The sequence below is a fragment of the Hylobates moloch genome, unplaced genomic scaffold (genome assembly GCF_009828535.3).
Source record: "Hylobates moloch isolate HMO894 unplaced genomic scaffold, HMol_V3 SCAFFOLD_4, whole genome shotgun sequence".
NCBI lineage: Eukaryota > Metazoa > Chordata > Mammalia > Primates > Hylobatidae > Hylobates > Hylobates moloch.
Window position 1 is genome coordinate 57,629,256 of NW_026652279.1, and position 144,179 is coordinate 57,773,434.

General features: G+C 35.1%; 1 pseudogene; it reads right to left on the reverse strand.

Moving 5' to 3' along the window:
- Positions 1–122,662: 122,662 nt before the first annotated feature.
- On the reverse strand, positions 122,663–123,232 carry LOC116467427 (ras-related protein Rap-1b-like; annotated as a pseudogene).
- Positions 123,233–144,179: the final 20,947 nt, after the last annotated feature.

Genomic DNA, 144,179 nt, shown 5'->3' on the forward strand with positions numbered 1-144,179 from the left:
AGGAATGTAAATTAGTTCAGCTCCTGTGGAAAGCAGCTTGAAGATTTCTCAAATAACTCAAACAGAACTGCCATTGGGCCCAGCAATCCCATTCCTGAGTATATATCCAAAAGAAAAAGACACATGCACCCATACGTTCATCACAGCACTATTCACAGTAGTAAAGACATGGAATCAATGTAGGTGCCCAACAGTGGTGGATTGGATAAAGAAAATGTAGTTGATATATACTATGAAATACTATGCAGCCATAAGAAAGACAAAATCATGTCTTTGCAGCAACATAGATGCAGCTATAGGCCATTATTTTAAGCGAATTAACACAGGAACAGAAAATCAAATATCACATGTTCTCACTTATAAGTGGGAGCTCAACATGGGATGCTCATGGATATAAAAATGGCAAGAATAGACACTGGGGACTACTAGCCTGGGAGGGAAAGAGAGGGGAAAGGGTTGAAAAAGTACCTATTTGGTACTATGATCACTACCTGGGTGATAGGATCATTTGAACTCCAAACTTCAGCATCATTCAATATATCCTTGTAAGAAACCTGTACATGTATTCCCTGAATATAAAATAAAAGTTGAAATATATTTTATTTTTAAGAAAAAACAAATAGAATTACAGGTCATTACAACAAAATTTTTAAGATGATGAAGGAGAAGTTAAATACCACAAAATCATTGATTAGTTTGGTCCAAGATAGGAAATGTATATGTAAACTCTCTCTCTAAATACATATATATTTATATGGGATATTTATTTTTATATATTATACAGATATTTGGTAGAGACAAAATATCTATCTATTAATCTAAATTTCAATATATATCATTAAATGATGTTGAGGCAATCATTTGAATAATGGATCAACAGCCTCAATTCAAATAATCAATGGGATAGTTTTGAAATTGGACTATGAATATTCTCATTTGTTTTTGTCCTACTTTCTGGTCTTGGAGAGCAAATTTTTTGTTCTTGTAATAAACAGGCATGCATGAATAAAATACTCACATATAATGGATTATATAGAGTTGTTTGTGTGTGTGTGTGTGTGTGTCTGTGTGTGTTTTCATTCTCATACAATTCAAGTGTCAATGGTTTGCAGCCTGGTTTTAAATCTTTCTTTCACTGAAATTCACAAGGTAGAGAGAATATCATAGATGTATTAAGGGTCTGTACTTCAAATCTATATTTTAGATGTTATCCGAATAATGTAAAATTCAGGATTAAAATAAGGTGGGAAATATGACTATTTGTGTTGTGTAATATTCCACATACTGCCTTATGTGATTGTGTGGGCAGACAACTCATGGCATTTTCTGGACCCTGTAGCTCTCTTATTTTAATGAATATTTTGAACCTTTGTTTACTTTCCGGTATTAGAAAAATACTCACGTTTGTCTAGAAAAGTGAAATATTGCCATGTAATGTTAGAGGATTAACAATTCCATTACAACCAAATTGAGCTGTATTTTAGAAAGAATGAAACCTCTTTGTAGGAGAACATGTACAATTAATGGAGATCAATAAAACCCCCCAAAAAAAAAAATACAAAACCTCTCGAACCAGATCTCCTCCCGAAATTTTGTGTTTTGACCTGGCACTATGAGAAAGGCAAGCCAAACATGAGGAAATTACCAATGACTCTTTTGGTTACTCCATATTTCAGAAGATACCTTTTAATTTGCATGTTAAGAGACAATTGATTAGTACATATGACTTAATTTGTAAGGAAAAACAATATATTTAATGTGGAAAGGTACCAGGCAGAGTGAAAAAAGATCTGGAACGTAAACATGGCTCTGCAACTATTTAGCTTTGTACTGTGGGTTATTTAATCCCTTTAGACAGCAGTTCCCCATGTGACATACTAGAGGATTAGGCCAAAATCACCTTCAGCAACCTTGTTAGGTTAGCTCTGTCTCTCAAGTGAATACTTAAGTGACTATACCAGCTTTTCTCATTTCCCTTTTAATTACTGTTTCACATTTGCATTTTCAATGGTTTCATTTATCTGATTTTTTGTAATCCTTTATGCTGATTTATTTGAGAACTTAAAAGTTTCAGGAATAGTACAAGAAACTTGGGTATCATTTATCTGGATCCACCTATTATTGATATCTTGCATCGTTTAATCATTCTCTCCCCCCCCACCGTGTGTGTGTGTGTGTGTGTGTGTGTGTGTGTGTGGTGTGTCCCTCTCTGTCTCTTCCTCCCTCTCCCATGTATGTATTTGTATGCATGTGTGCACATGTTTTTTCTGAAACATTTGAGAATAATTTGGAGATGGTTTATTTCAACAGAACAAGAGTACTCTGTTACAGAGCTATAACATAGCTATTAGAATCAGAAAATTTAACCCTGATATAATATTATCATTTAATCCACAGCCATGTTCAAATTTCATCAATTGCCACAATAACGTAATTTGTAGCTGTTTTCTACCACCCCCTCCCTCCGCCCCAGTGAAGTCCAGGATCCAATCCAGGATCATTCACGACATTTGATATCATGCATTTTTAGCTTCCTTTCATCTGAAACAATTCTTTAGGTTTTCTTATGTTAACATTGAAATATTTTAGGACTACAAGGTAGTTAACAGTGAGACTGCTTAATTGACATATTTGCTGAAATGATGTTGTATCATTCCTAGGGTATATCAGGAATGATGTTCCATATATGGACAATGATTTGTCCATATCATGGACAAATGATGTTGATTTGTCTCAATATGGATGAGATTCCCCTGAACACTTGCATACAGTGATATCCCCGGGATTTTGTATTACAAAGTTAATGTTTTTCCTTTGTAATTAAGAAGTGCTATGTGAAGAAAATTGTATCATCTGGTGATAACTTTCTTATTCTGTCAGTCCTATTTTTATTAGGTACTTCTTTTCCATTTTATCATACTATTTATTCACTTATTTATGCCAGTGTACATTCAAGATTTCTTATTTTATTCAAAGATAAAATATAACTATCAATAAATTTTGATGCTGAATTTGTTCTGTATTTGGCCAATGAGGACCTCTTCAAACTAGCATCGATGTCGCTTTGACATGTGCGTATCATGCTCTTGAGTATTTTCTTGGTTTCTGTCAACAAGATATTTTAAGTTTATCTTATATGTTTGGTGTAATAGCCTTGGAATCATTAATTTCTCAAAATAGATATATTTGATTAAATAATTTTATTTAGAAGGCACATTATGGATCTCATTTTGTCAAGGCACTCTCAGGACACACAAGATGAGTTCACACCGATACATTAATTTTCTTTTTTAAATTTTAAGTTCTGGGACACATGTGCAGGATGTGCAGGTTTGCTACATAGTAAATGTGAGCCATGGTGGTTTGCTGCGCATATCATCCCATCACCTACCTATTAAGGCCAGCATGTCTGTTAGCTTTTCTTCCTGATGTTCTCCCTCCTCCTCTGCCACCCTCTGACAGGCCCTAGTGTGTGTTGTAGGCCCCAGTGTGTGTTGTTTCCCCCACGTGTCCATGTATTCTCACCATTCAGCTTCCACTTACAAGTGGAACGTTCAGTATTTGGTTTTCTCTTCCTCAGTTAGTTTACTGAAGGTAAATTGCCTCCAGCTCCATCCATGTCCCTGCAAAGGACATGATCTTGTAACATTTTATGGCTGCAGAATATTCCATGTTGTATATATACCACATTTTCTTATATTAATTTCCAAACCAACGACATAGGATATTAGAAGGTCTTTACCCCTCTCTGTATATGTCATATCTGTAAGCCCTCTCTTCAACAATGAGAAATTTTTCTCCTGTTATTCTCAATATGTTTACTCATTTGATCATGCAATTTTTTTTTTTTTTTTTTTTTTTTTTTTGGTGGGGGGAAGGAAAATTCCCATTTGTCCTTTTGTGAAAAGACTTTTATAGGCTTTTGTGGCTCTTTTTATTGAGTTTAAGTGTCTTCCATATAATTTGGAGGTAGATCCTTTACCAAATTTATGGTTTACAAATATTGGTTTCCCCCAATCCATGGCTTAATTTGTTATTTGTTAAGTGTCTATTGATAAGCAGACGATTTTAATTTTGACAAAGTTTAACTTCTCTTTTACAGATAGATATAGTTTTTTCATATTCTAAGATATATTTGCTACCCCAGATCATGAAGATATTCTCCAATATTGATTCAAGAAGCATTATTGTTTTAGATTTTATTGTAGATATAAGATCAAGGTTAAATTAATTTTTGTGATTCATATGAGGTAGAAATTAGGGTTCTTTTTTATGTATATATCCCTCATATCTATTTCTACCCCTAGAACACTTCTGACAAGGCATATGTGGGTTTTTCACACTAAACTATACTTCAGTCCTCTAAGGGCAACAAATGGATGTCCTGAAATTTAATTCATTTCTGATGCTAACTATCCAGAGTTAATTCAGAGCTCACTGGTTAAGAACTCAGTCCTACAAGACTGTCTCCAATTCAGTCACCAGTCTTAACTATGGGGTGCTCTGGGCAAAGACACTTCTGTCAGACCCGGCTACAATCCTGGGGCTCTCACAACCCCATCTTTACATTCGATTATTGCTATAATGGTACACACAACTTATGGAAACACTTTTCTTATGCTTACTGACTTATTTTAAAGGATATCATAAAGAATACAAATTAACAGCCAAACAAAGAGGTACACAGGGTGAGGTTCAGGGGAATCCCGAACACAGGAGCTATTGTCATGTGGAGCTGTGGTGTGCCACTCTCCCAGCATGTGGCTATGTTCACCAACCTGAATGTTCTGTGAACTCTGCAGTTTAGAGATTTCTGTCGAGGCTTCATCAGATAGGCATTATGAATGATCAAACTTAATCTCCAGCTGTTCCATCCCTGGAGGAAGGGAGTCGAGGCTAAACATTCCAAGTTTCAATTGTGGTTTGTTCTTTCAGTAAATAGCCCCCATCCTCAAGCTATCTAGAAGTTCCCCAAGAGTTAATTCATTAGAGTATCATATAGGCATAATTATTTAAACCAACGGCCATTGGGAATTAACTCAACTTCTAGCTTCTCTCCTCTCCTAGTAAAGGGGTGGAGAAAATTCTAACCCTCTAATCACATGATTGGTGCCTCTGGCAACCATTCCATATCCTGAAGCTCTCTAGGGACCCACCACCAGTCACCTCATTAACATCATCTCAGGTAAGATTGAAAGACGTTTCTTAGTGATAGGGAGTGCTGGGAAGGACCTTTAAATGATACAGAAAGGGGCAGGGAAGTGCTGAGTAGAGAAAGGCAGGTCCCTGGCTAGGGGTCCACCCTCATGGAACTAGGTGAGGACAGGCACTCCTGCTTTCATGCCCAAATGTTGCATTTTCCAAGACTACCCTGCCCTGCCATGCCCCCATCCTGGGCCTGTAAAAACCCGAGACCCTACCCTCACCGGCAGACACACAAGTGGCTGGAGGTGATGAGGGACACATCAGCGGAAGAATACGCAAGCGGCTGGTCATTGAGAGGACGTCGAAAGGAGCATGCCAGCAGAAGAGCACACCAACAGGCACCAGCATGCCAGCAGGCCATCAACTGGCGGCACAAGGCGGATTTTGGCCAGGGCAGTGGGAGAAGAGCCTCAGCTGCCAAGCGGGCCCAACTCAAGGCGAAAACCATCACCCTTCTGGCTCCCCCATTGGCTGAGAGCTACCTCCACTCAATAAAACTTGGCACTCATTCTTCAAGGCCACGTGTGATCCGATTCTTCTGGTACACCAAGGCAAGAACCCAGGATACAGAAAGCCCACTGTCCTTGGGACAAGGTAGAGGGCCTAATTGAACTGGTTAACACAAGCTGCCGATAGATGGCAAACTAAAAGAGCACCCTGTAACACACACCCAGTGGGACTTCAGGAGCTGTCAACACTCACCCCTAGACACTGCCGTGAGGTTGGAGCCCCATAACCTGCCCTTCTGTACGCTCCCCTGGAGAATTGAAGAAGCAAGCCACACCCCCATCGCATGCCTGGTGAGGGGGACAAGGGGGACAAGGGAACTTTTCCCGTTTCATTAGGGATAACAAAAATGCTTTTGTTCCTTTTACTACTTAAGAAATCACAAGAATGTTAGAAGCTGTGTATCAGAAACCAGAAACAAAGACCAAACATTTCTTATTATATCACAATATCACAGATATATACTTTTTCTTACACCTTTTGTTACATTGTTAAATTTAACATTTGTTTTTAAATTTAACAATTGACCACTGTTGGTTGTTAAACTGTTTTTTCTACTGACTTTCTCTGGCACCTCATTCCACACCCAAATGAACATATAAGAATGAGTCAAGTCATGAATTTCTAATCTGTTCCATTAAACTTAATTTTTTATATACCAGTTCAATACTGTCTAGATTTCTGAAGGTTTGTGGAGTGGTTTGAGGTTAAATTGCATATATCCTTCTACTTTGTTCTTCTTATCCAAGTCAGCTTTTACTACTCGGGATATTTCAGATTTACATCTACATTTTAAGGTCTATTTGCAATTCATATATTTTTTAAAGCCGTCTGAAATTATAATAGGGTTTCTTTGAATCAATAAATCAATTTGGTGAGAACTGACATCTTAACAATATTGAGCTTTCTAATTTTTGACATTACTACAGTTTTCCACTTATATATAAGTTTTTCTTAAGCTACTGTGCTTAAATATTTATAATAGTTGCTTTAAAGTTTTTGCCTGTTAATCTCATCTGCTTCATCTCAGTGTTATTTTCTCTTGACTATTTCTTTCCTACTTAGAAGCCTCATTTTCTCATTTCTTACTTCCACTGATTTTAAATTATATATGCTGGATATTGTGGATGCCTGAGTCTCCTTAAAAATGCGTTTTTGCTCACAGGAAGTTAATGGGTCAGATTCATCTATATAACAAGATTTGTTTTTAAGCTTTCTTAAGGTAGATACAAAGTAGTCTTTAATTTAGATGTGCAGTGAGTTTTCTTTACTCTAGCTATGTGAAACTTCTATGCCTTTCAGACCCAAGTGACCTACAGTCTCCCTTCAAGTCAGAGATTACCAGCAGCTGTTTCCTGCCAGGCCTTGTAGAGTCTTGGTTAGTGTAGACACTCTTCGTCATTGTCCAAAGACCAGATGGGACATTATTACATTTCTGGAATTCTTCTCTTTACAGCTTCCATCTCTTTGATACTTTCCCCTCCAACTTCCTTCACCCACAGCAGGCTCACATTCCGGTGGCTGTTTCTATTACTGATGAGGATGTTATGTTCTGCTTGAATTCAATCTCCTTACAGATCATTCTGATTGTGTTCCCAGAAAGAAAGCAAAGGCAATCCTAAATCTCACCTGGCATGTTTTCTCTCTAAAATAGACCACAACTTTGTTCTGACAGTTGTGCAATGTCTGAAAACTGGTGTCTTGTATTTTATTTGATATTCTTACTTATTGTGGGAATGGGTTCTATACTAGTTGCCATATCACGGTCCAAAAAACAGTTATGCTGTTTAACTTATTCAAAACTTATTTCTAATATTTCTTAGAAATTGGCTAACTGAAATATAACAAAAGCATACTGCGATATAATTAAAATTCTATTTTGTGATAGAGCATCTCCAACTACATAAAAATTACAACACATTTTTTTTCCAGACAAAAATACTACTTCCCAAAGAACCAATAAAAAACAACAAAACAAGTCAGTCTGAAAGTTTTCCTAGTAATACTTGTCTCACAACTTTACTGATATTAGTTCTCAAGTGATTAATCTATTTTAAGAGGGTTCATTCTTCAATGAATGAGTTTTTTAAACTCCTCTCTGTACGTATATATGTACATGTATGTATACACATCTCCATAGAGAATCAAGAGAGAATTGTTGAAGTTTATATAAATGTAGGTACCTCACAGATCTCTTCATTTTTACCACAGTCTTCATTTCACTAGATAATTTAAACATTACCATAAATCTCTTGTTGTGGTTAAATTATTTGTTTCAAGATCAATTCTAAAAGTTCTTCCTGAAAAGATTGAATTGGTATTTATCTGAGTTAGATCATTTCAATATTTTAACCACATGAAGTAAATCATAAAAAGACCACTGATAGGGAAAAAAATATAAACTTAAAACAGGATTATTATTTATTATTTTACCTTGTTAAAATCCTAGTGAACCAATGCCAACTCTCAATCAAAATGCATATAGGCAGGAGAAAAATGGCAATAATATTTTCAGTTGTTCATTTTGAACCTCTCCAGATCAGAAATATTAAAAAATGTCAAATCTTGATAAAATAATGCATTATATCAAGGTTAATAACCATAAAAGTTAAGAATTATTTGGAAATTTACTTTGTTGCAAAGCAACAAATTAGAAAGAAAAGCAAAGCACTGGCAGAATACAACTGAAAGGAAAATGATGTTATCCACAGATGCTCTGTCTCTCATATTGCATTAATATTATTAATAAAAAGAAGAAAAGTAACTGAGAATATTATTTGTAACACAGGACTGAATATCCTAAAGAGTGATTCCTTCATCTTTCCACCTATGTGTATTATAAGTTGAAAGGGAAGATAACCTGATTCTCAAAAGTTCTTTTCTTCTCATTCTCATTATCCCTTTTTGTTCTTCAGCCGTGAATTATTTTTGTTTTGTGTTCATTAAAGAAAGATGTTAAAAGGCTCATAGAGCAGCAAAAGTATAAATCATCTTTTGTATAGTAACAACTACTAGAAAAATATTCCTTCCATATTTCATTGACTTGGAGCTAGTCTCTATTTGGTAAAGTATTTACATTATTCACTTTTATTTCAGTAGATTTTACCAGGAAAACACTGCTCTAGAAGCAAATAAGTGGTCAATAATTTGTATACAATCTTATAATAAGCTTGTAATAACAAGTAATACTGTGGACCTGGGTTGGGAAGGTATTTAATGAGGACATCACTCTAGTCCAGCGCTGAGCCATGATTTTATAATTGGTTGAAAGACTCCTTGAAAACTACATTTCCAGCCATATTTTCGTGGTTGAGTCACCTGTTTTCTAACACATATAAGATTTAATTCAGGGCTTTTAGTTAAAAGGAGATAACTAGGGTTTTCCAGGTATGAGATATCAGCTGATATTACCATCAGCAAACAGTGAAAATTTGACTTCCTCTTTTCCAATTTGGATGCCTTTTATTTCTTTCTCTTGTCCAGTTTCTCTGAGTAGGACTTCCAGTATTATGTTGAATAAGACTGGGGAAAGTTGGTATCTTTGCCTTATTTCAGTTTCTTGGGGGAATGCGTTCTACTTTTCCCCACTCAGCACAATGTATCCTGTGTGTTTGTTGTACATGAATTTTGTTATTTTGTGTTATATTCCTTCTATGCCTAGTTTGTTGAGAGTTTTATGAAACATTGCTGAATTTTAACAAATGCTTTTTCTGCATCAATTGAGATGATTATATGGTTTTTGTTTTTAATTTCTGTTTATGTTGTGTATCACATTTACTGATTTGCATATGTTAAACAATCCTAGCATCCCTGGAATTAACCCTACTTGATCATGGTGTCCTCCCTTTTAGATGTGCTGTTAGACTTGGTTTGCTAGTATTTTGTTGAGGATTTTACAATACCTATACAAAAAATAAACTAAGAATATGTTTAACAAAGGAGGTGAAAGATTTCTACAAAAAACTACAAAACACTAATGAAAAGGATTACAGATGACACAAACAAATGGGAAACATCCCATGCTCATGGATTGGAAGAATTAATAATATTAAAATGACCAAAGCAATCTACAGATTCAACGTACTTCCTCTTCACTAGCATCATTTTTTCACAGAAGTAGGAAAAATAATCCTAAAATTTATATGAAACCAAAGAGAGCCAAAATAGGCAAAGCAATCTGAAACAAAAGGACAAAGCCAGAAGCATTGCATTATGTGACTTCAAATTATACTACAAGGCTATAGTAACCAAAACAGCATGGTACTAATATAAAGACACATAGATTAATGGAGCAGTATAGAAAACCCAGAAATAGAGTTACATACCTATAGCCAACTGATGTTAGACAAAGTACACCAAACATACACTGGGGAAAGGACACCTATGCAATAAACAGTGCTGGGAAAATTGGATAGACACTTGCAGAAGAATGAACCTGGACCCCTATTTCTCTCTACATACAAAAACAAACTCAAGATGGGTTAAAGACAAATGTAAGACCCTAAATTATAAAAATCCTAGAAGAATACCTAGGAAAAGCTCTTCTGCATGTTAGCCTAGGCAAAAAATCCATGACTAAGCATGAATTCAAAAGCAAAGTCAACAAAAACAAAAACAGACAAATGGGACTTAATTAAACTAATTCGTCTTATGTACTCAGCAAAGGATGAATATCCAGAATCTGTAAGGAACTCACACAACACAACAGAAATATAAATAACCTCATTTAAAAAGTTGGAAAAGGATATGAACAGACATTTTGCAAGAAACATATTAAAAACCAGCAAGCATATGAAAAAATGTTCAACACCATGAATCATCAGAAAAATGCAAATTAAAACAGCAATGCAATACCATTTTACACCAATCAGAATGGCTATTATTAAAGGTTAAAAAAACTAAAACCACAGATGTTGTCAAGGATGCAAAGAAAAGGGAACACTTATACCCTGTTGATGGGAATGCAAATTAGTACAACACGTGTGAAAAAGATTATGGAGATTTTTCAAAGGACTAAAAATAGAAATGCAATATGGTTCAGCAATTCTGCTACTGGGCATCTACCCAAAAGAAAAGAAATCGTCATATCAAAGATACTTGAACTGGTATGTGTATCACATCACTATTGACAATAGTGAAGATATTGCAATCAACCTAAATGTCCATCAGTGGATAATTGCATCAAAAAATGTGAGATATATATCTATATCTATCATCTATCTATCTCTATCTATCTATCTATCTATCTATCTATCTATCTATCTATCTACTCTTCAGCCATAAAAAGGAATGAAATCGTGTCTTTTGCAGCAACAGGGAGGGAGCTGGAGGCCTTTATCTTAAGTGAAGTAACTCAGAAACAGAAAGTCAAATACCACATGCTCTAATTTATAAGTGGGAGATAAATAATATGTGCACATTGACAGAGAGAATGAAATAATGGAGGTTGGAGACTCAGAAACGTAGCAAGGAGGTGAAGAATGAGAACTTACCTAACGGGCACAATGTACACTAATTTGTGATGATTACACTAAAAGCCCAGAATTTACCATTACACAGTACATCCATGTATCCAAGTATAAATACAGGCAGAGTGCTATTGCAGTAAAGCAAAGGAAAAATGATTCTAAATAAATCAATGTGAAGGAGCATATTCTCTATAGTCTGATTGTGCTGGGCATGCTATTTCACAAGCCACACAATCCCTGTTTGTCTTTCATTTTTACAAACATATCCAGCTTATTTTAATACATATTGTTAACCGATGCACTCTACTTAGTTTTCAATAAATAACAAGACTTTGATAATTCTTTTACAGATAACCTGACTTAATATTCAAAACAACCTGTGGATTAAGTGCCATTATTTGTATTCTACAGTTGAAGATCTAAGAATTAGGATTATTAATAAACTTGCTCAGGAGCTCTCAGATTTTTCACTATCAAAATTAAAGAAAAAATCCAAATCTGTCTGACATCAAATCTATGATCTATTCTAGTACATTAAATTGCCTCCCTAAGTAATAAAAACTGCCTCACTGTTTCACAATTATTTTTTCTTAAAGATCAAATTACAGATATATTTAAAGCAAAATCCTTTATATCACTACACTCTAATAATTGGTAAAATGGATTATTTACATATAGACATTTTTAAAAATAATATTCAAATCACCTCTGTATAAATATATTAAATGTTGACTTAATTCTGTTCAAAATATTAAATAAATAAGTATCTGTAATTGTCCTATGAAATATTTATGACTTTTAAATGTTTCATATTGAGAAAAGAGGCAACTATAACTAATGGCTAAGTATTCATAAAAATTTTTTTGCACCACCCAAGCTGTAAGATATATTACAGTCAATACGAATGTTTCTCCACTACATGCTTTTAATATTTAACCAAGGAATGTCAGGAAATATAAAAGTAACTAAGAAAAATTATATTGAAAATTAAAGAGTGTATCTATAGTCACTTTTACAAATGCATAAGGGAATAAAATAGAATGAAAATTTTCATTGAGTAAGAAAAATTTTGCTGACAATGGTCATAGGAAAAGAGTAAAAAAATTACTTAATGAGAGATATCTGATTCATTATGTTTAACAAATAATGCAAACTATACGATGTATTTATCTGGTATATAATTTTATGATGATTTTAGCATGAAATTTAAATGCTAATTTCCATGTAATCAAATGAATTAGACTGCATTATACATACAAACTCAGGATTAAAAATCAGCTGTGCCAGTTCATTTTATTTAAAAAAAAAATCCTGAGAGGAAAGTCTAAGCAACTAAACTAATTGTAGTATTGGTTTTATATATGTATTAGTAGACAATACATAAATGAACCAATTTGATGTAGCATAAAAACAAACAAAAAACCCTGGAAACATGACACTTTGAAGCAAAATAAAAAAATCTTTGAACCATGAAAGTTTTTTTGCAAAGTATTTAAACTAAAAGTATAATATTTTTATGCTTCAGATAAATTTCTTTTATTCCCCTCTTCCACAAGAACCACATATTCCCACAATATTTAACTGCCAAAAAATAGCATAAACAGACATTTACCTTCTAACTTGATCAAATAACATAAGATCATGTGATCAGGAATCACATTAAATTGATTAAATTTTAATTTAATGAGGCTTGATATTCTCTTAGCAGACTAAAATACTGAGAATAGCTCAGTATTCTTGGTACAGTGTCAGCTTCTAAAATGACAAACATTGTATTTAGGTTGTTTAAAAAGTAATTGCAGTTTTTACTATTACTTTCAATGGCAAAACCACAATTACTTTTGCACCAACCTAAGAAGTGAGGAAACAGCTTATTCTAAAGTTATCAATTTATAGATAAAAAAGAAACACTAAAATATTTTAAATGAGTCTTTCAAGGAAATGTGGTGAATAAGTGACAGTCATTGTATCACAGCTTAAACTTCTTGACATAGTAGCATGATCTTCACATCAGACAGTAGTGCTCTTCTTTTCTTTTTTTTCTTTTTCTTTTATTTCTTTGAGACGGATTCTCACTCTATCACCCAGGCTGGAGTGCGGTGGTGCAATCTCAGCTCACTGCAACCTCCGTCTCCTGAGTTCAAGCGATTATCCGGCTTCCACATCCCGAGTAGTTGGGATTACAGGCACCAACCACCATGCCCCGCTAATTTTTATATTCTTAGTAGAGACGAGGTTTCACCATGTTGGCCAGGTTGGTCTCGAACTCCTGACCTCAGGTGATCCTCCCACCTCGGCCTCCCAAAATGCTTGGATTACTGGCGTGAGCCCCCGCTCCTGGCCAGTGCTCTTTCTTAGAAGGACTAAATTTAAAGAATCCAGAAGGTATATTTATAGATATCTGTGACAAACTCAAGAAGTTTTTCTCTCAATAAAAGGCATTTATAATTTGTTTTGTGGCAGTACCACTTTAAATAGAGTAACATATAAAACTGAATACTAATTCAATTTAAATGTAATAAAATATATCTGTGCTTGATCTCTCCTGATGCTCTTTGTCTTAAACATACCAATTGTTTCTTCAATGCCATATACTTGAACTTAGTAGGTCTTTCTTAACTATGTAAAATAGATATAATGTGTGGCTTTAATGAAAATTCTTTCAAAAGGTATTTATAGTACAAAAATTTTAAATGGTGTTGAATCAAGAAAATATGTTCTAGTTTATAGTTATTACTCTAGTAAATTTTATTATGACTGATCTGATAAAAAATGAACGCAATGAGGAGAATAATTTTTGAATAGTACTCTGTACATGAGACTGTGGATATAGCTATTATGCTCTCTTCTGAAATTTTTCTTTCATTGTGTCCTCTCCATCGAGTGTGAGCACCAGTGATTTTGTGGATATTGGCGTAGTTTATAAAAACAAGTTCTAGCATGAAGAATTTCCCCTTTGACCTTCAGTTTTTTTCTCACTCCTGCTGTGATATGCAGGTTTTGCTCTGAAAAATTTCAGATTGCATTTTGGTATCAAATTAAAAATATATTCATTAAAGTATAGCAGTGAATAAAGCAGTCATCTCACTTTAGAAGACAAATTTATTTCCTGTGGCAGATAGGTAAAGGGAGATAGTAGTCCTCATTCCCAAGATGCCACACCGCTACAGAAAAAAATTTCAGCTAAATGTCTTAGCATCATGTTTGTTTTATTTCTTCATTTTATTTTACTTTATATTCTCCTTTCTCCTTCCTTTCTTATTTCTGTTTTTCATGGCATGGTTTTTGTTTCTTCATATGCCTTAGGTATTCCCTAAAATAATAAAATTTTGAAATTTCCTAGCTTTTTTATATTTAAGCAATTAGAAACAAGAGGAAAACTAAGCAATAACTCTTAAATAGAACTTTGAAGTAGGAGTAACAACAAAAATCTTCCAAATATAACCTGGACTTTTTATCTCCAGGTTAGACTATGCTAACTGCATTTGAATGTTCCTATGTTGTTAAAACATGCTCCAAAGTCATATGAACATCAAATTGAGGTGCCTAAAATCTCACAATGTCAATTACTACCATGTGAAAACTTCAGGACATTCAGAAAAGATCGGAAAATAAACTTTTTAGGTGATGGTGCCACTTGAAAAGTTTGCTAGCATTGCTCTAGAAAGGTAATTGGTTCATCTTCAAAATTAAAAAAAAAAAATCCATCAGAAATACCGAACTCTAATTATTGCTCAAAATACAGCATTTTTTTGTAGAAGACAAAAAACATTATGGGGAGCTGCACAGATAATGCATTTACTACAATAACTTTATTTAAACGCATTGTGGATAAATGTATCCATATATATTACAAATTAGAAGGAATGAGTTAAACTTATTCACAATTCTAGCTTTTTAAAATTGAGGAATATTTTGGTTGATTAAAAAGAATGTTTAATGGATTTATGTTTGTGTGTGTTTTGGTTGAAAGAGTGGTTGCTGATTTAACTTGTGAACTCTTACTGAACTTCTAAAAGAAGTAATGCTTAAAAGTTGTTTTTCTATACTTGCTAAAACTCATTTATTATTTTGTTGTACATCTGTATTAACAAGTAGCACCACCACAACAAGAATCTTGAAAGCTTTTGGAACATTAGGAACCTTGTCCTATATTCTCAATTTTTCATAGGATAAAATTGAACATAATAAACTTATATACTGAATAATCAAATGCCTGATATTTCTGTTGACAATGGAAGTCATTGCAAAACAGAATGCAATTTCTAAATATATATGTGTACATATATATGTTTATATACATATGTGAATATACATATTTGTTTACAAAACATCTACCCTAAATTGAACATTAGGAGTGAAATTCGTTGTCTTTAAAGAGGGGAGAAGTTTACTATTGTAGTCTATTTATCTTTTCTGTCTTACAAATTCCTATGACTTTTTAAAGAGAGTAAAAATGTCATTATTAAGTGATAACTTCCTGAGAATTCCCTCTTATGTCCACACCCTCAGTCAGTATTTCCTTTATATATTCTGTACGTTTTTCTATTAAAATATCAAACTGCATTGTAATTATTTAGTTGTGAATCTATTATTTCCAAAATTGTATGGATTACTTCAGTCCTAGGGCAATAATTATATCCCATCACATGTAAGTGAGTATGTCTTTTGTATAGATGGAAATACACATATTATTAAATAAAAGTATAGATATATAACAAATGATATTGCTGGTGAGGAAGTTGGACTCGGCCTCCAACATCTATGACTCCCAGTCCAATGAGGTTCTACCCTACATCCAGGCAACTAGAATAACTGGGAATTAAAAATTCACAGAGATGAAGAAAAGTGTGTCATTCTTTGAACTTCAAGAAATTATATGACTTTTTAAGTCATTATTTCACACAGGTTGTATTTTGCAAATAATAAATTTAATTTGTATTTATATAATCAAAACCTAATTTCCACATTTTGGCCGATTTCTTTTTTTCTGTGTATTTTAACACGTCCTAGTATCTCACTTTCTGGACTTGTTCACTCTTCACTATCCTGTAATTCTCATTTCAGTAATTAGCACCTTTAAATCGCTAACTTTTAAAAATATAAAATAATTATTTATAGCAATTATTTTATTTTCTAAATCTATATGCATAACTAGAAAAGATACCGTCTAGAGATTTCTCAAGTACAGGTAATAAAGATGCTGTCAGGATGCAGGAACTTTTCAAGCCTCTGAAATTCGACTGGGAAACTCTAACACTAAGCATGTGCTTTTTGCTTCCCAGGACCCAGGGACACCCCAGCTGTGAGCAAATAGAAAATTTAGGACTTGAGTTTCAATAACAGTCCCCTTGATTTCACAAGTACAAAAATACACATCATCTCCAAAGAAAACCACCACATATGGTCTTCATTTAGTTTGTGCATCAGAACATACAAGGTCAGAATATTAACACTAGCAATCATTGTATTTCATTAAAAGGTTCACCTTCAGAAGAAATAGAAAATTTTTTAAAGTTTTGGCTCTACTCAATAAGAGATAAGACAAAACTTGATTTAATGTTCCTCTTTAATTAAAACATCCTTCATTTGATTTCCTGGGGTCAGATGAGAACAATTTGGCTTAATGCTAAAGCGATCTTAAATGAATTGGAGGATAAATACTTTCACCTTTATGTTTAGAGAAAAAGAATCTAATCCAAGTTCAATGCTTCATTCTGACTTTTAATATTTTTAATAATCTGGCCTCATCTATTCTTTCCACCCTTCTCTGCCATTATTATCCACTATTAAATCTCCAATTTAGTCAGGCACAATTCCAAAGTCATTTAAATAAGGGATTGGCACATTGTGGGCCACTGGCCAAATCTAGTTCATTGACTATTTATGTATAGTCCTCCATCTAAGAATGTATTTTTTAAAACATTTTTATATGGCTGGGGAAAAAAAAAGAAGAAAAAATATGCAACAGAGGCTATATGTTGCCTACAAAGCCTACAATATTTATTATCCGTCTCTTTACCTAATATGCATATCCCTATGTCTCATTATTGTCCTTTCTTGGAAACCGTGGTCTTCCTCTCCATGTTTCTCCCAAGTTATGTACCACCATCCTTTAAGACCAATTTTTATTCCTCACCTCCAATAATCAGTAAGGTGTAATCTGCCTATATCAGTCTAGGACTGGTATAAATTAATCTTGGTTCTGAAAAAAAAATTGTAAGGTCCTGAATGGGCTAGAAATGTGCCTTGATGAAGCAAACAGCAAGAGTATAATATAAGATTTACTAGTGAGTACTTATTTACTGCCTATTAAAATCATGCCCTTGCAATCTTTATAAAGTGATTATATATATATTTAACCTCTTTCTTGTCTACTTAGGGCCTAAAGACATCCTCCTTTCTAGCCTAAGGCACTCAAAAATGATAAATAATCTCAAGAAAATGTTAAATCTATCATCTCTCCAGTTCTTGAAGAACGTATTAAGCATAATGGAATGTTTACATATAGGATATTAATTCAAGGCTTTACCTTAGTGGACAGTTTATTTTTCTATTTGTATTAATAAAGAAAAGGACATGGCATTGATAACAGAAACAAATAGTTTTTATTTCATTCATTCTCAATAGCTTGTGTTACATTGAGCTTAACTTTTTATTTCAAGTCATTCTTCTTATATATTGTACTGATGGTAATACTAAAATAATACTACATTCATTGCTTGCATTTTCTCCTGTCAAGAGATTTGTAAATCAAGCAAAAAGACTGCAAACAGTTTTTCTACATTTATATGTTTTTTATTCACAGTTTGGAGGCAATATAGCACAATTATTAAGAGTAGAAAATTGAAAGCTAAACTGCCTATCATTAAATCCTTGCTCTTCTAATTATTAGCTTATAACTTTGGGAGATTAATCAGCCTGTCTTTCTATCAGTTTCTTTTTCTGTATTTTGAAGATAATAGTGCTGCCTATATCACAAGGAGATCATGAGGAGTAAATAAATTAATATTTGCATAATCCATGAAACAGTGTCACTTATGTATACAAAAGATAGATTAATAATCAAATATACATCTCCAAAAATAAGATTTAATTAGTACTTTTTGAAGAGCATAAATAGCATTTTAACAACCCAAATAATTCACCCATTTGGCATATCAAAATATTGGTAAAATTATCTTATTATAGCTTCTGTTTCAATTACTTAAATTAATTTTTAAGTATGTAAGGTCAATATTTTCACAAATGTTACTCTTCTAAACAGTATTACGTTGTGGGGGGACAAAAACAAGACTAGAAATGATAAATTAAATGTGTATTAATATTACATGATAGATGATTTATCATTTTGGGTGTTCAAAACAGAATCTACCCACTTGACTGATAAAACCTCATGGCATAAAGTTTAGTAAACCAGCTAATCTTTCTTAAGTTGTTTCTTCATCTGAATATTGAGAAAATGAACTATGTAGTATGCGAGAGAAGCACTAAATTATAAACCACATCTGAATTACAAATTCTGACTATGCAATAAAACAGCTTTGTGTTCACAGACATGCCACTTGAACTGGGCTACTATTTCTTCAGTTGTGAAATAGACTCTGATATGGTTTGGCTGTGTCCCCACCAAATCTCATCTTGAACTGTAGCTCCCATAACTCCCATGTGTTGTGGCAGGGACCCAGTGAATGATAATTGCATCATGGGGGCGGTTTCTGTCATGCTGTTCTCATGCTAGAGAGTAAGTCTCATGAGATCTGATGGGTTCATATGGGGAAATCCCTTTCGCTTGATTCTCTCATTCTCTCTGGTCTGCCACCATGTTAGTCTTGCCTTTTGCCCTCCACCGTGATTGTGAGTCCTCCCCAGCCACATGGAACTGTGAGTCCACTAAACCTCTTTTTCTTTATAAATTACTCAGTCTTGGGTATGTCTTTATTAGAAGCATGAACATGGACTAATACAGATGCTAATCAGACTGCAATATGACACTGATGTTGTAAGAACATCAGAGAAGAACATCTCCCATAGAGGTTATTGCAAGTAGGCCTGACAATAAAGATAAGGAAAGTGAGCATAACTGCCATGTTTCTTTCTTACAAAATCAGAGAGAATTTAAAAACATGTTTCTCATAAGTGGGCAAATGCATTATGTAAGAAAGATAGTGAAAGCAGTTACACAGTAACTAGAATGACCACTATCAGGAAAAACACAGTTAGGGATTCCATATACAAAAATCAACTCAAGATGAATTAAACACTTAAATATGAAACCATAAAACTATAAAAACCCTGGAAGATATCCTAGGAAATACCATTCCTAGGTATTTGCCAATACATGGGATGTTGGCAAAGATTTCATGATGAACACACCAAACACAACTGGAAGAAGAAGAAAAATTCACAAATGGAATCTAATTAAACTAAAGAGCTTCTGCACAGCAAAGGAAACTATCCACAGAGTAATCAAACACCCTACAAAGTGCAAGAAAAAATTTGCAAACTATGCATCTGACAAATGTCTAATATCCAGAATCTATAAGCAACTTATATCATTAGATAAATACACATCAAATCTACAATTAGATACCATCTCACACCAGTCAGAATGGTTATTATTAAAAGATAAAAAAAAAAAACAGATGCTGGCATGGTTGTACAGAAAAGAAAACGTTTATACACTGCTGGTAGGAGTGTAAGTTAGTTCAGCCATTGTGGAAAGCAGTGTGGCAATTCCTCAAAGAATTTAAAACAGAATTACCATTCAACCCAGCAGTCCTGTATCTGGGTATATACCCAAAATAACATAAATAGCTCTACCAGAAGGACACATGCACACAAATGTCCACTGCAGCACTATTTGCAATAGCAAAGACATGGAATCAACCTAAATGCTCATCAATGATAGACTAGATAAAGAAAATGAGGTACGTATACACAATGGAATACTATGTAGCTATAAAAAAGCATGTCTTTTGCAGCAACATTGATGGAGCTGGAGGCTATTATCCTAAGCAAACTAATGCAGGAACAGAAAACCAAATACCACATGTTTTCACTTATAAGTGGGAGCTAAACAACAAGAACACTTGGATACAAAAAGGGGAACAACACAGACTGGGGCCCACTTGAGAGTGGAGGGCAGGAGGAGGGAGAGGATCAGAAAAGATACCTATTTATAAGGTACTATGCTTATTACCTGAAAGATAAGGTCCTAAATGGGCTAGAATTGTGCCTCAGTAAAGCAAACAAGAATATAATAATATAATAAGATTTACTAGTGAGTACTTACATACTACCTTTTAAAATCATGCCCTTGCAATTTATATATACAATGATAAACTTTTATATATATATATGTGTGTGTGTGTGTGTGTGTGTATATATATATATATATAGAGAGAGAGAGAGAGAGGTTATATGTATATGAAATAAGTTTACATATATATTTTATATACATATACATCATTTCATATACATATAACCTCTTCCTTTTCTACTTAGGGACTAAAGACATCCTCCTTTCTAGCCTCAAGACACTCAAAACTGATGAATAATCTCAAGAAAATGTTAAATCTATCATCTCTCCAGATCTTGAAGAAGGTATTAAGCACATTGGGATGTGTACATAAAGGATATCAATTCAAGGCTTTTTTGGTGTACAGAAAAATCTGTAGGCCAAACCCACACAACATGCAGTTTATCTATAGAACAAATCTCTGCATCTGCACCCCTTAACCTAAAACAAAAGTTATAATAAAAAATAGAGGTTCTTTGAAAAGAACATAGTTGGAATGAAAATTGTTGGTCACTTCCAAGGCATAGAGCTCAAAGTGGAAGATGAAAGGCTAAACATAAAAATAAATGTAACTCAAGATTATGCCTGCATTCCCAGATAAAGGAATACAAATGTCAGTGAGTCAGAAGAAAAATAATTTTTCAGACATACCTGTCTAGCCACTTACATCTGTTTTAACCAGTCAGTTAATAGAAAGCTCAGACCAATCACATTTTTAATTTACTTATGCATACATTTATATAACAAAAATTTTGATGGCAGTATGTTCTCATAACTTTTTTTATTTTTTTGCTGTCATCAAATTGTTCACTTTCTTTTCCAGACTATTCTTGGTTTTGGAAACACTTTATCTCCTTCACATCTCTACCTGGTAAATTTTGCTTTTTAGTTCTCTTCTGGTTTTTAAAATTACCTCTATTTTCTCTAAAGTAACTTGTTTGGTTTCTTCATCTTGGTTGCCTTAATTTCCCTACTTCCTTCATTTGCGTGAATGAAGTCCCTTATTGGAATAGGCCATCTGCATGATTTGTTGTGAATCTCTGAAAACCCTTGAATAAGCAGCCTCAAGAAGGATTCAGTGAAAAGGATTCAGGAGCTATCAATAGCAGGATTTCTTACAGATGGGTTAGTTGGGGAATCAATATTTGCCATATTTAAGGAGCTTTACTGTGGAAATGAGCAGTTTAAACTACTTCTACTTAGGACTGCCTTTTTAGTTTTGCTTTGCCCTCTTTGAGAATTGCTTCGCATGCTGCTCACTTCCCACTCATGACCCAGCAGGACAGGTGCTCACTTTCTGTAGTGAATTGCCTTTGCAATTAGCCTAAGAACACAAATCATTGCTGATGTTGAGTCCTCTTGGAGAGAGAAAGGGAGATTGTTGATGAATTTTAACACTTTCTAGAACCGATCTGGAAATTGCTGCAATTAACACTTGTTTCTTAGGATGTAGCCTCATCTGCATCTTCAATTTAGTCTGATAAATTCTTCTCTCTATATTTTAGAAGGTTCTCACATTTTGTGATAGCTAGCTTTTGTTTCCCAGGTCCTTTTACATTTTCCAATATTTGTTAGACATTGGATGAATAGAGAGGTAGATTAAATTCTTGGTTGGTAGAGTTCTTCAAAGGAAGAGAAGCAATAGGATATATATATCCTATTTGAAACATTTTATAAATATATAAATATTTATATATTATATTTCAAATATATCAAATAATCAAATAATTGAAATATTATATGTATATATAGAAAATATTTCAAATTCATACCTCAACCTTCAAACTCAGACTAGGACTACACCAGCTCTTCTTCTGAGTATCCAAGTTGCAGGCAGCAAATCATGGGACTTCTCAGTCTCCACAAATGTATGAGCCAATTCCTTATAATAAAGCATATATCTATAATTTATTATATATCATAAAGCAAAATTAAACTATATATAATAAAAGAAAATAACATATAGGTTTTTATATATACACTTGAATATATATAGTTTTATTCTGGAAATGAAGCAGTTTTAAATTTTTTTTTTCTATTTAGGAATGCCAATTTAGTTTTTCTTTATTATATTTATAGATTAGTTTTGCTACTCATTTAATAAACATTTGAGAAAGTAGTATTTATGTCTTCTATTACGGTTATGAGTTGGTCTATTTCTTTTTATTTTCTTTAATTAAAAGATAAATTTTGAAAACTATGCTATTGGGATGAATATTGGACTAAAATCTTCCTGATAGATTAAGTTTGCTATCATTATTAAATATCCCTCTTTATTTGTAGTAGTATTTCTTGCCTTATATACTACATTGTCCAGTATTCTATTTTGACTAATATTCTACTTCATCTAGCATTACTAAACTACTATAGTTGATCTATTAAGTTACGTAGCTTCTTTCATCTTTTTTCTTGGTTTAATTAGGATTAATAATATATTTTACATTTTTCCTTTATTAATTTTTAAATTATATTTTACTCTTTTTCTAGTGATTACCTTAAAGATGATAGTTTAATGCTTGCCTTATTACTATATGATAAAAATGTTTATTTTAACCACTCAGATCATACTAGAACTTCAGAGCATTTAAAAATATTTTCCTCCATCAGGGCATGGTGGCTCACGCCTGTAATCCCAGCACTTTGGGAGGCCGAGGCGGGTGGATCACAAGGTTAAGAGATGGAGGCCATCCTGGCCAACATGGTGAAACCCTATCTCTACTAAAAATACAAAAATTAGCTGGGTGTGGTGGCGGGCACCTGTAGTCCCAGCTACCCGGGAGGCTGAGGCAGAATTGCTTGAACCCAGGATGTGGAGGTTGCTTTGAGCCGAGATTGCGCCACTGCACTCCAGCCTGGTGACAGAGTGAGACTCCATCTCAAAATAAATAAATTAATTAAATTAAATAAAAAATATTTTCCTCCTTCTTTCATTTTGGATTATGTTCATTTGCATATATTTTATAACCCAATATTAAAATAATTATTTCTGATAGTTGGTATTTGTTTACGTCTACTATTTTAATTTTTTCTAGAAAGATCTAGTTTGTTGGGTATAGCGTCCTAGTTTGGGGCACTTACCTAAATGAATTTTGTAGTTTATTTAGTTTTCTAGATGTTCTCAGATATAATTTGATTGGTCTGCCCAAAGCACTCCATCTTATTTGGAAATGAAAATTGGAGCACATTATTTTACCTTCCATTTATAATTTCAATAGAAGAAGAAAAGAAGTATCTGCTTTTTGCAATTTAATCCACCATCATCCTTTACATAATTATTTTCCTCTGAAAGGATAACTATCACCATTGTTTCCCTGAAAAACTATTTTATTGCATTTCTTGAAATAATTTTTTTCAATTATGATTTACACCTAGCTACTTTTCTATATATGCATGATGATGATTTTTACAGTTGTTATTTTATATTTGGCAAACTTTCTGATGTATTTTATTAATTTTGTGAATTTCTTAGTTAATTCCTTTGGGATTTTAAATTTTGCCATAGTATTTACACATTTATCCTTAAAGTAAGTATAGCTTTAAAGTTATTACTCATTTTTATCTTTCAGTTTATTCAAATAACTTTTAAATCTTAAAATGTTCTCTTAAACTTATTTCAAGATTATTAGCAACTTTTTTTCCCCTGTGGCTCTTCTACATATATTTTTATGAGATTTTAGATTTTTATTACTGATAAATAAGAAAATGTTTATTTTTTGTATACTGATAAGTGCATTAATTCTATATATTGTTTTTGCTAATTGTCATAAGTTTTATAAATAATCATATCATTGAAAAATACAGTTTATGTTTATGAATTTTTATATCATGTGATTTAGCACAAAAATATTCATAATTGTTATATCTTCATATAACGGCTATGAATAGAGTCACTATCTTCACACTATTTTTACTCTATGTTCGTTTTTTGACCATTAAATTGTATCTTTTTACACAAAATGTTCTGATTTATACCATTTAAATATTTAGTGAAGATAATATTACTTATGACCATATTATTTCATTCTTGAAAATCTAATTTAATCTAAGAGTGAAGTAGAATACTTTAAATAATGTTTTGTTTGGCAGAATGGGTAATTTTTAATAACATTTCCAGAAGTATACTTATTTTTAAATTTTGAGATAAATCTTCAAAATATCATGTTGTGGGAAATCAGGGACCCCGAACGGAGGGACCAGCTGGAGCCGTGGCAGAGGAACATAAATTGTGAAGATTTCATGGACATTTATTAGTTCCCAAAATCAATACTTTTATAATTTCTTACACCTGTCTTTACTGCAATCTCTGAACATAAATTGTGAAGATTTCATGGACATTTATCAGTTCCCAAATAATACTCTTATATAAATTTCTTATGCCTATCTTTACTTTAATCTCGTATCCTGTTATCTTCGTAAGCTGAGAATGTATGTCACCTCAGGACCACTGTTGTACAAATTGGTTGTAAAACGTGTGTTTGAAAAATATGAAATCAGTGCACCTTGAAAAAGAACAGAATAACAGTGTTTTTCAGGGAACAAGGGAAGACAGCCATAAGGTCTGACTGCCTGCAGGGTGGGCAGAATAGAGCCATATTTTTCTTCTTGCAGAGAGCCTATAAATGGATGTGCAAGTAGGAGAGATATTGCTACATTCTTTTCCTAGCAAGGGCTATAATATTAAGACCCTAGGAAAAGATTGCATTTCTGTGGGGAGGTCTATAAACAGCCGCTCTGGGAGTGTCTGTCTTATGTGGTTGAGATAAGGACTGAAATACGCCCTGGTCTTCTTCAGTACCCTCAGGCTCACTAGGTTGGGGAAAAACCCCACCCTGGTGAATTTGAGGTCAGACCAGTTCTCTGCTCTTGAACCCTGTTTTCTGTTGTTTAAGATGTTTATCAAGACAATACATGCACAGTTGAACATAGACCCTCATCAGTAATTCTAATTTTGCCCTTTGTCTTGTGATCTTTGCTTTGCCCTTTGCCTTGTGATCTTTATTGCCCTTTGAAGCAAGTGATCTTTGTGACCTACTCCCTGTTGGTACATCCCCTCCTTTTTTGAAGTCCTTAATAAAAACCTGCTGGGTTTTGTGGCTCAGGTGGGCATCATGGACCTACCTATATGTGGTGTCACCCCTGGTGGCCCAGCTGTAAAATTCCTTTCTTTGTACTCTTTCTCTTTCTTTCTTGGACCGGCTGACAATTAGGGAAAATAGAAAGAACCTACATTGAAATATTGGGGGTGGGTTCCCCCAATAATATTGCTTACACATCTCTGCTATCTTTGGATATTTATTACTACAGGTGAAACATATGAAAACAGTCTATTTGTTTCTCTTAGCAAGGCTTTGTTTTTCTATATGAATAAGGATAAATTTTTTGTTCTACTACATCTTTATTTAAAATTGTTGCTAATGGAGCATAAATATTACTTCAGAAGGTAGACAGAATAATAGACCCCCAAAGACTTCCACATCTTCATCCCCTAAATCTGTGAATGTATTACCTTATACAGGAAAAGTTACTTTGCAAATGTGAATAACCTAAGGATTTGGGGCTGGGGAGATTATTTAAGTGGATTATTCAAGTGGGCCAATATATTCAAGGTGTTTATAAATGAGAGAAGGAGAAGAATTAGAATCAGAATCAGAGAGTGAGAGAGATTTGAATGTGTTACCCTGCTGTCTGTGAAGTCTGAGGAAAGGGCTATGTGCTAAGAAATGTAGGCAGCCCTAGAACCTAGAAAAGCTCTGGGAATATATTGTCCCCCTGAGCCCACAGAAGAAACACAACTCTGATGACCCCATGATATTAGGGCTTCTGACCTTCAGATATGTAGAGCTATAAATCTGTGCTGTTTTAAGACATTAAGTTTGTGGTAGTGCCTTGCTGGTTTATAGCAGCAATAGGAAGCTAATATAGTTTAATTCATAAATATTTTGGAAACATGACACTTTGATCTACATACTGAAGTCTTTTTATTTCTTTCTTCCTTCTCAAGTCAATGTGGAGGACATCTCCCAACCAGGCAACTATTGAAGCAACAGTGGAGAGAAACCTCGGGTGTGAGGTCCTCCACTCTATTTGTTATGTATTATCTTTCATAATTTTGATTATTTTTCTCTTATAAATATGTGAACAAAATTTTTAATCTTACATTCTATGTTTGTTGTGACTTTCTTACCTTTAACACTGGCATATTATTCATGGAATTTGAGTTTTCTTATCATCTTTTTTTATTTCACCTATTTTTTATATCTTCATTTATAATCTCTGAGTAAAGGCATATAGACATTCTCATTCTAGTGTTTCTCCTTAATTGTATTTGATTTTAAAGGAAGTCATCTGTCTTTTTGCATCATTTGTATCATCTGTAAGGAAACCTTGACCACTGCCAAGACTTGAATCAGGTCACTGCTGTCAAGAGACCATCTCCATGCCAGCGGTGTTCTCAGCTGCCCAGGTACAGTACCTAGGTCTCCTCTAGGACACAAGCAAGATATTCAATAAGAAATGGATAATCCCAAGACCTAGGTAACATGTGTCAAGCAGCAGCTGGGATAAAAATTCTGTTCCTGGCATCACAGGCCAGTGGCCACCTATACTTCACCATGTCAGCCACCATGTGCCTCAGGCCCTGCTCTATTATAGCCTGGAGAGGCAGGGCCAAGGCTTTGCCATTCATGCTGCCCAAAGAAGACTCTTGCAACCCACTGGTCAGGTGGGTGGTGGGTGAGGCCCACAGAACAATTTTGCTCTCTAGCCAATAGCCAACACTTAGCCAGTATCAACCACAGTGGATACTGGGTCTTAACTCTCTACTCCTGTGTGGGTTAATAAAGACCTATTCTGATAGACCTGCTTCATGCATGCTGGGTCTTTGACCATCACTACATGGTGACAGGACACAAAGGTGACCTGATTCACTGAGGCCCAAGTAATTGTCTGTGGCCATGACCACAGGTCCTGGGCCAGTGCCATGAACTTTGACTTCTACTCCTGAGGGTGGAGTGGGTAGGCTGAATGGGCAGCAGCAGCCAGTGAAAACAGGAACCATGTATGGAGAGGAGGAGGACAAGCCTGAAAATCCAGACACAGGCTTGAGAGTTCCTCCTCTTTCCACTGGCCAAGTGCAGCTCCATCACCCACCTCTTCAGCCCCACCAGCCTGCACATGCACTGTCTATAGGGCCTCACTGAAGAAGTGCTTACCTACACCCACCCTTGTCCCACACCAAACCCTCACCTGTATCCTCACCTGCATTCCTAGCCTCTAGTCACCAACAGCTCCCAGGGTGATGACTCCCACCTCGGCACCTGTCCCACTCACTGCCTGACTCTAATGGCCTTCTGAATGTGGTGGGCAGTGGCAAGGTGCTAAGGCTGAGCCAGCACCTTATTCTCCCTTGACTTGTGCAACAACAGCCTGGGTGGTTGTGGGGGTGGGGGAAGCAAGGACAAGACAAGGAGTTGGACACAGCTTTTAGCCAGGGCATCATGATGTGTTGCTGCTAGAGCCCTGGGGCAAAAAAAAAAAAAAAAAAAAATCATCCAGGAGCAGCTCACAGTTTTCTTCTTGAAAAACTGCATCACTACCACTTGTCTATAGGGTTGGGTTTCCCCATCTGCAGCTGGAATTGGTTAGACAAAGCCTTCACAGATGAGGAAACAGAAGTCCAGGTAGGGGAAGAAAGTTGGCTAAGGTCAGCCAGCAAGTCAATGTAGAGGACATCTCCCAAGTAGGCAACTACCAAAGCCACAGTGGAGAGAGGTCCTCCACTCTGTTAACCTCCCAAACTTAACCCTGTCTGCTGACCACACTGATCAATCTATTAGCAAGACTGAGAATGATCAATGAACTGCTCATGTCTCCACCCTGTATACATTTGATCAATGGGAGGAAGGTCCCCCAGAGTGGCCCAGAGAGACATAGGAGATACACAGCAGCAATACAGCTTCAGCTTCTCCCTACTCCCTACAAGGACCTCTTCCTTTCCTGCATCACTGTTTTCTTCCCCGTCTCCAGCATGTGACTTGCCACACCTGAGGGAGAAATTTTCCACCCACAAGAGCACCATCTCTCTGCAATGTGCCCCTCTGTCTCTCCAGTGGGCAGGGAAAGGGATGGTTCATATTTCACCTGGCCTCCATCTCTCCTTTGGAACTATTGCCTGTGCTTTCAAAAAGTGTTAAGCTATAAAACCCCATCTGAGTCCTCCCTGTTTCCTGCTCCTCTTATTTATATTAAAGTGTCCTGTTTTCTGGAATTGTATTTGTCATGTGAGTCTCCTCTGACTTTTCAGGGTGATGTGTCCTGTCCTTATACTCCAGGTTCTCATACACGTTAATTTTTCAGGCATTTGCCAATAGATTAAGTGATTGATATAGCTTCAGAAGAGCTCACATTCCACTGGGTTTCTGACAGTATCTATGCTGCAGCTAAAGAGAAGCTTGATGTCAACAGGTCATGTGAATATTTATATTTAAGAGCCATTCACATTGACTAGCTCCTTAAGACTGAGGATAGATCTTTTAACTCCCTCCTTCCATTCTCTATACCAATAAAATGCATGAAAAAAACATATGGCGTTCTAGAACTCTTATAATTCTTTTCTCTCTTGTCTACAAATATTACTTATGAAAAATAAACACCCACATTCATCCTGAACTTTACCCTTATTCTTAATCTCAACATCCAACAGCTTTCCAATCCCTTCATAATATTTCTGCACCTCTCAAACATATTTGTATATAAATCTCATATCAATTTTCTCATCAATAAGTTAGTCCTCACCTTGACCCCTGCCAGCTGTTATCCTTGCCTATGTTTATATTCTTCTCCAATTTATCTTCTCCATGAGGGACAGGACATATTCATTTAAAAAATCAACTCATATCTGTCATTTATTTGCTGAATATCCTTCACAGGCCCAACTAGTGACCTACTAAACTAGATAAAATGGCACAGGAAATGAAAAAGTACTATAAATAAAGTCTCATCTCTTCTTCTAAAATATTGATAAGTACCTATTTACACATAAGAATTACTCTTTTAGGCTTTTACACTATTTACACTACAATGATAGTGCTAAAAAGTAGATGGATTTGGAATATTAAATCTTATAATCTCCTTTAATCCTCCAATTACAATCCCCGAAAATATACAATCTATGTAAATACAGTGTAATTGCTTTTCTCAAGTAGCCTCAAAATGAAGCTGTAATTCCCTCCTTGAAGCCAAATTGCCAACCTGAGAAAACTCAGAACCTCAGATTGTTAAATCCCACGCAAACTGGAGCTCTTCACCAGTACCAAAGCTGACTAACAATTTCAAAATTGAAAAGATAACAGTAATTGTGATCCATAGATGAAGCATGAAGTACAGACCTACCATCATTGATTCTCAGGTTGTTTCTTCTTGTTTTATGATGTACTCTGGTTTGGTTTTAGCATACACTACCCTAAGGGATGCATGCAGAGCATCATTTACACAAAAGGGAGCTATATTTTTCATGAAATATTTACAGCTTACATGCTGATAATTACATAGTTTATGTCATATTTTATAAGCAGCTACACAATAAATCCTAAAATGTGATGTTTATTTTCTACAAGCAGTCCTGAACAGGCTAGGTATGTATTGCAAAAGCATTACAAATGTAAGAATTCTGCCACCACTAAATGCCATGTATGTGTGTTTACCAGGAAGACTGTTATTAGTATGTTTCCAAAGGGATTGGACCAGATCTATCTTTTTCCTTTTGTGCAGCATCCCCACAGGTAAAGAGGGATCACATAGTCCTGCTTCAAACATTTCCTTTCTCACATGACAATCTCAAATTTCCATAATATCTGTGATTCATTATAATTGATTTTTTTACCTATGTGTACTACCTGTCCACCCCACTGTCAATAATTATGATATACTTAAAATTTTGTAATGTATCTCTTTGTATAAATGTATAACTTAATGATTATTAGAAATAAAAATTTAACTAGCCGGAGTGACAGAGGATAAAAGTATACCACAGCATTTCTGATTTTTATATAGCTATCTACTCTTATTTCAGGTCTGCTTTGGGATTTATACAAATAGAGTAAAGATGATGATAAAAATTTATAATTACATGGATCATTTGGTTTTCACTTATATTCACATATTTTAAAAGGGAACCACCTAAGTTAAAGAGGAAAGCTGCCTTAAAAATAGCACGTTTACAGGAACGAAAGCTATGCTTTAATATCAATTAGTGTTTATGTTGTTGTGATACCTAACTTCTTTTTGTTTTGTCTAACACATGTCCCTGATTTATTGCGTTAATTAGGTAGGAATAACTTTGTGTACTAAAGGTAAGATCTACATAGATCTTGTACTTTTCTTACTGTTTTGTCCTTAGCCAAAACAAAAACTCATGATATTTGATTTTAAATATTTTGAGTAAGAAAACTTGATCTAAGAAACTCTGTGTTCCAATGAAACATTACTAAGAAAAAGGAAATATCCATTGATTTGTTAACTTCCTTGTTAATTAAAAAAATAATTTTTTCTTTCTAAAAACACCCTGCTAATATGGTTTGACTGTGTCTCCAGCTAAATCTCATCTTGAACTGTAGCTCCCATTAGTCCCATATGTTGTGGGAGGGACCCAGTGGAAGATAATTGAATCAAGGGGCGGTTTGCCCCACACTGTTCTCTTGGCAGTGAAAACGTCTCACAAGATCTGATGGTTTTATAAAGGGAAGCCTCATTCACTTGGCTCTTATTCTCTCTTGTCTGTTGCCATGTAAGACATGACTTTCGCCTTCTGCCATGATCATGAGGCCTCCCTACCCACGTGGATCTGTGAGTCTATTAAACCTCTTTTCTTTATAAATTACTCAGACTTGGGTGTGTCTTTATCAGCAGTGTGAAAATGAAATAATACAGTAAATTGGTACCAGGAGTGGGGTGCTGCTGATAAGATACCCAAAATGTGGAAATAACTTTGGAATTGGGTAACAGGCAGAGGTTGGAACAGTTTGGAGGGCTCAGAAGGAGACAGAGAAATGTGGAAAAGTTTGGGACTTCCTAGAGACTTGTTGAATGGCTTTGACAAAAATGCTGATAACGATCTGGACAATGAAATCCAGGCTGAGGTAGTCTCAGATGTAGATGAAGAACTTGTTGTGAACTGGAGTAAAAATTACTTTTGCTATGTTTTAGCAAAGAGACTGGCAGAAGAAATTTCTAACCAGAAAAGCATTGAAGAGGTGACTTGGGTGCTGTTTTAAAATGGGAAAAGAGCATTCAAGTTCAGAAAATTTGCGGGCTGACAATGCAATAGAAAAGAAAAAACCATTTTCTGAGAAGAAATTCAAGCTGACTGCATAAATTTGCATAACCAACAAGGAGCCAAATGTTAATCTCCAAGACAATGAGAAAAATGTCTCTAGGGCACATCAGAGACCTATGCAGCAGCCCCTCCCATCCTAGCCCAGGAGGCCTAGGAGGAAGAAATGGTATCTTGGGCCAGGCCCCTGCTGTGTGCAGCCTAGGGACTTGGTGCCTTGCACCCCAGCAGCTCTAGCCATGGCTAAAAGGTGTCAGGTACAGCTCTGGCTGTGCAATCCCCAAGCTTCTGCAGCTTCCATGTGGTGTTGAGCCTTTGGGTACATAAAAGTCAAAAATTGAGGTTTGGGAATCTCTGCCTAGATTTCAGAGGATGTATGGAAATCCCTGGATGTCCAGGCAGAAGTCTGCTGCAGAGGCAGGAGCCCTCATGGAGAACCTCTACTAGGGCAGTGCAGAAGAGAAATGTGGGATTGAATCCCTCACACAGAATCTCAACTGGAACACCGCCCAATGTAATTGTGAGAAGAGGGCCACTGTCCTCCAGACTTCAGAATGGTGGATCCACCAAGAGCTTGCACCATGCAAGTGGAAAAGCCACAGACACTCAATGCTGGTCTGTGAAAGCAGCCAGGAAGTGGGCAGTACCCTGCAAAGCCACAGAGTCTGAGCTGCCCAAGACTATGGGAACCCCCCCTTTGCATCAGTGTGACATGGATGTCACACATGGATGTGGGACATAGAATCAAAGGAAATCATTTTGGAGTTGTAATATTTGACTGCCCTGTTGGACTTTGGACTTGCATGGGGCCTGTAGCCCCTTTGCTTTGGCCAACTTTTCCCATTTGGAATGGGTGTATTTACTCAAGGCCTGTACCCACATTGTATATAGGAAGTAACTAACTTGCTTTTGATTTTACAGGCTCATAGACAGAAGGGACTTGCCTTGTCTCAGATGAGACTTTGGACTGTGGACCTTTGAGATAATGCTGAAATGAGTTAACACTTTGGGGGACTGTTGGGAAGGCATGGTTGGTTTTGAAATGTGAGGACATGAGATTTGGGAGGGGCCATGGGCAGAATGATATGGTTTAGCTGTGTCCCCCCACAATCTCATCCTGATTTGTAGCTCCCATAATTCTCACTTGTTGTGGGAGGTAATTGAATCATGGGGACTGTTTCCCCATACTGTCCTCATGGTAGTGAATAAGTCCCACAAAATCTGATGATTTTATAAGGGTTTGAAACACTTTTTGCTTGGCTCTTGATTTCATTTGCCTGCCACAATGTAAGATCTGACTTTCTCCTTTTGCCACAATAGTGAGGCCTCCACAGCCATGTGGAACTGTGAGTCCATTAAACCTCTTTCCTTTGTAAATTACCTAGTCTTGAGTATGTCTTCATCACAGTGTGAAAACGGACTAATGGGCCGGGCGCGGTGGCTCAAGCCTGTAATCCCAGCACTTTGGGAGGCCGAGGCGGGCGGATCACGAGGTCAGGAGATCGAGACCATCCTGGCTAACACGGTGAAACCCCATCTCTACTAAAAATACAAAAAATTAGCCGGGCGTGGTGGCGGGCGCCTGTAGTCCCAGCTACTCAGGAGGCTGAGGCAGGAGAATGGCGTGAACCCGGGAGGCGGAGCTTGCAGTGAGCGGAGATGGCGCCACTGCACTCCAGCCTGGGGGACAGAGCAAGACTCCGTCTCAAAAAAAAAAAAAAAAAAAAAAAGAAAACGGACTAATACACCTGTTACTGCTTTGCATATTCTGTCACATTTTGAATATTACATTTGCCAAGAACTTGTAATGTTTGTAGAAAAATTTTTTCCATGTTGTTTAATATTTTATACTACCTTAAATAATTATTTCCTAAACTACTATTCATTGTTATGATTACATCTTAATTCACAGCTTTTTGTTAAATTAATTTGGATTGATACCAATATCATATATATAAATACACACACATATTTGTGTGTATATATGTATATAAACATATGTATATATATTACAAACCCATTTACTAAATCATCTTACTGAACAGGAAGCAACTATTGGATTTTAATATCCAATCAATAGTTTTGTCAAATGGAATGGAACAATCTTTAGCAAATGTTCAAAGTGAAACATTGTTTTTCTTTGAAGATTGTATTCTGTTTCCATAGCAGTACAGAAGTATAGGATACTGTATATAGTTTTACTTTTGGTTGACACTGATTCTTCCTAAATTTTTTGTTGCTCTTATTTTAATATGCTGGATCTTGGTTAATTTGCAATGAAAATGGTTTTGCTCATTTAGACCCACAAACATTAGCTTAGGGTATTTTTCAAGTCACAGTTTAATAAAGTTTAGTCTATGTGCCTGTTTAACAAAGAACAATCTCCAGAAAATAACTTAATATTTATTTTGGAGCCTTATACATAAGTACCACGACTCATTGAATTTGTTGTTCCTAGTCTTCTTAATATTGGAAATGCATAAACCAATTAGGTAAATAATTAAGTATGATCTTTTTGTTAGGTACCATTAACAAACCTGAGGGTGGAGTGCAAGAGAGAGGGAGAGGGAGGAACAAAAAAATATAAAGAGAGAGAGAGAGGAAGAATAATATGTAGTAAATTTAAAAATGAACATACAAGGGAAAGACAAGAGAAAAATAAAATTTCCTATATAATTTGTAAAGAAAACCAAGCTATGACTAAAAGCTCAAAAAAAAAAATTCAGACACAATAATCAGCAAGTTTCCTTTTTTTCTGGCTAATTGTCCTTGCTGAACTTATATAGAGAAAAACTATTTTTCTGTTTCTGCACAGATGGCATAAGAGTAAAAAAGTAGGCAATGTTACTAGATGTGATGTTTAGGATTTTCAACATAGAGTATCTGTCTTCTGCAAACGAGTAATATATCCCTGATGGCTTCACGTGGATGATAAATTATATCACTTGAATCAGCTAACAGATGCACTTATCCATTTTAAGACTTAATACAAGTTAAAAAATGCAAGAGGAGCTAACTTTTAGTAATTCAGCAGCTTAGTACACCTTTGAGACAATATGAAATGATTGAGAAGGAAAAGTAATATCATATGATAATGTATTTTTGAAACCTCTTGTTTTTTCAGCATCATAATTTTGCATTATAGCAAAATTCCCATTTTGTTAAGATATTTATAAGCCCTTAAATTTTTCCCAATGTCTTCTATCTAAAAGAATTACCTGACGCTTTGCAAATGGCACGATATTTGGTTTAACTGTTTTTCAAATGATGTTATCCTTAGGTTGGACAATACGAAATTCTCTACCAATTATATTTTAATGCAGTGAAGACTAACATCACTTTTAAACCACACCAGGACTTTTACTGGATAGAATGGTATCATCTGTTTTGGAGTATAGCCAGAACACTGAAGCTAAAATTATTCTATAAGCTGAAAATAATATTAATTTATCTTCCTAAAGGAGTATAATTATTTGTTATTTTATTAATTATTAGTCAAACTAGCACATTCCAACTAGAAGAGAGAAGCAGATGTATTACTCAATATTATCCAAACCGCACCTGCATTTTTTGTTTTTTATTGCACCTAAATGTTCTGAAAAACACATTTTAGAAATCAAAATCCATAAATAGCTTCTCTGATGACAAGTATATTTTGTAAACAGTGGTAAAGTCATTAAAAGTATATATTCTCTTATAGCATAAAAACTATGACAGATGATTCATTTTTTTTTGTCTTTTCCAACTTGGGCCAACAAAAAAAATTTGGTCATTTAATGTTCATAGCTTTTTCTAACTTATAGATAAACTAAGCAGAGGTTGACACAATCATGGCATTTTACCACCAACATCGACTGTATCTCCGGGTAACTACGTTGAATTCATGATGAGATCCATCTATTTTTTTACCTCTGTAGATTGATAAAATCTTAACACTTAATGGGTGTGCAGCATGGGAAGGCCTATTAGAAATATACAGGATCAGCTAAATTAAAATACATTGATTCTAACCTCTTTTTCCTGGACTGATTAAATGTCACGTTTTCTTTCACTTATATTAAGGCTTTTAACATTTCAGCACCAGCAATCCACTGACATATCTTTCTCACAAAGTTATCTATAAGACCTTTGGACACATGCCCTTTAAGATTATCTCTTTCCCTATATAAGCAATAAAAATTAACATTTTTCTGCTGATGAGACTTTTACTACCACCATGTTGGAATACATTTCATATTAATTATTCGTGAAACTAGAGTCATTTTTAAACTAGATAAAACATGTTCTCTTTTCAACTAAAAAACTGTTTTTCAATTTTCTACATCCTATGTGTGTTCACATTGCAGAATATACACAGAACCACATTCTGCAAGTTACATGCTGATTATTATAGTCTTATTATACATGCCTATTAAGTTTGTTTCCTCACATAAAATATGCTATAATAGGATCACAGCAAGTCTCCTTGGTATCCTCAGATTATATAATAATTTTTACGTGCAATATTCTGATTCCTCAAATTTGAGAGAATGCTTCTGAGAGGATTATTGCTACATTCAACTGATAGCCAGGTGTATGCTTTTTGCAGAGAAGCTATCTCATTTATGTCAATTCTTACAGGAACAGCAGACATTTCTATCCATAGTGAACTAAGGAGAGTAGTTGGTTATTGCTCATTGACGTGAATGAGAAAACCTTATTGGAAGCCATTTCAATTTCTTTGCTTCCCTTTTGTGTGGATAGAAAAATCTAATTAAGGAGCTAGAAGTAAATGATTCCTTGTCATTTTATTTCCTGATTCATCATCTTATATTAGATAGACAGAGTTATATTCAAAATGATATTATGTAACCCAATGAAGCACAGCATAACCTGTCATATCCTAATATAATAAGATGTGATGTATTGGAAATCATTAAAGCAATCACTTCATTTCAAGTTGGATACCTACTATTGATTTATGTGGATTCTTATCCTGAATTAATTTTGGTAAGAGCGAAACAATATTATTAGGATGGAAACTCCTCTCAAATCTTTGTAAGTTGACTAAACTTTTTTTTTTCTCATAGGTTCTTTTTTTATTATACTTTAGGTTTTAGGGTACATGTGCACAATGTGCAGGTTTGTTACATATGTATCCATGTGCCATGTTGATTTCCTGCACCCGTTAACTCGTCATTTAGCATTAGGTATATCTCCTAATGCTGTCCCTCCCCCCTCCCCCAACCCCACAACAGTCCCCGGAGTGTGATGTTCCCCTTCCTGTGTCCATGAGTTCTCATTGTTCAGTTCCCACCTATGAGTGAGAACATGCAGTGTTTGGTTTTTTGTCTTTGCGATAGTTTACTGAGAATGATGTTTTCCAGTTTCATCCATGTCCCTACAAAGGACATGAACTCATCATTTTTTATGGCTGCAGTTAGAATGGCCATCATTAAAAAATCAGGAAACAACAGGTGCTGGAGAGGATGTGGAGAAATAGGAACACTTTTATACTGTTGGTGGGACTGTAAACTAGTTCAGCCATTGTGGAAGTCAGTGTGGCGATTCCTCAGGGATCTAGAACTAGAAATACCATTTGACCCAGCCATCCCATTACTGGGTATATACCCAAAGGACTATAAATCATGCTGCTATAAAGACACATGCACACGTATGTTTATTGCGGCACTATTCACACTAGCAAAGAGTTGGAACCAACCCAAATGTCCAACAACGATAGACTGGATTAAGAAAATGTGGCACATATATACCATGGACTAAACTTTTTTGTGTGTTTGCAAGGGTTGTATTAGTACCTTGAATGGCTCCAAACACTCATGTTCATAGAAATATTTTGCATATATTCTTTCTGGTCACCTATTTTTTTATTGTCTCTTGTGGAGGCCTTTTTATTTTAATTTTTAAATAGACATTTTAAAGTAATCTAGCAAAAAATCAGCAATGATAACCATAGGTACATATATGCCTTATATAATTGTTATTTAGGGATTAATTTATTTAACGATTGTAATTTTACTGGACTCGAGGACACGAGAAAATTGTTTTATTATTGTCATTTAGTTATGTCCACAGTAATAACTAAATGACAATAAAATAATAAATCTCTTTAAGAAAAAAAAGAAAACAGTAAATACAATTCTCCTGGCTAAATTTAAGTAAAGCCACTTACTATCAACTATTTAATATTGCATTTTATTGAAAAAATTTATATAAGTTCTTAGACCCTTTGATGATACAAATGAGACTTAGCAAATTTTCCCCTGCAGATTTTCCCATGTGGAATCAAAGTGCGAATGAGTTCTTAAAGTATAGTAACATATTTCAAAGTTTACTTTTTTGTTTGATTCTACAATTTGCTTGTTTTGCTTTTCGTTGGTTAATTTTTCTTTATTCCTCATGAAGGGAGAAGGCAGTAGCTGCCCCCCTGCATATAACATATTTCCAGATGAAGAGAGGTACTTCTTGAATTTCTGTAACTAACCCTGAAAAGTAGTATATCCTTGTCAATTAACTCTTGTCACTCTTTTCAGTTATGTTCCTCTGAGGTCTTCAAAGACAAAGATATGTGCTGCATAATCATGAAACCTGGAGTAGCACTGTGTCTTTTGGGGGTATATACTTAGAATTTCAAAGTTCTCTAAATTTCTCCAAAATAGGAATATGACGATTTTTAACACACAAAAATAGACTCTGTGGTATGCGTACATTATTCCTTATTCAGTAAAAGCAACCTATCAAAATAGAGCAAAATAGAGAGATGGATTTAAACTGTCCTGAATTATCTATTTAGCATTAACTATCCAGGGGTCAGCTTTTTAACATGATCTATTAAGTATTGCCTGAGTGGCTCACTGAGAATTACAAAGAAACACCTACAATTACGGAAATGTCCAGCGTTTCTAGGCTTCCTCTCAGGAACAGGGAACAAAGACCAGCCAATTTATTATTATTAGTAGTAGTAGTAGTATTTTTCAAATATTTACCAACTTTGAAAAATTGACAGAGTAATTAAACTTTCCTCTTCAGTTTCATCATTTGTAACATGGGGATACTTTTAGTACTTATGTCAAAGAGCTATTGTGAAGTTTAGATAAGTTAATGTAATTTATAGTTAATAAATATAAAGCGATTAGAATGGTGCCTAACACATATAAGCCTATTAAAGTATTAATAAACATTATATTTGTATTTTAGTAATAATAATGGTTTTAATCATTTCCTAAAAGAAATGCTTTCCCTTCATAGTCAAATACAAATAACACCAGAAATTCTCTTTTAGAGAAAGTAAATTTGATTTAATAAAATATCCTGAAAAGAATTTGCAATTTGTATCCTTAGAAAAAGTAATTCTCTCCTTAAACAGAGTATTCACACATATATAAAAAACGTGTGTATATATAAGTTCTCTAAGTTTCTTCTATATATACATATTTATAAGCATCTATATTTTTCTATCTCTATGATTATAATAATAAAAATAAACTCTACCCAGATAAAAAACATCATAATAAATTGTATCACAGGCCAGGCACGGTGGCTCACACCTGTAATCCCAGCACTTTGGGAGGCCAAGGAGGGCGGATCACCTGAGGTCAGGAGTTCTAGACCAGCCTGACCAACATGGCAAAACCCCGTCTCTACTAAAAATACAAAAATGAGCCTGGCATGGTGGTGGGTGCATGTAATCTCAACTACTCAGGAGGCTAAGCCAGGAGAATCATTTGAACTCAGGAGGCAGAAGTTGCCATGAGCTGAGATTGCACACTCTAGCCTGGGTGAGAGAGTGAGACTCTGTCTCTAAAAAAAATATATAAAAAATAAAGTGAAATAAAATAAAATAAAATAAATTGTACCACAGAGAGTGATAAAATTACATCTAGATCAGGTGACTGGTTTTAAAGAGATTTTATTACTATAATTTTATTCTAGATTAATTTTTTGTGGTTGGTTTAGGGGAAAATGATAAGAATATTAAGAATACTTGCCTTTTAAATTGAACTAAGTATTTAACCATTGTAAAAATTTCCATGTAATTAGATCACACTCAAAAGGTACTATTTTTGTGATTATTATCTAAAACAACATTTTATTTTTCCCTCACTTTTATATTACCTTTTTTTTGGCACAGTTAACTTTAAAGATGTTATACAAAAATAAAAAAAAAATTGTAACACGACTGGGTGATCGTGCCAAAATTATAAATATTTAGTGTTTGTTTATATCTTGACAATGAAAACCATATGATATATAATAGAATTTGTCTTGACATTCCAACCTCACCAACATAGGAGGGCCAGAGTTGAGTTAGTTATTACTTCTACCAACCAGAGAAAAATATTTCTAGTCTTATTTTTAAATTATGGAAAGATGTTCAAGCAGCTTCACTCTGTTAAGATTTCTTATCATCATTATATATTTTCCCATTTCCCAAATCATGCTCTCCCTATTAAACTTAAACAATTTGCCCCCTTTCTCCAACCCTGAAATGTGAGGCTCTAAGGCCTTTTTTAATCCTATTGTTTTATAGCAGGCAAAATTCTATCAATCTTGTTAATTCTTGAGTATTTCTATTTTCCTTAAAATTTGTACCACTTTTATAGTTTATCTTTTTGGATAAACAGAAATGATATTCTCATTGCTTAGAGAAAAACTAACTGTTGTTAACCTATGTCAGACTGCCTGAATAATGCACTTTCCAGCACACTTATGAAGGTTAACAGGAATAACGTTTCAAGCCTAAAATTTATCAGAGTTTGTTTTTTTCTTGAGTAAGACATGTGTATTTCTATTTCTTACAATCTAAATAATTATTATGTCTTTTATATTATTTTCTATATGCTTTTTTATTTATGTTAACATTTTTAAAAGGATACAGAAGCTTCCAATATATGCTATAATACCTGCTTTGTAATCTCTCATACGATCTCATTAAAATATTTATGAAAACACATAGATTTATTCAAATGCCCAGGAAAACAGACATATTAGTCAATTATGCCAGAAACAATCAGAAAATTTTATTTAACAAAGTTGAAATTGTGGGCTCTGGCACAAAAGTGATGAAACCCAAGCAATGTTCTGTAGAAAATTTAAACTCTTTCAACTTTCACATATTATCGTTTTATCCAATGGGTGATGTTTTTCCCAGTTGACCTGATGGGCAGCTTTTCACTAATGTTCACAAAATTTCCCAGGTAATTAGGTCTTTTTCACCCTGCATTACAACCCATTATTGCCTCTCTTCTACAAGAAATATGTGAGTGTAAATCTTAGAAGTGCTACCTAGGTAATTATGGAAGTGAATAATGAATAAAGTTGCGTATTTGGGGAAGTTAGCAAACGTAAAGTGCTAAGCCTCAAAGAGCTATTAGATAATCAGAGGGACATATTTTGCTCTACATTCATTCTCTGATACATTGAAATTCCAAGCACAAGCTACTTCAAGTTATATCCCTTATAATATCATAAAAAGTATCTGCCTAAGTCATCACAGTCATGAGACCTAAGTGATTAAAAAAAAAAAAAACACGACTAGGGGATGTGCATAGAATGAGTGCTCTAGTTGAAGATCTGACAGGAGGATTCTTACGATAAATAAGTAAATAGGGAAGAAAAACCAAAGAAAAATCAACTTTATTCTTTAGCAATAAATTGCAGACCTGAATCAGTCTACTCTCATTTAAGGATCAGTAATACTCATGAAATATTCCTAAATTAAAAAGTAGAACACAACTTTCAACCAGAGAGAAAGAGCTTACTTTTCACAAACGTATCATGTAGAAATTTGCAGTATTTTTTTAATTGAATAATTTGTAGGCTGAGAGAAAATAAAACATACATTGAAGCTCATATTGAAGTTTGAGCGTATATTGGTCTAAACCTCTGAAATGTGTGCTACAGAGCACCAGCTACCCAGATTATCTTTCAAGAGGGAGGCACTCATTTCCTTGGCTCCCAGGTATATTCCCTACTGAGAACTCACAGCTGAGTCTCCTTCCAAGACCCCACCCAAAGAATCTGCTTCTCTGAAGGATGTGTTACCTCCTATATCCAGTGACTGATCAATGTAAGAATATAAAAATTCGGCCAATTGGCCTAAATTTCGACAACTTTAAAGAGCCCTGCTGACTTCAGAGTTTCCTGTGGGATCAGAGGAGGCCTTTGTTTTGACTACATTGCAGCAGAACTGCTCTATTCCCCTGTTCTGCTTCCCTCCCTTCAGTACAGTTATTTCTTCCTAATGCACTCCCACTAATTTCCTGGACACAGATCTCCCTTTTATGGGCTGTTTCCCAGAGCACCAGACCTGACAGTTAGTGCCAGAAGTGTTCGAGGAAGCACACTGTAAAGTGTTATTTCTGTTTTTGTTTTTATGGGTTTTTTTTGTGAGCTCTAATACCTTCTGGTGGCCTGCCACAGCAATAATGCAATTGTTAGAAGTTTTAATGGTGATAAGCAGAGATGATATACTAGTGAAAGTGAATGTGCATTGAAGGTGAAATGTATCAGGCTAAAGAAATATGGAGAAAAAGTTATTACAGGAACTGTAGAATTGGTTGTTGCTAGGGGCAATGGATACTTTAATAAAATAAAATAAAAGGCTGAGGGTGATTACCTAGCAATTAAATGCTAGGAGTGAAAGCCAGAAGTCCTCCTTGGAAACCTACAAAGAGAATCTCATTTCCTCCAACGAGAGGGCAGAAAAGTAGCATTCCAAGATAAAGACATTATCATAAGGGCAGATCTCCAGAGTTGGTTGAATTATCAGACCTGCACGTCACATACACCAAGAAGAAAGTGGACCCTGAGACATGATATAGGTACAACCTGAGAATCCATTGAACAACTTGCCTTTAATCTTCTGAGTTTGAGGATGTAGCCCACTCCTTACCGCTCTACAATGTGCTAAAGAGAGAGAGTTTATAAATATGTGAGCACTTTCTTAGGACAGAATTTAACAATGTGTTAACAATGTGACTCCAGGGCAGGGTGAGAACTCACTGTTATTATGACTTTGGGGAATTTAGAGTAAAAATGGTACACATTAAGTGAAGTAAAAATGCCAGCATTAGCTGTGGTGTGGCAGTTCACACCTGCAATTTCAGCGCTTTGGGAGGCTGAGAAGGGAGGATCACTTGAGACCAAGAATTCTAGACCAACTTGGAAAATGCCGAAAAAACAAATCAAAACAAAAACAAAAAACCAGCCTGGCCTGGTGCGGTGCACCTATAGTCCTAACTCCTAGCTCCTTAGGAAGCTGAGATGACTATGATCTCACCACTGTGCTCCAACCTGGGTGACACAGTAAGACCCTGTCTCTTAAATAAGTAAATAAATGGATAGAAAGATAGAAAAATACATAAATAAATAAAATGCCAGCACCTCATTGCCAGACAGTAGAATAAGGGATTGAAAGACTCAGAGGAGTGTGTACAAAGTCAAAGAAACTTTGTATAGCCCCACAGATACAATCCTTCTTAGAAGAGGTGCTAAACAACCAAGTAGATAAAATGACTCAAGTAGTTAATACCAGCCAGATTCTGTCATCAGCCACCCTAATAAATTCATTCATGTGCTGGCCTAATAAACACATGAATGCATTATCCATGGAGGCCGGAATGGTGGCTATTCTTAGACCTAACAATATGACCTCCCACTCCATGGCTATGAATCTAGTTACTGCTGCTGGTGTAAGTCCAATTTGCCAGGAGCAGACTAACACTAAGGCTTTGAAATGGTAACATCTCTCCAGAATGTCAACCAGATACATTTGGAGATTTGATTACTTTGAATCTTTTCTTCTCTGGAAAAGGGAGTGAGTGATTCATCTTAAATGAAATATATCCATATTCTGGATGTGGGTCTACCTTTCCTGCTCATAGAGCTTCAGAAAATTCTTATTTGAGGACTTACAAAGTGCTTGATCAACCAATAAGAGTCCACAACAACATCTCATCAACTCATGGTTTCTATTGTATGGCAAAGGACTTGCAGGAGTGGTCACATGACTGTCATATTCCATCTACTGGCCCTATCCAATACTATACTGCTCAGATGCTGCTTGCTTGATAGAACACTGGAACGGCCTGTAGAAGGTAGAGCTAAAGTGCAAACTTAGAGATGATACCTGACAGGATGACATAGGACTGGGAATTAAGAGATGGAAATAAGAATGACACTAATTATCATAACTACAATTCAGTCACTTGGAGAAATTGTGCTTCTTATCCCACAAATCTAGGCCCTGCGGGCCTGAAACTGTTTATTCTTAGAGGAAAAAAAAATATTCCACCAGGGAAATCTCATCTTCTACCATATAACTTTAGACTACTTATGTCAACAGACCAGAAGGAAAGAAAATGAATTGTCATTCTGCCAGGACAATTGACTCTGATCAGAAGGAGATAGAAGTGTGATTACATACTGTGGGATACATAATTTGGAGCCAAGTAGATTTATTGGAAGTCATTTAGTACTGCCCAAAGTTTGATAATAAGTGGACAAGTAAAGCAATTAGAGACTAAGAAGTGCATGGTATCAATTGCCTCAAACTCCTCAGGGATGTGGGGCTGGGTCAAGCCACCAACTAAACCATCTAGACTAGCAGCAGTCCTAGTTGAAGATGAAGGGAATCTGGAATGAATTTTTAAATATCTCAGTGATGAATATTGGTTGAATTCTTTATTTCAGCTGCATTTGTGGGGGCCTTAGTTTCTTTCACTAAACATGCTTAGTGGCTTTAAATGATAAAAAATTATTATCTGACAGTTCTGGGTGTCAGCAGTCTGAAATGGTGTTTACTAGGCTAAAATCAAGGTGTTGACAGGGCTGCATTCTCCTCTGGAAGCTCTAGGGAGAATCTATTTTCTTGTGTTTTCTGGTGCCTAAAGGTCATATGCATTCTTTCTGACTCTCTTCAATCCTCATTCTCTTTTTTTTTTTTTTTTTGAGACAGAGTCTCGCTCTGTCGCCCAGGCTAGAGTGCAGTGGCGCAATCTCGGCTCACTGCAAGCTCCGCCTCCCAGGTTCACGCTATTGTCCTACCTCAGCCTCTCCGAGTAGCTGGGACTACAGGGCCCGCCACCACGCCCGGCTAATTTTTTTGTATTTTTAGTAGAGACGGGGTTTCACCGTGGTCTCGATCTCCTGACCTCGTGATCCGCCCGCCTCGCCCTCCCAAAGTGCTGGGATTACAAGCGTGAGCCACCACGCCCGGCCAATCCTCATTCTCTTTCTCTGACCACAGCTGAAACTGGTTCTTCAGTTTTAAGGACCCACGTGATTAGATTAGGGCCAGCAGACTATTCCAAGATAATTCCTTCATCTTGAGGTCCTTAACCTTAATTACAACTGCAAAGTCCCTTTTACTATGTAGGCATGCAAAGTAAAATATTTGTAGGCTGGGGTGGGGGGTACTGCCTACGACAGCAAGCATTATTCTTCCTAATGCATAGAAAGGAGTATGTAAGCAAATAAGAGACCAATTCACATTTGAAATTTTATGTAGAGAAATTTTATCTAAGAAAAACTGAGCACAACATTTTTCTAAAGTTGATTCTGCAAAATATTTTCTTAGCTTATATTATTTACAGGTAAAATTTCTCAAGGTATCTAGTTCCTAAAGAAAATTCAAAGAGAGTAAAGATATGAATTGCTAATTTGTATTCATGAAAAGTAGAGATTTGTTGTGGACTAAATTACAACATACAGGCTGCTTGAGCAACACTCAATCAGCAACATACAAGAGGCAGTTACTTATGATACATAGGAGAGGTATTTTTTAAAGATTTTTAAAACGAATTTTCAAATAAAGTAAATTGAATGTATTTGGGGTCTATCGGTGTAGTTTATAAATAGAGATGACCATTGAGCAACACAAATTTGAGTAATATTCCGATTTTCTTTCTCCTCTGCCACCTCTGAGACAGCAAGACCAACCCCTCCTCTTCCTCCTCAGCCTCAGCCTACTCAACAGAGAGGCCATAAAGATGAAGACCTTTATGACACCTATCTAGCAAATCTGCACGTTTGAACCTAAAATAAAAGTTAAAAAATAAATAAAATAATAAAATATCTTTATGATGATCCACTTTCACTTACTAAATAGTAAATACATTTTCCTTATGATATTCTTCATGGCATTTTCTTTTTTCTAGCTTTATTGTAAGAATACAGTATTTAATAGAGATGGCATGCAAATTACATGTTAATCTACTGTGTATGTTGTCTGCAAGGCTTCTGGTCAATAGTAGCTTATTAGCAGTTAAGTTTTGAGGCAGTCAAAAGTTATACATGGATTCCAGACTATGCAAGCTGTTGACGCCCCAACCTCTGCAGTATTCAAGGGCCAACTGTACTTGATTAAAAAATGAGGAATTTACATACTCTTAAACTGAAGGTATCACACTTTTAAACACAAGTGCATTTAGAAAACTTTCCCCAAAACTATAAATGTGGATTTATTGAAGAGCACTTAATATGATTAATAATTTTTCTTGAATCAATTATGATTAAATTATTATAATAGCCTTATTCTAAATGTTTCTGATGCTGCTTTACAGGAAAAAAGTAATTAATTCACATGTATACTATTTATGCTGAGGCAAACTGTTCCTATGTACTTCATTCACCACAGTTATCTGAGATATGATAGGTTGTTCCTCTTAGTGCATACAATTTGAAGAACTGTTCTAATGAACCTAAACAGTGTATTGTCATGCCAATTTTTATTCCTAATACCCTAATAAAAACTACATACTTGCTTTGCTACTTCTTGCTCTCTGCAATTGTTTTGAGAATATACATGATGATGTGGGATTGTAATATGCTATTAAATAGTGTGAAAGCAGCATCTGCTCATCATTTCTGAGTATTATGAATTTAGTAAAGGATAGAACTACTTTTTATAAAATATTGATAGTTTCGCAAGTGATTTTGGCCATAGAAATAAATCCAATTATGTGCAATCCAAAAACAGCAGTGAATTTTAAGGCTTGAAAAACACAGTCATTATCCAAGTTTCTTGTTCTGAAAATATCTTTGCTCAGCATGCCAAAGGAAAGAAATTATTTTGAATGGGAAAAAGATAAAGCTGCCTATAAAAGAACTGAGAAGAAAACTAACTAGATGTCTGATTTAACAACAACAACAACAACAAATACTAATCACCAGGAGTGAAAGGGTCGCATGCAACTTTGGGGGAGATATACATTATGTGAAAACATTATTATTGTTTTAGGGTATTTGAATGAAGCAGAAGCTGAGGGTATGATAGTCCAAACAGGTGAAGAAACATGAAAAATAAAGGATCCAGTCAATATTATTGAAGTTATATATATTTTCTGTCTAATTCACAAATAATTATCTGGTATTAGAAACAAACACTGAGAATCAGAGCTAAAGATCTATATCAACAAAAGCAAAAAGGCGATTCAAAAAAGGCTGTAGACTTTTGAATATATATTTTTTGAACTTGTATCCAGCAATTTGGAAATACTGGGTACAATGGCATGATGGTGTTGAGCAGACATTTACCATAATTAGGTGTTTTTTCTCAGAGAATTATTTCATAGTTTATAAAGAACAAAGATCATCTTTTCAATGTAAAGCACTGATTTTATACTGGTAAAGAAATACTTTTCCAAAGAAAAGGATACAGTTTTATTAGATTCTGTAGTATAATGTGTCAAAAGTCATGGGGCTCTTTAAGGAATTAACTAGTTTACTGTTTCTGTAAATGTATTCTTTGCTGGCAGATGTTTGATGAGCCATATGTTATCTTGACTGTCCCAATAAAATTGTAAAAGCATCTACACAGGAAATATAATTATTTTATTGAGAGTAAGGTGAACTTAGCTGTTTCCCTTTGTGGTCGACCTGTCAAGAATATAGTTTGATACTGCAATTATTTGAAGTTCATTTAATGAATTAAATTACTTATTTTAAGCCTTATATTAAATTTATTGTTATAGAATATAAGAAAATTTTCTTCATTTCAAAGTTCATAGTATTATAATTTATTAATATTATATTATGTAAGACAGAAACTCATAGTTGGACTTGAACAATTTTTTGTAGTGTCTATTTGCAAATATGAGCATAGCCTTTACATATATATGACTTTAAGAAAATTAACATAATTTGTAAGATATAATGTTTCATCAAATTTATGATCCTTAAATATGTTACATTGGATTTACATTATAATTGCATTGATATGAATCAAATTTAACAAAATTTTTCTGCAATATACATATAAAGATGGAAAGAAAAATAAAGAAGAAAGGAGATCTTAAATAGTTGTGTAAGTCTATTTCAATGAGCATAGACCTGTAGCAATAGACACATTAATCAAGATTGAAATAGTCAGCACAGATGACAAAAACTTCATTAAATTGATTTAAGGTTTTTCAAAATATTGGCCAAGAAGATAAGCGCATTTGTCACTTAAATTCCTAAGCAAGTGTTAAGTGATAGCATTCATCCTTGACTTTCTTAAAGAAGAAATAAAATATTAATTGAAAACTGATAAAATATAGTGTTGAAAGATTGATAAAATATGTCTGCAGATTTGAATACAAAAATTATCCAAATAAGGGTTTGTTCCACTGTTAAAAAGTCAATGTCCTATAAATAATGTAAGCTTCACAATTTAAACAATTGGCTACCAAGGTGTTGCCTAATGCTCTGGAGTGTGGAACCATAAGATAAATTAATTCTTGATTGCCACTGCAGTCAAGATGTAGTAACAAAAGTGGCAGTAACCAGTCCATCCGATTGAACAGAAGAATAACTAATACTCTTGAAACATGAACAATTTGTTTGTTATCCTAATGAGAATGAAATAGGTGAAAGAATTACTGATATTCGAACTGGGCAATATTGTTCTCTGGAAGGGGTTTTGATTATATATAAATAAAGAAAACACTCTAAAATGCAGTTGTGAACATATCATTCAAATCTCCTAATTATCAACATTTTGACAATCTTATGTCATCAGTCCCCTAAATAAAAATGCATTTTATGTTGCTTATTTGTTTTTTTTTGTCTTGCTTATAGTTTTTTGAAGCAAGACAAAACATCACATTGGTTTAACATTTGAAAATTAACCAATTAAATAAAGTCCTTTGAAAACAATGAAACAAAGAACAAATCTTATGATCATAAGATCATCTCGATGAATGCAGAAAAAGAAGTATTTGCAAAATTGAATGCCTGCAGAATTAATTAATAAGTCTTTCACCATTTCCCCCTTAAAATTCATAATCGTGAAAGGATTTCTGCACTCGCCAATTTAACATTGCAGGTACTAGTCAGTAAAGTAGACTAAAATTTCATAAAGATGATAAAAGAAAAAGACAGAGATTAAGAAACAAACTAAAACACTGTCGTTGTTTACAGATTACATTGCTATGTGCATAAAAAACCAGACTATGGAACAGAAAAGAACAAATAGACCTAAATGATAAATTTAGCAAGGTCAAAGTATAAAAGGTCAATACATACAAGGTAATTGTGTTTCTGTATACTGGCAGTGAAATAACTGTCATGAAATACTATATACAGTCACATAGAAACATGAAAGACATAAAAATAATTTGATAATAATGTAAAGGTTCCCTGCAATGAAAAATACAAATATTACTAAAAGATATTTAAAGCACCCAAAGTAATGAAGAAATATACTATGCTTATTAATTTAAAAACTCATTTCTTTCCAAATGATTAAAAATGATTCCAAACAAAAATCTCAACAGACTTTTTGTGAAAATTAACCCAAACAGCTGCTATAAAGACACATGCACACGTATGTTTGTTGCTGCACTATTCACAATAGCAAAGACTTGGAACCAACCCAAATGTCCAACAACGATAGACTGGATTAAGAAAATGTGGCACATATACACCATGGAATACTATGCAGCCATAAAAAATGATGAGTTCATGTCCTTTGTAGGGACATGGATGAAACTGGAAAACATCATTCTCAGTAAACTATCGCAAGGACAAAAAACCAAACACCGCATGTTCTCACTCATAGGTGGGAATTGAACAATGAGAACTCATGGACACAGGAAGGGGAACATCACACTCTGGGAACTGTTGTGGGTTGGGGGGAGGGAGGAGGGACAGCATTAGCAGATATACCTAACGCTAAATGACGAGTTAATGGGTGCAGCAAACCAACACAGCACATGGATACATATGTAACAAACCTGCACATTGTGCACATGTACCCTAAAACCTAAAGTATAATAATAAAAAAAAGGAAAAAGAAATTAACCCAAACATTTTTTTTTTTTTTTTGAGACAGAGTCTTGCTCTGTTGCCCAGGCTGGAGGGCAGTGGCACAATCTTGGCTCACTGCAACCTCTGCCTCCTGGGTTCAAGCGATTTTCATGCATCAGCCTCCCGGGTAGCTGTGATTACAGGCATGTGTCACCATGCCCGGCTACTGGTTGCATTTTTATTAGAGATGGGTTTTTAGCATGTTTGCCAGGCTGGTCTCAAACTCCTGACCACAGGTGATATGCCCACCTTGGCCATCCAAAGTTCTAGCATTACAGGTGTGGGCCACCATTCCAGGCCAACTCAAACAATTTTGATAAGAAAATTAACTTAAAGGACTCATGACATCTAATTTTGACACCATTTTAAATCTAAACATACCAATGCACATACAAATCAAAGTGGTGTTAGATATCACAAATAGGTATATTGATGGAATAGAATAGAATGTTTCATCAAAGCAGCAGGAGGCTATTATCCTGAGGGTTCCTCCTTTTTTTGAGCTCCTTTGTAACAAATTGCAACTTACCTTAGTAAGTAAATAAACTAAAAGCTAACCGGGAGTATAACAAAGAGCTGAATTTCAGCCAATTGCAAGCAGTTGGGCTTTAGCCAATCATGTGCAGTCAACACCTTACACCATGCCCAAAAAGGCAGATGCCTAGCTGTGGTCAATTAGGTGATTTCTCTACTTTGCTGTTCTGTTCACCTATGAGAGCTCACTGCTCCCTCTGTTGGGCAAAAGTCTTTGAACCTCTTCTCGTTCTAAGTGTTGCTCAATTCATGAATTGTTCTTGTTTCAAATAAAGTCTGGCAATTTAATTCATTTCAAGTTTTTCTTTTAACAAGATAATCGAGAAAAAAAAGTCACACATAATTGGTCAATTAATTTTCAATAAAAATAACAAGAAAATTCAATGAAGAAAGAAAATATTTTCAACAAATATTGCTGTAACAACTAGAAAACAATGAGTATATATTACCTGAAAATCCTACTTTATACCAAATACAAAAAAATATTTATTTCTGATGGGTCATAAACCTAAACATAAATAGTAAGACTCCAACATTTTCAGAATAATACAAAAGAATGTATTTATAACCATGGAAAACTACATGTTTATCAGACAGTGCACAAAATAAGTTTACTTCAAAACAAATATTATTGATAAAACAGATTACATTTAAATCAAAAACTGCTCCTCAAGACACCACTGAGAAAATGAAAAAGCAAGCCACAAACTGGGAAAATATAATTGCAATATATAAATATGTCAAATGACATAAAACAGAATATGTAAAGAACTCCTCGAAAGTACAACAAAATTAAAAATAGAAAACAATCTTAAGTACTTCAAAAATAAAGTTATAAATGGATTTTAAGAGCATAAAAATACGCTCAGTCTCATTGGCCCTTCTTAGTTATTAACTTATTGTTTCTTAGACCTTATAGCACTGGAGCAATTGCTAGGCATATGGTACATATTACATTTCTGCTTTTTGAGCTGGTTCTAGGTTAACCTTTTCCTATAGATCATGATAGATTCCAAGGCTGGAGGAAAAAAAGGGACCAATTCTTGTTGTTTTTTCTTCTGTTTTCTGCATGCCCACTGTGAGCTTCCTATCTTTTTGCAGTTTCTGTCTATTACCTTAGCAACATTTTCTCAAACTGCCGACAGCATATTCTTCCCATTGTAGCATCTGAATCCAGTACGCTATTTTACCAAACTCTTATTAAGCAATTTGTTCATGCTTCCTATTGGAGACACCAGTCCCAGCAGGCTATGCCCCCGCTTCAGATGTCCAGATCCACAAGGACACTCTCTGTGGCTCAGAGACATCAGCAACACATCTCTCAAAGAGCACTCCATTTTATCGTCACAGGGCTCAGGTCCCAAATTTTAATTTTTAATAATTCTAATTTATGTTTTCTATTCCTCTAGCCCTGCGGATGTCAGATATTTCCTGCAGTTGCTCTCACTGTGTCGTAACACAGTCACATACATATTCTATGTATTCATTAGTACATTTTCAGTTATCTAGTCAAAAATGCTATATGGAGTGTAAAATGTTTTTATTGCATTCTCTCTGGCCAAATACTTTTTGTTTTTTCCTTCCCCTGTTAGGCCCTAACCTATGTCATTAAGAAAGTGCAAATTTTAGAAACAATGAAATACAATTTTATGCCCATTAGAATGGCTGAAACTAAAATACTGGCAACACCAAATAATTGCCAGAAAGTGGAGCAACTGGGCTGGGCGAGATGGCTCACACCTGTAATCCTAGCACGTTGGGAGGCTTCAAGATAGCTTGAAGCCAGAAGTTCAAGGCCAGCCTAGGTAACAAAGCAAGACTCGGTCTCTACAAATAATAATAATAATAATAATATTAATAAGAAAAATTTAGCCAGGTATGGTGGCACATGCCTGTGGTCTCAGCTAGTAGGAAGTTCGATGCGGGAACTATCAGGAAGTTTAAGCTTGAGCCCAGGAGTTCCATGCTACAGGGAGCCATGATTGTGCCAGTGCACTCCAGACCGGGTGACAGATCAATACCCTGTCTGAAAACAACAAACAAACAAAAACCAAAAAACAAAGCCAGAGGGTGGGGCAGCAGGGAACTGGAACTCTTATACATTGTTGGTGGGAGTGTAGAATGGGGCTATCACTTTGAAAAACTATTTTGCAGTTTCTTATCAAAACAAATATACACCTACCCTATGGATTGGTAATTCCACTTCTGGTATTTAATTATGATAAATTTTTAAATAAATATATAAAAACACTCTCACAAATGTTTATAGCACCTTTTCCAAGAGAGCACAAAATTGAAAAAATTTAAAAGTTCAACCGTGAGAGAATGAACTGTAATAAATTCATTAATAAATGAACTGCAATATATTCATTCTGTGGGAAACAATTCACCATTAAAATTAAGTGAACTACAGATACACTTATCAACATGGAGAAATCTCAAAAATATTATGCTGAGTGAAAGAAACTATACAAAAAAAATTTGTATGATTTCATTTATATGACTTTCAAGTAGACTAATAAAAAGTTAGTTATAGCTATTAGACATTGAATAGAACAGGCATGAGATAACATTCTGAAATTTTGGTAATGTTATTTGTTTGTTTTTCTTAATTGGGGTATTGGATACATAATTGTATGCTATACACCAAATTGTATTCAATCTCTGTGCATTTTACTGTAAGTATTTTTTTTCTCAATTTTAAAAATGAGAAATATATCTATATACTCACATAGAGTGAAATACGGGATATATTTTTAATTGAAAAATGTAAAATGTAGAATCATGTGTAGAGCCTGCTCTCTATTTTTGAGAGAGCAGTTTGCAAAGTGTGGTCCATGGACATCTGGGGATAATTTTGACCTTTTCAGAGTGAACAAAGCCTTTCCTTTTTCTATATATTCAAAATGATGCCATTCTTCTATTTTTTGGAAAATACCATATTATACATAAAATATATGCTTTATATTAACATGAAATAAGTTATTATGGGCTATTTAATTGACTAATAAATATTAAAAATTTTATGTTTTCATTTCTAATAAGGCAGGGATATAACCCTCATAAGCAAAAGCTCTTTGAAGTCCTTGGTAATTATTTAGTGTTTAAAGAGTTCCCAGGACAAAAAGTTTGAGAACAGCTGGTGCAAGAAAACAGGAGACATATAAACAAATATGTACACAAACATCATTTTTAATACCTGTATTTATTCATATTATCTTGAATGTAGACAAAATATTTTTGAGCCAAGGACACATTTATTATTACTAGCATACAAACACAATTGTGGCAATTCCCTTGTGTCCCAATTTCCCTTTTGCAAGACAATTTGCTGAGAGTCATGTTTTGCTGGAAATACTTCTGGGGTCTCTGCTATAATTCAGAAACTTGACATTGTGAATCTGGATGACTCCTTAAGATAGCTTTTTCGGAAAACTTCCCATCAGAGAGAGAGTGGAAAACCATAGTTTGCTAATATAAACAAATCTCCTTAGGAGGAGAAGAAGAAATTCTGGGGTTTTACACTTTCTAGTGTAAATAAATGTCCCCGAGGGAAGATACGAGAAGTATCTCCAGGTGGACAATCCTTGACATGTCTTTCACATCATTCAACTTAAAACATAATCACATAGTCTTTGAAGGTAAATCTCTTACTATCTAATCTGTAACTTCCAAGACTTTTCTTTTTGCTCAGGTGTTTTAGTTCCTTCTCACACTGCTATAAAGAAATACCTGTAACTAGTCTCTATTTGAGAATTGGTTTATCAAGAGATCCTAACTGAGACTAAAGTTCTGACCATGGGTCTGCTCCCAACCCTGCTGTGTTTCTCAGCAGGTTGTGAAGAAATAAGACATAATGGGAGCAGACAACGCACACTTGTCGCCATACCACGCCTTTTCTTCTTGCTAACCCTCCCTCAGTTTACACCTGTGGCATCAGGGGGATTGTTTTATAACCTCTAGAATGAGTAGGAAAGAAGCATTGCTGATACCATCAGAAGATATACTAACAACAACAACAACAAAATAAAACCAATTTGAAGATCAATAGAAGACAGAAAAATATCCCAGGAGCCATAAATGTAGGTAATCATTTATATTTTGATTATAATAAAGTCTGTTTGAAATAAATATCAACATAGATTCATGAATAGTGATTAAAATCCTGGACTATTTGAAGGGGTAGTCAGAGCTTTACAACAAAAAGTAATAGAGGAGTGGTGATCTCTAATACAGGAGGGGAAGCAGGTGCCTCTTACATGGTGGGAGCAGGAGGAAGGGAGTGAAGGGGGAGATGCTACACATTTTTAAACCAACAGGTCTTGTGTGAACCCACTCACGAGACAGCAGTAGGGTGATGGTGCTAAACCATTAGAAACCAGCCCCATGATCCAATCACCCCACCAGGCCCCACTGGGGATTACAATTCAACATGTGATTTTGGTGGGGACACAGAGCCAAACCATATCACCAGGTTTCAGCTTTGTCCAGCAAGTCCTAAACATAAAATATAAAAATATTTTTTCTAAAATAGTGTGTGAAAATTTTTCTCATACTTTTATTAAAAATACAGAAGAATAAATAACATCAATCAATTATTAATAAAATAATACATTTTGAGAAATGAAAGAACAGAAAAACAGAAAGAAGTAGAATGAAAGCTGGAATTCACTGAATGCAACTGACCACATAGTTATGATCTTGGACCGATTTGTTTTAAAAACTATATTTTTAACTGCACTCTTTTGGTGAGCATTAATTTAGGAACTGAATAGTCACACTCTTTGAGCCCATTGTGAGTGATCTATTCATGTATATCTTTCCCATTCCTCCCAGTCACCATTCCTCACCATTTTTTGTAGTAAAGACCTGACTACTCCTTCAAATAGTGCAGGCTTTTAGTCACAATTTAATCTGTATTGATATTTATTTCAAACAGACTTTTATTACAATCAAAATTTAAGTAAATGATTACCTAAAATTATGGTCCCTGGAATATTTTTCTGTCTTCTGTTGATCTTCAAATTGGCTTTATTTTTGTTGTTGTTATTAGTATATCTTCTGATGGTATCAGCAATGCTTCTTTCCTTCTCATTCTAGAGGTTATAAGACAATTCTCCCTGAGGCTGACGCCATAGGTGTAAATTGAGGGAGGGTCAGCAAAAAGAAAAGATATGGCATGGCGACAGTGTGCATTGTTTGCTCCCGTAATTTCTTATTTCTTCATAACCTGCTGAGAAACACAGCAGGGTCAGTAGCTGACCCATGGTCAGAACTTTAGTCTTGGTTACGATCTCTTGATAAGCCAATTCTCAAAAAGAGACTAGTTGCTTTCCAAGGAGGATGTTTCTGCTTCTAAATCTTTTTTTTTTTTTTTTTTTTTTTTTGAGGCGGAGTCTCGCTCTGCCGCCCAGGCTGGAGTGCAGTGGCGCGATCTCGGCTCACTGCAAGCTCCGCCTCCCGGGGCTCACGCCATTCTCCTGCCTCAGCTTCTCCGAGTAGCTGGGACTACAGGCGCCCGCCACCACGTCCGGCTAATTTTTTGTATTTTTAGTAGAGACGGGGTTTCACCGTGGTCTCTATCTCCTGACCTCGTGATACGCCCGCCTCGGCCTCCCAAAGTGCTGGGATTACAAGCGTGAGCCACCGCGCCCGGCCTCTGCTTCTAAATCTTAGGCAAAAATAAGATTCTCCTATTCGGACTGCCGCAAGTTTCTTTCCTCAACTTGGATGTCAGTGTGTCCTACTTACTCGGATCCCCGCCGTGTCTGCTGGTGGTGAGTGCCTGAAAAGCTGCAGAATCCCCTTGCCTCTGGTCTCCACTAAAAAATGCAGGCTTTCTTTCAATTACTGAATAAAATGACCAGAGCAGTAACTCAAATACCACATTTTCTTCAAAATATAAATCATTTGAACAGGCATTGTCTCATAGAATGGGTCTTTCAGTGAATCACCATAAAGTTTCTGGAGTTTACATAATCAAATTTTACATAACTCAGTTATATAATTACTGAGTTACATTACTCAGCAATTTTCGTAGGTTTTGGCTTCCATGTTTCATGCATCTCTATTTTAATAACTCAACAAATCAAATGTTACAGTCCCTTTGTTTTTTATATTTTTTAATAAGAAAATAGCAATGTGCTCAACAATTTTGGAAATGGAGCCCCTAAATCACTAAGCATCTCTGAAATACATCTAAGTTAAAGCCTAGTGAACATTACTGTTTTCTCTGACTACTTATTGGGGAACTTCTCTCATTCTGTCAGTATTAGTTAAATGTCACTTTGTGGCTTTTACAACTCCAGATTCCTTCTATCCTTGTTGAAATCAGGGAGCTTATTTAAATACAATATATCCTACAAGTATTTCTGGTTATGGCTCTTTTTGTGCCATCAACACAAACTAATACAGCAGGTGTCTCTTCAAAAGAAAATAATATAATAGAGAGAAAAGAATGGTGAGGCAAAATAAAAGAAAAATCATTGAAAGATTAAATGTCCTTATTAGGAAAAGGTGATACTACCCAGTACTCAGGTTTGTGGGCTGACCAGCATAAGAACAGTGTGTTTAAACCACTGCATCAGAGAGTAATGCAGAGTACGTGGGAAAAATGTGAAAAGGAAATCAGAAAAAAAAATCAACAAGACAAAAATGTAATGAAGAAAATATAGAAAAAAGAAAACATCATTAAATTATTAAATTTATAAAAAATACTATGCTAATATATTTAGTAACCTAAAAAATCCTGAAAAATGGGAAAAAATAATATTCTGATATCAGTCCAATGTGAATTAAAAATACTAAATAGAAAAAGACTCATTAAAATATTTGAAATTACATTTAAAAAATTACCCACAGAAAGACAGTTTTATAGTCAAGTTCTACTAAACATTTAGGATAGATTAACTCTATTTTACATTTCCTGGAAATAAAAACAGAAAGAAAACTGCTGAACAACATATATGAAGTTAGTATAATTTTGATCACAATACTTGAAAAATAAAGTTCCAGAAAATACAATTATGGTTCATTTTATTTGTAGACATAAATGTAAGAATTCTAAATAAAATATTTTGAGTGAATTTACCTGCATATAAAGAATAACAATATATCATATGAAATAGTGTTTGTCACACACATACAAAAATATTGTAGTATGAGAAACTCTCTCTCATTTCAATTCACAGCAATGTTAGTCCTAATGAAACATGATGTCTGAATATCTGTAAACTCTGACTATAGCACTTCTTTAAAGCAAAAGCTCTAAATAAAGCAATAGAGGAAACTATAGAAGAACAGTTTTATGAACACAGGAGAGGCAAAGATTTACTAAACAGGACATAAAAATTGTAATCATAATAGAAAAAAATATATTGGCTTGTTTTAAGCTTGTTTTAAGCATAAGAACTAATCATGACAAGACTTTAATAAAAGTAAAAATGCAAGCCACATGGCAATAGAAATTGTAGACATGTACATTAAAAATGACTATATATAAAAAAAACTACAAACCAAAGTTTAAAACAGAAGCATTCAAGAAAACAGAAAGTGGTCCAAAAACCTAAATAGGCAATTTTTTTTAAAAAAAAGTATCTATATGTAAGAAAAACGAATTTAGATGTTTAGAAAATGCAAATTAAAACCACAATCTGAAATTGCACTATTAGTAGAAGAGCTAAAATTAAAAAGGAACAAAACTGCTGGAATCTTGAAATAACCAATATGATAAATAACAGCATTAACATTAAAATATCAGCATCAATTAATAGCAATAAAAATATTAGAAAATATAATATTCTTAATAGCAATAGACCTATATAGGAATTATATAACAAGTAATACATAAAACTATTATTTAAAAATGTAGGCTCTACTATTTAAAAGAAGAGCTGAATAGAGAAATATTTATTTAGTATTAATGTATCCTAATAAAAATAAATCAGCAATGGTTGACATAGTAATCCTGAAATACAGGTGAATATATGTATTCTGAATGATGCAGAGCAGGTGAGCTCCCAGATTGGGGCTTAGCCGGGGGTGGTTTGTGGCTTCACCCAGGAAGTAATTCAAGGGTGGTGTGAATCAGCAACTTTTATTGAAGCAGCAGCATACAGCAGCAGCAGAGCTACTGCTCCTCATGGAAAAGGGATACCCCAGAGGCAGTGTGTCCAAAATGGCAACTCAGAGGAAGTTCTACAGTCATACCCCCTTTTAATCAAATGCAAATTAAGGGATGCATTACGCAGAAATTTCTAGAAAAATGGTGGAAACTTTTGAGTCATTGGATTGTGGCCGTGGAAAAAAGCAGTAACTTCTGAGTGTTGCCATGGCAATGGTAAACTGACATGGCCCATTTGTGGGCATGTCTTAAGGAAGGCTGCTTCTTCTACAACTTCCCTGTTTTAGCTATTCCTCAATTTCATCTGGTATCAGAGACCTGCCTCTGTAGTCAAGTCCCACCACCTACCTTATGAGTATTTAAGGTAGTTTTGCAATAGAGTAACCAAGAATAAAACATATTATCATGGCATATTAATTTAATTAACAGATTATTGGCATACCTGGGACTTGTTACAGTAGTTATATACGTATACTAGTTGTACACCCGATTCTCAATATGTGGTTCATAGACCAACAGCATCAACATCTCCTGGGAACTTACATATGCAAAGACCCAGAAATGGTAAATCTGAAACTGATGTTGCACTCCAACAATCTATGTTTAATAAGCTGTGGTGTCTTTTTAATATGTAAACTTGAATAGGTTGAACTAATTTCCCAGAATCTCTTTCCTGTAAATTTATAATTGGGGAGGACTATAACACAGACTCTTGTATGAGATTTCCAGGGGGGATTGAAATAGTACCCATTTTGCAGATCACACACCTCGACACCGACCTACTGGCTCGCCTCGTGGGGTTAGTCCCTTTTCATGATCTCCAGTTTGTATTTGAGGTATGTAGCTTGTTCTTGCTCTCTCCAACTTGACATAAAACTCATAAAACTTCCTTTCAGATTGTCTGCCCTGCGAACTTCAAGTTTCAGCCGCAGACACAGAGAAAACAGTCTCACAGAGTGCTTAGCCAACTTCCACAATTATGTAAGGTCAAGTTCCTGCAATAAATCCCTGCTTCTGTAATTGAACCATGAATAATACACAAGTATTCCTGGTGATTCTGATCCATGCTAAGTTTGCGAACCATTGCTATAGAGACGTTGCAAAGCATTAGAGATATTATTTAGTTAAAAAAAAAAGTGCTTAAGAGAACTGACTCAAATTTAGGGTAAAAAATAGAGTACAGCTTTATACAAGAGACAAACTGAAGGTAGATTAAGAACTTAAATATGAAAAGTAAAATATAGTATCAACATGAATAATAGAAGTGCATCTCTTCATAACATTTGACTGATGAAAAAATTTTAAAACAAGATTCCAAAAGCAGCCGGGCACAGTGGCTCACACCTGTAATCCCAGCACTTTGGAAGGCCGAAGAGGGTGGATCACCTGAGGTCAGGAGTTTGAGGCCAGCCTGGCCAGCATGGTGAAACCCTGTCTCCACTAAAAATACAAAAAATTAGATGAGCATGGTGGTGGGCGCCTATATTCCCAGCAACTTGGGAGGCTGAGACAGGAGAATTGCTTGAACCTGGGAGGCAAAGGTTGCAGTGAGCCGAGATCGCACCATTGCACTCCAGCATGGGTGACAAGAGTGAAACGCTGTCTAAAAAAAAAAAAAAGAACACATAATTAAGAAATAAATGATGAGCTTGAATTCATAAAGCTTAAAACATTCTGTTTAACGAAGGGCACAATAGACAAACTTTACAAACAGATGGCAAACTATTTTTTAATATTCCTAATTCATAAATAATATTTTAAAATGTATATAGGACATTCTTATAAATCTATATGATAAAGGCAGAAAATCTCAATGGGCAACATCTGTGAAGCACAATCTATAGAGGTGAAAATATAAATGACTAATAATGTGATATATGCATAACCTCAGAAATTAGAAAATACAAACTAAGCCAATAATGAAATTATACTGCTTTTTAATTTCTGTTATAATAAATTGCCACAAACTTCATAGTTAAAAAAATCTCACAGTTCTGTAAGTCAGAATTTTTGGATTAGCTCAACTGGCTTCTCTGTTCTGCATTTCACATGGTGGAAATATGTTGGCAGGCTGGGGTCTTAATATGAGGCTCTGGAAGCACCTACCTCCAAGCTCATTCAGATTATTGGGTGAAGTCAGTTACTTATGACTGTAGAATTGAGATTCTACTTTCCTTTCTAGCTGTGGAACAGGGCAACTTTTAGCTTCAAGAAGCCACATACCTTTCTTGACTTCTAATCCCCTTACTCCATATTCAAAGCCAGCAATGGCAGGCCAAGTCTCTCCCATGCTTTGAATTTTTCTCACCTTCCTTCTTCATCTTTCTCCTCTGCCTCTCTACCTCTCAGACTCAAACTTATGTCTTCCTATTCTGATATTAAGAGCTCATGTGATTATATTGACTCCAGCAAGATAGTCCAGGATAATGTCTCTATTTTAAGGACAGCTATTAATTTATATATTTATTGATTTATTATTTTTATTTTATTTGACTTGATTTTAAGAAAAAGTCTCACTCTGTTACCTGGGCTGGTGCAGTGACATGATCACTGCTCACTGCAGCCTCAACCTACCAGGCTCAGGCGATTTTCCCATGTCAGTCCTTGGAGTAGCTGGTGGCTTTGTGCACCACCATGCCCAGCACCTGTAGTACCACGCCACACCCAGCTAACTTTTAAATTTTTTGTTGACACAAAGTTTTGCCATGTTGCCCAAGCTGGTCTCAAACTCCTGAGCTCAAGTGATCTGTCTGCCTTGGCTTTCCAAAATTCTAGGATTACACTAGCATGGTTACACTAGGCATGAGCCACTGTGCCTGGTCAAAGTCAGCTATTTAGCAACCCCAATTTTATCCGTAAAGTTGGTTCACAGCTATACCTAGATTGGTGTTTGATTGAATAACATAGGACACTTGTAAGTAGAGTCATCTTTATAATTCTGGCAACTATAACACTTTACATCCAAAATATTAGCAAAATTAAGAAGGACTGACAATAATGTGTTATAACATGGTGCATCAAAGTGTTTCTGTTAGGAGTACAAATTCTTGCATCTATTTTAAAGAGCATTTAAATATCATGTGTTTTTCATGGATACACACTTATATAACATGAAAGTTTGCATTAAATACAAATTTGAAAGAAAGACATTACTCATATAATAATGTGTATTTATAGTGGTTAAGAAAGGAATAAGATAAAATAAAATGAAATATAAGAGGAAGAACTGTGGTATGCAGATAAAAGTGTACCTAAAAGTGAGAAATATATCAAAACAATCACGTGAAGCATAAGGAAATGAATACACCCATTAAGAAACAAAAACAAACCTTCCCAGGAATCCAAAATAAGTAGGAGAAAAATGTGGTGAAATAATAACAGCTTTTTTTTTTTTTTTTACTTTCACCAATTGTCCTACTTTTCTCTCTTCCTCTTAACTCAAATATATATCTAATCCTGCATTCATAGCCCCAGGGAGGTATGAAGCAGATTAAAATAAACAGTATATAGCATGTCATTTTGCCTTTTGTCCTTCAAAAGCCAAAGTACTTTTTTTTTTTTTTTTTTTTTTCTGAAGTGGGGTGGAATGCAGAATAAGGGATGGGTTACAAAGGAGGTGAAAGTAGGAATCTGTGGGCATAGAAAATAATTTCTAAAGAAGGCATAAAGGGAGAAATATTTGACCTTCATATTCAAGGTCTTTTCATAAGTTGCAAAAGAAAGAAAGGGACCAGAGAGTAGAAATAATTGGGCAGGGATTTCCAAATTGCCTTTTATGGTATCCAAGTAGAGGTAATAAGATCCCAGGTACATATTGCAACCCACCACATGGTAACACACATAGCAGTACAACTGAGATAGGAAAATACGAGAGACACCAGACTTGGGAAAGTCCTTTAGACAAGAACTAGGGCCATCACAAAGGCAACTCATAAGAATTGCTATCAAGTAATAATTGGAGCACCTTTTTCCCCATGTCTCAAATATCTTGTCATTGCAGAAGGTCACAAAAACTATGTCACAATTCAAGAGAGTTGAGAACTTTATAAGTAGTAACAGTGGTTATTACTCTTTTCCCACTGGTATGGGGAAGTGAGGTCTAGAAATACATTAAGTAAAGTTGTCATTAATAGGAAGTAAATAAAGTCATATTATTGCACATAAAAACTTTTAAATTGGTATTCATATTCACTGCAAGTGTTTCAAGAGTGATAGTGTGAACAAAATTACCAAAGTCAATAACCATTGAATTTTACAATAAAGTCATTGGTGATTTTAATGAAAGCTAAAATGAATTGTAAACTAGGAAGGAGGTAAAATGGAGGTTTGTAATAACCATATCTTTAATAAAGGTTGTGTCAGAAATACGACGGAAATATGGGTGTAGAACAAGTGAGGATTGAAGAACTACCAGATCTTATCCACAACTAATGTATGTCAATGTGAAATCCTAAATTTCTCTCAAATCTATTAGATACATTTCTCCATTACTCCCACATAAACACCAGCCTAGTCTGAGCTACAAGATTCTGTCTCCTAGAGTATAAACAATATCTCCCTTAGTCTAAAAAAAAAATACTAAGAAACTCTGAGTGCAACCCATAGAGTTGGATGAGAGTAACAGTGTGGAGGAGTGAGATGTGGGATGGAAGAAAGACAGAAAGAGTTTTACTCTCCTAAGATATTATTATCTCCATTCTTTACTAACATAAATGTATTGTGTCTTATTACACTTACTATACAAATTTGAAGAATATATAATATGTTGTTCTCCAAAAATTCTAGTTTTGCCGAGTATCAATAAATGCACAGTACTGGGTGGATTAGCTATGGAAAAGAAGAAAAGAAAATTCATAGTAAATGGGAAACATAAGGGGAAGCAAAAAGCCCAGAAACTGAGTGAAACATTCAGAAAGCAACAAAAGATTAGAAGTGAATAGAGTAAATACGACAGAGTATTATAGGATGAAGCTAGAAATGAGGTTTCATCATAAATTTTGGAGAAACACGTAAGGCATGTTGAGAAATCTGAACCTAATGTAATTAGAAATAAAGCAGTCTCAAAGGTTATGAAAGGGGTCATAAAAGAATTACACATTGGCAAAATTATCCTTGCATCACCCTGCATAATTATACTGTGGGATGATCACTGAGAAGTTACAGCCAAAACCTAGACATAACTTAATTAGGTATACATTGGGGTGGAAGAATTTAAAGTAGGAGCTGGATTCAAAAATAAAATGTTGAAAAAGAAAAAGTAATAAAATCAAAAGAAAAACATTCAAATAGTTAGGTAAAAAAATACATAGGATACAAAATTTGTGCACTTTATGATGACAAATCTGTACTTGATCCAGAAGTATAGTGGATACAAGTAAGTAGATTAGATGGTTTATATAAACATCAATTATCTTTATTAATTATCTCATTTATGTCTTACATATTAGGTTTTTGTTTATTTTATCATTGTATTAGTCATGGCTTGAGAAAGATAAATCTGTCTCTATAATACATCCTATGTATTACTCCTAGTATCTCGTACAATTTGTATTTTATGATTGTTGTTGCTAGGATAATTTGTGTATAAATATTCACAACTCTTATAACTTCATTTTATGAATTAAACCCTTTAGCATTTTGAGGTGCCCATCTTTACTTATTCAATGCCTTGGTATTGATTTCTGCTTTGGTAGAATATTATTGTATAAATTTTGCTTTTTTCTTTAATATCACACTTTTAATATTTCTTTGAATTAGATTTACTCTTACATGCAATTACAGTTGGATTTTGTTTGTGATTTAACATTAAAATCATTTTTAATAGGACTTGAAATCCCCCTAGGTGTCATATATTTGCTTTAAGTTCTGTCATTTTAAAAAATCTTTTTTATAGTTTTTTAAAAGTCTGGTTTCCTTGCTGTTTGCATATGTGTTGTTCAGGTATTTGGAAGGGTACCCGTTTTGTTGTAATGATTACTCTAATAACTGCAAGAGTTCTTAGTCTCATATAGTTTTAAAATTTTCTTTTTAAATCAGTGGCAAAATTAGCACATTTCCTTTTCTCTAATTCCCTTCTCTTTTGTCTAACATACCATATTAGCCAATAATATTATATTTTTGTGATAAATGTTGGTCTGCTAAAAAATGCTAATTATTCTACTACTTCTTTTGCTCTAGCTTAATGTTACGCTTTGGCACTCAACTATTACAATGCAATCAAGAAATCTACTCAGATATATTTCCCGCCACCTGTCACTTTACCTCCAATTTTGTGTCAGTTGAACTAGTAGCATGCTTACATCCCATTATCCACTACTAATTCCCTTATATTTACATATTTCATTCTATTGTTAAATAAAAATTATAAGAGGTCATTGTTTTGGACTAAGTTTCTGCACTAGGCCTCAGTAAACTAAACTAAAAATAAAAATGGAGTCACTCAAGCTAAAGTTCCATGTCACCAAACTCAGGGTACCTTGCTGTCTGATCTTGGAGAAATCAGAAGAAAGAGATAATAGTCAATTTCCCATCAAGTCAGTTTAATATCTTCAAAGAGCATGACAATGACATTTCCTCTGCCTTAATCCTTCCATAGAAGAAATAGCCTGAGGTAATCTGATGTTAATCTATCAGTTATCTTTCTATTATTCTGTCTCTCTCTCCCTGCCTTACAAGAAAAATAACTTTGAAATGACTAACATACTTTGTGTTCTCTGTCTCAGCTTTCTTCAGCTCTTCTCTCTCTATAATGCCCACCCCCTCTGCTCAGCTCATCTGAGTACTTTCTATTTTATAGAATGAATTGTTGCCTGGTTTTAGAATTGCAATAAAGTCAATCAAAATCTTTAAACTATTTTTTTTGTAATTTTGTCCTTTCATACATTCTACAATTTATTATTCAGTGTTCATGCCTTGATTTCCTTAGGAAAATTTTTATCACGTGACATTCATTCTTGAATGTTCTCATTTTTTCCCTGGTTTTTGGTGTGCCCTTTTAGCATAATGTTTTGGTTTATCAAACAAAGGTGTGGAATCTGAAGATTGTTTGTTTTCTAGAATTAAAAATAAGTTTGATTTGTTTTATTTCTCCTTGCTGTATTTTCAGGATATGCAGGAGGAGAGAAGAAAAGGGAAATACTGACTGATGTGTCTATGTTTTAAAATATTTTGTTTTAGATTATCTTTCATTTTTGTTTTTCCTTTAAACATAAAAATATAATTTGAAGAATTTGAGAAGTAGAAATATGATTACTTTGCTATTTCCAATTAAATGTAGAAAAAAGATAAAAAGAGTTGATAATGACTGAGATTGCAAAGTGAGAAATCCTAAAAAGCGGTCATTTTAAACTATAAAAAATTGTCTTATCTAACAGAATAAGACAGTAACACAGATTAAATTCTCACATGTATCAATATATAACCTGAAGGACAAGAGTAGTCCAATGTAACTAAATCAGATATTTAACAGAACTGGTTAAGTATTGGGTAAACAATAGTTATTTAAACAAGTCTAAAAAGATTTTGTTTTTTTAAAAATAATATTTTACTAATATTCTCTAAGCAGAAAAATAGATATTTATACTTAGGAATGCTGAGGTGCTTGAATTATATTCTTAAGTAAACTATTCTTATTATTGTGTCTTTTTGGATAAATGGCCACAGTTTCCAAGAGTGCTGTTGAAATAAAGCATATTCTGAAAGGCTTAATCACATAGTAAGTTCCTTAAACATATGCTGCCAAAAAAGGGATTTTTAAAGTTTCGTGAGCAACTTTTAGCAATTTATTTTTAAATTTGAAAATTACATAAAAATTAAGATTTCTTTGTGTTCTCAAAAACTAGGTAGCAGAAGAACAAAGCCAAGTTACTTTAAATTGAATCTTATTGTTCATGTAGTTTGAAAACTCACACCTTTTGTGGCTTATTTAACTTATAATTACTTCTAATTCTTCATAGTTCTAGAAAAATTTTCAGCTTAACCTCAAGACTTTCTTTCTCGTATACTTTTTAAAAAGTACATGTTTTACTGTTTTCTATCTAGTGTAATAGCTCAGTTCTTTCCAAAGTACATGGAAATTTTAATGAAAATATGTGATCCCTACAATACTAAAGTTAAATTATAATTTTCTCTTTTAAAAATATCGTAATTATAAAATACAATTTTACTTGATGTTATATCTATATAACTAACACTGAAATGGCTCCATTTACTGGGGTATATACCCTGGCTCTCGGTTTCAGTGGAGAAAGATTTCAGGACAGGGACACACATGAGGAGTGGGTTCAGGAGCAGAAAGTTTAATGGAAAAAGAAGAGAGAAAAAGCTTCCTCATTTGAGAAAGCGATCAAAGAGGGTCTCTGAACTACGGGAAATACAATCCATTTGTACAGACTTGAGGAGGCGATGATCTACTTACATAGGGCTCAGGGGATTGGTTTGACCAGGTGTGCCATTCACATAGCCTGTGAAAAGACTGCCCCTCCCACCGTAGTCTTTTATTATGAAAATGCAGCCTCCACCTGGTGGTGGCCATGATACTTGTACATGTGGTTTTATCTGGAGGCTGCCATGACACCTGGCACACTTGGGGAGGAGGAACAGAGTGTGGGAGATGCCATATTGGGTGGACCTGGCTTTTAGCCGCTGGTATTTGCATATCAATGCTTGCAGGTCTGATTTTTCAAGACGCTTTCTGTTAGATAAGAAATGTTTTGCGGGTTGCTTTTTATTAAAAAGAAAAGCCTTATTGAGGTATCTCATACCCTTATTATCTGCCTAACTAATTTCTTCTTAACTCCTATATCAACACTTTCCCTTTTCTCTTCTAATATTTAGTTTTTCACTATTTATCTGATTGTTGCAATTTGTTCAAGTTGCAATTCTGTTCTTTCATATTGATGCATTGCTTTGATGAGAGGAAGACAGGTTTTTCTTGAACTGAAGATGGAGAAGAAAAAAGAATATATACACACATATGCCATATATGTGATATATATCATTTATATGTGATATATGTGTGTGTATATGTATAAAGGTTCATAAAACACAAAAGCAAGGGCTGTGGTGGTGGTGGTTTCATGTGGTTTGGGGCCCAGCCATATAAGCTGTGTCTGGGCTGCTTCCTCATTGTATGTTAAGCCAAGCCTATAGGAGACAGAGTAAAAGATGAGAGTTCAGTGAACTGATTACTCTTAGTGACAAGAGAGAATAAAATCAAGATACTAAGTTGAATCAAGAGGAATTGTTGACTTTTCTTTTTTTTCTGCCTGTTTTTTTAATCACATTTTTTCCTTTGTAGTTATATTCTGACCTTCCTTCCATGGCTCATTAAGAAAATTCTGACTGCGCATTTCTAACAGTCACAAGTTAGTAAGCCTTCTTCTCTTCTGACACAGAATGGATTTCCTGGAGATTCATACATAATAGGACTTTATCACTTCCTCCAGTGGTCTTAAAAAATGTGACCTCTCTCATCAGGGTATTTCTTTTGCCTTTTTACTTAATGTATGGGAGCCCATGTGGTATAGAGCAGTAGCTATTTTAAGCTCTTCCTAGTTTATTAATCATACGTATGATTCTCACTAACTATTGCTCCTTGCCCATCAAGCAGTGAAGTAAAGGAAGTGGGTGTGTCTATCAGTGACATTACTGAGATTTATATTGCTAAGTAGTTCTCTAGTTAATAAGATGGCACAGCAGAGCTGCCAGCTGAAATTAAATTTAAATAACACAGTATACCCATCATATTTTCCAAATGCTGGCTAGGCCTGGCAAAGGAATTAAATATTATTAAAGTCATCTGTATCCTCTAAGATGACAACAGAACTCAGACAGTCTGACTTCAGCTCTGCTTGTCATTTAGCCCATTGTTTTGTTTTTTTTGGCTTTGATACAGGTGAATAGCAACAATGACCTAAAACAAAACAATCAAAAAAAAAAAAAAAAAAACAAGAACAGTTTTGAGTGACAAAGTGACCAAGATTTGTGATAAATATTTTGTTTAAATTTATTTATTTTTATTTTTTAAATTTTTTAAATTACATATTTATTTTTAGAGACTGGGTTTTGCTGGGTTAACTAGGCTGGAGTGCAGTGGCGAGATCTTGACTCAGTGCAAGCTCCACCTCCCGGGTTCACGCCATTCTCCTGCCTCAGCCTCCTGAGTAGCTGGAACTACAGGCGCCCACCACTACGCCCGGCTAATTTTTTTGCATTTTTAGTAGAGACAGGGTTTCACCGTGTTAGCCAGGATGGTCTTGATCTCCTGACCTCGTGATCCACCCGCCTCGGCCTCCCAAAGTGCTGGGATTACCAGGCGTGAGCCACCGCGCCAGGCTGAAAATACAAAATTTTAAAAAAGGTGGAAAATTGGTTCCCAAAGTACTAGCACCAGTATCTCGAATCAATCTCTTTAAGGGTATTTAAATGCTATTAGGAGAGACAAAGTCTTGAACTATATTTATCCAACCTCAAAAATTAAATTAGCAAGTTATAAACATTATTAATAATCTGGGAAACGAAAACCCACACATTTTTATCTTGCTGAAAAGATTATTATAGACATTTTAGAAACTGGAAAATAGTTTATTATCTGTGTATTCAGAGATAAACTGCATAGGACAGAAGCCAAGGTAGTCTAGTAGTTTAAATTACCTCAAATTTCCAAAATGTTTTCTCTCCTCTTCATTCCTTCCTGATAAGCTTGATCCTTGTTTTATTGAAAAAAATAGTAGCAAACCAAAAAAGGAGTTCTGCTTATCCCTCCCAACACATCTTTCGATTCTCACATATTCTGCTTTTCAGCTTCATATTATGTTTTTGCAAATTTTTATGCTTTGATGTAAGACTGACTCCTTCAATTTTACACCAGAACTCATCCACTCCTTTTAATTCTATATTATCATCCAGAGCATCATCAATATTTCCCTCTTTACTAATTTTCATCAATATAAACATGTCATCATATCTCACATTTTCAAAATGCCCCTTCAATCCAACAACTACCTTCACCTACTAAACTATATTTCTGCTTTATTTTGAAGCATAAATTTCCAAAGTAGTTGCTTCCAAATTTCTTTCCTGCCCTTTTCTTTAAAGATGCTCCAAAGAAGCTTTCATTGTGATCACTGTGCTGAAAACACCCTAAGTAACCAATAGTCTCTTTTTTATTTAACTCTATGGATAATTTCTAGTTCTCATTCACTTCTTATTTTTGGCAGTTAGCAGCATTTCATACACTTGATTATTCATTTCTTCTTGGAATACTTTCTTTATTTGGGTTCTGAGACATCACTCTCTTGGTTTATAACTACCTAACTCATGATCCAGTCTAGCATCATTTGCTGATTTCTTGTTTTCCAAACTTGTAAATATTTGAGTGAATCAGGATTCAATCCCCTGACTTTTCATATTCTTTTGTTTCAATCTATACTTCTAGTGATCTCATTTTCAGACAAGACCTCTATCTGAAACTGTAGACATATATCACACACCTATTGAACATAGCTACTTGGATATCTAATAGGGTTCACAAAATTAACACTTGAAATTGAACTGATTCCCACCAAGAATCATGTTACTTTTACAATTTTTCTATTCCTGGAACTGACAAAAGTATTTCACAGTTCCTTAGCCAAAATTTCTTGGAGTCATCTTTTACTTTTTCTCTTCATATGACACTCAATATCCAATAACTCAGCTTTATCTACAAAATATATCTGGATTCAAATTACTTCATACTACCACCACAACTAACACATGATTAAAAACACCAATTTACTGCACCAGGATTATTGCAATAATTGGTCTTATTGGTTCTAATTTTGTTTCTTAAACGTTGATTCTGATACTGGAACCATGGGGAAGCTTGACTACTTCTCTTTTTCAAGCTCCCAAAGGCTCCACATTTCACTGAGAGTAAAAGCTGAGTTCTTAAATTGACTCATGAGGGTCTACAAGTGCTATATACCCTCCCTTCACTATCGTTTTCTTCACTTCCCTTCTTCCAATGACATTAACAACTTTGCTGTTCTGCAAACTCACCAAGTAGGCATATGTACTAGCTTTACATTTAACATCTGCTTTTTTTTCCTAGAATGCATATTTTTTTAATACAGATGTTTCTCAGGTTACATCCTGATAAACCCATTCTAAATTGGACTTTCTATTGAAAAGCTCAAAGATTTTTTTTTCCTCAGTCATGTCTACTCTACTAATAAACCTATCAAAGACATCCTTTATTTCTATTACAGTGTTTTTGATTTCTAGCATTTCTTTTTTATTCTTTCTTAGAATTTCCTTCTTGCTGCTTATATTACTCATCTGTTCTTGCACATTGCCTACTTTTTCCATTAAATCCCTAACAAATTAATGTCATATATATTTATAATTACTGATCTCATAATTCCAACATTTTTGCCATATCTGGGTCTAGTTCTGATGTTTGCTCAGTTTCTTCAACCTGTGCTTTTTATCTTTTAGTGAATCTTGTAATTTTCTTTCTTATAGCTAGACGTCATATACTTGATGAAAGGACCTGGGGTAAATAGGCCTTTGGTAATGTGGTAAGTTGTGGGGAGAGGGAAAGCATTCTTTAGTCCCATAATTAGGTCTCAGTGTTTTAGTGAGCCTTTGTTCCTGGACTATAAAGATTCCAAGTGATTTTCATTCCCCCTCCTCCCCTTGGGTGGTTCAGCATAGCTAGAGTGACGGGGTTATGCATTTTCCTTCTTCCACATTGAAGGCTAAAATCAGCAAGACTTAAGCGTTCTCCTTTCCCTAGGTCAGTTAGAATCTCATAAAATCCCATTAGATTAGGCCCGAGTGAAGTAGTTTTTCTTGAAGGCAGGCCTTGTTAAGAAGAGCAGAATGCTTAGATGTATTTCAAAATGGTTATTTTCCCCTCCCCATTTATCTATTTTGCTTAGGTTTTCCTCCTTGGTACTGGTTTCTGCTCAGGTGTTTCTGCTCTAAGTTGTATTTTGCGGTATGTGCCTGTTTGCCTTTCCAATTTTAAGGGCAGTGGTTTGCCCTGTGAGCTCACTTCTCTGATGGTTCTAAGAAGAATTGTTGATTTTTCTGTTTGTTCAGCTTTTTACTTGTTGTTAGAACTAAGTAATTACTGCCAAGCTCCTTACGTGCCAGACTAGAAAATTAATATTCTATATTTATTTTTAAAGTGTATTTTTACCTTTGAAAGTAATCATTCAGTGACATGAGGAGCATGTCCATCAACTTTTAAATATCTAGTAGCATACAATGAACATGACCTAAATACTTATTATTATATTTAGAAAAAAATATTTAAAGGATTATTCTTATAACTGTATTTACATCTTCTTTTATAAGATTACTTTTTCACAATATAATGTTTCAAGATTTTAAAAAAGAGGCCACCAGCTAGCGGCTAGTTAGCTGAGTATGAGATGAGTGCCAAACAACAAATTAAATCTAGACATTGGAAGATAAAATACTTTCTTTTTCTGGGATATCTTTTATAGCAGTTCAGCACCTTGCTCACCATATTACAGTTGGGGCCTTTGTCACTGAGGGTTGAGTAATAATTTGTTGACAGCTGTTATAATACACAAAGTACTACATTATTTATCTGAAATCTCTTGTAATCAGTTAAAACACACATGCGCACACAAACCTGTGTGTGTGTGCACACATACAGCCAATCAATGCACTCAACCACTGGTCAATTTCAAAGCTTATTTTCAAGAATACAGTGGTATGATTACCAGTTTCCTTGGCTTATATTGGTATTGTAGGCATAATCGATGTTTTTTCTGATATTCCATATTGAGGATACTATGTATTTATAATTTCACGTTTCCTCTCAGTTCTTCATTCTTTTCAAGGAAAACTCTTTTGCCTGTATAATTGTTGAAGGCAAAACAAATTTAAAATAAATTGTTTATTCCATTATTTGTATGAGTCAATCTGATCTTCAAAATTAATATGCTCCTTTGGTAAAAATAAATAAATCTATTTTATTATTAAGCTAAACTATCCCTAATACCTAGATAATTTTGTTTTCTGTTCGAAAAGAGTGAACTGAAAGTGCAGCTTTTCAAAAAAGACAAAAAATAATTTTATTAATCGGAAATATCAATCTAAATCACAATGTGAAAATGTTTAGTATCATTGATATTCATCTCCAGACTGAGATACTTGTGAACATATGTGAAAGGTCATGTAAAGTAGATATCATCTATATTTGATAGTGACAGGAGCCATACAAATGCCTACGCAGATAGGAGCGCATACCTGGTGAAACCCCTCCTTCAAGCCAAAAACAGCCTGCTGATTCTGGATGAAAGCCATGACCCAGAGTGAGAACTTCTGTTCTTGTTTGCCTGCCCTTTCCAATATTGATTCTTTCTGAATAATAATTTTTAACCCGTCAAATGTTGCCTTTTCCTGTACTACCAATGGCCTGCCCCTCCCCGATCCTGTGCCTATAAAAACCCCAGACTCAGACACACGGAGGGGAGATGACTCATCTTCAGATGGGAGACCACCTTTCTGTCCCCTCTCCACTGAGAGCTGTTTCATTGCTCAATAAAATTCTCCACCCTCATCACCCTTCAGTTGTCAGCATGACCTCATTCTTCTTGAATGCAGGACAAAAATTCAGGACCTACCAAACACAGGTACTCAGAAAGCTATAATACTGTTGCTCTCTGCCATCTGCCAGTGGAGGGCAGCCGCCCCACACTACAGGAAGCAATGGCAGACTTGAGCCAGTCCCAGAGCTATAGGCCGGAGTGGGGCCAGGGGCTGAACCAAGCTGTTAACATGCAGCTGTCTGTTGGGCTGCAGAGGCAAGACTAAAAAGTTAACTAGCATGTTGTAACACCCTTTCTGGGGCTTTGGGGTCATAGGCATCTCTGCCTGGGCACCACCGTGTTCCCCTCAGTGAGGCACACCTAGTCAAGTCACAAGCCCTGCACAGAGCCACCCTTGTGCATGCATTTGGAACAGCCGGCCAGACCTGCACTTGCTTGCTCCCACACACCCTCCTGCCAGGTGCTGGATTAGCAGTCACAGTGGCTGCAGGAGCCGCAGGCCGGAGTGCAAGCTATATGCATCCTGGCAGGCCAAGTAGACAGGGCGTCTCCTGCTGCAAGCCAGACAAATTGCCTGAGAGAAATCCTGCATCATATTTTTGTAGAAAATAAAATTTATTTAGTATAGTGTTTGGCAAGATTGCCAAGTAATTCTAACTATATGCCATTTATAAACAAATAGCATTTGAATATAATAATTTAATGCTCTTTCTTACATGTATAAATTCAGGGTGGCTTAATGTTCTAAAATCTAGTGACTGACTTTCATAAAAGCTTAATGGCTTGAGGCAAATCCAATTGAGTTCCTCCATTCCTAAAGTTGATTCATTTCCTTCTAAGCTAGTGTTTTCATTGTCAATGATGTGTCTCTCTGCAAGACGGAATGTTCCAATTGCTTCTTGATTAGAAAAGCAGTACGGATTTTGGCGCCAAACAAATTTGTTCAGAATTGACAGAAAGACCAGGAATGACTGTCCTGTTGGATTTGGAGAAGTTACAATGTCAAAATCTAATCCAGCTTCCTCCTTTTTCATGTATGCCACTGCCATTAGGAGGATTTCTCCAATGCAGCTGAACACTACTGAATGATTCAGAAAGTACTTTTTATGACCACTTGTCATGCTGACCATCAAATGTGAGTGAGATAATTAGAAATAGTTTGAGCTTTCAGAAATAATCAAAATTGTTCCCAGAATTATGAATAGTCAGATACATTAAGAAATGTAGGAAAATATCTTAGGAAACATGCTACCCATGACTATCATTTTGAAGATGACTGATAAAGAGTGAAGATAGGTGAATGTAGAACCACACGAAGCTGAAATCTAACACCAAGAAACAGGTTTTTTTACAGTGTAAATTCTGTGATATTGAAAACTACACTGCAAAATAAGTTTCTGTAAACAGAGATTCAGAGCATGCATTTCCCATTGTTGCTTTCCAAAAAGGACTGATGGATAAAATTATGTGTGAGATAGATTGTATGGTTTTCTTTTCAATACTTTACCCAGCATGAAATGGATAATGTGTTGTTTCACATTACTATATTTTAGCTATAAAAAATGTTACACAATCAGGGCTAAATAAATTACTTCAAAATACATTAACAATGCCATTTACTAAGAAGATTACTAAGGCTGCTGGAACAGACTTATATGGCAGATTTGGACAGACACTGAGTTTTGATTGGAGGACTAATTTAAAATGCTCAGGTCTTGAACTTGGCAATTTTTTCTTTCACAATTTCTAGTAGTTTTAAAATAAGACACTTTTAAGGAGGCCTTAATTCTGTTAAAACTATATTAAGTCCCCAGATACGAGGTGAATATTTACAGATTATATGCCATACACTCACATGTGTAAATTTTATTTTTAAGTGCTACTTCTTGTACACTTGTTAAATTGGTTTTATTTTATGATCAATTCAGGAGAGATTTAATGTTTGGATTGATGATCCCAACTGCCAGGTTGTTGACAATGGCTTATCATGCATTCTTTTTCTGTACAAAAGCATAACTTTGGGCCATAAGACCTAAATAGGGACTTAGATAAGCAAAGTTTCAGTTAAAGTTATAATACAGTTAGGATGTTTTGATTGTATTCAAAAGAAAGCCTATTCTAAGACCCAGATAAATAAAGACACAGTAGCCTAAAGATGTAGGATCTACTCTATAGGATGAGTTGTTTCAGCAGTGGCTCCATCAGATCATTAAGAAGAGAGGTGCTTCACTTATCATTTATCTGCCTTTCATAGATTAGAGCACTCACTTTCTTGTGCATAAAAAGGCTGCCCACAGAATCAGCACTACACCATCTTGGTTTATTTGGGCTTCTGTAACAGAATACACATAGGCTTGGTGACTTAAACAGCAAACATTTATTTCTTAGTTCTGAAGGCTTTCTCTTGAAGCCCAAGATAAACGCATCAGTCAACTCAGTGTCTAGAAAGGGCCTCCCTTCTGGTTCATATAGAGTTCCTTTTTACTATTTCTTCACATGGTGAAAAGAAGTGAGACAAGTCCCTGGAGCTTCCTATATGAGGGCACTAATCCCATTCATGAGGGCTCCACCCTCATGACCCAATCACCTCCCAAAGGCTTCGCTTCCTAATATCATCACTTTGGGGATTTGGATTTGAACATACAAATTTGAGAGGACACAGACATTCATTCTATAGCACACAGGTTTCCTTTATCATATTCAATGGAAAGACAGAATCTGACTGCATAATGCCCATTTTAAGAGTGAGTAATGGCTTTCTGAGAAGCTATAACTATACCCGTTACAGTATTGGTCGTCTGTATCCCAGGGCCATTTTTAAACTGCTCAGTAGAATGAAACTGCCTTTAGCCCAATCTACCTCATTGTGTAAACTGAGGTCCCTTCTCCAGATAGCATTAGTGCTATTCAATAGGTGAGACATTGAATAGATAACAGAAAGTCACCATTGTTAACTGAAAGTTTATACCCCTCATACAATATCCAGGTCTGTATCCTTCCAACTAGAATATCATCCCAAGAAATCTACAGGGGAGAATAGAATCCTGGAACAAAATTGCAGTTTGAAGGGGTACATGAGTATTCACATCCTCAAAACCACCCAGTCAACTGTGTAATTAAATATAAAGAGTGATTTTTACTAAGAAAAAGTAGCTTCATGACAGGTTTCCTAATCCCCATAAAGGCAAAGTGCTTCCCTTTTTAGCAGTCTCTTTTTGTTAGAAACTTGCAGCCACATTTGCATGAAAAGTGTCACCTTTATTACAGTCCTCTAGTTCCGTAAGCTCCCATTACAAAAGGCCCCACTTTGGGTTTTCTGCTTCAAGTTTTGCCTCCTTATACTCTATTTCCATATGTATTTCACTGTATGGAGTTATTTTTCTAATATTAAGAAAAGGAATGTTTCTCCTTTCTATAAGTTCATCAAGGCTCTCCATTTACTTCAGGGCAACAGAAAGCTCCACTGTGGTATGGTATACAGTACTGTCACATCAAACTCACACAGGGTTTACTCAAATTTTCCCAATGACCTCAAAAAGGAAAGAAGATAACACTAATTGGTAATAATATTCTTTAATAACATAGACTGAAGCCCCACAAAAATAAGTTCAATTAGGTCTGAACAATAAACATGTATTGGCACATACTGTGATTAAAAAAAAAAAGGAACCATATTTTGTGTTTGCAGACATCAATGAAGAAGAAAATGTCATGTTCATGGGATCAAACAAGTATATGACGATGACTTACTCAAGAGTTTTAAAAGCAGAAATTGAAGAATTAACTAAAAATCTGTGAGAACTTAGAATATATTTATCTACATAAGACAAAAGTGAAGGCAAAAATAGAAAATAGCCAATAAATTGGAATCCTCAGTAATTTTTTTAAATAGTGCAAGAAATAAAACACTTGAAGAATTTAATTTCAACACAGCATTTTTCCATGGAATTATATCCTCTACATGACTGTATTCATTGTACAGATAAACCTACATGTAACTGTGTGGAACTCTATAAAGAAAACAATATTGTATGTATTTTATGATCACTTTGAAGATATTTTGAAGGGATAAACTATTTTCTGTTTTCTCTTTATCTGCTAGCCACCCATTAAAGTAATAATCCCAATATCCAAATTCTTTTTATAACTGGTCTTTCTCTGCCTCTTCTCTTTCAAATCCTGAATCTCTCTGCCCTTTACTGCACAATTTAGTGAAAGAGTACAATTCTCTAGGCCTAAAAATATCAAAATAACTTGAAAAGTTATTGGAGGAGTATAGTACTACAGTTTGACTAAGTATTTGTTTCTTTCCAATTCCTTCTAATTAAACAATGTATCTGCTAAAAAAGGACCTAGGAAAAAAGGAGGAAGAATAATAAAGCAGTAATAATGGAAATTTTTAGAATAGTGATAAATTAGTATTCTTCCCTAGGAAAAAAGCTCTAAGCTGTGAGTAAAGACTTAGTATAAATATAAATGAGTATAGAAGTGGCTTTCTAAAAATTGATTATGTAGCACTATCATTTTTTCATATGTGTTCTCTGAAAAAAATAATAAATTAACTAATAAAATATCCATTAGTTATGAATACATTTATGAAATAAATATTTTTTAATTAATACAATTAATAAAATAATTTAATACTTTAAATACTGACTAATTACCTTGACCTTGACCCCAGATTATGTCAAGCCTGCATAATCCTTGTAGACCATAGAATTATGGAAAACAATTATGGGTAGCTAATTGGAGGACTACATTTTCATGTCCAATTTATTTCTCTACTCTTTCTCTACACATTCTGGTGTTGCCAATAGACGTAACCTCCACATGGTTATTTAGTTCTATTCCTAAAGGGGGGACCAGTTTAAGAAATAGATGTATATAAGGACAGGGGAATCTGAATTCTATATTTATCTACCTAATTTAGACTTCCATTTACAAATATAGCTAAATTACCAAGTGCTATAGACTGAATGTGTGTGTCCCTGCATTCTAAATTCATATGTTGTATCCTGAGACTTTGCTGAAGTTGCCTATCAGCTTAAGGAGATTTTGGGCTGAGACGATGGGGTTTTCTAGATATACAATCACATCATCTGCGAACAGGGACAATTTGACTTCCTCTTTTCCTAATTGAATGCCCTTTATTTCTTTCTCCTGCCTGATTGCCCTGGCCAGAACTTCCAACACTATGTTGAATAGGAATGGTGAGAGAGGGCATCCCTGTCTTGTGCCAGTTTTCAAAGGGAATGCTTCCAGTTTTTGCCCATTCAGTATGATGTTGGCTGAGGATTTGTCATAAATAGCTCTTATTATTTTGAGATACGTCCCATCAATCCCTAATTTATTGAGAGTTTTTAACATGAAGCATTGTTGAATTTTGTCAAGGGCCTTTTCTGCATCTATTGAGATAATCATGTGGTTTTTGTCTTTGGCTCTGTTTATATGCTGGATTATGTTTATTGATTTTCATATGTTGAACCAGCCTTGCATCCCAGGGATGAAGCCCACCTGATCATGGTGGATAACCTTTTTGATATGCTGCTGTATTCGGTTTGCCAGTATTTTATTGAGGATTTTTGCATCGATGTTCATCAGGGATATTGGTCTAAAATTCTCTTTCTTTGTTGTGTCTCTGCCAGGCTTTGGTATCAGGATGATGCTGGCCTCATAAAATGAGTTAGGGAGGAGTCCCTCTTTTTCTATTGATTGGAATAGTTTCAGAAGGAATGGTACCAGCTCCTCCTTGTATCTCTGGTAGAATTTGGCTGTGAATCCATTTGGAAAAATCACAAGCATTCTTATACACCAATAACAGACAGAGAGCCAAATCATGAGTGAACTCCCATTCACAATTGCTTCAAAGGGAATAAAATACCTAGGAATCCAACTTACAAGGGATATGAAGGACCTCTTCAAGGAGAACTACAAACCACTGTTCAATGAAATAAAAGAGGACACAAACAAATGGAAGAACATTCCATGCTCATGGATAGGAAGAATCAATATTGTGAAAATGGCCATACCACCCAAGGTAATTTATAGATTCAATGCCATCCCCATCAAGCTACCAATGACTTTCTTCACAGAATTGGAAAAAACTACTTTAAAGTTCATATGGAACCAAAAAAGAGCCCGCATTGCCAAGTCAATCCTAATCCAAAAGAACAAAGCTGGAGGCATCACGTTACCTGACTTCAAACTATACTACAAGGCTACAGTAACCAAAACAGCATGGTACTGGTACCAAAACAGAGATATAGACCAATGGAACAGAACAGAGCCCTCAGAAATAATACCACACATCTACAACTATCTGATTTTGACAAACCTCACAAAAACAAGCAATGGGGAAAAGATTCCCTATTTAACAAATGGTGCTGGGAAAACTGGCTAGCCATACATAGAAAGCTGAAACTGGATCCCTTCCTTACACCTTATACAAAAATTAATTCAAGGTGGATTAAAGACTTAAATGTTAGACCCAAAACCATAAAAACCCTAGAAGAAAACCCAGGCAATACCATTCAGGACATAGGCATGGGCGAGGATTTCATGTCTAAAACACCAAAAGCAATGGCAACAAAAGCCAAAATTGACAAATGAGATCTAATTAAACTAAAGAGCTTCTGCACAGCAAAAGAAACTACCATCAGAGTGAACAGGCAACCAACAGAATGGGAGAAAATTTTTGCAATCTATTCATCTGACAAAGGGCTAATATCCAGAATCTACAAAGAACTCAAACAAATTTACAAGAAAAAAAAAAAATCAAAAAGTGGGCGAAGGATATGAACAGACACTTCTCAAAAGAAGACATTTATGCAGCCAACAGACACATGAAAAAATGCTCATCATCACTGGCCATCAAAGAAATGTAAATCAAAACCACAATGAGATATCATCTCACACCAGTTAGAATGGCCATCATTAAAAAGTCAGGAAACAACAGGTGCTGGAGAGGATGTGGGGAAATAGGAACACTTTTACAGTTTTGGTGGGACTGTAAATGAGTTCAATCATTGTGGAAGACAGTGTGGTTATTCCTCAAGGATCTAGAACTAGAAATACCATTTGACCCAGCCATCTCATTACTGGGTATATACCCAAAGGATCATAAATCATGTTGCTATAAAGACACATGCACATGTATGTTTATTGCGGCACTACTGACAATAGCAAAGACTTGGAACCAACCCAAATGTCCAACAATAATAGACTGGATTAAGAAAATGTGGCACATATACAACATGGAATACTATGCAGCCATAAAAATGATGAGTTCATGTCCTTTGTAGGGACATGGATGAAGCTGGAAACCATCATTCTCAGCAAACTATTGCAAGGACAAAAAACCAAACACCGCATGTTCTCACTGATAGGTGGGAATTGAACAATGAGAACACTTGGACACAGGAAGGGGAACATCACACTCCGGGGCCTGTTGTGGGGTGGGGGGAGGAGGGAGGGATAGCATTAGGAGATATACCTAATGTAAATGACAAGTTACTGGGTGCAGCACATCAACATGGGACATGTATACATATGTAACAAACCTGCACATTGTGCACATGTACCCTAGAACTTAAAGTATAATAAAAAAATTTAAAAAACATAAATTCATATGTTGAAGCCTGACCCCCAGTGTGATGGTATTTGGAAGTAAGACCTCTGGGAAGTAACTAGATGAGGAAGATGGATCCCTCATGAATGGGATTAATGCTCTTATAAGAAGAGAAACAAAAGAGCTTGCTTTCTCTCTCTCTGTGCTCTATACCATGTGAAGATACAATAAAAAGATGGCCATATATAAAAAGTTTTCTCATCAGGAGCTGAATCAGTCAGCACCTTGATATAGGACTCTCCAGCCTCCAGAACTGTGAGAAATAATTTTCTATTGTTTAAGCCACCCAGTGTATGGTAATTGCTTGGATAGCCAGAACTAAGACAGAAATTGGTACCAATAAGTGGGATACTGCTCTTAACAAATACCTAAATATGTGGAAGCAGCTTTGGAATTGGGCAATGGGTAGAGACTAAAAAGTTTTGAAGTACACAGTAGAAAATGCCAATATTTTCATAAGAGTATTTTGAAAGATTCATGGGGAGGGCTCTAAAAAGAAAAGAAATCCCAGTAGGAAGCAGGTTTAATAATTTCCTTCCTAAATGCTATCCTTTGTAGTAGATGTAGCTTGAAAAAGAAAAGAGTCAAAAGATACTGGCACATTACTAAAGTTCCATTTAGCCATTAATAGTTTATCAACATGTCATAAAAACAAAACTTCTCTCAGAGCAATGCCTCTTAGGTTTTCAGGCTGCCATTCGACCTGGTCAGGTTCTTTTTTTCTTTCTTTCTTTTCTTCAACTTTGATTTAAAGTTCAGGGGTACGTGTGCAGGGTGTGCAAGTTTGTTACATAGGCAAACTTATGCTGTGGTGGTTTGTTGCACAGATCAACCCATCACATAGATATTAAGCCCCACATCCGTTACCTTTTATTCCTGATGCTTTCTCTCCCCAACCCAATCACTTTCTGACACACCTCAGTGTGTGTTTCCCCCCATTTGTCCATGTGTTCTTATAATTCAGCTCCCACATATAAGTGAGAACATGCAGTGTTTGGTTTTCTGTTCCTGCTGGGGATAATGGCTTCCAACTCCACCCTTGTCCTTGCAAGGGACATGATCTCATTCCTTTTTATGACTGTATAGTATTCCATAGTATATATGTACCACCTTTTCTTTATTCAGTCTATCATTTATGGGCATTTAGGTTGATTCCATTTCTTTGCTACTATAAATGGTGTTGCAGTGAACATATGTGTGCACTCATCTTTATAACAGAATGGCTTATATTCCTTTGGGTATGTGCCCAGTAATGGGATTGCTGGGTCAAATGGTATTTCTGGTTCTAAGTCTTTGAGGAATCACCACACTGTCTTCCACAATGGCTGAAGTAATTTACCCTCCCACCAACAGTGTAAAAGTGTTTCTTTTTCTTTACAACCTCACCAGTATCTGTTGCTTTTTGACTTTTTAATAATCACCATTCTGGCTGGCAGGAGATGGTATCTCACTGTGGTTTTGATTTGCATTTCTTTAATGATCAGTGATGTTGAGGTTTTTTTCAGGTTTTTTCGCCACATGTATGCCTACTTTTAAGAAGTGTCTGTTCATCTTCTTTGCCCACTTTTTAATGGGGTTGTGTATTAGTCAGTTCTCACACTACTGATGAAGACATACCCGAGACTGGGCAATATACAAAAGAAAGAGGTTTAATGGACTCACAGTTCCACGTGGCTGGGGTGGGGGCCTCACAATCATGGTGGAAGGTGAAAGGCATGAATCACATGGTGGCAGACAAGAGAAGAGAATGGCAGCCAAGCAAAAGGGGCTTCCCCTTATAAAACCATCAGATCTTAAGAGACTTATTCACTACCACAAGAACAATATGGAAGAAACTGCCCCCATGATTCAATTATCTCCCATTGTGTCTCTTCCACAACACAAGGGAATTATGGGAGCTACAATTCAAGATGAGATTTGGGTGGAGAGACAGCCAAACCTTATCAGGATTTTTTTTTCCTTGTAAATTTGTTAAAGTTCCTTACAGATTCTGGATATTAGACCTTTGTCAGATAGATAGACTGCAAAAATTTTCTCCCATTCTGTAGGTTGTCTGTTCACTCTGATGATAGTTTATTTTGCTGTGCAGAAGCTCTTTAGTTTAGTTAGATCCCATTTGCCAATTTTTGCTTTTGTTGCAACTTCGTTCGGTATTTTCATTATGAAATATTTGCCCATGCCTATGTCCTGAATGGTATTGACTAGGCTTTCTTCTAGGGTTTTTATACCTTCAGGTTTTGCATTTAAGTCTTTAATTCATCTTGAATTGATTTTTGTATATGGTGTAAGGAAGGGGTCCAGTTTCAAAATTCTGCATATGGCTAGTCAGTTCTCCCAGCACCAATTATTAAATAGAAAATCCTTTTGCTGCTGCTTGTTTTGATCTCTCAAAGATCAGATAGTTGCAGATGTGCAGTCTTATTTCTGCATTCTTTATTCTGTTCCATTGGTCTATGTGTCTGTTCTTGTTCCAGTACCCAGCTATTTTGGTTACTGTAGCACTGTAGTATAGTTTGAAGTCAGCTGGCATGATGCCTTCAGCTTTGCTCTTTTTGCTTATGATTTCCTGGGCTATTTAGGCTCTTTGATTGCATATGAATTTTAAAATAGTTTTTTCTAATTCTGTGAAGGATGTCAATGGGAGTTTAATGGGAATAGCATTGAATCTATAACTTGCTTTGGGTAGTATGTCCATTTTCACAATGTTGATTCTTCCTATCCATGAGCATGGAATGTTTTTCCATTTGTTTGTGTCATCTCTGATTTCTTTGAGTAGTGGTTTCTAGTACTCCTTGAAGAGTTCCTTCACCTCCTTCATTAGCTGTATTGCTAGGTGTTTTATTCTTTCGGGAGCAATCATGAATGATAATTCACTTGTGATTTGGCTGTCAGCTTTCCTGTTGTTGGTGTATAGTAATGCTTGTGATTTTTGCACACTGATTTTGTATCCTGAGACTTTGCTGAAGTTGCTTATTAGCTTAAAAATGTTGGGGCTGAAACAATGGGGTTTTCTAAATATAGGACCATGTCATCTTCAAACAGGGATAATTTGACTTCCTCTCTTCCTATTTAAATATGCTTTATTTCTTTCTCTTGCCTGATTGCCCTGGCCTGAACTTCCAATAATATGTTGAATAGGAGTGGTAAGATAGGTCATCTTTGTCTTGTGCCTGTTTTCACAGGGAATGCTTCCAGCTTTTGCCCATTCAGTATGATATTGGCTGTGGTTGTGGGTTTATGATATATGGCTCTTATTATTGTGAGATATGTTTCTTCAATACCTAGTTAACTGAGTTTTTAACAAGAAGGGATATCAAATTTTATCTAAAGCCTCTTCTGAATTTATTAAGCTAATCAAGTGGTTTTTGTCTTTAGTTCTGTTTATGTGATGAATCACATTTATTGATTTGTGTATGTTGAACCAACTTTGCATCCTGGGGTTGAAGTCTCTACTTGATCCTGTTGGATAAGCTTTTTGATGTGTTACTGGATTCGGTTTGCCAGTAATTTGTGAAGGATTTTTGCACTAATGTTCATCAAGGGAATTGCCTAAAGTTTTCTTTTGCTGTTGTATCTCTGCCAGGTTTTTGTACCTGGATGATGCTGGCCTCATAGAATGAGTGACGCAGCAATCCCTCCTTTTCAATTTTTTGGAATAGTTTCAGTAGGAATGGACCCAGATTTTCTTTGTATCTCTGGTAGTATTCAGCTGTGTTGGTAGGCTATATATTACTGCCTCAATTTCAGAACTCATTATTTGTCTATTCAGGGATTAGGTTTCTTCCTGGTTCAGTCTTGTGATGGTCTATGTTTCCAGGAATGTATCCATTTCTTCTAGATTTCCTAGTTTATGTGCATAGAGGTGTGTATACTATTCTCTGTTGGTTGTTTGTATTTCTGTGGGGTCAGTGATAATATTTCACTTATTTCTGATTGTATATATTTGTTGTCTCTCTCTTTTCATTAGTCTAGCTGGTTGTCTATTTTATTATTATTATTTTTTAAAAAGCTCCTGGATTTATTTATTCTTTTGAAGGTCTTTTGGTGTGTCAATCTCCTTCAGTTCAGCTCTGACATTAGTTATTTTTTGTATGCTGCTAGGCTTGAGGTTTGTTTGCTCTTGTTTCTCTAGCTCTTTTAGTTGTGATCTTATGTTGTTCATTTGAGATCTTTCTAGCTTTTTGATGTGGACATTTAGTGCCATAAATTTTCCTCTTAGCACTGTTTTAGCTGCATCCCATGATTTTGGTATATTATAACTTTGACCTCATTAGTTTCAAAAAACTTCTTGATTTCTGCCTTAATTTCATTATTTACCCAAGAGTTGTTCAGGAGCAGCTTTTCCAATTTCCACGTAGTCTTGATTTCTAATTTGATTGCAATGTGGTCCAAAAGACTTTGTTATGATTTCAGGTCTTTTGCATTTGCTGAGGGGTTTTTAATTTTGATAATGTCATCAATTTTAGAATATGTACCATGTGGTGATAAGAATAATATATATTCTGTTGTTTTGGAGTGGAGACTTCTACAGATATCTATCAGGTCTTCTTGATCCAAAGCTTAGTTCAGGTCCTGAATAGCTGTTAATTTTCTGTCTCAATTATCTGTCTACTATTTTCAGTGGGGTGGTAAAGTCTCCTACTATTATTGTTTGGGAGTCTAAGTATCTTTGAAGGTCTCTAAGAACTTGTTTTATCCAACCAGGTGCTCCTGTGTTGGGTGCATATATATTTAGAATAGTTAGTTCTTCTTGTGGAATTGAACCCTATACCAATATTTAATACCCTTCTTTGTCTTTTTGGATTCTTGTTGATTAAAAGTCTACTTTGTCAGAAATTAAGATTGCAACCTGCTTTTTTGCTTTTTCTGTTTTCCATTGGCTTGGTAAGTTTTTCTTCATCCTTTTATTTGGAATCTCTTTGTGTCTTTGCACATGATATGAGTCTGTTGAAAGCATACTGATGGATCTTGGTTCTTTATCCAACTTGCCGTTCTGTGTCTTTTATTTGGGGCATTTTGCCCATTTACATTTAAGGTTAGTATCGTTAAGTGTGGATTTTATCCTGTCATCATGATGTTAGCTGGTGATTTTGCAGACTTGTTTGTGTGATTGCTTCATAATGTCACGTGTCTGTGTACTTCAGTGTGTTTTTGTAGTGGCTGGTAATGGTTTTGCTTTCCATACGTAGTGCTTTCTTATGGAGCTCTTGTAAGAAGGTTTGGTGCTAACAAATTCCCTCAGAATTTGCTTGTCTTAAGAGGTTCTTATTTCTCCTTTACTTATGAAGCTTAATTTGGCCAGATATGAAGTTCTTGGTTGTAAATTATTTTCTTTAACAATGCTGAATGTTGCCCTCCAGTCTCCTCAGGCTTATAGGTTTTCCACGGAGAGGTCCGTGGTTAGTTTGATGAGTTTCCCTTTGTAGGTGACGTGGCTTTTCTCTCTGGCTGCTCTTAAAATTTTTTCCTTCATTTTGACCTTGGAAATTTGATGATTATGTGTCTTGGGGATGATCTTCTCATGGAGTATCTTACTGAGGTTCTCTGAATTTCCTGAAATTGGATATTGGCCTGTCTTGCTAGGTTGGGAAAGTTCTCCTGGATGTTTTATGGCAAATTATTCAAGGCAAAACTACTAGTAATTTTGTAATATTTTATTTGGATTTTATTAAGTTTGCCTTCTTCCTCTTTGACTGTATGTTAGGCATGAATTCCAGAAACAATCCCTAAGCCATTCTGTCACTAACAGTGGAAATGCTTCATATTGCCATTCTTCAATTGTGCACTTAATAAGAAAATTGAAATATTTGGTGACCCTCTCCTCTTTAATTTTAGCTACAATATTTATATATTGACAGTTAAATCAGGGATACCTCATTTTGCTCTGAATTATCTCAAGGTTTATTCGAACATAGAAATAAGAAGAAAGTGAAGTACAGAGAGAATAAATGACTTGCCCAAAGTCGTAGAGTTTGTAATTGGCAAAGACAGGATTGAAATTAAGCATGTGTGAGCCTTAAGTCATCTTAATTTTTTATTAAATATTTTAAACATATATACAGTATAGATAAATACAATAGTCATATTCTCACTATGCCTTTTAACAAAATCTAGTATTTTTGGCCATATTTGATTACATTTTCATAAAGAAATGAACTATTATATGTCATTAAAGCCATGTAGGAAGATCTACCATATATCATTCACATCCCTTTCTTTCTCAATACCTGATTTTCTAACTGTTGTGTTTGTGTTTTTGGTACATGACTACAATTAAATTTAACTGATAGATATAAAAGTAAAGATATTTTAATTATATTGTTATTTCTAATGATCAGGTTTCTTCTTTGTCTCACAATAGAATATGATTAGACTCAATGGTTAATCTAGCTGATTTTATTGGAAGTGGTATGTTTTATTTAACTTCTATAGCATTTACAATGTGCTATATACTGCTTTAAGTGCTTAACAGATAATGATGTTAATGATAAACTACATGCTAATCTTCATGACAAAGTTGTGAAAGACTATCATTACATTCATCCTACAAGTGAGAAGAATAACGTAGAAAAATTTGGGTAACTTGACTACTGTCACTAATGAGTTGTATCTGAGGCCGGGCACAGTGATTCATGCCTGTAATCCCAGCACTTTGGGAGGCCAAGGAGGGCAGATCATGAGGTCAAGAGACTGAGACTATCCTGGCCAACATGGTGAAACCCTGTCTGTACTAAAAATACAAAAATTAGCTGGGTGTGGTGGCATGTGCCTGTAGTCCCAGCTACTCAGGAGGCTGAGGCAGGAGAATCGCTTGAACCCCGGAGGCAGAGGTTGCAGTAAGCTGAGATATTGTGCCACTGCACTCCAGCTTGTTGACAGAGTGAGACTCCATCTAAAAAAATAAAAAGAAAAAAGTTGCATCTGAGATTAGAATATAGGAATTCTGTTCCTTCTCTCAGGCGCTTAATTATTTTACTCTCCTGTTTTGTGGGTTTTATTTTAGAAGTTTTCAAAACTCCATAAGTGGAAGCAAAGTAAAGACAAAACTTCATGATTATGTTTACTTCTATCACTAATCATTTCTATTTCATTGACTGTGTTTCTATTTAATTAAATTAGAAACATTACTCAAAAAATTCTTATTTTAAAACATTTTAAAATTACACTTATCGCTTCTGAATGAAATGACAAGATGGAGTACAAAAGAAAAGTAAGTTCCAGAATTTATGCGTTGCTTTTATCAGCTTTTTTTTTTTTTTTTTAATTGAGATGGAGTCTTGCTCTGTCACCCAGGCTGAAGTGCAGTGGCGCCATCTCAGCTCACTGCAGCCTCCGCCTCCCGGGTTCAAGCGATTCTCCTGCCTCAGTCTCCTGAGTAGCTGGGATTACAGGCGCACGCCACCACACCATCCTAATTTTTGTACTTTTTTATAGTAGAGACGGGGTTTCACCACATTGGTCAGGCTGGACTCAAACTCCTGACCTTGTGATCCACCCACTTCAGCCTTCCAAAGTGCTGGGATTACAGGTGTGAGCCACCACACCTGGCCTTTTATGAGGTTTAGTAAGGTTTCCTGCAAATTCTCTATTCATGTTTCCACTCTCTGCAAGGATATGTAACATTAGCAAATAAATGGTAAGATACAAAAAGGATAAAAGTAGCATGTCATAAACAACAAAATAAAAGAAAAAATCAAAAATTAAACCAGTGTACTGTTAAACAACTGACTAACAACTTTTATATCCTTTGGCCATATCTTTGGTGTACGTTATCTATATATGTGTGCATACATACACACATACACATGCACTAGTATGTGGGAAAGTAATTGTTTCTTTTTTCCTAGTTCTGAGACTTTTCTGTTAATAGTGGCACATACTTTGCAGATATCAATATTATTTTTAAAAATCGAAGCTGAAATTTTATCAGAAGAAACTCTTAATCCAATCTCGGTGGTAAGATACAATGTTGGAGTTAGGTGGAGAAGGAATATAAATGCTTGTGAGATGATCTTGCTGCAGGATAAAAATCTCTATGCTGTGTTGCTGATTCCAAATGGGAAATGATATCTCAGAGCATTAGCGTCTCAGTTGCCAAGGAAAAATTACTTTATTAAAAAATTTATATGTATTTATTAAGACATAGGATTTCAAGTTTTAAGAAACAATGATAATAATAACACCAAGGCAGTCTCCAGCACTGGGCTAGGTCACGTTATTTTTCTGTTCTTAGGTTAGCCCAGCAGGCCACCTCCAGCATCCGGAGGCAAACGATCTTGTACACACTTCTGAAAGAAGACAATGGAGACAAGGAAGGCCTAGAGTGTTTTGACCACACAGCTAGCATGTAATTGGATATGGAGATTGACAATGTTAATGCACTCAATGACAGGTGGTGACGGAAACCCTTCTGTCCTGGCCTGCTGAGTAGATCAAATCAAGGGAACTGCTGGTCCATTTTCTGAGAGTGATTCAGAGCCAAAATTACATTGCTGAAAATTTTCATCCATCTTATAAGAAGACAGAAATAAATCTGTATAGTGTATGAATAACAATAAATTTTAAGCATATTACAAGACGGTCTTAATTTGCATATAATTTCAAAACTCGTGATTGTTTTGTCAAATAAATACATTCCCTTCCTAAAATATTTGAAATGTACTTATTTATTCACTATAAGCTGATATTTTTCTTATTCAGATTTTTTTTGTCTTTTTAATAAGACCATATAAAAACTTATAGTATAAGCCCATTACTAGGCTGCCCAGACTTATGTTGCTTATATTGGACCTATATCCTTATAAAATATATTTGGCTTTTCTGTGCCATAGTATCTTTGTCTATAAAATGGGGCTTATAGACTTTTTGTATTAAATATGATGTTATTTATATCTTATTAATTGCTTGACAGCAATTCAGATGCGTAGTACAAGCTCCACACATAGATGCATACATTGCTATTAGCTTTGTAGTATTAGGACTAAATATATAAGACTTGATTTTGTCCTATGTAGCTTTGTGTTATTTGTTTGAAGAAGATGGATAAAGAAATAGGTAAGTGGACTCGTGATCTCCTTCACGCAAATAAATGGGTCCACTTTCTGGTCTCCTGAGTTACTGGGCTTGTCAGGAATGGCTGTCACTGGCTAAGGAACAATGTCAATTCTTCATACACTCTTCTCTGTGAAATTTCTATTTGTCCAATTAGAGTTATTGCCTTACACACCTCTATGTTATTGAAATGACCTCATGCATCTTTACCACTCATTTTTCATTGATACCTGCTCTGAGAACTTTAAATCATCCTAAATTAGATATGATTGATGATGGTTTAAATGTGTCACAGAGTTACCAGCCCTTTAAAAAAATGTATAAAGTATCAAATTGAAAGGATACAATTGAGAGGATCAAGTCAAGTGCTTGTTATAAAAAGTCACAAATTCTGCAAGGGATAGTACTGATTTCCCACCATTGCCTGCCCCTGACTGACCTGCTGCTACAATTGTACCAGCTAATTAGACAGCTTTGTATGAGCAGATTAGAAGCTGCTCCTTTGCTACAGGATACGGATCTATAGCTAGCTAGCTCTCAAGCAGAATAAAAGACAAGGTGTAAGAAGAGTTGTTTCTTTTTCCCTTTAACAGCAATGTGCTTTGCTAACTCTCTCAGTGATCTGATGAAATATTTGCAATTATAACTGATCTTTTCCTTTTAATCCTTTTTATCATCGTCTTGTGTAATAGTTACTTTGCGAGTTGAAGTTTGTTATTTTCTATATTCTGTTTACACTCTCATTCTTCAGCACAACTTGAAAGCTCCTGTGATTCAGAATATGTTTTTCTACCAATGAATAAGAATTATTCAATAAATAAGAAAGAATATTTTTGAATCACCTTCCATTTGTTCAGCTGTCCCTTGAATACCTTTTATTCTAAGCATATGCCAGTGTGGGATCTCCTTTGGCTCAGGCTGGATGGAAATGATGCCCCATTGATTACTTTTAGTTGCCCAGATCACTCTGCTCTCCTCTTAGAAGACATTAAAAATCCTGGTGCTTCTGTACTCCCAAAATCACCTATATGCATAAATGTGGATTTTCTTAACCAACTAGAAACTAAAAAATCAAGAAGAATGTCTTGCACCTAGTTATCATTTCAAATAAATGACCTATGGGGCAAAAAATGACAGATGAATGGATTTATCAATTAGCTCACCTTATCAAGTGAGCAAATTGAAGCTCAGACCTTTAACAATAAAATTAAGGGCTCTTTTTAACTTACAGAAAGAACTACTTTGAGAAAAAAAAAGGAAATGAGTAGAATAATGAATAAATACCATTATATTACCCTAACATCTTCCTTCAGGACATTTGACGTAGATGATATCCCTCCTTTTGATTATTGTGTCACAATCAGTGCATTTCTCTTCTCCAAATGAGTTTCATTAGAAATAAATTATCCATGGGACTCATGTGTATATAGTGGCTACATCTCTATTTGGTAATTCAGATGACTTCTCAGACATCTGATGGCAAATTAGGTCAGGTGGGTAATAATTGGGCCTAATTAGCTTTGCCACAAGCTGTTAATTCCTTTGCCTGGAACCAAATAGAAGACTAGTGATAGTTTGACTGCTTGTCTGAATGGATGGTGTCAACATGAGGATCAATAGTGGTCCTTGCCACTGAAACATATGAAAATATAAAATTTGTTTTTCTTTATGGCTAAAGAAATCAATCAACTTAGTTATTGAGACAACCAACCTGGGCATGATTCCCTGATGTTAATAACAAAGGCCTATATAGCAGGGTTTTTAAAATCATATTCTCCTTTTAAGTGATATTAAATATAAAAAATAATATGTAGAGCATTTTACGTTCAAGAGTAAATTTTGCTGTTTACAATGGTAATTTATAATTTAAAAAGCAATATGGCTTAGCAGTGATATAAATGAGACTATAGTCACTCTGGACACATTCAGTGTAAGGAACTAATCTGTAAAACACAAATTCTAGTTCCATTTGTCAGGAAAAATAACCTTCCCACAAAAGCTATTGCATTACTTTGCAAGTATTAGCAACTTTACCCAACTAGATTAAATAAAAATAGAAAAGGGACGTGAACATGGAACTATCAGAAAGGTGATGAGACTCTCAATTGATTGAAATAAAAGAAAGGCTTACCAATCAACCACATGTTATTCATCTTCAGCCATTTCATTTCTCAATACTTTTTTTCCACATTTTGCCTCAGTTAAATCAAATATATATATTGGAAGAATCAACTACAAAAATTGCAAAGTTGTGATATCTGGGATACCACCTATAAAGACTCCCAGACAAGATTGGCTGTTTTCATGTAGAGAGCTAACCCCAAGAGAGGTCCATCTCAGCTGTCCTAGTTATTTTTAACAGCGGTTAGAAAGGCAACATCCTGAAATAAAATGTAGGCTGGGACAATTATAAATTATTCTAAAACTCATTGTTGGTCTCACCATGTTTTCCCTCAGCTCAAATCTGAACTGAATCTGGATGGTTCTTTATTGTGGGATCTGGCCAGCAGCCCGCAATGCAACAGGGCTCTCTCTTTGTTCCCAGGCAGATCAGCAGGTCAAGAAATAATAGACACACACAAGATAGTGAAAGCTGGGTCCAGAGGGGTCACCGCCTTCTGGTCCCACGGTGCCAACAATGCACTGGATATACCAGCATTTATTATTAAGTTTAGTGGGGGCGGGGGTAGGTTAGCGAGGGATTTAGGGTCATTTGATTATGAGGTGAGATGGTCACATGGGGATGAAGTAATTCTTTAACATAACATCTGCATGTAGAAGTACAGTACAGCATTTCATATTTTATTCCATAGCAATAGTTTCAGGGGGTCTCCCTACAGTTCTTCATTCTGAAACTTTAATAACATGCTCCAACATTTTTAAGGAAAATATGATGTAAATATTATCACTTTTAATATCCATATTATTAAAGCTATTGGGGGAACCCATCCCCAATATTTCAACATAGGTTCTTTATATTTTTCATAAGTGTTTGCTGGCTGAGAAATAAAGAGAGACAGTACAGAGAGAGGAATTTTACAGCTGGGCTGCCAGGGGTGACATAACATATTGGTAGGACATGAAGCCCACCCAAGTCTCAGACCAGCAAGTTTTTATTAAGGGTTTCAAAAGGGGAGGGGGTGTAAAAACAGGGAGCAGGTACAAAGATCACATGCTTCAAAGAGCAAAAGGCAGAACCACTAATAAGGGTCTAACAAAGATCACATGCTTTTGAGGGAAGAGGACAAAGGGCAAAAGCAGAACCACTGATAAGGGTCTATGTTCATCAGTGCACATATTGTCTTGATAAACATCTTAAACAACAGAGAACAGGGTTCAAGAGCAGATAACTGGTCTGACCATAAATTTACCAGGGCGGAGTTTTCCCAACCCTAGTAAGCCTGTGGGTTCTGCAGGAGACCAGGGCTTATCTCAGTCCTTATCTCAACTGCACAAGACAGACATTCCCAGAGCGGCTGTTTATAGACCTCCCCTCAGGAATGCATTCCTTTCCTAGGGTATTAATAATAATATTCCTTGCTAGGAAAATAATTTAGCAACATCTTTCCTACTTGCACGTCCATTTATAGTCTCTCTGTAAGAAGAAAAATATGGCTCTTTTTGCCCGACCCTGCAGGCAGTCAGACCTTGTGGTTGTCTTCCCTTGTTCCCTAAAAATCATTGTTATTCTGTTCTTTTTCAAGGTATGCTGATTTCACATTGTTCAAACACACATGTTTTACAATCAATTTGTACAGTTAACACAATTATCACAGTGGTCCTGAAGTGATGTACATCCTCAGCTTATGGAGATAACAGGATTAAGAGATTAAAGACAGGCATAAGAAATTATAAAAGTATTATTTTGGAACTGATAAATGCCCATATTAAGATGAAATCTTCACAATTTATGTTCCTCTGCTGCAGCTCCAGTCTGTCCCTCCGTTTGGGATCCCTGACTTCCTGTAACATAAAGTGAACTAAATATGGCCTGAGATGGGCTCCATACTTCCATATTTGAGTCCTTGTGGATGAACTGCAACCTAGATTAATAGGTAGACAAGACGGAAAATCTAACTTAAGAGTATGTGCCTGTGACAATAGCTAAGTCTTGGCCAATCCCAGCGGCCAGACTTCAACCATTCATACACTGCTGAGTGTTCAAACTGCATTCAAAAAAGGCAAACACTGAGCTGTGACCAATCTGGTCATTCTCTACCTCACTTCTGACTTCTGCACATCACTTCCCCTTTTTCTGTATATAAATCTTCCACCACGTGGCTGTGCTGGAGTCTCTGTGAATCTGCTGTGATTCTGAGGGCTGCCTGATTTGTGAATCATTCATTACTCAATTAAAGTCCTTTAAATTTAATTTGGCTGAAGTTTTTCTTTTATCAATATTTAAACATAATACTCTATGTTTAATAACTTTTCTAGATATTGCCATGATGATATAGAAGAATAAATAATCCCCATATTTTAGTAGCTTACAACTATACATAGTTCACTAACAGGTTTGAGAATTTGGTGAGGCTTGAGATCAGATCACTTCTACATGTTTCTTATTTCAGAACCTAGGTTAAAGGAAGAACCTGGGACATGTTCTTCTCAGGGTGTGTGGAGGAACAAAAGAGGGTAAGACTAATAATACGGGCCTCTGGTTAGAGGTTCATTGCCTCTGATCACGTTTTATTGGACAGAATGAGTATTAGGTACAAACTCATATTCAGTTGGGTAGTATTATAATTTAAATGTTTATCCCTTCCAAAACTCATGTTAAAATGTAATTGCCATTTTAGCAGATTCAGAGGTGAGATTTTTTAGAAGTGATTAGCCCATGAGGGCTCTACTCTCATGGGTGTGTTTGGCACCATTATTAAAGAACAAGTTCTGTTCTCTCTCTCTTACTCTCTCTCCTTCCACTATGTGATGATGCAATAAGAAGGCCCTCTACAGATGCTGAATCCTTGTTATTGGACTTTCAAGCCTCCAGAAATGTGAGTGAATAAATTTCTGTCTATTCTAAATTACCCAGTCTCAGGTATTCTATTATAGATGTACAAAACAGCCTAAGATAGACAGGGAAGATTCTATGTCCAAAGTAACTCATGATAAAAGTGTGAAGGGAAGAAAAATGGTCACAAAATAATATTAATGTATCACCATAGAAGAAGCAGACTAATTGAAAAACAGATTCAGTGCATATTCTAGGCAATACAAATTTGAATGTAATCCTACTCAAAAGATATAAAAATTTCAGCTAAAGACAAAATTGATAATGAAGAATTGGCTGAAACTTATAAAGTTTATCCATATAAAAGAGTATTGAAGAATATCAAATCATTCGTCAAATAGATGACATCAGCAAAATGTTAGGCAGTTAGTTTTCTTATCAGTCTTCATATAAATGTTTACTCACTTGTGCTTTGGTATCATATCATTGGATTGTACTGAGACATTATAAGATCATCGTTGCCTACTGTAAGAACATGTTTATGAATTACTTCAAGGTCCTCATCATGAAAGTATTTGGAGAAATATAGATATGTTATAATTCTAGTAATAATTGTTTTTCCATGAGTAATTTGTGTGATTTTATTATTAAACATTCTAAAATTATATTACTGATTTGAACTTCCTGTTCAGTTTGCTGCTAAAAATTTAGAGATAAATTAATATTCCACTTCTAGAATATGTATATGATTTCACTGAAGTTATCTCTTTTTATATACCTATTTATCTCTTGTCTATTATTGTTCTTCTTGTTTACCTGTTTTCTTTTCACTCCTGCTGTGTGTCAGGCATTGTTTTAAACTGCCATAAATCTTTTTTAGATCAATGCAGGATATGCATAAACAAATATGATACATTACACAGCTTTGGGCAACTTGATTGATATCTCTAAACTAGCTCTCTTATTTCCACCACAAGGAAGGTCAGACAACATTGATTTCTCTAGCTTATTTGAGACTTAATAACTTATTAGGGATAGATTCCAAGGACAATTATTGGGGCCCACAGTAAGCTATTGAGATAAGGGACTGTTTTATTAGCAAGCATTTTAGTCAGCACATTGGAAGTAGTCAGAATAAAACGAGTCAGCACGCAGTGCCTGCTCAGGATGAAGTTAGATTATGATTAGGGAAAAGAAAACACCCAACTAGGAAACTTACAAACAGAAGCAGATTTGGGCAGATAGGTGTCATAAAATGAACGATTAGATGGCTATTATACTGCAATCTTTTCATGTTGGAAACTGTTACCAGTCACAAGCTGCACTTAAATTAGTTAGGATCAACCACCCTCTTGGTTTCTTTGTATCATAAAGATCAGCCCTGGTGCAGGATACAGAACAATTCAAAACTCTTTCCTGAGAAACCTCATAAGTATCAAGATTTCTGCATCAGGGAGTAGGTTAAATGGCTCATCTCTCAAGGGGGATAAGGAGCCAAGGCCCTTCTATTTCTTCACAGTTAGCTCTGCTCTCTGACTATTGGATGTCTTTTTTAATCTATTACAGAAGCAGTCTGTTTAACAGACACACTTCAGAGACCTCAGACTTAGGAAAGTTGTCATCTTCCTCAGTTCATGTCAATTTCTATCAGGAAAAGCTGACAAGGTGCTACTCATCATATAACTGGGTACAGCAATTCACTGCTGTGAGCTTGCCTTTTAAATACCCATCTCTGAGCATCCATCACCCAAACTGTTCTGGGATTCCAGCAAAGAAACTTTTTCCCCTATATTTCAATACACAGCAAATTAGCTTTTGTCAAATAAATATTGAATGGAGGCCGAAGATCCAAGAAAATCCAACACTTTTAGCATGCCTAATAATTCATATCTTTTTTTATTTTTATTTTTTTTGAGACAGAGTTTCGCTCTCTCACTCAGGCTGGAGTGCAATGGCGCGATCTCAGCTCACTGTAACCTCCGCCTCCTGGGTTCGAGCAATTCCCCTGCCTGAGCCTCCTGACTAGCTGGGATTACAGGCACCCACCACCACACCCGGCTAACTTGTGTTTTTAGTAGAGACGGGGTTTCACCATGTTGGTCAGGCTGGTCTCAAACTCCTGACCCCAGGTGATGCGCCCGCCTTGGCCTCCCAAAGTGCTGGGATTACAGGCGTGAGCTACCGCACCCAGCCCCCATATCATTATTTCCTTATGTAAACTTTTTTTTTTTTTTAGTTTGTTACCTTCTATATATTTTGAAACATAGAGTAAAATGTTATAAAACAGTCAAAAGTTGCCTCAAATTTATGTACACCCAGCAAAAATGTTTAAGTTGAGCTCCTGGCTGATAGCTACCATCGCCTTTCAAAAACTTGCTGCTCTAGTCATTCTATGAGAGGTGCCTTGGAAATGACAAAATAGAAAGTGTGAGCATGCCTTATATTTAAGGTCAGCCTTCACTAGAGCATGTGAACACTTGAGTTGCCTTTTTAACCTTTCTTAACTAGAGAAATAGATTTGAAAAAGCCTTGGCTTCCACATAGTGGTGATAAAGCAAGACTGTAGTAATTTACTTCTTCTGTTTTTGTGAACTTTACTTAAAGAGACATTATAATATGTTCTGTTAACTTCTGGATGCACAGTTAGTACCAAGACTTTTAACCCTTTCAGTATCCATTAACACCTATACTACTTTGTATTAAAAAATGCACAAAGAACTTAGGTGAGCATCAGTTTTCTCATCTGTTCACATAACTACCCTTTAGTGTAATACAGGGGTTTGAGCTACAAATCTGGGATTCACACTGCTCTGGTTCATATCTGTTTTGTCATATATCGGCTGCACAATCTTAGGGAAATTACATAACCTCTCTGTTACTCAATTTTTATATTGGTAAATATGGTGCTGACGATACTAATTATAGTATTGACTGGGTTGCTATCGAGATTAAATAAGTTAATACACATTTTACCAAGGTAAAAAAAAAACAGTCTAAATATTAACATTAACTTTTAAATTTGCAGTTAAAATTTTGGGCCAAGTGTAAAATTTGATAGTTTCCTAAAATATGTGTCAAATATTGTTTTGATATAGATGAGGATCAATATTTGGTTATACACTTAATTATCTAAAAAGATAACCTGGTTAAGTTACTTGACTGTGGTCATTATTTCACTATGTATATGTATATCAAAACATCATGTTTTATTTCTCAAATTTATATAACTGTAAAAAAGAAAAAGAAAGAAAAAATAATCTTTATCCTACAAGTTTGGCCCTTCACTATCTCTGTGTCATCTAGTGAACTCTCCATTATTTAAATCCCAAACTTCAGGGAGCATATACATTTCAGTAGCAAAAAATTAAAAACCAATTATAGATTTGTAGAATATGAAATAATATTTTTTCTTGGATTTTATGTGCACAAACCGCCCCTTACTTACTAAAAATATGTAATCTTTGCATTTTGGAGAATTGAAAATATCAAATTTTATGAAATTCAAGTCAGCCACACTTCCAAAAATACCTTGATTCTTAGATTTATTTTAGTCACTGATGTTCTCACAGGTGAATGAGATATCATACTATTAGATAGTATTGGCTGCCCTCTTCAATAGCTCCTCTTTCCAAAATATCACTACTTCTGGCCTAAAATCTCTAATGTTATGCATATAAACATAAGATATCTAACAAATAGCTAAGAAATTTTTAATCACAATTGACGGCATAGTATAATAAAGTACCTGAAACAACATTGGGAGATACGGTCGTCAGTTTTTTTTATCTTTTTCTTTTTTTTTTTTCAAAAATAAATAGAAGAGAACCACATTGCTGCTTTGCAGTCACAGCTGGAAGGTTAAGGTATGTGTAGGATTTCTTTTGAGAATTTATTGCATAGTTCTCATTGGCAACTTTGGCAAAAACCATGCGGCTTATATTTTCTCCTCTTTATAGTTTCTCTGAGGTTAAGAAGCGCTAGCGCCACTCTTCTTCTCCCATGATCTTACTCTTTGTATGAAATACCCTTGTCCAGCCAGCTCAGGTACAGATTTTGAACAATTTCTCTCACACGTTATGAAAATAGTAATAATGTTCATCCAGTTTATAGGTCATTTGTCTAGAATACAAATTATCAGACTTTTGAGAAAATAAAGCAAAAGTCAATGACGGACTCACACAACATATGGCGTCTTCATGTTAAAGAAGGCTTCGGGGATCTCCTTTTCTCCCATTTAAATGTTCTAACATGCTACATATATTAAAATAATTAGGTAGATAGTTTTAAGTGGATAAAATAAAGGGACTTGGGTCACAGACTAGATTGGTAAATTTTAAATGAGCTGCTGCATAAAAAACTCTAGGAAAAGTACTTAAAATAAACAATTATTTAATAAATGTAAGTTGTAAAAACACTGTCAATGAGATTTGGAACAGAGAGTTAAGTCATACCATTTAAATCCAGAGAAAATTACATAAGATTCAGGAACACATTCACTTTGACTTTATAGAAGAAAAATTAAAACAAATGTGACTAGTGTCAATAGCAACACTTGCTCTGCAAGAACACTGATTATATTGAGAAGAGAATAAAAAAGAGCATCAGAGGGGCTAGCTACTCTATTTCTGAATGTTTCTGAGGCTTCTTTTGTTGCTCCTTATCAGTTTATTTTCACAGAGATCTCCTGTTCTAGAGCAACCCCACGACATTATACAAGAGAAGCACACCAAAGTTAATTCTGAGAGATCAGAACTTCAACATAGCTTGAGAACAATGAAGATATGTGCTAGGCATGTATCTTTCTTCAACAATTTAGAAAGTTTGCTTCTTAGTATTGTCTTTTCTGCCCCAGCAAATCATTTGAAGCTTCTTTTTGAATTATTTACAGGATACTTATTTGGTTAGTTCATAGAGTGTTTGTACATATTTGGTTGGTTTTTTGTTGACTTTTGGTAGAAACGGTTATTTGCTTATTTGCTACTTGTCAAAAATATTTGCAGTGATCAGATGACAAAAGAAAAAGAAAGTAGAAATAATGTTAAATTCAAAAATGCATTTTTTTAAGGAAACGAAATTCCTAGAGTGCATTTTGAATTCCACTTAAGTTTTTCAAGAAAATGTAGTACTGGCAATCTAATTTGCTTTAACTCTTTAAACTTTCAGTAAGGAAGATAGATAGATAAAATTGTTTGCTTTTTCTTTTTGATTTCTAAGCCAAGGACTGTACTCAAACAAATATGTGTAGAGGATAGAAGCAAGGAAATATCACTGAAAAGAAAATAGTGATTTTGAAAGGTGATAATACCTAAGTAGGTTTTAAAATGCCCGAGTGAATTGACAAGGAAATAAAAGGCTTTCTTTTCTCACACTTTTGCCATTTACAGAGAATATATGCATGTGTTTATTGTGATAATTCAAGAACACAAAGAAGTTTTAGCATTTTTAAAATTCAATTAATCAAATTGCAAACACTTATCATGAGGTAGGCAATAAAGTGTATGTAAATATACTAATAAGTGTAGACACAGGTTTTTATTTTATTTTATTTTTTATTATACTTTAAATTCTAGGGTACATGTGCACAATGTGCAGGTTTGTTACATATGTATACATGTGCCATGTTGGTGTGCTGCACCCATTAACTTGTCATTTACATTAGGTATATCTCCCAATGCTTTCCCTCCCCACTTCCCCCACCCCACAACAGGCTCCAGTGTGTGACGTTCCCCTTCCTGTGTCCATGTGTTCTCATTGTTCAATTCCCACCTATGAGTGAGAACATGTGGTGTTTGGTTTTATGTTCTTGCGATAGTTTGCTGAGAATGATGGTTTCCTGCTTCATCCATGTCCCTACAAAGGACATGAACTCATCCTTTTTTATAGCTACATAGTATTCCGTGGTGTATATGTGCCACATTTTCTTAATCCAGTCTATCATTGATGGACATTTGGGTTGCATCCAAGTCTCTGCTATTGTGAATGGTGCCACAATAAACATATGTGTGCATGTGTCTTTATAGCAGCATGATTTATAATCCTTTGGATATATACCCAGTAATGGGATGGCTGGGTCAAATGGTATTTCTAGTTCTAGATCCCTGAGGAATCACCACACTGTCTTCCACAATGGTTGGACTAGTTTACAGTCCCACCAACAGTGTAAAAGTATTCCTATTTCTCCACATCCTCTCCAGCACCTGTTGTTTCCTGACTTTTTAATGATAACCATTCTAACTGGTGTGAGATGGTATCTCATTGTGGTTTTGATTTGCATTTCTCTGATGGCCAGTGATGATGAGCATTTTTTCATGTGTCTGCTGGCTGCATAAATGTCTTCTTTTGAGAAGTGTCTGTTCATATCCTTTGCCCACTTGTTGATGGGGTTGTTTGTTTTTTTCTTGTAAATTTGTTTGAGTTCTTTGTAGATTCTGGATATTAGCCCTTTGTCAGATGAATAGATTGCAAAAATTTTCTCCCATTCTGTAGGTTGCCTGTTCACTCTGATGGTAGTTTCTTTTGCTGTGCAGAAGCTCCTTAGTTTGATTAGATGCCATTTGTCAGTTTTGGCTTTTGTTGCCATTACTTTTGTTGTTTTAGACATGAAGTCCTTGCCCATGCCTATTAGACACAGGTTTTAACCTCTTTACCTGTGTGGCTTAGGGTAAGTTAACTCTCTGATAATCTTATTCCTCATATGGAAAATGATAACATCACAGACCTGACTCAGTCGCTAAATGTCTAATTAGATACCGTATGAAGCCTGACATATATTGGAAACAGCAGAAGCTGGTCAATTAATGACAGTCACAAACGTATATACATACTTCACATTCAATAACCTGGAGTATAAGAAATGATCAAACAAAAATATATTGATAATAATCCAAATGCCATTAAATCTAAAGAAAAAATTTTTACCGGTAACACTTCTCTAACTATATTGACAAAGACTAAACTCATCCTTTATTGTTTTACTTACATGAGCTAACACATTTCACATCTCTCATTTTCTAGCTAGTTTGAAATAAGTTTCTATCATGTCATGCACCAAGTTTAAAACACACACACACACACACACACACACACAGTAACACACACACGCAAAATGTGAATAAAACTTTATTATGAGTTCTTTGTTTTTTGTTTTTTGTTTTTTGAGACAAGGTCTTGCTCTGTTGCCCAGGCTGGAATGCAGTGGCACGATCATGGCTCACTGAAACTTCTGCCTCCTAGGTTCAAGTGATTCTCCTGCCTCAGTCTCCCAAGTAACTGGGATTACAGGCGTGCACCACCATGCCCACTAATTTTTGTATTTTTAGTAGAGGCGGAGTTTCATCATGTTGGCCAGGCTGGTCTCAAACTCCTGACCTCCAGTCATCTGCCTGCCTTGACCTATCAAAGTGCTGGGGTTAAAGTTGTGAGCCACCACACTCAGCCTATTATGAGGTTTTAATTACACCACTCTATCAGAGAGTAGAAAACAGAATTGGAAAAACACTAATACTAAGTCAAATCCTGATTACCTTAATGCTTCTCTTTTACATTATTTATTGTATCTATGCTTGAATATTTTCTGTTGGAGATAATTTGATGTCCCACAAAGCAGCATCTTCTATTCATAAATAGCTCTGATAATTTTATTTTCCTTCCTCATTTCTTTCCTAGTCGACTTCACAAACATTTTATTTGGTAAATATTTATCAGGCACATCCAGCAAGTAAGGTACTATGGTAGGCTCTAAAATATGTTTTGAACATCACTAATTCAGTCTCTACCTCACCAAATTAATAATCTACTGAAACAAACACACAATTGCATTCCTATTAAATATACCCTGAGTACTACAGGACAAGTACTATACTTTTCTACTGAAAGTGAATTTAATATTTTAATATATTCATCAGTATTCCTTGCAAATTTATGGATACAAGTACTAAATACAGTAAATCTTTTTGTTTACCTAATTTACCTAAGATTGCGATTCATAAGTTTTAGAATTCAGAACAATAGGGAACAGATTAATTTAAATATGCCATTAAAATATATCAATTAAAATTATTTACAGTATCAAAGCCATTGGTGTAGAAGGCATTTTGAAATTGAGATTTTTCTATTTAAAACTCCTAAAAATCCTTGTATCTCAGAATTTATACCATTAAAGCCACAGCAGGTATGGTTGTTGTGAACCATAACTTCTTAACATTAGTATAATGGTATTTATAACTGATGGTGTTTATAAAGCATCATGTAGTCATAAGTTATGTAGAGTGTGATTCCACAGATAATTTTTATATAGATCTCGACTGAGTCACATACAATTTGTTCAAGGTACAGCAATGCTGTTATAAAACATTCATGTTCTTCAGGATGCACATAAAGCCTACAAAATACCAAATTCTCATTTTTCAAGAAAAATTATTCTTCCTAAATTATCCAATGACTCTTTTCCCCCCCTTACTTCCTACCAAGAAAATTATAGCTAAGAACCTTTTACCATAAGGAAAAGGGGAGGGACATAATTTCAATTTACTGGTTTTGTTTTCGTGACCAAAGTTACATTGATTTGTAACTTATGTAGCTATTTTAATTTTTGTCTTTAGTGGCCAGATATACTAAAAAAGAAGTTTACTTGATTCTTACCTCATCTACTGACCCTTAAAATAAACAACCTTAAAAAACACAACTTGAACAAATATTGCACAGTTTATTTCCATTATTCTTAAAGTGTTATTTAGAATTTTAAGTCACTTTGACTTTAGTTACTAGCCTGTTATCTTTCTGTCTATTCAAATTCTTCTAGCACTTTAGGTCCACTGTTATTTAGCATGAATACTTTTCAGATTAGGTCATTACACAGCTTTGTTACCATCTTCCAAATTTCTAAAATTACTTCTAAATATACAGTTAGTTTAACAATGAGTCAATGGCACTAGCTACTTTTTAATTTTTTTGAAATGTGGTTTAATCATATAATGTAACCTAACTACATCATCATTTACACCTCATTTTCCCTACTAGATATAGTGCCTAAGAATAAAGACAAGGCTTTCCTTTTTATGTTTCTCAAACTTACCAGACTAGTGCCAAATGTGTAGCTAGACTTCAAAATTATTAAGACTTTACTTCTATAAAAAATAAATTACTATAGGCAAGGTATCAGGATCACAATATAAACTACTTGCACTTAGTTTTCTCTTTCATATAATGTAGATTTTTAAATATATTTTGTTTAAAGTATCTTTAGCCAGTGATATTGTATTGTTTTGTGCATTTTTAATAACTCAGGTAGTTCTTAGGCAAAAGGAAAAGAAAAACTCCTTCCAGAGCTTGCACAGTTACACAATTAGTCTCAAAAAGTGTGCTTTTAGAAGTGCAATGAAGTTTTAATCAATTCAGTAGTTGAGTGCCATTACAATGGATATAAATTGTAAAACACAGAAACAAAGCTTAACATTATCTACACTTAAATATAATTTGTTGATAGAAGGTAAACAAGGTTCTAACCAATTGTAAAATGTCATTTTCCTTGTTATTGGTCAATAATGGTAATAGTGTAGTTTAGATAATTTACATTGTTTTTAAAGCTATTTTATTTAAAAAGTCTTTATTTCAATGCTTATAGACATACCCACACTAGATAATATGGGACATAATGTTATTATACTTCTCCACCCATACTCATCACATTATTGTTTCATACCAGCTAAGAGAAAAAAAATTCAAAAATATCACCAGTCATCTTTATTCCCTTGCAATGTGTTCAGTGCTTTGATTTTGCCAATAGAAAGATAAAGTAGCTTAGTCATCGATTTGTAACTTATGTGCCTGTTTAATTTTTTTGTACACTATCTCCATATGCCACCATATGGGCTTGCAGACGATACAAATCCATCATAAGAAAACCTCTAGATATGAAATAGGGCTATGAATCCAGGAAAGCTCTGTCCACTTGTGTACTTGAGTCTGATTACAAATATGAGTAGTAGAGCCGGTGTAGAAACAGCGGGGCAATGTTTTACAAAATGGCATTCTCTGAACCTTCTTAATTTAACAAAGAGGCAATCTGTCATCTTCTCTTGAGAACATATTTATATATGGGGATTTAACTTACGTAACTGGCAGGCAATAATGGTAATTGCCTCCCCTTACTCAGATGGGTTGTTTTTTAAACAGCTATATACTGTTTTAAGCTTCAGTGTGTAGTCAATACAGTACTCAGGTGGCATACTCTAATATAAATAATATGTCAAGTATATGGATATAAAGACATAGATATAGGCTCAGTCTGAACTGCCTACGCACAGAATACTTCAAGGTAAGTTTTTATGTACATATTTTCTTGTGCAGATTTAAGGTTACAATGCACAGCTGAGTGAACCAATGCAGAAAGCATTCTATATTCAATTCAATAGGGCTCCATTAAAGGTTAGCATCATCTGTGCATTGGATCAATTACATAGCTATAGCCAATTTCTCTTCGGTTTGTAATAAGGTGTTCTTTTGTAGCTCCTCAGGGTTTACTCCAGGAAATTCAGATGACTCTCAAAAGATAATCATAAAGAGATAGACACAATTAGACATGAAAATACATCTTACATTGGAGAGTACATTGGACACAACATGCTGCTCAACCCTAAGAACTACAGTGTGCAGATTCTTAAAAACAAGAACAAAGACATTATTTTATAAAACCACAGTACAATTATCAAAGTAAAAAGATTAGTATTTGTCAAATGTTATCTAGAGTCCATAACAAAATCTTTTCAATTGTCTCAATAATGTCCTTTACAGGTTTTATTCTTTCTTTGGTCCAGGATCCAATGGAGAATCACTCATTGCATTTAGTTGCTGTATCTCCTTAGTACTTTTAATTTGCAAGCTTTCGACCTTCTTTTCTTTTTAAATTGTACTTTACCTGGATATTTTGAAGAATAGGATGTTATCCATTTTATGTTTCTTGAATGCTTTCTGAAGATATGATTCAAGTTACGCACTTCAGGGAGGAATACTACGAATGTACTATTGCGTTATTCTCAGATTTTGATGTTAACTCTGATCACTTGGTAAGGTAGTGTCCTTTAGGTCTCTTCACTATACATCTATCATATTTCCTTTCACAACTATGACATATTTTGGGGCAAACTTCTTTAAGCTTATGTGGATATCTTTTTAAAAATAAAATTGTTATTAATTTAAGTATTAATTAATAATTTCCTAACTCCATCATTTAATCTATATTTTTAAGTTGTCATTTGAATGTAAGAAAGGGCTTTTCCTTTTATTGCATGTGTGTATTTATTTATTCTTTATTAATACCAGCATGAAATCACAATGTCTTATGTTATTTAGTACATTATAACTCATTATTATCTTTATTTTCATGTTCAAATTTCTCCAGGTTTCACCTGTGAGAGCCTCTTTAAGACAGCAACTACTTCCTTTTGATTTGTCTCTATTATTCTGTGACCATGTGCAGGCACAATCATCTACTTTCCCTTCTCCTTCTATCATAGGAGCATTGGTTACTTTGAGTAGAATAGGAGATTTTCATCGTAAGATCTGAATACTACAGTTGTTCTTTGCTATTTGAATACCATTGCCTTAGAGTCTTTGCATTAGACAGAGCTAAGAAATATAGATTTTAAAGGTATACTTATTTCTTGTATTTAGACATTTAGTCTACCTTTCCCTCTTTCTCTCCCTATTCTGTCTCCCTCTCCTCTCTTCTGCCTCCCTTTCCCAATATAATCAAACACCACAAGGTGTACTTTAATCTTCTTCCTTTTATTTGTTTTCAGCTTTTTTTTCAAATGAATCCTGACTCCCTGATTGTAAATATACTTATTCATTAGTTAAACCTAAAATATAATAGTAAGAGGCTCAAAATTACTACCTCATAGCACTGAAAAAGGTAGAGTTGGATAATAATCCTAAAACACAATCCTGAGCATTATAATCTTAGATGTTGAGATGGCAAAAGATCAAAATCGCTGGTAATCAATTCCCCAAAATCTAAATCCCAAGTCACAATCACAAAAGATTAAAATCCAGAATATTTAAATCCTGAAAGCCAAATTCTGGGAAAGGCATTAATATGTTTTCTATTGTATGTAGGATAGTTACACCATATTAGTTGCATCATGTTAAGTGGAACTGCTACCTTGTTATCATCCATATTTTGAAATTAAGTGTGATTTAAGATGTATATGGAGGCCAAGTTGACAAGGAGTGGACTTGTGGACATAATTTTAGGTGCCAATGTCACTGGATTAATGAATACCTAGAAATCTGGAAAAGCATAATTTGGGGTATGTCTGTAAGGGTGTTTTTCAGAGGAGAATGGTGTGTGGGTCTGAGTGGACTATTTGGAGAAGATCTGCCCTCAGCGTTGGCAGGCACCATTCCATCAGCCAAGGTATCCAAAAGAACAAATACAGGAGGCACGTTGGTCTCCTCTCCTCTCCTCCCGTCCCCGCCCCTCCCCCACACCACTTCTCTCTCTCTCTCTCTCTCTCTCTCTCTCAGACTGTGATAGACTTTTCTTCTCCTGGCTTTGACATCAGAAATTTGACTCCATGAGATTGCATTACCAAAACATTGATTTTGTGTGTAAGCACTGTGCATGTATGTAAAAACGTTGAAATTTCTCCAATAAATGAAGAGAGATCCTCTTGTTAGCAGTGGCAAATTTGTACAGGTCTTCAGCAACCTCAAGTTTTTCTTTTTTTGAGACGGAGTCTCACTCTGTCTCCCAGGCTGGAGTGCAGTGGTGTGATCTCAGCTCACTGAAACCTCAGCATCACCCCCCCGCACCCTGGGTTCAAGTGATTCTCCTGCCTCAGCTTCTGGAGTAGCTGGAATCACAGGCGCCTAACATGCACCCGAGTGATTTTTGTATTTTTAGTAGAGACTGTGTTTCACCATCTTGGCCAGGCTGGTCTTGAACTCCTGACCTCGTTATGCACCCACCTTGGCCTCGCAAAGTGCTGGGATTACAGGCGTGAGCCACCGTGCCCAGCCAATCTCAATTCTTATCTCTTCAGAAGAAAGATTTGACCAACGGGCATTAGGCAGAGGAAGAGACCGAGGCAAGTTTTAGAATAGGAGTGAAAGTTTATTAAAAAGTTTAGGGCAGGAACAAAAGGAAGTATAGTACACTCAGAAAAGGGCCAAGTGAGCAACTTGAGAGATTCAAGCATGTGGTTTGACTTTTGACTTGGGGTTTTATATGTTGGCATTGTTCCGGGTCTTGTGTCTCTTCTCCCCCAATTCTTCCCTTGGGTTAGGCTGTCCACCTGTGCAGTGGCTTGTCAACACTTGGGAGGGGCCACATACACAGTGTGTTTCCTGAAGTTGTTTGAGGTGTTTTTCTCCTACCAGTCAGGTGTTCCTAGAGAAGGTCATATACCAGTTAAACTTCTCTGCCATTTTACCTCTTATTGTGCTTGCTTGATGCCACTTGCCCAACTCCTGAAATCTTAATGGGAAACTACTGAGCAGCAGATTCAGGTGTTTTCTATCTACAGGGAGCCGGCCTTCCCTGCTACCAGCTGCAACAAATGATTAATTTAGAGAGACAGTTTAACAACTCCCCGACCATCACCTGATGGTTTTCTGACCCTCCTGGTTGGGGCTAGAGGCCTTCTCCTGCCCTGCTCATGACTTCGTAACTATCTACTCCGACATTTCCTCCTTCAACAGTCCAAGACCCTAATTCTTTGGGAAAATGGATAAAGGTCAGTCTTCTATAACTGCTTCCTGCTGACAGAGGGGCGGTGGTGTTTGTTCTGTGAGTCTTGTCCTCTTGCTAGCTGTCAGGGCAGGGTGGCTCCATGGGTTAGAAAAAGTGGTATTCAGCCAGGTCCAAGGGACCTGGATACTTTCTGTTCGTCTGCATTTGTGAAAGATAAAATTTTCTGATATCTTGGCTCTTTGGATGACTGCATATACATTGGTGACCCTTTGTGGGTTTTTTAATCTAACTCCTCAAAAGACTTGTTGTCTGTCGCAGTATTTCTGAGGACTGCAGTTATAAAGCTGGGTGCACACAATTATCAACCATAGTGAAATTCATTTATATATGGTGTTTTTGACCTATTTTTATGAATTCAGCTTGTCTGCTCGTAACTTATATCTGTCTGACTGTCATTAGTATACCTAAATGTTTATGCTTTTAAAAATAGGTATGTTACTATTGCCAATTTTATTGTTTGAAATAGCCTATGAAGGGTTCTATCATGGTTTTATATTTTTGTATGTTTCTCAAATAAGTCCTCTTTTAAAACTGTAAAGGAAGTTTTGAATATTTTTCAAAATTATGTTTTTTAGAATTGTATTCTTTGAGTTTAATCTTTTGGGTTTGCACTAAGTTTGATGCTTGCTACAGACCTACTAACTAGAGTTCAATTTTTTGTTTACAGTCCTTTTTAAGTAACATTTACAAATAGGCAATAAAAAATTCTGAAGTAGATAATTTGATGAATTTGTAATAATCATACTCATGTAACTCTTATTTCCAGTAAGATAAAGAAGATTTTCATCACCCCATAACTAGTTCTCATGTCCTCACTTTATAAATACTGTGATTCTTAATGTTTAAACAGTAATTTAAATTTATTTAACTTTTAGTAATATAAAATACCATTAATTGTTGGATTTTTGTTTTTCACATTCTAAATTATGCTTTGTTATATTTTATTAAACAAACACAAACTTCCTTTCAAAATATTCATATTATAAAAGCATAAAATAACTTAAAGATAATTTACAGTTCTAATTATGTTTTTCATGTATTTGTTTAAGAAGATAAACAAATTACAGGTATATATCCTTTTCACAAATGGAACCCAATTAGTGTAATCAATACACAAAAAAGTCACATTACCCTAATTTCAGAAGCCTTCCTTCTCCTTCCTACTCACTGTTATTCTCAAAAGGTAATAATATCCTCATTTTTAATAACTTATGCCCTACAACCATGTAACAACTAAATTTTTTTTTTTTTTCCATAATTTTTTTTTTTAATTATACTTTAGGGTTTTAGGGTACATGTGCACAATGTGCAGGTTTGTTACATATGTATCCATGTGCCATGTTGATTTCCTGCACCCATTAACTCGTCATTTAGCATTAGGTGTATCTCCTAATGCTGTACCTCCCCCCTCCCCCCACCCCACAACAGTCCCCGGAGTGTGATGTTCCCTTTCCTGTGTCCATGAGTTCTCATTGGTCAATTCCCACCTATGAGTGAGAACATGCGGTGTTTGGTTTTTTGTCCTTGCGATAGTTTACTGAGAATGATGTTTTCCAGTTTCATCCATGTCCCTACAAAGGACATGAACTCATCATTTTTTATGGCTGCATAGTATTCCATGGTGTATATGTGCCACATTTTCTTTATCCAGTCTATCGTTGTTGGACATTTGGGTTGGTTCCAACTCTTTGCTATTGTGAATAGTGCTGCAATAAACATATGTGTGCATGTGTCTTTATAGCAGCATGATTTATAGTCCTTTGGGTATATACCCAGTAATGGGATGGCTGGGTCAAATGGTATTTCTAGTTCTAGATCCCTGAGGAATCGCCACACTGACTTCCACAATGGTTGAACTAGTTTACAGTCCCACCAACAGTGTAAAAGTGTTCCTATTTCTCCACATCCTCTCCAGCACCTGTTGTTTCCTGATTTTTTAATGATGGCCATTCTAACTGGTGTGAGATGGTATCTCACTGTGGTTTTGATTTGCATTTCTCTGATGGCCAGTGATGATGAGCATTTCTTCATGTGTTTTTTGGCTGCATAAATGTCTTCTTTTGAGAAGTGTCTGTTCATGTCCTCTGCCCACTTTTTGATGGGGTTGTTTGTTTTTTTCTTGTAAATTTGTTTGAGTTCATTGTAGATTCTGGATATTAGCCCTTTGTCAGATGAGTAGGTTGCAAAAATTTTCTCCCATTCTGTAGGTTGCCTGTTCACTCTGATGGTAGTTTCTTTTGCTGTGCAGAAGCTCTTTAGTTTAATGAGATCCCATTTGTCGATTGTAACAACTAAATTATACAATATGCATTATTTGTGGCTGGAGTTTTGCTAAAAATTACTTTTTTTGGTATTTATTCATTGCAGTGCATATAGCAAGTTCATTTATGTTCATAGTGGTATAGTATTACATTTTATGAATTTATCAAAGTACAAACCCATTGTAAATTTGATAAACTTTTTTCTTTTTAGTGGGATTTTTATGTAAACTGTTGCTAAAAGAATCCTTATATATGCCTTTGGTGAATAGTGTACACATTTCTCTTAGGTAAATACCTAGAGGTGGAATTGCTTAGCCATTGAAAATGTATGTTTATCACTTGTAGATCGCACAAAGCTATCGATACCAGTCTTTGGCCCATTAAGAAGTGGGTCTCACAGCAGGAGGTGAGCCTTGAGCCAGTGAACATTACCACCTGAGCTCTGCCTCCTATCAGATCAGTGGCAGCATTAGATTCCCATAGGAGTGCAAACCGTATTGTGAACTGCGCATATGAGGGATCTAGGTTGCATGCTCCTTATGAGAATCTAATGCCTGATGATCTGACGTGGAATAGTTTCATCCTGAAACCATACTCCCTCTCCACATCTGTGGAAAATTGTCTTCCATGAAACCGCTCCCTCATGCCAAAAAGGCTGGGGACCACTGGTGATAGCATTCTTCTTTTAGTACTGATCTCATTGGAAAATATTTTAGCACTAAGTTTGATGCTTGCTATAGTATTTTTTTTTCTACAGAAATTCTGTTCTATTTCTGCTTTCCTTAGAATAACAATATAGTTCTTCCTCAATATCAATGGGGGATTGGCTTGAGAACCTCCTGTGGATACCAAAATCCAAAGATGCTCAAGTCCCTTATATAAAATGGCACAGTATTTACATAAAATCTGTACATTTCCTCCCATATACCTTAAATCATCTCTAGATAACTTATGCTAATAAAATGGAAGTGCTATATAAATAGTTATTGTAAATAGGTGTTATACTCTATTCATTTTTTATTTTATTGTTGTATTGTTACCTTAAAAATATTTTTTATTCACAGTTGATTGAATCCATGAATGTGGAATCCACAAATACAGAGAGCTGACTGTATACATTTTGCATGACATATTAGCTTTTAATTGCTGCATAACACACGACCACAAACTTAGCAGATTCAAACAATACCCATTATTAGGTTAAAACTGTATAGGTCATATTATAACCCTATGGAAGCAGTCATTAAGTATTTCACACTTAAAATTTTGAAAGAAATTGCTAGTGAAACCAAATACATTCAAAAATTCTCTTCAGCAGATAGTTTTGAGTATGGACCCAATTTCTAAAGTAGATATAGGACAGCTGCAAACTTCTTTTTTATATTTTGTTTCCATTTTAGTAAACTTTTTTACTTGGAACATTCCATTTTATTTGCATCTTCTAAAATACTATTTTAGTAATAACTTTTGACTTTTGTATTAATTTAGATTCTCCAGAAAAATGGAACCAATAGGATATATAAACGTAAATGTAAATAAACATATCTATAAGCCAAGAGATTTGTTTTCAGTAATTGAGTCACCCAATTGTGAGTGTTAGTAAATTTGAAGTATGCGGGGCAGGTTGACATGTGGGAGATTCAGGAAAGAGTTGATGTTGCACTATAGAGTCTGAAAACTACAGCAAAGAACGGCAGGCTGGAAACTCAAGCAGGGTTTCTATGTTGTAGTACTCAAGCAGAATTGCTTTGTCTTCAAAAAACCTCAGTCTTTTCTCTTAAGACTTTCAACTAATTTGATGAGGCCCATCCACATGATAAAGAATAATCTGCTTTACTTAAAGTTCCAAATCAATTGACACTATGATTAGGAGGACACGTGGGTGAGGCTGACCTAATGATATGAACTCTTTAAATCTAGATTTCTAATAATATTTTTAGATGTGTTTTACCATTTTTCTCTCTGCTTTCTAGTTAGAATATTATATATTTATAAACCACACACACACACACACACACACACACACACACACACACACGTAATTTCTTTTTTGAGATAGGGCCTCACTCTGTCACCCAGTCTAGAGTGTAGAGTAATTAACACAGCTCACTGCCGCCTTGACCTACTGTCCTAATGCGATCAATCTTCCCAAGTAGCTGGGACCACAGGTGTGCACCACCTTGCCTGGCTAATTAAAAAAAAAAAAAAAAAAAAAATCGTAGAGACAGGATTGCGCAGGACCTCACTATGTTGCCCAGGCTAGTCTCAAACTCCTGGGCTCAGGTAATCCTCCCACCTTGGCCCATCAAAGTACTGAGATTAAAGGCCTGAGCCACTGAGCATGGCAAAAATTTTATATTAATTCAATTTACAATTTATTAAGCTACTCTTTCTTGCTCTGTGTGTAATATTCTGTTATATTCATCTGTTCAGTTTTAAATTTCAGTTAATATATTATTTGTTAGCTTTAAGATTTCTGTTTTATTTAATATAGATTCCGGTGTCTGACAGAATTTTTGTTATTTCTTTTAACCATATTTTTTCTCTACATAGCTCTAATATCTATATCACATGCAGTTTTTTCTTTTAAAAAATATTCTGCGTTTTTCTATGCCTGATAATTTTTTCTTAAGTGTTTGACATTGTGTTTAAAAAATTGTAAATGTTATATGTGTGATATTATCCACCTACAGAGTAAGTTCACACTTTCTTCTTACAAGTGTTGATAATAGGGTAGGCTATGCACATGTGAGGACTGGTAGTATATAGAAAAATTTTTTTCCTTCAACTTTTAAGTTGTGGGCTACATGTGCAGGATGTGCAGGTTTGTTACGTAGATAAATGTGTCCCATGGTGGTTTGTTACACAGGTCAACTCATCACCTAGGTATTAAGCCCAGAATCCCTTAGCTATTTTTTCTGATGCTCTCCCTCCCCCTGCTCCCACCCTGAGAGGCCCAAGTGTGTGTTCTTCTCCCACATGCGAACATGTGTTCTCATCGTTCAGCTCCCACTTATGAGAACATCTGGTGTTTGGTTTTCTGTTCCTGCATTAGTTTGCTAAGAATAATGGCTTCCAGCTCTATCCTGTCCTTGAAAAGGACATGACCTCCTTCCTTTTTATGGCTGTATAGTCTTCCATAGTCTATATGTGCCATATTTTCTTTATTCAGTCTACTGTTAATGAGCATCTGGGTTGATTCCATGCCTTTGCTATTGTAAATAGTGCTGCAATGAACATACGTGTGCATGTATCTGTATAATAGAATGATTTATATTCCTTTGGGTTTATACCCAGTAGTGGGATTGCTGAGTCAAATGGTATTTCTGCCTCTAGGTCTTTGAGGAATAACTATGTAGGACATTTTTGTACCTTCCTGCCTTACTCTGAACTTAAAACTGAGTGAAAAAAAATTGCCTTAAAAAAGATGAATGAAGAATGTGAACTGAAACATTAATTAGGGCATGAACTGATTGAAAGATGGTTTGTACTTGGATCCTTGGGGTATTTCATGAAGACACCCACCCACCCACACACCCACAGAATCCCTGGACCCTAATCTAATATTCTTTATTGTCTTCCCAGCATTTCAAGACTGCCATACTATCTGCCTGGATTTTTATCAGCATTTTGATTGATTTCTTCACCTCCTTATTTGTACAATTTTAAAATTTAGGAAATATCCTGGAGTGGGAAGGGGTTAATCAGACAGTTGGATTTAGCATATAGCTCCCTTTTCTTATTTGGAAATATGACTCTAAAACTTTCTATTTTTTTGAGATCAAGAAACTATTATTAATAATATCTCTGTTGGCTTCTCCATTTCTTATTACACATCTTTTGTCCTTTTGTAAAGAATTGTGAGTCTTTTCTGGCACTTAGAATTGGCCATTGCTCTAAAAGACAAAGCAGTTGTTGAATATCCTCTCGTATATTAGTGTGTTTACATTTCTCCTTAGATTGTTTTCTTCCTCATGTTATTGTTAACGTGACAATTCTCTAAGTCATTTCTTTTCAAATGTTATTTGGTGTTTTAAAGTGTTCACTGTCTACTGTGTTGTTCTCTGCATTAGTCTATTGCAAGCTACTGGTCTGTATTCAGTTGCAGATGACTGACGGCCTCATGCTGATTGAAATATGCATGAAAATGAATAAGTGTATTCATCATAGAGCTCAGTCACATTGAGTAGTTCTTTAAATATTATCTTCATTGCTGCCATGAAAATAGAAATGAAATGTCAACCATCTATAAATTAATAACATTTTTACTGCTGTATTTTTTATTTGAGATTCTTAGTCTGCATTTTTAAAATTAGAACTTTATGGGCTAGGACTCTGCAGAACTCCTTCTTATATTAAAAAAAACAAAAAAAGGATAACCTGGGAAGTCCTCATAAAAAATTTTTTGACTGGCAGTAAAAAAAGTACATTTAGAAAAACAAAATCTAGAGAAATGAATGTTTTAAAGGTTAATGTAGGAAAAAAGTTCAGTTGGGGCTGTTTGTGCATTATTAGTCCAATTTTACCTTAGTTGTATTTTCCCCTGAAAATAGATTGTATTTTATTCTAATTTTAAAACTTACAATGCTGTCCCTCCCTCCAATTTAATATATTTTTAGATTTTTAAAGAAAATCAGAGTGTTTTACCTATAAAATTATTTATTTACAAATTAGAAGTAAATAATATTCATTTAAAAATAAAAGTAAGAATCAAAATCAATGTCTTGCCTCCTTACCAAAGTTTTATTTTTTATTCAATTGAAAATATAATTTATTGTTTGGACATGGTTGGATTTTCTAGGGTCTGACTGTTTATGGATCATTTTTAAATTCAGCTAATTTGTCATAAAACAAAGATAAAATACACATAGATTTAAGAAAATCCATAATTAATTTACCACTTTTTAATTTGGTACTTAATAAAGGCATATAATTTACAAAATATTAGAATTCTGAAGTTCTTTCCCCAAAACAACCTAAAAATTAGGAATAAATATTTGCTCCTTGTAAGCAAGTAATGTTTGAATATTGTTGGTGTGTCCACAGAGAGTACCATCATGTCTGGAATGTAAAAGGCGGTACACAGTTTTACTGAGCCACCTAGTGTATAACAAATGCTACAAAAAGAGGTTGAATAAGGGAAAAATTTTCAGGAGATTGTTCAGGAATGGCTGTATTTAAGAAGTAATCTTTAATTTGGGCCTTATAGAATGTGTAGTTTTCTTAAGGTATTCCATTAAAGAGTCAATAAGGCAAAGGAATATACAGAAAATAGCAATGGTATCTAATCCCAGTGTGAGTAATCTAACGTCACATCAATGCTGAAGATAAGTAAAGAAATATTGTTAGATAGAACTAGAAAAAGTGAAAGAAAATCAGATTTTTGAAGAGCCTTACTGCCAGACGAAGGTAGATAATGTAGAATGTAGAAAATAAACAATAGGAAATAAGCAGGTAAGTGTAGTTATGAAGCAGTAGAAAGCAGCTAGATATGTTGTATAAGACAGTTACCAACTTGAAGAGTATGAGATTACACCTACCAGTTAAGAAATTATAATATATTTAAGATAAGTGGTTATAAGTTCTGAGAACCTAAAGCAATGCAATGGCAATGAAAAGGTAATAATGTGATGTGAAAGTTTTAAACTAATAATATGTCAGTAATCTTGAATTAACTTGATAACTAATTTAGTGTAAGAGAACAGTGAAGAGTCAAAGATTAAGATTTTAGGCTTATCTTTCTGGAACAATAATATAGAGATGTAGTCATATAAGTAAAAGAATGAGTAAAAGAATCTAATTTTGATCAGTTGGTGAAGGAAACAGGTAAGAGAACGGAGCTCGTGCAGTCAGCTTTGATGACCTAGCAGGATATGTAAATGGAAATGATTACTAGTCCTTTGCTCAGAGATTCTTGAGGTCTGAGAGGTTATATTTTAACTTTGACACATAGTTGGGTACTATAGATCTGTGAATCATGGATGAAAAAGGTGTGAAGGAAGGAGCAGGGAGGAGACATCTATTCCTCTGAAAGAAGATTTGATAGAATATGTGAAGAGGGAGAATTCAGAATGTGAAATGGAAAAAATGAAGGTCAATTTCCTTTTTTGTTTTAGTTTAAAAAAATAAGGAATCAGTATCTTCTCAGCAAAGCCTTAAAATAAATTGACTTCCTTGACTTAAAGTCACTGGGTGAAAATTAGTTTCAGTTGGCTAGAAGGAGCTTCTTAGAATTTGATGTGTAACCAAATTACCTACTTATGTATTTGCATGAACTGTGCTTATTCGTAGGCAGTTTATTTATTGTTTAGCTTTACCACAAACATATGTCCATGGTTTTTTTAAAAGTCTTCTGCTCACATGACTTTCTTTTGAATAATAATATTTACTATATTGCCTGGGGTCACACAGTATGCCCATGAAATAAGACATGCAGCATAATTGCTATATTCCTTCTTTTCTTAAACTACTAACAGGAAAATCCCTAGCTGCTCTTAAAGGCCACTAAGGTAGCATGTAGATATTTCTTCTGAAACATAAAGGTTAAGAAAAAATGTATTTCCCAGTAAGTTATAAACAAGATTAGGACCTTATAAGTAAGTTCTAGCAATCATGTTCCTGCCGAAACCTATAAAGCAAAGTGTCTTTCAAGCCATATAATATCCTTTCTAAATCTTCTAGAGCACACATATCATTATACCATTTGGCAATCTCTAAACCAGATGGGGATCAATGTTTTTAGTGTGGTACATTATACTTTGCTATAATAGAAGCCCTAGGTAATAAATGTTTCTGCAACCAATTTAAAGATAATCCATTATGCAAATATAATAATACCTGCATAAAATCCTTGATGTTACAGTTTAGCATGATGTATCAAGCTTGTTTTAATGACTTCTCAAGATAAGTTTGTTCAAACAAGGGAAAAATAAAATATAATCCACTTGTGTGTAGCCATTGTAGTAAGAGGAAACAGTGGCAATTAAATCTCCAGAATTTATCTTTGAAAATTATATTTGTTCTGAATATAATCAAGGTTGGATTTAACCAAAGAGTCAATAGACAGAGTTCTAAGTTTTGATGAAAAGATATTTCTTTCTGTGGGGCTTTCTGGTATATTTTTACCCTTCTGCATATTGTATTATATATATATTATATATATATATGTATATATATATAATCTCCCCATAAATAAACATACATATAAATGGAAATGGTATTAGTATGTATTTGTATATAGACATACGCACAGATGCACAAACACACAGACACAGACACATGTACACATGCAGAAATATTTCTTACATCTACTTTCTTGTGGCTAACTAAAATAGTGTACTCTTCCTCTACTGTATTATTCCAAGGTAGATATATTAAGGTATCTATTAATTTTTAAAAATAACATAATATGTTAATAGATTCATAATCCTCAAAGTGAATGCCAGGAAACACAAATTTTAGTTTCTACAATAAGTTTTAAATAAAAAACTTAAGTGTTCAACATGGGAGACTGTGTTATCGGTTCTGATTCGCCTCTAGAGATGTCAGTTGGCAGCCTCAGAGGCCACTTCTTTGCTGGACTTTATTCTCCCCACAGCACACATCCAGGAGGAGCCCTGGAACTCTGTAAGATTCTGGTGATACCCTAATATTTCCCTAACATTAACAGCTTCGCAATTGTTATCTGCCTTGGTTCTATCAGCACAAATACCATTGCACACTTTGCCTCTGTTTCTCATCATTCATTCATCTTCATAAGAAAATACAAGACTTCAATCCTTTCGTCATACCCAGAATCCCTTACCACACTGCCTTGTCTGTTCCATCCCTCACCTCTTTTGAGCACCTGAAACTTTCTACTCTGCCTGCCAGAACCATTAAAATCCCCTAAGTATTTTATGTCTTTTGAGAAAGTTCTCCTACATTCCTCTTCCAAGTAAAAATTGCCTGTCCTGTCCAGCTTGCAGAAATGTTGGTTGTTTTGTAACCAATACTTTAGAGACCACTAGGTCTGAAGTTGAGTAAAATATCATTAAAATACTACCCGTTATCTTGAAGTCGTCTAACAATCCTTAAGCACTTTCTGGTATTCCTAGGATCTTTAAGTTTCTTGGTGACTGTATTTCTCCATTAGCACTGATATTATCTTTCTTGGTGTTTCTAATATCCATGTAGATAATTCAACTAATGCCTTGTACAATAAGCAGCATGTTTTTTTCTCTTCCAATGACTTTAAACACTCATCAAACTTACTCTATTTTAACCTCATTGGCCTCCTTTTTTGTCCCTAGGACACTCCAGGCATTCTTGCACCATAGAAATTTGCACATACTGTTCTTTCTGCCCAAATGTTGCTTCACACTTTGCAACTCTTAGTTCATTTGTCATCTCAGTGAGTCATTCCCTCTTCAATTGAAAACTGAATACTTACTTCTCCCTACATTCCTTGTCTTCCTTCTTTGATTTGTGTCTTCTCTTATTGCACTTCTCTCCCACTGATATACTGTGCATTTTACTTATTTATTTTATCCATCTATATTATTCATAGTCTGACACTCACTTTAAAAGATAGTCTCCACAAAGGCAGACAATTTTCTGTTCCTTTCTTTGTTGTATCTTCAATGTCTAGAAGAGTTCTTGGCACATGGAAGTTTTACAGATAAGAATTACAAATACTCCTTATTTATAAATAGTAAACACTTCATACTACCATTGATTTAAAACAGACTGTTAATATATTCACTAGTTGATTTATTAATCAATTAATCCATTTATTAAGCATTCACATTTATCTTACTTTGTGAATAATACATTCATCAAAAGAAATCTTTGAAAAGTTGTTTAAGCTAGACAACTTAAAAGATAAACCTGAGGCTGTTACTGTCTTTTCAGTCTAATCATAAAAGATTAAAGTTTATAATCAGAGCAGAAAGAATACATAGTGCTCAACAGAGCCAAATAGTACCATCTTCCAAACACCAATTGAAATGACGAAAAAAACTCAGTAAGATACCATATCTTGATGCATTCTTCACTTTTCTAAAAAATTGTAAAATCATCCAAATGAAAACCAACTAAATTACAAAGTTTCTTTATAAGGCTCAAATAACCTAGTCCAAAAAACACTATAGTTTCATGTGAAGGAAACTTTCCTACTTTTTGTGTTAGCAAGAAAGGTATGAGTTCTTATAGATAGATAAATAGAACTATAAATGTATTGGCAGTTACTATACATACTTACTGAAGTGAAATTCTTAATTAGAAATATACCTGGTTAATAATATTTCTATGAGCCAAGAATAGATGTTTATAAAATCTCAGTTGAAGATCCCTCTACTCTAGACTCATCAAAGTTAAATTTGAGAAGTTGTTCAATATAACCTGATCACTCTGACATTAAATTATTTCCTTCTCCCTCACTGCACAATTGATTACGTCATGGTAGGCTCTTAGTGCCCTAGATCTGGGCTTTTAAGATTTAGCAATAGAATCAGGGATTCCAGGTAAAATTAAACTTCAGATAAACAACATTTATTTTTTCAAGCATTATTATATTTCATGTAATATTTGGGACACAGTTATGCTAAAATTTCTTTGCTATTTCTGTGAAATTCAAATTTAACTGATCATCCTCTATTTTATTTGGCAACCGTAGTTGGGCTTCCTCTACAACTATACTCAGATATGAAAAAATCAGCAGAAACACATAAATAGATCTACCGAATTGCTTTTAATAGCTTAATTCTCACTGTAAGAGAATATTGTCACTGAAACATACAGTTTCCTTTCTATGGAAGAGGTGTGCCACTCTATTAATGAGACTAACATAGAAAATGGGAAAATATATATCTTGTTTTAAAATTTTGCAGTTAGGATTATCCCTAGGAAAAAAATAAGAAGGAATATCTAACTAGACTCCTAAGTTTTCCCTAGAAGAGTTTGTCCTTTCCTGCACTTCCAATTAGCCAATGCTCTTGACAGTTGTGATTTTTCTAGGCATAGATGCTAAAGAATGACTGAATCAACTCATATTCTATCAACCACTCATTCTTTGGTCTCTGCCACTGACTTACGTGAGTGAATACACACACACATAGACACATGTTTCTGAATAGGTCTACAATGATTATTCCTTCCTATGGTAAAAGAGATAAATAAATCTTAAAATCTCTCTCCTTTAAAAAAAAAAAAAAATCCAAACCCTCACGTGGCAATCCAAATTTATTGAACTACTGATGATAAGTTATACAACATGGTACCACTTTCATTAAGGATTTTGGTTTATATTTAGCCACCTCAAAGTAGTTGTAACATTAGGTTAGTCAATTTAAATATGGTGGCTCCCTGATAGACAGAGACACAGTCTTTACATCGAAAAGCTAATGCATACAAAGTAACAAGGCATTGTAAATAAAGCAGCAACATTTACACAAGTTGGACCTTGAGATCATTTACACATGATAAAATTACTTCCCACATTTGCATCCATAGTACTTATATATCATTTAACACAGGGGTGTCCAATCTTTTGGCTTCCCTGGGCCACATGGCAAAAAGAAACATTGTCTTGGGCCATACATCAAATACAATAACACTAGCAATAGCTGGTGAGCTAGAAAAAATAATTAAAAAAATAAAAAATAAAAACATCACAAACATTCTCATAATGTTTTAAGAAGATTTATAAATTTGTGTTTGGCTGCATTCAAAGCCATCCTGGGCTGCGTGCGGCCTATAGGCCATGAGTTGAACAAGCTTGATTTAATGTATCGACCAAAACATTACATATGGGATACAATCACTAACAGGCAAAAATACTAAACCTGTATATTTGGTGTTGCAAATACACTTATGCATGAGCAAACAAGGGATTCACAATGAGAATCTATAGCTGCAGAAGCCTGAAATGATTTACAAAAATGTGAAATCATTAAATAATTGCTTGAAAATATACACTTCTTGTTGTAGACCCCTACTGTCCGTAAAAGTATAAACATTGTTCACTAGGTAAACAAAAAAGCAAACATATAGTAAGAGATTCGAAAAGTCTCTACATTTCCTTCCCAACAGATATGAAAGGCAACATCTTTAATCAAAGACATTATACTGATGGGACTACCATATTTTAAAGACAAGATTACTGACTCCACAGTTTTTAAAAAAAATATCAAACTTTATATCTATGTTAATCAAAGTGCTTATTTTGGACAATACAGTGATAAAGACCTTGAATTTATTTTTGAAAATTACAATAAGCTACAAGCATCAAAGAAGGAAGTTATCTGGAGTAGTCTTTATGGGAGCTCTTTGGACTTTCTTTTATTATGCTAAAGTAGTGGTGTTTTTTAGGATTTACATTATTGTACTCTTCAATACAGAGTACGGGACATGTTAAAGGATGCAGCACACCATTTTCATACATTTACCACATTGGTGGATGAGGAATGTCTCTTAGCATAATATTTGATATAGATCTGATTTTACCAGCTGCATACTTAGGACTATTATATGAGTAAAAATCTAACTTGTGATACTGAAAAATGATAAGAATTTGCAAACTGATATAGGAGCTTTCATCTATCTCTTAAGGGACACCACAATAGGAAAGTCTTAAGATGTTGGTAGGTTTAACAAAGTTGGAATGCACTGTTGAATCGGGCAACAGTTCTTCAGACTTAGCTCAGAGCTACAAGGCATTTAGTATATTAAACCAGCTGACATGACTTTTTGCAAGCCTTCCAGGCACTAGAGTTTTTCTGTTAATTTGTTGCTCTAGGTAATAAAATAGCTAATTAACATTTACTTGTAATTTTGAAGAAGATTATAAGAATGCAGTGTTGGCCCACTGTCTTGCTAGATTTTGACCTTGTTCCTTTTCTACAACTCTTTCATCTTCCAAGTCACAATTATTACCGACCAGAATCATTGGAACATCATCAATGTCTTTAACTTGAAGAATCTTTTCTCTTAGATCTTGAAAATCATTAAATGTGGACTGTGCTATGATGAAATAAACTAATGCAAAGCCTTGTTTATTTTGCATGTACAAATCCCTCATTGCTGAAGATTTTTCTGTTTTTGTGGTATCCAAGATTTCAAGTATACACTGTTGTACATCTATTTCAAGTTGCTTTCTGTACGAGTCTTCTATCGTAGGATCATAATTTTCAACATAATTTCCTTGGACAGATTGTAAAGGCAGAGCAGACTTTCCAACGCCTCCTGAGCCAAGAATGACTAGCTTATACTCATGCATGATACAAACTTGTGAAAACCTAACGCCTCCCATCCAGTCACTGGGTCCCCGCAGCCAGTTTCACCCTGCACTCCCTCTTGATGGCGCCACCATGGTCCTGCCACTGCAGTCCCTCTGGCTGGTTTACACACTTGGCTCTGTAAGTCTCAAGATTTCTTAAGAAAATTGTAATGGATATGAAAAGAAAGAAATGTTTGTTTCTACTTTGTTTTCATTTCTTCCTACCTTTGATTAAATTGTATCTCTGTAGTGAGATATAATTTGAGATATAATTTCGGTATTCATATATCTTTCTTATCTATTAGTAATATCTTTCTCATTTTTGCATTCTGCCATTGAGATTTTTCTCTGCCCAAAACTGTAAAAATTAGAGACTGATAAAGCCATGAAAAGTGTTTATCATATTTAGTTCCCTTTAAGTTAAAACAAACAACAAAATAACATTAACACTTTCTACCTCTTTGTTCAAGATTCCCTAATATATGCCCCAGGGCCCCTACTCAGACTCAGGTAAGTCTTTAATCCAGAGTAGACTTATCGTCATTTGGGTGAATGGGCCCCATATAAGACTGAGATAGTAAGTGCTGTGTTTAAGGTATTTCAGCAATGATGGGAGTTTTAAAGCAATTGTCACTCCTTTTGAAATATTGCTGTTCATGTAACTCACAGAATTCTTTGCATCGATCAGTTTAACTTGAAAAACTGTATTTCTGTCAATAAGAGAAGCCAGGTTGCCCTTTCTGCAATTACCAGTGACCTGCGTTTTTTATCCTGTTAGATACAATTTTACTAGCAGTTTAGGAACTATTGTCACTGGGATAATCTGAGATGCCCACTCTAAGGTTGCACTTCACACACTCTGTCAAATGACCATCTTTAAGAGCCCCATTTACAGCAGAAGTATACATGCACCTCCCACCACCAACTGAATAATATATGTTACATTTGTGACTAAGTCAAGGGTTTCAATTATTGCTTTAAGTATAGCTCTAAACTGAGACAATTGACTTTTCAGTTTCAAAACTGTTAGAAAACTCAGCAAACCCAAATATTAATTTGAAATTAAATCACGTAGAAAGAAAAGTACAATTTCAGAAAGCCAAAGACACATAGTTGATTATTTTGTCTGATCCCAACTATATTCGAAATTTTTCCAAAACTCTAGTCCATTCTCTACTTTGTCTTCAGTGAAGTGCTCATATAGATATAACTTCAATCAATGAAAAGAGATGTTTATTTTTCACTTCATGTTTTAACACTAGAATAACTACTACATAGATATAGATTTAAGATAAATTTATTGATTACATGTTGTGGATTTTAGGACACAATGGTTCTTTTCTAGTTTATAATAGATTTCCAGTATATCTCAAAATCTATTAAGTGTATAAATAAATGTTTATTTTTCCCACACAAGATTGACATAGAAAATCATACATACACAACCACCTTAGGTATGACAAGTACATAATGAAAACCTACTGTATTCCAACTCTGTGCTGAGATTTAGACATAAAACTTAGTGGGAAAACAGACAAAACAAATAACTAGTCAAATATCACACTGTGGTGAGAACTAGGAGGAAAGAAACCAAGTAACTGATAGTGAAAAATGGTCTGGGTGTGAGGATGAAGGAGTGAGAGGTTGGTTAAGATAGACTTTCTTTTGGAGAATTGAGGAGACAGATTCTTAAAGGTTAAGAAGGAGAGTCATATTAGAATAAGAGTGTATAAGGAAAGCCATGAAGTAAGAAAAACCTTGACATATTTCAGAAACTGAAGAAAGGCTGGAATGGCTAAATTGTAGTAAGTAAATCAGAGAGTGGCACTATACCAAATGAGAATGATATATATGGATCCTGCAGAACATCGGGTTCTACAAAGACACCAGATTTTCTTTAATGTATTATAGTAAAATACTAATGCGCATGCACATGCGAGAGGCTATTAAGAAATACAACTAGTTGGAGACTTGACTTTACTTGCAAGATTATAAGTTAGCCTGACAGAATTAGGAATGCTGGTAGAAGACTTGAACCAGAGACAAAGGCCATTGTCATTCACAGCATTGCAAGCAGCATAAGGATCTACATATTTGTTCCAGTTCTTCTTATTTCCAAGTCCCACATCAGCAACACAGATGGGCCCAGATGGACACTGGGACAGGCAATGAATAGGTGCTGTTGCAGGAGAAGGACTCTGAACTTACAGAACATGAATCTTTTGTAATGGACAGCCTGCCCTTTCTCCAGGAAAAGATGTGATCTTCATTATAAAGGACAGTAAACGTGCTTACACTTGGGTCTATCACGAGATACATTATCTTCAAAAATTATATCTTTGCTCTACAAACATCCTTCAAAAAATAGTCTAGAGCAAATATAGATAACTGCTTCCGTTTGCAAGACATGCAGAAATGCAAGGAACCCGTGGATAATTGTTTTTCAAAAGTCAGGATCTGATTTATATTTTAAGCAAATCATGATGATTACACTGTGGAGAATGTTGAGAGGAGGTGAGTGTTCCGTAGGATGACCGCTGGGATATCACCACATAATTATGAGATGTGCTTTGGTGGAAGGGGAGATAATTCTGGCCTGAACTAGGCATATGCCTATTAAGATGGAGAAAACTCAACAAGTCAGTATATATTTTGGAGGTAAAACTGGCAGAATTTATAAATTTTTGCTTAATTGAATAGGTGAAATAATTTAGAAGTCAAAAATTTATTCGGTTAGAAATGTTTATGTGGTATAGGAAAATAAAATCATTTTTATTGAAGCAATAAATAGTTCAATTTTGAATATGTGAGGCTTAAAATAAATGTAAAGTACTGAATATGTACAAGATGGGGCTCAGAAGAAAGATGTATGTGAAAATGATTTTTGGAGTCAACAAGTAGACAATGAATGAATTCCTGAGAATGAATGAAATGACCCAACACTCATTAAAAATGATTTAAAGAGAGAAGAGTGAACCCAAATAAATACTAAAGAAAACCAATTATTAGATATCAGATATGGTAAGAGGTACCTGAAAATTTAGCAAGTAGTTGTAAAAGGCAGATTATTGTATCCCCCCCCCTAAAAAAAAAAGAAAGAAAACCCACAAATAAGTTTAATTTAATGCTGCAGGAAGGATACAGACATCCGGTCCAAATGGTCCTAATTAACTACTTTATTTATCATTAATTGGGAAAGCTGAATGAAGTAAACTTTTCTAACTAATACACATAAAATTGACTTTTTCTTTAAAATCTAATTTCTAACTAAATATTGCCCAAGAAACTCACAACTGTAGAGTTGTTATAAATTTTGAAATTAACATTGCTCATGTAGCAATGTTTCTCTTCCACAAAAAATAAAAAAAGACTTACAAGTAAAGTTCAGTGTATTATAAATCATGTAAATCTAAAGTAATACTGACAGAAGTTGGTAGTGAAGGAGGCTTTTGAAGTAGAGAAAGTAAGTTTTAGAGTAAAGACATTAATTTCCTTTTTTTACATATGAAGGATCAAGATTCAGTCTGAGGTTCTTAAAATAATAAAAAGAATTAGTGTCTCATATTTAAAATATGTAGGAAACAAACTACAAAATATAACTAGCAATACTAAAGGTCTCGGTTTAGTTAACAGTATCGTACTAATGTTACTTTCCTGGTTTTGCTCATTATACTATGGTTATGAAAGATGTCATCATTAAGAGAAGTTGGGTAAAACTAATTGGCAACCTTGTCTAAAAAGTTTCCATTTAAAAAGTTTTAGAAATTAAAAAAATATCAGTAGAAGGAGAGAAAGTGCAAGTATGCTATTCCCTCATGTTATATTAGAATCTATAATGATGCTGGCTATCAATATGTCCCAGTCCCATTATTTCGCTTCCCAATCAACTATCAATACTGTCAATGTATTAACATTTCCCTCTAAGCTGTGTATCTCAAAAGAAATTGACAACTTTCTCATCTCCAGCAGAAGCCTGGATTAAAGTGCAAACTAATTATTCTTCCCAGTAATTAACTAGCTCAAGAATGAACATGCAACTTAATCTCAGCCAATGTGTAGTGAAAGGAAGATTGTTGAGTGCCTGTGAGCATAGTTTAACCCCAAGAGAACACATTATTATTCCTCTGGATTTCGTGGGAGCTTTCTGAAGCCTAGAACTCAAGTAACCAATTTGCTACCTGTAAAGATAAAATTAGTTCTGCAGACGGCAGGACATATTAGAAAGAAACTGAGTTCTTGATGATATAAGTGACTTCTTAAATAATTCACCCTGAAGACTGTTACGTAAAATAAAATAAAAATATGCCACGCTTGAGCCAGATTGAATTACATGAATAAAATTGATAGCATGATAACTAAGAAAAATTATCAATGGGCACCATGCAATTGTGATAACTCAAGAAATGATTATAGAATCAGTTGTTTAAAATTATCTTATTAACCATTGAATAACTAAAAACAGAATTATATGAAAATACCTAAGTGTAGTAAGTGAAGAACAGAATAAGGATACATTTAAAAAAATTTTTTCCCTTAATATCATTCAGTGTTTGTTTTTTTCTTTCCACCCCCATATATAAATCAAATTTTTACAAAAAAATTGTGGGACATTAATCAGTATAATAATTCAGAGCATGGAAGAAATATTTGAATGTTGATTAAAAAGAGCTGTAAGTTTTTGCCATTGTTTTCCTACCCAGTCATGTGTTCATCACTCATATAAATGGCAGACACAGAGGCAGAAAATAATAATATACATAATGTTAAAAACAAGAAATAGACTGAAAGAAGGAGTTTGTAACATAAATCATAGTAATTGGATTAACATATGCTTTCATATATATATATATAATTACTATTTTTATTTGGATAAAACAAGACAAGTAAATAGAAAAATGGGCAATGACTGATAATTAGTAACTCTCCAGGGAATAAATGTATATGTCCAATAAATCCATAAATAGATACACAAAGTCACTAATAATGAGAAACAATAAAATTAAAACAATATTGCAAAGTTTTTAAATCCATCAAATTATAATAATTTTAAAGATTAATTATCTGCTTTCTTAACCAGAATAAAATCAAAATAGGCACTCACAAATTCTTTGGACAGCAGTGTTGCTTGGTTGCATCACTTCTGGAAAGCAATTTGGCAGAACTATTAAATGTATATACCTTCTTTGTCTCAGTCTTTCACTTATAGGAGTTTATACTTTAGATATATTCACATACGTGCACAAAAATAAATGTTTAATAATGCTGATTATATTTTATATTTTAAATGGTGATAAAAAATAAAACAAATATTCCAAGTTAAGAGAAAGATTAGAAAATGTATGGGATAGTGTTATTATACCACCACTAAAGAGATGAGGTAAAGCTCCAATTATAATGTTGATTAAATAAAGTGCATAACTATATAATGAAAAGTATAATTCCATTGTTTTGTGCCTTTGTGTGTAAACATGTACAAAAAACTTGGGACATCATTGACTGTAGTAATTTAGAGTGTGGGAGAAAAATTTGTTGATTGAAAAGAGCTGTATGTTTTGCTATTTATTTTCTGAACTCTGAATATTTAAAAAAATACTTTGGTAATTTTTTTAGTCAATAAAAGAATTTTATAGAAGACAATTAGGGTGTTACATTTTTATAACTGGAATTGTTTTCACATACTGTTCAATATCATATAAGTTATTGACTTTTATGATTCAGAAATAATCATGTTCCTATAAGAAGTAATGGCATAATATAAAAATTATCCTTTATGAATATGGACCATTCTACAATATGTAATAATCACATCATGGTAAATGGGGTATTCATCACCTGAAACATTAATCCTTTGTGTTACAAATAATCCAATTATATTCTTTTAGTTATTTTTAAATGTACAATCAAATTATTATTGACTATAGTCACATTGATATGCTATCAAATACTAGAGCATATTCATGCTTTCTAATTTTTCTACTCATTAACTCCATTCCTCCACCACACCCCACCTCCAATATTCTTCTCAACCTCTGGTAACTGTCATCCTACTTTCTATTCCCATGCGTTCAGTTGTTTAAATTTTTAGCTCCCACAAATAAGTGAGAACATGAGAAGTTTGTCTTCCTGTGCCCGGTTTATTTCACTTAACATAATGATCTCCAGTTCCATCCATTTTGTTGCAAATGACAGGATCTCACTTTTTTTATGGCTGAATCGTGCTCCATTGCATATGGAACATCTTCTTTTATCTATTCCTTTGTCAATAGACCCTTGTTTCCAAATCTTTGCTATTGTGAATAGTTTTGCAATAAACAGAGGAGTGCAAATGTCTCTTCTATATGCTGATTTCCTTTCTATTGGATATATACTTAGCAACAGGATTGCTATATAAGATAGTAGCTCTGTTTTTCATCTTTTGAGAAATCTACAAACTTTTCTTCATAGTGATTGTAATAATTTACATTCCCATGAACAGTGTGTGAGGGTTCCCTTTCCCCAACTTCCTCACCAGCATTAGTTATTGCCTGTCTTTTAGGTAAGAGCCATTTTAACTGGAGTGAGATGATATCTCATTGTAGATTTGACTTGCTTTTCTCTGGTGATCAGTGATGTGGAGCACCTTTTCATATATCTGTTTTCCATTTGTATGTCTCTTTTAAGAAATAACTGTTCAGTTATTTTGCCCATTTTTCAGTCAGATTATTAGATTTTTACCTCAAGAGTTGTTTGTGCTCCTTATATATTTTGGTTATTAATTCCTTGTCAGATAAGTAGTTTGCCTGTATTTTCTCCCATTCCATGAGTTATCTCTTCACTTCGTCGATTGTATCCTTTGCTATGCAGAGCTTTTTTACTTGATGTGATTTCATTTGTCCATTTTTGCTTTGGTTGCCTGTGCTTGTGGGTTATTACTTAAGCAATCTTTGCCCAGTCTAGTGTCCTGGAGAGTCTCCCCAATGTTTTCTTTTAGTAGTTTCATAGTTTGATGTCTTAGACTTAAGTCTGTAATCCATTTGGGGTTTTTAAAATATGGTGAGAGATAGAGGTCAAGTTTTATTCTTGTACCTATAGATATCCAGTTTCCCAGTATTACTTATAGAAGAGACTCTTTTCCTCAGTGTGTGTTTTTGGAACTTTTCTTGAAAATGAGCCATTGTAGATGTATGTATTTATTTCTAATTTCTCTATTCTGTTCTGTTGGTTTGTGTGTCTGTTTTTATGTGAGTACCATGCTGTTTTGGTTATATTACCATGCTGTGTAGTATAATTTGGAGTCAGGCAGTGCAATTCCTCCAGTTTTGTTCTTTTTGCTAAGAATGGCTTTTGTAGTCCATATACATTTTAGTATTATTTGTTTTATTTCTGTGAAGAATGTTATTGTTATTTTGATAGGCATTGTATTGAATCTGCAGAATGCTTTGGGTGATATAGACATTTTAACAATATTGATTCTTCCAATCTATGAAGATGGAATAGCTTCTCATTTTTTGTGTCCCCTTCAATTTCTTGCATCAATGTTTTATAGATTTCATTGTAGACATCTTTCACTTCTTTGGTTAAGTTTATTCCTAGATATTTAATTTTACTTATAGCCATTGTATATGAGATTATTCCTTGATTTCTTTTTCAAGTTGTTACTATTGGCACATAGAAATGCTACTGATTTGTGTACATTGATTTCGTATCCTGCAACTTAATTTTTAGTCAGTTCTAATCATTTTTTGATGCAGTCTTTAGTTTTTTTTCAAATATAAGATTATATCACCTGCAAAAAAGCATAATTTGATTTATTTCTTTCCAATTTGGATGTCCTTTATTTCTTTCTCTTGTCTGACTGCTCTAGCTAAGACATCCATTACTATATTGAGTAGTAGTGATAGAAGTGGGCATCCTTGTCTTGTTCCAGATCTTAGAGGAAAGACTTTCAGTTTTTTCCCTGTTCAGTATAATAGTAGTTGTGGGTCTGTCATATATGGCTTTTACTGAGTTGAAGTGTTCCTTCTATACCCAGTATTTTTACAGTTATATTATGAAGGAATATTAAGTTTTATCAAATGCTTTTCCTGTACCAATCAAAATGGTCATGTGGATTTTGTCCTTCATTCTGTTGATATGATGGACCACACTGATCGATTTGCATATGCTGAACCATCTATGCATCCTTGGGATAAATCCCACTTGGTTGTAATGAATGATCTTTTCATGTGTTGTTCATTTGGTTTGCTAGTATTAGGTTGATGCAAAATTAATTGCTGTTTTGCCATTGCTTTTAATTGCAAAAACCACAAATACTTTTGCACCAAACTAATATTTTGTTGAGAATGCTTGCATTAATGTTCATCAGAGTTATTGGCCAATAGTTGTTTTTTTTTTTAATGATGTGTCTTTTTACGGTTCTGGTATCAGGATAATAATGACCTTGTAGAGTGAGTCTGAAAGTAATTCTTACTTCCATAGTTTAAGTAGGAATGGTATTCATTCTTCTTGAAATGTTTGGTAAATTTCAGCAGTGAAGCTGTTAAGTCCCAGGTTTCCTACGCTGGGAGACTTTTCATTACATTTTTGACCTCATTACCTTTTATAGGTCTGCTCAAGTTTTAGATTTCTTAATGGTTAAATCTTAGTAGGTTGTGTCTAGGAATTTATTTATTTCTTCTAGCTTTTTCAATTTGTTGGCATATAATTGCTCACGGTAGTCTCTAATGATTCTTTGAATTTCTGCATTGTCAGATTTAATGACTCTTTTTTCATCTCTGATTTTATTTTTTTGGTTCTTCCCTCTTAGTCTGGCTAAAGGTTTGTGGATTTTGTTTATCTTGTCAAAAAACAAACTTTTGGTTTCATTTTTATATTTTTTCTTCATTTCAATTTTATTTACCTCTGTTATGATCTTTATAATTTATTTTCTTCTACCAGTTTGGGATTTGGTTTGTTCTTGCTTTTCTAATTCTTTAATATGCATTGTTAAGGTTGTTTATTTGAAGTTTTTTTGAGGTAGGTGCTTATTGTTTTAAACTTTCCTCTGGGTACTGCTTTTTCTGCATTCCATAAGTTTTGATGTCATGTGCTTCCATTTTCGTTTGTTTCAAAATGTTACAACTTTCTTCTTAATTTCTTCATTGACACTCTGAACACTCGGAAGCATATTGTTTAATTTTCATGTATTTGTGTAGCTTTCAAAGGTCCTCTTATTATTGATTTCTAGTTTTATTCCATTGTGGGCAGATAATATACTTGATATGATTTCATTTTTTTGAATTTTTTAAAACATGTTTTGTGGCCTAACATATGGTCTATCCTTGGGAATGATCCATGAGCTGAGAAGTTTTGCAGTTGCGGTATAAAATGTTCTTTAATTTTCTGTTGGGTCCGTTTGGTCTGTAGTGCAGATTAAGTCCAATGTTTCTTTGTTTCCATCTGGATGATTTGTCCAATGCTAGCCCAGTACAGCACCAGGAATTGCAGGAATTGCCCAGGAATTGCAGTCCTTGTGTCCTAGATTGCCTTTCAGGTTTTCTTGTTACCTCAGAGTGCTTTAGCCCATGGTGGTGGGGCTTACCAGGACTCAGGTCCCGACTGCTAGGATGAACACTTCTTTTCTGGCTAGGGCTGGTCCAAATGCTCCCTCCATGGGAACCAGCTGAATTCTGCCCAGTGTTGTTTTCCACAGTAATAGGGAACCACTGAGTTCCAATGTAATGTCCCACAACTACTGGGCTTTCACTTCCCCAAATGTACATGTTCTCTCTCCACATCCTGCAGCCACTGAACCTGCTGGAGGATGGAGGAGGGGGTGGTGTTGGCAATTTAAGACTGTCTTTCTTTTCTTCTTCAACGCCTCTGTCCTTGATATAATGTTGAAACCAGGTACTGTGATTACTAACCTAATTGGCGGTTCTTATGAAGGTACGTTCTTGTGTGGATAGTTGCTGAATTAGGTGTTCCTGTGGGGGTGAGGATGATTGCTGGAAGGTTCTATTTGGCAGTATTGCTCCACTTCCTTCCCTAACTCTTATTCATGAGGTGCAGTTTTGAAGAGTATACAAATAGGTTCTAACAGACTAAAAATATGCTTCTTTGGACTATATGTTAAATAATTTGGTGTTTAAGAGTTTGAGTTTAGTACTGGTAAACTTTGGGCCGCTGTAAAGAAGTAAACAACATGAAGCCATTTTAGGTCAATACACAGGAGCCATCTTTGCCAATTTATGTAACAACCTGTAAATGTAAAACAAGAAAATTAACCTAACTTATTTTGTTTCTTTCTCTATTTTTTTTCTTTGTTACTTTTTAAAGCTCCAGGATACATGTGCAGAACATGCAGGTTTGCTACATAGGTATAGATGTGCCATGGTAGTTTGCTGCACCTATCAACCCATCACCTAGGTTTTAAGCCCTGTATGCATTGGCTATTTGTCCTGATGTTCTCCCTTCCCTTGCTCCTTCCACCCTCAACAGGCCACAGTGTATATTGTTCCTCTCCCTTTGTCCATGTGTTCTCATTGTTCATCTCCCACTTATGAATGAGAACGTGCGGTGTTTGGTCTTCTGTTCCTGTGTTAGTTTTCTGAGAATGATAGCTTCCAGCTTCATCCATGTCCCTGCAAATGACATGATCTCATTCATTTTTGTGGCTGCATAGTATTCCATGGTGTATATGTGCCACATTTCCTTTATCCAATCTATCATTGATGGGCATTTGGGTTGGTTCCATGTCTTTGCTATTGGGAATAGTGCTGCAAGAAACATACAGGCGCATGTATCTTTATAACTGAATAATTTATATTCCTTTGGGTATATACTCAGTAATGGATTTGCTGGGTCATATGGTATTTCTGGTTCTAGATCCTTGAGGAATCACCACACTGTCTTCCAAAATGGTTGAACTAATTTACATTCTCACCAACAATGTAATAGTGTTCCTATTTCTCCACAGCCTCGCGAGCATCTGTTATTGCTTGACTTTTTAATAATCGGCACCTGACGGGTGTGACATGGTATCTCATTGTGGTTTTGATTGGCATTTCTCTAATGATCAGAGATGTTGAGCTTTTTTCCATATGTTTGTTGGCCACATAAATGCCTTCTTTTCAGAAATGTCTGTTCATATTCTTTGCCCATTTTTCAGTGGGGTTGTTTCTTTCTTGTAAATTTGTTTAGGATCCTTGTAGATTCTGGATATTAGGCCTTTGTTAGATGGGTAGATTGTGAAAATATTCTCCCATTCTGTAGGTCACATCTTCGCTTTGATGATAGTTTCTTTTCCTATTGCGGAGGCTCTTTAGTTTAACTAGATCTCATTTCCCAATTTTTGCTTCTGTTGCAATTGCTTTTGGTGATTTTACCCTAAAATCTTTGCCCATGTCTATGTCCTGAATGGTATTGCCTAGATTTTCTTCTAGGATTTTTACGGCTTTGGGTTTTAATCTATTTTGAGTTAATTTGTATATAAGGTGTAAGGAAGGTGTCCCATTTCAGCTTACTGCTATGGCTAGCCAGTTTTCCAAGCACCATTTATTAAATAAGGAATCCTTTCTCCATGCTTGTTTTTGTCAGGTTTGTTGAAAATCAGATGGTTGTAGATGTGTGATTTTACTTCTAAGGTCTCTATTATGTTCTATTCATCTATATATCTGTTTTGGTCCCAGTACCATGCTGTTTTGGTTACTGTAGCCATGTATTATAGTTTGAAGTCAGGTAGTGTGATACCTCCAGCTTTGTTCTTTTTGCTTAGGATTATCTTGGCTATGTGGGCTCTTTTTTGGTTCCATATTAATCTTAAAGTAGTTTTTTTCTGTGAATAATGTCAATGGTAGTTTCATGGGAATAGAATTGAATGCATAAATTACTTTGGGCAGTATGACCGTTTTCATGATATTGATTCTCCCTATCCATGAGAATGAAATGTTCTTCCATTTATTTCTGCCCTCTCTCATTTCCTTGAGCAGTGGTTTGTAGTTCTCCTTGAAAAGATCCTTCATGTCCCTTGTTAGCTATATTCCTAGGTATTTTATTCTCTTTGTAGCAATTGTGAATTGGGAGATCATTCATGATTTGGCTCTCTGCTTGTCTATTGTTGGTGTATGGGAATTCTTGTGATTTTTGCACATTGATTTTGTATCCTGAGACTTTGCTGAAGTTTCTTATCAGGTTAAGGAATTTTGGGGCTGAGACAATGGGGTTTTCTAAATATAGGATCGTGTCATGTGCAAAAAGAGACAACTTGACTTCCTCTCTTCCTATTTAAATACACTTTATTTCTTTCTCTTCATTGCTTTCCCTGGCCAGAACTTTCAATACTATGTTGCATATGAGTGGTGTGGTGAGAGAAGGTATCCTTTTCCTGTGCTGGTTTTCAAAGGGAATGCTTTCTGCTTTTGCCCATTCAGTATATTGACTGTGGGTTGTCACAAATAACGCTTATTATTTTGAGTATGTTCCATCAATACCTAGTTTATTGAGAGTTTTTAACAGGAAGAGACGTTGAATGTTATTGAAGATCTTTTCTGCATCTATTGAGATAATCATGTCGTTTTTGTCATTGGTTCTGTTTATGTGATGGATTATGTTTATTGATTTGTGTCTGTTGAACCAGCATTGCATTGCAGGGATGAAGCTGACTTGATCACAGTGGAAAACCTCTTCAATGTGCTGCTGGATTTGGTTTGCCAGTATTTTATTGAAGATTTTCTCATCAATGTTTATCAGGGATATTGGCCTGAAATTCTTTTTATTGTGTCTCTGCCAGGTTTTGGTGTCAGCATGATGCTGGCCTAATAAGATAAGTTAGGGAGGAGTCTGTCATTCTCAATTATTTGGAATAGTTTCTGAAGGCATGGTACCAGCTCCTCTTTGTAGTTCTGGTAGAATTCAGCTGTGAATCCATCTGGTAGTGGGCTTTATTTTTTTGGTTGGTAGGCTATTTATTACTCCCTCAATTTCAGAATTTGTTATTGGTCTATCCAGGGCTTCAACTTCTTCCTGGTTTAGTCTTGGGAGAATGTATGTGTCCAGGAATTTATCCATTTCTTCTAGAAAGGCAGGCCTGGTAGTGATGAATTCCCATTGTATTTGTTTTTCTAAAAAATATTTTATTTCTCTTTTGCTTATGAAGCTTAGTTTGACCGGATATGAAATTCTGAGTTAAAAATTCTTTTCTTTAAGAATGGTGAATTGGCCACTCTCTTCTGGCTTGTAAGGTTTCTGCTTAGAGATCTGCTGTTAGTCTGTTGGGCTTCTCTTTGTAGGTAACCTGGCCTTTCTCTCTGGCTGCCCTTAACATTTTCTCCTTCATTTTGACCTTGGAGAATCTGATGATCATGTGTCTTTGGGTTGATCTTCTTGTGGTGTATCTTAATGGTGTTTTCTGTATTTCCTGAATTTGAATATTAGCCTGTCTTGCTAGGTTTTGGAAGTTCTCCTGCATAATATTCTGAGGTGTGTCTTCTAACTTGTTTCTATTCTCCCCATCTCTTTCAGGTACTCCAATCAGTCATAGGTTCAGTCTTTTTACATAGTCCCATATTACTTGGAGGTTTTGTTCATTCTGTTTTACTCTTTTTTCTCCAATCTTGTCTGCCTGCCTTATTTCAGCAAGATAGTCTTCCACCTCTGATATTATTTCTTCCACTTGATCATTTCGGCTATTAATACTTGTGTATGCTTCAGGAAGTTCTCGTGCTGCATTTGTCAGCTCCATCAGGTCATTTATGTTCCTCTCTAAATAATTTATTCTAGTTAGCAGCTCCTCTAGCCTTTTATCAAGGTTCTTAGCTTCTTTGCATTGGATTAGAACATGCTCCTTTAGCTCAGAGGAGTTTGTTATTACCCACTATCTAAGGCCTACTCCTATCTATTCGTTCATCTCATCCTCCATCCCTTTCTGCATCCTTGCTGGAGAGGTGCTGTGATCATTTGGAGGAGAAAATGCACTCTGGCCTTTTGGGTTTTCAACGTTTTTACATTGATACTTTCTCATCTTCATGAGTTGGTCTGCTCTCAATCTTTGAGGCTGCTGACCCTTAGATGAAGTTTTTGTGGGGAAATTTTTTGTTGATGCTGTTGTTGTTGCTTTCTGTTTGTTTGTTTGTTTTTCTTTCAGTAGTCAGGTCCTTCTTCTGTAGGGCTGCTAAAGTTTTCTGGGGGTTCGCTTCAGGCCCTATTCATCTGGTTTGTTCCCGTGCCTGGAGATGTCACTCAAGTAGGCTAGAGAACAGCAAAGAGGGGCACCTGTTCCTTCCTCTGGGATCTCTGGCCTTGAAAGGCACCAATGTGATACCAGTAGGAATGTTTCTCTATAGGATGTCTGAGAACCCCTGTTGGTGGGACCCACCCAGTTGGGTGGCACAGGAAGCAGGACCCATTCAGTGAGGCACTTTGGCTGTCCCTTGGTGGAGGTGGTGTGCTGCACTGGGGGGAAAGCAGAATTCCTCAGAGCTAGCAGGAGGAAAGACTAAGTCTGCTGCTCTGTGGAGACTATGGTCACCCATTCCCCTAGGTACTCAGCCCCAGGGAGATCAGAGTTCTGTTCATGAGCCCTTGACTAGAGGGCTGCAGTCCCTCTAGGGCATGAGCCCCAGTCTAGTGTTGGCTGCTGCCCCTCTACCAAGGAGCTCAGATGGCTTACACGGCAGGCATCCACAGAAGTGGTGATGGCTACCCCTCCCCCCAGGAACTCAACAGGCTTAGAGGCAAGCTCTAACCACGCTGCAGGGCTCCATGGTTGGGACCCAAGGCCCTGATGAGCATTGGCTCCTGAGTGGGATCTTCTGATGCATGGGTTGCACAGTTCCATGGAAAAAGCAGTTTCCTAGGCTGGGTAGCACGCTCACTCACCATGACCCTTGGCTGGGGGTGAGGGCTCCCCTGCTCCACATGGCTCTCAGATGGGCTCTCATACCATATTGCTCTTCCCTCTACTCCTTGGGGTCACGCTGGCTGCCTAGTCAGTCCTAATGACAGAACCTGGATACTTTGGTTGCCAGTGCAGCATTCATATGCTGTTTTGGATCTTTTTGGTGGGAGCCTCCCATTGCTGCTGCTTCTAGTAGGCTATCTGGGCCCCTCCCCCTCTTTCTCTGTTTATTGGATGAATTGACCTATACTGAAACTCAGAAAGTATGCATGCCTCTTGGGAGGTATGTTATATAATTTTGTCATTGATTAGTTAACCAGCAGGCAGCATATACTCTTTATCACAAATGATTATATATTAAACTATTTTGCATCTACAGCACAAGGTAAACTTGTTGGAGTATCAGTAAAATATAAAACAATTCCCTGAAGCCAATTATTCTGGCCAAATATTTGCTCAGGATTTTTGCTTACTCATCAATAAGCTAAGCTTCAATTTTCAAAAAGAGAAAGAAAAGCCTGGAATAAAATGATATTTACAAAATGTAGAAGGCTGTAAGGATCAATGTATGGTAATTATTATTATTCTGAAATGTTCTTTTAAATTATCTGAGTTTTACAGAAAGAAATTCAAATCGTAGAGCATAGGGATTGGTGAAACCGTATAAGGCAATGAATGCCTTTTTCTTAAAGTAAGTGCTGTTTTACTAACAACAATAAAAATTTTGATGTATTCACTAGAAAAATCTATTAGTGCCTGTAAATGAGTATATTTCTATTATTTCTTTTATGCTCTAGGAATAAAACTTAAAATTATTATTACAGTAAAATCCCATTAGGAAGCACCTTGCCATAACAGTGGATTTGGATTATTTTTAGAGAAATAAAATGTTCTCTACAGTGGGGAATTTGGCTCATCTTTCTATAGCACATATTTCCTAGAATATTATAATGGTGCGAGTCTATAATTGTGGACATACAGCAAAATATGACTTTCCTTTCTCTTTTTAAGTTTCCAAAACACAGTGAGGAATATATGCTTTTATCTTGCCAAGCATCTCCTTAAGAAACCATCTTTTTCTTTCCCACTGTTAGTTCAATTGGTTTGAATGGAACTAACTATATTTCAGAAGTAAATCTATGTCACTGGAATTTTTTAATTCGATATATTATATTTTCAAATACAAATAACCTTGTCAGTTGGGTAAAAACTTGGCCCCTTTGTGAAAGCAATGAAAGAAGCATCTGAGTTTGCAATACAGCGTAATGTTGCTTTTCCTTTTTTGACAGGGAAACTACAGGGTTAATACTGCTCCACACACAAGGGAGAAAATAAATCAAACAACTAAATTACATAATAATGAATGTGAGCCTGAACTGCACGCCTCATGTATGTTTGAGTTAGTTTCCTTAACTGTGCATAGAACACTATAGAACACTACATATATACATATATATATAACACTACGTATATATACATACATATATATGTATTTGATATTTGACTAGAACACTACATATATGTACATACATATATATATATACACATATATATACATGTATGTGTGTGTGTATATATGTAATGTTCTAGATCAAAGAGCTAGGTAATTACGTAAGAGTCATCCTAGTCATATAACAATGTTGTAAATACTACTGGACAAATCAAGTTATTATGAGAATTTCACCAGGGAAGTATAATGTAGGAGAAAGGAGGAACTGGACATAATTTTTGGTACAGCAAGGATTGGTGGAATATAACTTTTTAATGATAAGATATGTATTATACACAGCAAGGATTGGTGGAATATAACTTTTTAATTATAAGATTAATTATAAGATATGCATTAAAATGGAGGTTTTGGGGCAATAAAATGTGGTGATAGCATTATAGTATAATGAAATATGACTGGCTGAGACTAAAATTAAGATGCCATAGATATCCAGTCTGGAGATTCTACATACACCAAGTAATTCGCAATTTCTTTCATCTCTCAATAATTAATAATTCCTTTCAACACTATATTTTTATTTACAGCAAACATAGTTTAGTCAGACAATTTAGGAAATTCACAAGTTCTGTTCATCTAGACTCCCAGCAGCTGCTTAAATTTCCCGGCACTTTGTCTCTCCCTCTTGATAATGGGGATAATTGAAGAGTACTCACCACTTATGTAGCATATTGAGTTCCTGTTGCTAAATGATATAGATCCATGGTTTTAAGATACGCCCATGCACACAATGTTATCATTGTCAATTTAGTGGCTTTTATAGTTTCACAAAATGTATCTTCATGACCACTTTGAAAGATTTATAGCGTTTATTTCCATTTGGAAACTTCTGTCTGAGAATTAGCATGAATGGTATAGAGAAGCTAAGGGGCTGTTAGGCTTTATAAGGACAGCACTATAAATTGTAATTACTAGTTTAAATATGTATTTCTTCAAGTGAAATATAACCTATTTACAACCAATTTCTTGCTGTGAAATATGGTCTTTTTATAAGCAGAGAATGGGGTTTTTCAACACCTGTTAAGAATGTATGTAAAATATATTAAATGAAACTCGTGAGGGAAACAGCATGAGTTCCAAAAGCAAGTGATGTGGTTTATCAAGCAGCACACTTGGAAAAATAATATATCTTTCATTATTTCATCTCGCTACGAGTCTAGTGATAGAGAACAGTGGAGAGGAGGTCGATAAATGGAGAAGGTTGAGGAATTGAAACAAATTACCTGATTATTACATACAAAACATTTAATAAAAATGATATTTTAGAAATTCTTTTGGTAAAATAGTTGTTCTCAGCCAGTGATCAGAGCTTTATAAAGAGATAATCCCCTTTAGCATTTAATAACAAGATTTCAAAAATACAGTTACACTGGGAAAGCTACATCCTTTTACATGGTAAATTTAAGTTTTCGTATTAGATTGAATGAGGGAAATTGTGGACACATTGCTTGCCTAATGTGTCAATAGATGCCTTTCAAATATTAGATGTTAATCTGGCCTTTCTGTTACGTTAGCCCACACCACATTTTTACCTACAAATTTATGAAATAACATTTTTTCATTACTTTGGCTAGCATATTCTGTAAAGTCTTATTATTATAAAAACAAACATTTACAATTTTAGAAAAATACAACTGAGATTGAAGGGATTGTTTTTCTACCTACATGTATAAATGTTAAAGCTACTAAAGTTTTAATTGTATAACTTTATAAATAATCTAGAAAAAATGTATATAGCATTCTATAATATTGCAAATTGCTTTTACATGAATAGTAAACTAGTTAATTACTATCAGTTTCTTAAATTCAATATGCAGCTGTTATTGAAATATTTCATTATGTTTCTGTGAACACACCAAAGGACATGTTATCTAACATGAACATTTACTTTTGGGGTCTTTGCATGTGTTTGTTACTACTGTTTGTCTAGAAGATTATCTGACTTCTCTTCTCCTTCCTAATCTCTTCTTATTTCTCCAATCAAGCTCAAGAATGTTCAGAAAAGATGACAGAAGAAAAATAGCACTCAAAATCACCATCTCAGGGACTCACTGAATATTCCAAAGGGGAAAAAATAGCAAAGAAACTTCTCTAGAATCAAAATTACAACATGGTGAAACTCAATGCTGCATACAAGAATTTCTTCCAGACATACAAATGGTGTCATATTGAAATAATTTTTCAATTGCAAACACATACTTCTCATCTTTGTAAAAGCATTTCAGTGTTATGTGAAATATTAATAGAACATCCCTTGAAAACCTCTAAAATTTGTTGGCAAACATTTTGATGGTATGTAGGCTAGTGGTGAAGGTATTTTATGGGCAACTCTGCATCCTCCAATAGAAGCCACTTTTGTTTCAATGAAAGATCATCATTCTGATACTGCAGGAAATGGAAGTTACAACAAATGAGTCATGACTGTGAGTAGCTGGTCTTTACTCTGGCTTCTCAATAGGGGTTTGAAATAATTCAGGAATCCATAAGTGCTATTCTAAATCAAAGTTGGCGTATTCTAACCTAGCACAGTGAGGTCTAGTGTGTAATTTTTAACGCAGAAAATACAAGCAATCCTACTCTAGGAGATACTTTATCCTTAAGAAGCAATTTTTTTTTAGAAAAATAGAAGAAAAACTATGTTCAGCCAAAACAATTGCACCTGCAAGTGACAGGGATTCTCCCTGAATATTTTTTTCCTGTCATAGCACAAACAAGTCCCTGTAGGAAAGATCCTAAATCAGGAACTAAACCTCAGCTAAATGAGAAAATTTGAATTTCTCCCAAATTTTCTAGCAAAATAACTACGAAAATTGACTATACGTGGACACTTACCTAAAGTAGAGGCCATGTTAAACAGAAGACCAATGTAACAAATATTTTAAATCACATCTAAAAAGTAAAGTTTTAAATTTTCTATCCCATAAAATAGATATTTTATGTGGACATTTCACCATGATAGCCTCGGAAATGGGTTGGAGTGAAGGTCATTGGAACATTCTTCTGCCAGCTATAGATACAGCCAAACTGAAATCTCCTTAGAAAATCCCTTGCCCTCATTACAGATCTGGAGCAGGGTTGCACCTGTCAAGTGATAGTTTAGAAACAGATAAGAAGGAGATACCTTGTCAAGTATCTCTAAGCTAACTATGTCCCTCCATCAAATGTAAATTCTTCAGCTTCTCACTATTGTGTGTACAACAACGTGGTGAATTAGTAAAGTTCTTGGCAACAGACAGCCGGCCTGCAAAGAGCCACTCTGGCTAAGGATGAGATATAGTAAGTTGTTTGATGAACATCCTTAGCTGCAGATTGGATGGAGGATGGGTGAGATTCAGAGCTCTTTGCCAGGCTAAAAGTGCCAAATTGGAGGATGTATCTGAGTGGGGGAGTTGGAAGTGCAAGTACTCCTCTCTACCCTGGTTACAGACCATATCCCAATTTTTACCAGCTGGCGTTCAGTAGCATATTATAGTAACTTAAGCAAGTACCATATGCATAAAATAATCACTCCACTAAAACAGTGAAAATTCAGAAGTCGCAGGATGAGCTGTAGTCTGAACAAGCAAAGGAAAGAGGCTAACCAGATTTCAGAAGATGGTCCTGACATGATTTGGCTGTGTCTCCACCCAAATCTCACCTTGAATTGTAGTAATTCCCACATGTCAAGAATGGGGCCAGGTGGAGATAATAGAATTATGGGGGTGGCTTCCCCATTGTGTTCTCCTGGAAGTTAATACGTCTCATGAGATCTGATGGTTTTATAAATGGGAGTTCCCGTGCACAAGCTCTCTTGCCTGTCACCATATAAGACGTACCTTTGCTACCCCTTTGGTCTCCACTATGATTCTGAGGCCTCTCCAGCCACGTAGAACTGTGAGTCCATTAAACCTCTTTCTTTTATAAATTACACAGCCTTGGGTATGTCTTTATTAGCAGCATGAGAACAGACTAATACAATCCATTGTTGAGGCCCACTGATACAGATTGAAGGAGCCAAGTGGCACAGTAGGGAGGGCTCAGGAAAATAAAATTCTTCAGTTTCACTCTTCTCTGTTTTAACTTTTCTTTGGCTCTCCACTGGAAACCCAGATAGGAATTGGAGAGCTGGTGATTCCTTTTATGTAATTCATACAGGTAAGTCTCCAAGACCGAGGGTTGTGCAAGCAAAAGGGAGATTGGGTCACAGGGGGTTACATGGTGTACATATAGCACCTAAAGGAAGCTCAGATCCCCTGAAACTGTCACAAACCTGAAAAAATACTAAGATGTATTTGTCAACTTTGTAAGGCTTTATGTTTGTTCTTAACTTTTGGCTTTGTTTTATACTATCATCAGCAGAAATATAAGCTCTGAGCTTGTCAAGATTCTTTTTTTATATTTTATTTTATTTTATTTTATTATTATATTTTAAGTTTTAGGGTACATGTGCACAACGTGCAGGTTTGTTACATATGTATACATGTGCCATGTTGGTGTGCTGCACCCATTAACTCGTCATTTAACGTTAGGTATATCTCCTAATGCTATCCCCGGGTGTGATGTTCCTCTGTGTCCATGTTTCTCTTTTCAATTCTCACCTATGTGAG